Source organism: Podarcis bocagei, assembly GCF_964188305.1.
Source record: "Podarcis bocagei genome assembly, chromosome: 7".
Taxonomy (NCBI): Eukaryota; Metazoa; Chordata; class Lepidosauria; order Squamata; family Lacertidae; genus Podarcis; species Podarcis bocagei.
The window spans coordinates 15,938,945-16,051,400 of NC_138132.1; the positions used below are offsets into that span (position 1 = coordinate 15,938,945).

Consider the following 112,456-nt stretch of genomic DNA (forward strand, 5'->3'; position numbering starts at 1 on the left):
GCAGCAGTGACAATGATGCTCCGAAGGTAGTGCAAATATTTGACAGCTGCAACGAGATTCTGATCTGAGTGACAGGAAGGAGCCAGCAGTAAATCACTGTTGGAGTTAACTATTAGCAAGAACACAAACTGTACCACCTTGGCAGAGTATCAGGCCGAATGAGCACAGCAGCTCATCCCTCTTAAGTTTTTCCCCTGTGGATCAGTTGCTGAGACTGAAAGTACCAGCCTCTCCAGTTTCTCCCATGCAATCTGAGACTGTGCTTTGCATGAAGCCAACCTCTCCTCCACCCTCTTCATGCCTCTTCTGGTTGTGGGAGACAAGCAGGGAGGGGAGCCTGTCACAGGAGGGGGAGACACCCATGACTCTTCAGCAGCCAGACTCATTTCTGCCCTCTGCTTCAGCTTTTGGACTTAGGTACTCTTCCAGACTCCCCCCACCCCAGCACTGTTACCGCTTCAGCTTCTGACAACACCTCCTCTTTCCAGTCTTCTCCCTCTTACATAGCTGCCCCACCACCCGGGTTCTGGGCCTTCTTCCCTCGGGGATTCCCCAGTTGGCTCCTGCCATCTGCCACTCTGTGTCCAACCAGTCCATGACACTGATTGTTCAGAGACATCCAGATGGCATAAGCACAACTGTCTAACTGCAACTCTTAACCCATTACCTTGCAAGCTCAGTAGCACAGGACAGGGCTATAGGGGTGTGGGTGGCGCTGTGGTCTAAACTACTGAACCTCTTGGGCTTGCCAATCAGGTCGGCAGTTTGAATCCCAGCGACAGGGTGAGCTCCCGTTGCTCTATCCTAGCTCCTGCCAACCTAGCAGTTCAAAAGCATACCAGTGCAAGCAGATAAATAGGTAAAGCTGCGACAGGTACCCATTTCCGTGCCCTCTGGCACTCGTCAGTGTCCCGTTGCACCAGAAGTGGTTTAGTCATGCTGGCCACATGACCCAGAAAGCTGTCTGTGGACAAATGCTGGCTCCCTCAGCCTGAAAGTGAGATGAGCGCCACAACTCCTTTACCTTTTTACAGGCAGGGCTTCCATGTAAAGCCCCCCAGGTTCAGTTGCTGTTATCTGTAGGATGGATTGGGAGACTCCCATAGATCTGTCAGTGTCATAGCTAGATGGGACTTATGGTCCCATCATTCAGCTTTGTTGAGAGGTCCGCACAATGGTGCAATCGTTTTAACTACCCATGAAGTGAATTCCAGAGCCAATGTAATCACCAAATGCCACTTCTCCTAAGATTTGTTCTTCCGGGGGGGGGGGGTTGCTCCCTTCTGCATGATCTTAAGTCCTCAATTCAGGCAGAGCCCTTGTGGCAAACAGGTAGGGCAAAAGGTTAACTAAAGGGCAAAACAGATTCTTTTGTTTTAGCAACAGAAAAAGGCCAGCGTTTGGGGTGTGCCAGATACTGGCTTTAAACATAGCTATTAGGTTGAGAGGGGATCGCGTGCACAGGTCAAGGAAGTTACATGGCCCCACCTTTTTTTGTTGTAGGCAAAAGTGGCTCCGTGGAATTCCCACCGTATTGGCTGACCCAGATCTTCGAGTAGGGAAGAGATTTTCTCCCTCTCGCATTAATACTAGAACACATGGACATCCAAGGAAGGCAAATTAACTTTTTCATGCAGTACATAAATTATGGAACACACTCCCAAAAGAGGCAATGGTGACCACAAACTCAAATGGCTTTAAAAGAGGGCAGGATAAATTTATGGAGAAAGCTATCAATGGTTACTAGCTGGGCCATCAGCCCAGTGCCTTCCTAAGCCAGCTTTTCTTATTAAAAGACAGGAACAAAAGCAGTATGGATGCATGCCGCTGCTGCCAGGCATGCACACCTGTGTGCGCTGCATCATGGGTTATATGGTCTCTGGTGCTCGCTTCGGCAGCACATATACTAAAATTGGAATGATACAGAGAAGATTAGCATGGCCCCTATATGGTCTCTGACCACAGGGGCTGCAACTATTAACCACATGGGGCCCCTGAACCAGCTGTTGCAAGGCTGCTTTCCCCCAAGACATGCCCCTGTGCCATACACCTGATGCCAGTTAAGTCTGGCTTGGCCCATACGGAATTTGCAAGCATTGATCAGCAGATTGTTGGCTCCCAACAAAGCCCTGTGGTTTTGCACTTGTAGTTCTTGGGCAAAAAAAGTAGGTCACCCATGTCAACTATCTTAACAGGCAACATATTGTGGACTAGAACCTTGTGAATTTGTACACAACAAAACACAAATATACAAAACACATGGGCACCAAAGCAGCAGGGTGATGAAAGTGCAATAATTTATTCATGTGAACACCATCTCTGAAGTCTCGGATTTGGCGGTAAGTAAGGAGACATGCCCTACTCCATTACAGAAAACAGATGGGGAGGAGTGGTGGGGAGAGAACAGAGCAAGCAAACTCCATTTAAGTGCAGAGGCTCATGGGCAGAAGTTGGCAAAGTGAAGCAGAATCCAGGCCAGCTTGCATTTCTCCCTATTACCATGCAGGGCGGAGGAAGAGGAAGAAGGCTCTTAATCCACCTCTTCGATGGTGGGGCCTGAAGAGCCACCGCCAGCTCCTCCAGCTCCTGGGAAGCCCCCAGGCATCCCACTCGGCATGCCCCCGGGCATGCCCCCTGCCCCTTGGTACAGCTTGGTAATGATGGGGTTGCAGACGTTCTGCAGCTCCTTCTGCTGGTGCTCATATTCATCCTTTTCCGCCATCTGAGTGAGACAAGGAAAGAAGAGGTGCGATACCGTTAAGGATATTCTGAACTTTAACAAGCTCGTCTTTCGTTTCCCATTCTAACAACAGATTGTACATTCTAGGTAGTAAGTTTTTCTTTGTTTTGTAAAAGTCCTTTTTCAAAGTGTGAGCTTTGGTCCGGGGGAAACAGTTTTTCCTGTCTGTTTTAAATGTTGCATATAATTGATGATATTGTAACCGGTCTGTAACATGGCCCCTTACATTTTCTTCTGATTTCAATTAAGCACCCACCCCCTTCTGTAAAGTGTAGCAATTCCCTGTAAGTTGCCCATTGTCTATCCATATTAACTAATGGGAGGGAGCCACAGAGGTGTTTTCCTTTCCAGCAAATTTTTATATTTCTTCCAAACTCTATACAAATGCTTCCTTAGAATATGGTTCATAAAGCCTTTATAGACTTTTGCCTTCCCATACCCAGAGGCATGCATGCCAGCCTTATTATTCAATGGATTATTGAATGGTTTAGTTCATGTAAAATATGCAGGGATGTACGGTATGAGAAATGAACCACCGAAAGAGAAGAAAAGTCATTGATTTAAGGTTGTTTAAATGAGTATTTTGAAATGTAATTTAGAAAATGTAACAAAAATTGTGTGTATACACACACACACACACACACACACACACACACACACACATACACACACACACACACATGAGAAAACCCTCAGCCGGTTCCAGCCTTGAAGTCAGATCAAAAGGGTCTACGCTTCGGCGTTTTGCTCCTGTAGGAAGAGACACTGATTTCTCTGCCCTTCCTTAGCAGCTAGCACTCTCCCCAGGAAACCAGGTTTCAGGAAAGTTAGATTTGGCTTTTCAGCCAATCTGCAAAGGAGAAGATCTATATTACGCCAAATTTATGCTCCATCACTCGGATGCTTTGGCTGCCCTCTAGTGGAACACAGCTGAACAACACAACAACAACCCACTATTCAAAGGCGAACTCAAAATGCCGCAATAAGGTTCCAACAGAAGTGGAACCGACACGTCACACTTCCACTTGTTCTGTGCCTAGAAAGCATGGGTCTGAGAAATTCTTCCACTGGCCCTGCTCCTTTTCCAAGGGAAGATCAGCAATAGATCAGAACAAACAGGAATCTGGGAGAAACCCGAATTGCATTTGCTCTGATTGAGTGCTCAACAGCGCTTTCCCCCTGTGGGGGAGCCGTGGAACAAGAGAACACAAAAGCCCTAAGTTACAATTCCCAGGAAAACCTGCAGAGAAGCCATGTTGCATCTATAGCAGTAAACAAAGCCTCGCTCGCCTGTAGTTTGCTGTGCTATACCAAGGCAACTAAGGTTGTTTATCACTGGAGATCTGAAATCCTGTAAAAAAAACATAACACCTCCTTCTCTGCCATCACACATTGCTTTACTGCAGGCATGGGGGAGCACTGTGGCGCTGCAGAAGTTGCTCCCATTACCTCTTACTGTTACCCATCTGGCAAGGGCATCTAATGGGAGCTGGAGTCATAGAAGCATAGTGTCACAGACTTAGAAGGAACCCCAAAGTCCATTTAGCCCAACCCCCTGCAATGCAGGAATCTCTCAACTACAGCATTCACGACAGATAAACATCCAACCTCTGCTAAAAAAAACCTCCCACAACATACAAAGTGCTGCAGGTTCCTCAACCTCACATTATCATTTTGATTAAAGGTAAAGGGACCCCTGACTATTAGGTCCAGTCGCAGACAACTCTGGGGTTGCGGCGCTCATCTCGCTTTATTGGCCAAGGAAGCCGGCATACAGCCATGTGGCCAGCATGACTAAGCCGCTTCTGGCAAACCAGAGCAGTGCACAGAAACGCCGTTTACCTTCCCGCCGGAGCGGCACCTATTTATCTACTTGCACTTTGACGTGCTTTCGAACTGCTAGGTTGGCAGGAGCAGGGACCGAGCAACGGGAGCTCAACCCGTCACAGGGATTCGAACCACCGACCTTCTGATCAGCAAGTCCTATGCCCTGTGGTTTAACCCACAGCGCCACCCGCGTCCCTTCATTTTGATTATTATTTATTAAATCTGTATACCGCCCTTCACCCACAGATCTCAGTGCGGTTCAGTGTAAAACTGCGATATAAAAACCGCAAAATACATAGTAGAAATAAGATCCAAACCTCCTCGATTGCTTGCAGTATGTGCCTCATGCAGTCCTATTTATCTTAACTTCCCCCTCCTGCCTCACTGTGGCTTCTTTTCCAAACAGGAAGTAAATTTCGAGACAAGGACCGCCGCTGCTCACACCTGCTTCCCTTTGTAAGCTCACCTGGTTCCTGTCCAGCCAGGAAATGACCTCGTTGCATTTGTCCAGGATCTTCTGCTTGTCCTCTGGGGACAGCTTGTCCTTGAGCTTCTCGTCTTCCGCCGTGCTCTTCATGTTGAAGGCCAGGGACTCCAGGGAGTTCTTGGCCGTGATCTTCTCCCTCTGGATCTCGTCCTCAGCCTTGTACTGCTCTGCCTCTTGGACCATGCGCTCAATCTCCTCCTTGCTCAGGCGGCCTGCGGCACGAGAGAGAAGCCACACAGGTCAGGGCAAACTGCTAAGCCGGGGTGGGGGGGGCTGTCTGCAGGTTATATGGATGGCCAATGCTCAAGGATGGTAGGAGCTGGGACAGAGCAATCTGGCCACAGGTGTCTCCATGCCTGCTCCAAATACACTGATGGTGACTGGATGACAAGAGACACATCAGTATACTGCATGCCAAAATCCAGCCAGTACACTAACATTCACTGGATCCCAATCAAGGATTGATTTCCCCCAGTGGAAGAGGGAATAAAACTTAGGGGTCATCCACACCTCTGTTTCTCCCATGATTTCTTTTTAAAAAGTTTTTATTTATACTTTTCAAGTTAATACATTTCATTAGTTTTACAATCAATTTAACATTTCAAAGTTTGACTTCCTTCCCCCTCTTTCTGCAGTTCCTTAAATTTATTTCTTAACATCTGCATATCCAAATTCATTTAATTTGCTCCTCTAATTATCGCCTTTAAATATATACTCTTATGAAACTGCAGGTTGTTACAATAATCCTGTCAATGCTTCTACCTGTTTGCAATTTATCTGTAAATATTGAATAAACAGTTTCCATTCTTTTATAAATTCTGAGGAACGGCTAAGGCAGCTGGGCATGTTTAGCCTGGAGAAGAGGAGGTTAAGGGGTGATATGATAGCCATGTTCAAATATATAAAAGGATGTCACATAGAGGAGGGAGAAAGGTTGTTTTCTGCTGCTCCAGAGAAGCGGACACGGAGCAATGGAGCCAAACTACAAGAAAGAAGATTCCACCTAAACATTAGGAAGAACTTCCTGACAGTAAGAGCTGTTCGACAGTGGAATTTGCTGCCAAGGAGTGTGGTGGAGTCTCCTACTTTGGAGGTCTTTAAGCAGAGGCTTGACAACCATATGTCAGGAGTGCTCTGATGGTGTTTCCTGCTTGGCAGGGGGTTGGACTCGATGGCCCTTGTGGTCTCTTCCAACTCTATGATTCTATGATTCTATGATTTCTAGTCCTGGGTTTGAGTTGGTTATTTTCCTTTAATCTGCAGAAAACCTGGTGGACATTTGTTCCAAATCAGCAGTAAACTGGGGGGTTTCCCAGGGAAAGCGGCAGGACGAAAAAAAGACACAAAAAGAACCTCTTAGACCCATGACTAGAAATCTTGGGGAAAAGAGAAGTGCGGATGAACACATTTAACCCCCCAGATTATAGCTGAAACCAATCTGGCTGCATTCAGGCAGCACTTCATTCTGTCTTCCCCCATGCTTCCTTATTCCCACATGTATTTAGGTGCCAGGCAAAAACATTCCCTCTTCTCCCAGCCCTTTGGCTAATGAAACCCTCTATGGCCTTCTAAATTTTGTGTGTGTGTGTGTTACTCCGCTGCGCATTTTTGTGCTTTGATATGGTAAGCCGTGCTGTGACCCTCGGACAAAGAAATTTAATTAATAATAATAATATCGCTTGGTTTATTCATTTGCAGAGCTTCACTCCCTATTCCACTGGGCTACTACTGAACAAAAAAATTCAAACCTTCAATGGAATCCAAGCAGAGTTGGCACATTGGCCTGTTTGGGGCAAATGTGCTGGTGTTGATTGGGTGCCCAGATTAGCAACCACAAGGATGTGTTGTGACGGGCAAGAGCCTATAGCTGCTGTGCCCGCCCCCCTTCAGCCAGCGTACTCACCCTTATCGTTGGTGATGGTGATCTTATTCTCCTTGCCGGTGCTCTTGTCCACAGCAGAGACGTTGAGGATGCCGTTGGCATCTATGTCGAAGGTCACTTCGATCTGGGGGACGCCGCGAGGAGCAGGAGGGATGCCCGTCAGCTCAAACTTGCCCAGCAAATTATTGTCTTTGGTCATGGCACGCTCTCCCTCGTATACCTATTTGCGAAGGGGGGGGTGAGAAGGAAGGAAGGAGAACACCAGGAGGTTAGAAAGCAAAGCTTGGTTCTCCCAACGCAACCACACCATGCAAGAAACTCGGGGTGTGCATCCTTCTGGCAACTACACAAAACCGCCCTTAGTTTCGGTCAACTGAGTCTGTGCCATTGTTCTGGCAATGCTCGGCCTGCTAAATGCAACGCTCAGCCAGCATCCCATAATGCTCCCTTGCCATGGTCACAGTCACTTCCCCTTACCTGAATGAGCACCCCAGGCTGGTTGTCCGAGTATGTGGTGAAAGTCTGGGTCTGCTTGGTGGGGATGGTTGTGTTGCGCTTGATGAGGGCGGTCATCACCCCGCCGGCCGTCTCGATTCCCAGGGACAGAGGCGTGACGTCCAGCAGCAGCAGGTCCTGCACGTTTTCGGACTTGTCCCCGCAGAGGATGGCAGCCTGGACAGCTGTGGGGGAGAAGAGCAACGCAGGTGGTGATGGAGCAGTCAAGCCAACAGTCAGGAATTTAGGCCTGGTTTAGCAGGCTGGTCTTATGCTCTTAAGAAGACAACTAGTTTCTCTCCAGTCGTGACCACCGGCTGTTCCAAAGCCCTCAGGAGTTTCCTCCAACCTTGGAGAAATTTTGTAAAACCACTTTGGAGAACTGTAGCTCTGTGGGGGAAGCAGCAATCTCCCAAAAACTCCTAGCACCCTCTGTCAGTTGGCATTTCTTAGTGCAAAAAGTATCAATCTGATGTGTAGAGATCCTTCCTATTCTAATTAATTCAAGAGCGTTCTGGAAGCTTTCTCTGTGTGAAAGAAACAAGCAAAAGGTTTGTGATGTTTGGGTTGTTCCTTCAAAGATGCTGAGTACAACTGGCTTAAGATTGATTCTCTTATCTCTTCTGTCAAGGTGATGTGGACTATAAAAATGGGCCAGGAGGAGCCTGGGTTTCACCTTCTGTCATTCTTTCCTTCTGGCGTGGTGTTCTGCACACAGTATGCTTAGTGTTAAGGTTTTAGTCTTATTATGTTATTGTAAGTTAAAGTTAAGTCTGCGGCAACTGGATTTCTTATGGACTGAACGTACAGTGGTACAGTGGTGCCTCGCAAGACGAAATTAATTCGTTCCGCGAGTTTTGTCGTCTTGCGATTTTTTTCGTCTTGCGAAGCACAGTGTAAGGAAAGTTTTGGAAAAGCTTCAAAAATCACCAAAGTCTTTAAAAACCTCAAAAAAGGCTGCCACACCGCGTTCTATGAGTTGCTCCTCGAAGTCAAGTCGCAACTGTATTAACGGTGTTAAGAAAAAGGAAACAAACTTGCAAGACGTTTCCGTCTTGCAAAGCAAGCCCATAGCGAAAATCGTCTTGCGAAGCAGCTCAAAAAACAAAAAAAACCTTTCGTCTAGCGAGTTTTTTGTCGTGCGAGGAATTCGTCTTGTGAGGTACCACTGTACCTTGGGTTACATACGCTTCAGGTTACAGACTCCGCTAACCCAGAAACAGTGCTTCAGGTTAAGAACTTTGCTTCAGGATGAGAACAGAAATCGTGCTCTGGCGGCGCAGCGGCAGCAGGAGGCCCCATTAGCTAAAGTGGTGCTTCAGGTTAAGAACAGTTTCAGGTTAAGTACGGACCTCCGGAACGAATTAAGTACTTAACCCGAGGTACCACTGTATTGCATTTGTGACCATTACGCTCATTTGCCCTCAGTAGCAGTAAAGCTCTGCTGGATGAAATATTAATTGCCTCTGGTCTATTTTTTGGGAATCCTGCAACGTTTAAGTTTTTACTCTGCTAACTGTAATTTGGGATTCTACTCTGGATCAATACTGAGTAGAATTCCACGACACCCTTAACCAACTATAACCCCCAGGGTGCTTTGGGGGAGGCCATAGCTGCTTAAAGGGGCATTGTAGTGCTGGGTGTGGTAAAAAGATATGAGGACACCTCCTGGAAGATCAGAAGAATTACAACCTGCTTCTGTCCTGATGGGGCAGGTGGAAGCCAATGCGATTCTATCAGCATTCCCAAACGGTACTATCAACACTAGACTTTTAATGCTTTGTAGAATTATGTTGAATACCGCGTCCCTAGAAGCCAGGTGTGAAACGTGGCCCTCCAGGAATCTCTATCTGGTCCTTGGGACAGTGCCCAGGCCACAGCCTTTGCTGGCCCCATTTCTGCCTGACTAGAAATGTATCCTTGGACCCTGCTGACGCTTCTTGCTTTCCTGGCGGGAATGCGAAGAAACCTCTGGCTTCCACTTGGCTGGAGTATCACCCACTGATCACAGGTAGAGTCATGGCTCAGGACCGTATGAACCAACCCAGACCCTGTGAGGGGTCTGAAGGACAGCAACACAAGGGCCTTTTCTGTGGTGGCTCCCCGTTTATGGAACGCTCTCCCCAGGGAGGCCTGCCAGGCACCTTCACTACATATATTTAGGTGGCGAGTGAAAACGTTTCTCTTCAGCCAGGCCTTGAACTGGTTAACATTACATATCCTTTTAAACGTGTTTGTGGAAAGAGGGTTATCCGTCTTGTTTTTGTTATGTATTTTGCGTTTTTATTTTGTGAATCACCTCAGGATCTTTGGATGAGGGGAGGTATACAGATTTAATAGAGTGGTACCTCATGTTACCCACGGGATCCATTCCGGAGGCCCGTCTGTAATGTGAAATGCCCACAACTCGAAGCGCTGTGTCTGCGCAGGTGCGTTTTGGCGCTTCTGCACATAGCGCGCTTCTGCACATGCACGAGCGGCGGAACCAGGAAGTAACCCGTTCCGGTACTTCCAGGTTGCCATGGGACATAATGTAAAAAGACACAACATGAAGCAGACGCAACACGAGGTATGACTGTAAATGATAAAGGAGTTAAACGTGTTGCTCCACCCACTCTGGCCTCTGGCCCCACCCTTGACTGGCATGCAGCTCTTTGATTGACAAAGGTTCCCCACCCTTTGCTCAATACTTCATTGCCCTTTCTTTGGTATGCAGCACGGTTGGTTGAGTAACAAATCCCAATCGACTGCTTCACCCTTACGACGGTTCCAACTCCAGTGTGAACATTAAGAAGAGCTTGGCTGCTGCATCAGCCCAGTGGCCCATCTAGTCTAGAATCTTGTTCTCATAGTGTCCAACCGCTTATGGGAAACCCAGTGCTGTTTTTCTAGAAAAAGTGGTGCCAGAACTCACCCTGCACCCCTCCCTCATTGTCTTAGAATGGCAGTGGTGCTCACCTGAGAGGTGAAGGAACTGAGTTCCTGCGAGCTCCAGCTGAAAAAAGCCCTGTGGGAAAACCCCAAGCAGGAAGCTGAGGACACCAGACCTCTCCCCATCTGAGGTTTCCAGCAGCTGGGAGAGGCAAGCATGCTACTGAATACCAACAACTGAGGCAGAATACATCCATCAGGGTTAGCGGGCAAAGCCAGGCATCTGCTCAGGCCCCAATAACTGGCAAAGGACCCTCTTCTCATTTTTCAGGAGGCAACTTAAGATGGTTAGATGATGGAAACCAGCTGCCTCAGAAAAGCTGCAGCAGTTATGGAAGACCAGAGCCTCTGGGCTTTAGACATGGGTCCCCTCCCAGGACCTGGGTTCTTGGAATGTGCCTAAAAAATACCAACCCCTGATATTAGCAGCACCGCCTGCAGGAGTGGGCAAAAATGTTTATCTACTAGTCCAGCATCATGTTCTCAGAGGGGCCAGCCAGATGGGAAGCCCAAAAGCAGCACCCACACTCTCTCCCGCCGTTTTCAGCGATTATTCTTCTGTCTCTGACAGAGGAAGGCAAAACTTGGCCATCATGCTTTTCCCCACTTGCATTTCCTAGAAGGTTGCCACTTCTGTTCCAGCAAAATACAGGACAGGGCGGCTGGGGGCAATTCCCCACCCCCATCTGGTGCTGCAGTGGCTTCAAAGCAATCCATTAAAATCTACTGCAGCCTAACCAGGTGGCCCCCTCTGGAATTTGTCACACTCACACACACACAAATCTGTCCATCTTTCTGGGCTACATGAACCTTTCACACACCCTTTCAAACGCATGCATTTGGAAAGGATCCCTAACTTGGCACCGAGAGAGAAGGACCTGAAATACAGGACAGAACCGTATCAATACAGGACGTAGCATTTTACATCCAAGTATGGGGAAATCTTGCATTATATACAGGACAGGTGGCAACCCTCGTTTCCTAGCAACCAGCACTCTGAGGCCTACCACCTCCGGTGAGGCTCTCTTACCTGCGCCATAGGCCACTGCTTCATCAGGGTTGATGCTCTTATTGAGCTCCCTGCCGTTGAAGAAGTCCTGCAGGAGCTTCTGGATCTTGGGGATGCGGGTGGAGCCACCAACCAGCACAATGTCGTGCACCTGAGACTTATCCAGCTTGGCGTCCCGCAGGGCCTTCTCCACGGGCTCCAGGGTGCCCCGGAAGAGGTCGGCGTTCAGCTCCTCGAAGCGGGCCCGGGTGATGGAGGTGTAGAAGTCTATGCCCTCGTAGAGGGAGTCGATCTCGATGGAGGCCTGGGTGGAGGAGCTGAGGGTGCGCTTGGCCCGCTCGCAGGCGGTGCGCAACCTCCGGACCGCCCGCTTGTTGTCCGTGATGTCCTTCTTGTGCTTGCGCTTGAACTCCGACACAAAGTGGTTCACCATGCGGTTGTCGAAGTCCTCGCCGCCCAGGTGGGTGTCGCCGGCCGTTGATTTCACCTCAAAGATGCCGTCCTCGATGGTCAGGATGGAGACGTCGAAAGTGCCGCCGCCCAGGTCAAAGATGAGGACGTTGCGCTCGCCGCCAACCTACAGGAAGGATGGACCAGCAACATGTAAGAACCACCGTGGCCTGTTTTGGGTGGAATTCCAGTACCTTCAACCAAAAACTAAACACACAAACACAAATTCCACCACTTAACCATGAACCAAAGAACAGGACTCAATTGCAGACCTGAACTTGGATTATTGTCAGGATTCTCTCAGAAGATTGCTGGGAACTGTAGTTTCGTGATAGCCCTTAGGACCACGCTCATATCAAACATGTAAAGCACTCCGATACCATGTTAAACGGTCGCGGCTTCCCCCAAATAATTCTGGCACCTGTAGTTCACCAAGGGTGCTGAGAGTTTTTCAGAGACCCCACACTCTCTCAGAGAGTTAGAGCCCCAGAGTTCCTTGGGAAGAGGGATTAAAAGTGCACCGGGAATTGTAGTTCTGGGAGGGGAATAGGTTGGTCTCCTGTCAGCACCCTTAAAGTACAATTCCCAGAATCCTTTGGGAATTGAAAGTGCTTTAAAGGCATGAACTCGACCCAAGAACTTTCTGGGATCTTCTGGCCTAGAAGTGAGGGAAACCTGCAGCCCTCCAAGCTGTTGTTGGGACTCCCACTCCCATCAGCCCCAGCCAGCATGGCCAAGGGCCAAGAACGGTGGGAGTTGTAGTCCAGCAACACCAAGGGGTCACAGGCTTCCCAACCCTGCTCACAAAACGTAAGTGTTGTGTCCTCTTCCCTGCAATTCACTGTCCTGGGCTTAGTCCAAACCTAACAACATGGGGGGGGGGTTAATGAAACCCCTCCTGACCTTTTTGTCCAGGCCATACGCTATGGCAGCTGCCGTGGGCTCGTTGATGATGCGGAGGACGTTGAGGCCCGAGATGGTGCCAGCATCCTTAGTGGCTTGCCGCTGGGAGTCGTTGAAGTAGGCCGGGACTGTAATGACGGCATTGGCAATAGTCTGTGGCAGAAAGAGGGAGAAAGAACGGGAATTAGAGGACTGATCTTGCCCCCACTGTGTTGTTGGTGGGTATTTTGTGGAAGGTAGAGAAAATAAAGGGGGAATTCAAATTTGCCTCATAGTCTTTTGCCTCTCCCACTCCACATTCCAAGCTTTTTCTATGTAAAAGGCCCAGAATCAATCCGGAGCACTGACAGAAAGACCCAGAACCAGTGTACTGGAATTCTGGAGAGCAGCTGCTGGTCTAATATATAGACCAGAGATTCCTGTCACCATTGCTCCCCAGTCATAACTAAACCAAAGTACAGTCGTACCTCGGTTTTCGAATAGCTTAGTTCTTCAACGTTTTGGCTTCTGAATGCCACAAACCCGGAAGCGACTGTTCCGGTTTGTGAACTATTTTTGGAAGCCAAACATCCGACGGGGCTTGCAACTGGCTGCAGGAGCTTCCTGCAGCCAATCAGAAGCCGCGCTTTGGTTTCCGAACATTTTGGAAGTTGAACAGACCTCCGGAACATATTGCGTTCGACTTCCAAGGTACGACTGTACTTGAAAAGGCAACTGCTCACTTTCACTCCTTTCCACTTACAATTCATTCCCTTCCAGCTAGAATTTAAGACTGTATGCTCCTTGTGGCAGAGATCTATCCTTTCGTTTACAAGGCTCCACAAAGTGTGGTTGGCACCAATAGCACAGTGGGCCAAATCTTTTCATTTCTCCCACCCTAGGACCAACTTTAACAGTCGGCGGGGTAACACACCTGACGCCTGAGGAAGATTCTGAACATTTCCACGCCGTTTTGGTGATTTATCACGTTTCAAATTCAGATACACAAAACACTCTTCTCCCACTACATTGTGGAATTTGGTTTTCATGATGTGTTTTGCTGTTGTTTTTCTATATTACCTATTCTACATCTATTTTGAAAACACCACCTCTGTACTGATCTGATGTTTCGTAACTTTGATTACGGAGTTTACTTTTCCAAATTTTTCATCTTACTATTTATTTATTTTTTTTAAAAAAAAAGCTTTATAAAAATAATCTGGCATTAAGAAGATTGAACCCTCCACTGACCAATCTGGTGAGAGGAGTTTTCAGTCCTGCTGGCTGCAGGGGTTTCCTCCACTAGCACATTCCCAGCAGCACTGAACCCTACTCCTTGCCCATCCGGGTGAACTTGTTGACACCTGCAAGCTTCTTTTCTCCAGCTCTGGAGGGCAGGACTCAAACCAATGGCTTCGAGTTACAAAAAAGTAGATTCCGACTAAACATCAGAAAGAACTTTCTGACAGTAAGAACTGTTTGACAGGGGAACAGACCCCCACAAGAGGTGGTGGGCTCTCCGTCCTTGGAGGTTTTTAAGCAGAGGTTGGATGGCCATCTGTCATGGATGCTTTAGCCAAGATTTCTGCATTGCAGGGGGTTGGGCTAGAGGACTCTCATTATCCCTTCCCAAAGCTACAGTTCTGTGATTCTATGAACTGGAACCCCCTGGCAAGCCCAAATTTGCCCACAAGCCAAAGGTTCAACCACCCCACTGGCATAAGCAATAATCCTTCACTGCAGCTGGGGCCAACATGCTTCACGCTACCCACCTTGCCCAGGTAGGCCTCTGCAATTTCCTTCATCTTGGTGAGAACCATCGACGAGATCTCCTCGGCGTAGAAGGACTTTGTCTCCCCTTTGTACTCCACCTGCACCTTGGGACGACCCCCGTCGTTGATGACCTGGAAGGGCCAGTGTTTCATGTCTGAGTGGACCACGGGATCATCGAAACGGCGGCCGATAAGGCGCTTGGCATCTGGGAAGAGGAGAGGCAGGGAAACAATAATGAGAGCTTCCAAGGAATAACAGCTTCCCTCAGGGAGCTAAGAGATGAGTAAGTCAAGAGCTCCATTATTCATATGCACTTAATCCACATTCCCCTTCCAGGTGCTCCATGCCAGCAGAGAAAAAAGTGGGCAAAGCAAGAAATGTAAATTTTACCTAGGCAAACGAGGCTAATTTCTACACACCCCTCTCTATCCTCCCTCAAGGGGCTGCTTCAGAAAAGCCTGTGACTCCTGAGGGAACGGGACCCCAAACCAAGGAGTCTGTGCCATCAGCTGCTTCAATCTCTGTTGCCTCTGGCCCCATCCACCCCTGGAAAGCGGCCCCTGGGAATTTGTGCTTTCAAGCTCACACACCTGATCAGCTGTTCTCTACATCAGCCAGCACTAGAATAAAGCCATCCATGAGATTGAGGTTGAATCCTGACAAGTACTGTTTTTGGGGGGCAGGGGGTGAGCTGGTGTGGAGGACTCCCTGGTCCTGAATAGGGTAACTGATGCGCAGAAGGACCAGATACACAGCCTGGGAGTAATTTTGGACTCACAGCTGTCCATGAAGGCACAGGTCAAATTTGTGTCCAGGGCAGATGTCTACCAACTCCACCTGGTACGCAGGCTGAGACCCTACCTGCCCGCAGACTGTCTCGCCAGAGTGGTGCATGCTCTGGTTATCTCCCACTTGGACTAATGCAATGCACTCTACGTGGGGCTACCTTTGAAGGTGACCCGGAAACTACAACTAATCCACAATGCGGCAGCTAGACTGGTTACTGGGAGTGGCCGCTGAGATCATATAACATTAATCCTGAAATGTACACTGGCTCCCAGTACATTTCCGAGCACAATTCAAAGTGTTGGTGCTGACCTTTAAAGCCCTAAATGACCTTGGCCTAGTATACCTGAAAGAGCATCTCCACCCCCATTGTCCAGCCCGGAAACTGAGGTCCAGGTCTAAGGGCCTTCTGCAGTTCCTTCCCTGCGAGAAGTGAAGTTACAGGGAACCAGGCAGAGGACCTATTCGGTAGTGGCGCCCACCCTGTGGAACGCCCTCCCATCAGATGTCAAGGAAATAAACAACTATTTGACTTTTAGAAGGCATCTGAAGTCAGCCCCATTTAGGGAAGTTTTTAATGTTTCATGTTTTATTGTGTTTTTAATATTCTGTTGGGAGCCGCCCAGAGTGGCTGGGGAGGCCCGGCCAGATGGGCGGGATATAAGTAATAAATTTATTATCCTCCTCCTCTTCCTCCCAAAGGATCTCCCTGGGAGGATGCAGCGGGGTCCCTCAGCCCTCAGATGGAGCTTATCACCCCTCCAGATGGCGTGGCAAGGCCGGATGGCCAGTTCTTACCGAAGACTGTGTTGGTGGGATTCATGGCCACTTGGTTCTTGGCAGCATCGCCGATAAGGCGCTCTGTGTCCGTGAAGGCCACGTAGCTGGGGGTGGTGCGGTTGCCCTGGTCGTTGGCGATGATCTCCACCTTGCCATGCTGGAAGACGCCCACACAGGAGTAGGTGGTCCCCAAATCAATGCCGACAGCTGGACCCTTGGACATTTTGGCTGCAAGGGGGAAGGCGACACACGGGTGACATCAATGCAAGAAGTGACAACAGCCCATTAATTGCTTAAACATACAGAAAAGTGTATTGGAGTTCAGCAGCATCTGTTGTAGCAAGGATCCCGCCATGTGTGCAAAACATCTGCATTGGCTGCGGGCCCCTGCTAGAAGCTTTGGGGAACGCACTAGACAAGGCTCTGGGGAAAATTTAACCCAGACATAATCCAACAAAATCTTTCCAGGGGACCACAATGCAAACCGGCTACCGCTGTTCACATGCAAAAATCTTGGACATGCTTACAGGAGTCATTATGCCAAATTTCCTCCTCTCCCCCTGCCCCCCCAAAAGCCTTAGGATCCTTCAGCTCCCAAGTAGGGAGACCAGGATGACGCAGGGAGATCGGCGTTAATGGACTGGCTTACAATCCCAGCAAGAGTCTGATGAGAGATCGCTTTATGCAGAATGCAGACCTGAGAAATCACACTGCATTGGATCCATTGCTACGGGTTGGAAGACTGAGGAACCTCCGAGTATCCTGGTGGATCTTTAGGATAAGATACCAAAAAGTGTCCCTATTGATAAAGAACAAGGTAACGGGCAACTTTCCATGCCCAAAAGAATGTGACCATCACCAGCATTACTTTTTTGTACTGCCATGCTCACGAAACTGAAATTGCTTCACTGTGTGGCGAGTGTCTTATGAGAGCTTAAGGGGAAGTCGCCACACCAAAAACTCAGAGGTTGCAGTTCATTATAGCATTGGCTCTTCCTGTACCGCTCCTAGCACAGCACATGCTGGAAGCAGTATAGGAAGAACCCCAGAGCCACGTGAGCTGGAAATCAGAAAGCTGGCACCAGATCTATTTCACAGAATCAGAGTTGGAAGGGACCACGAGGGTCATCTAGTCTAACCCCCTGCAATGCAGGAACCTTTTGCCCAACATGGGGCTCGAACCTACGACCCTGAGATAAAGAGTCTCATGCTCAACCGACTGATAAATCTATTTAGGGCTAAAGGAAAAAAGCTTGGGTGCTTCCAAGATGCAGATGACTAGACCTTGCAGAGTGCTCTGCACATGCTCAGGGGCACTATGTAGCCAGCTTGCCAATGCACAGTGCAGCCCCAGCAGTGGAAGAACACCGACTTCCAGACAAGCTGGCTTCTAAACAGAGAGAGCGAAGATGGCACGTGGCTACAAAGAGCGGTAGGGAGATGCAATCACAGCTGCAAATGAAAAACATAGCAGGAGATCTGAGGTGCTCCCCCCCCCCCCAGCACCACTCCTAGCAGCTCCTACGGGAGGGCAAGGTAAGAAACACTGGGACTTGGCTGCAGCCAAGAAGGATCTTCTTTCAGATTAAGCCCTGCAGTTCAGAAGTCATGGTGTGGGGGTCTAAGAACGGGCAGTAGTTAAGCAAAACAGTACTGTGTCCTATTCTCGGCTTCAAGGCATGCTTGGCAGGGTTGCTGGCAGTCTGAAGGGCACAGCTGTTGCTCAAGATCAGATTATATATAAAAAACTACACACACCAGTAGCCAACTCTGCCCTAGGTCGTTAAGGCGGGGTGGGGTGGGGGTGGAGACAGCCGTTTGGGGCTGGGCGGCTGGACTTTGCAAGAGTCTCGTGCCATGCTGCGCGCTCTCCCTCCTTAGCCTGTAAAGATTTTTCGAGAACTCTGCTACAGGGAGGGCTCAGAGACTGCGGAAGACGGCTGCAGTGAGCCAAGCCAAGAAACCGCAACAGGCGAAGGAGCTCAGAAACCCTCCTTCCTTCTCGCTCCCCAAGAAAGCCTCTGCTTCCAGGACCACCCTCTGGAGCAACCCCCCCCCCACTAGACCCCCCTTCCTTTCCTGTTGCTTTTTTAAAAAAATGAAAACCAACCCCTGGAGTGCTAACCATAGCTGTCAACTTTTCCCTTTTCTTGCGAGGAATCCTATTCAGAATAAGGGAATTTCCCTTTAAAAAGGAGAAACGTTGACAGCTATGGTGCTAACTTTTCCATCCCCCTCACTCAAGATCCTAAATACCTAGAGAGGTAAAGTGTCAGGGCTTCAGCAGAGTCCTCCAATCTATTCTGGAGCAATTTCCAGCTTAGGGAACAACATGGAGTGCCTCTGGGCATAGTTAAGAGTGTGTTCCCCTCATTTAAGTCTCATCTGCCTCCAGACATCTGGGTTTTCTTTTAAGGGTGTGTGTGTGTGTCCTTTTATGCCAGTAGATCTGTGCCTCAGAACCACAGGTGGCAGGCAGCGTTTAGGGAAAGGAGGGGAACCTGTGGCCCCCCAGATGTGGCAGGACTACAACTCCCATCTTCCTCGGAGCTGATGGGAGTTGTAGTCCCATGATACTTGTGGAGGGACACAGGTGCCCCCAACCCCTGGTTTGGGGTGATGGAGCTAGGCCTGAGGAAATCCAGGTTCAAATCTCCAATCAGCTACAATGTGACCCGGTAATCTCAAGCAAATCACTCTCCAGAGGAACTTCCTTCCAGTAGCACCTTAAAGACCAACTAAGTTAGTTCTTGGTATGAGCTTTCGTGTGCATGCACACTTCTTCAGATACACTGAAACAGAAGTTGCCAGATCCTTCTATATAGTGAGAAGGTGGGGAGGGGTATTACTCAGAAGGGTGGTGGGAATGGGAGATGTGGCTGAGGTGAGCCTGTTGACGACTAACTTAGTTGGTCTTTAAGGTGCTACTGGAAGAAATTTTTTTATTTTGACTATGGCAGACCAACACGGCTACCTATCTACAACTCTCCAGAGGAACGCGAGTCGCTGCCTTTCTCCTGACCATCGAGTGCCATTCTGTCTACACTGGTTGGCAGCAGCTCTCCAGGGTTTCAAGATGGGAGTCTTTCCAAGTCTTACCCAGAGGTGCCAGAAATTGAACCCAGGGCCTTCTGCACAAGAAGCAGATGCTCTGTCCCCTGACCTACAGCTCTTAAAAATCAGTACTGAATGGGAAACCATGCACACGGGACAACCACCTCTTGCTGCATATGCTAAGCTCCTGAAACAAGGCCCTATGTTATTTTACATAAAATATTTCTGCCAGGTCGAAGGAGGCACACACCTACGTCCCACCATTTGACACTTCTTTTGAACACCAGAAACCTATGCTTTTATGCTGAGGAACAAAAATGTGTCCCCTTGCTTTATTCCAAGTGCAGATCGTTCCAAAGCAGTAGTTAGGACACATGAACAGCCAATGTTTGCAGATGCAGTCTTCTGGGCACCTAGCCAAGCCTAGGTATATCCCCAGAAGAGTAGAGGGAAAACTACTCTAAACACATTTAATTGGAGGATGGGATGGAGCACCAACTCCCATTTCCCTTCCAGAAAAAAAGGCGCATGTTCACACCTCCTGGGCAGCCAGTTTCCATTGGCTCCATTATTATTTTTTGTGGGGAGGGGGGAGCTATCCTACCAGGCTCTACGCCCCACCCACCCGTGGCAACCCCAAAGAAGGCAAAGTCAGACAGGCACCTGAGGAAACCAAACACTCCACCCCTTTCAAGTCCCTTCCAACAGGTTTTAAGTGTGCATGTTATGCACTCTGAATTCATCCAAATTAAGCTACCATCTGGGCGATAGCCAGCTTTAATCATACACAGAGGAAGACCCACTGAAATCAATGGGCTTAAGGAACTTTATTGATTTCAACAGCTCCACTCAAGAGCACAATTTTTGGCAGCAAACCTTAAACTTAAAGCTTACCTGGGAGTAAACTCCATTGAAATCAATAGGGCTTACTGCTGAGTAGGCATGGTTCGCATTAGGCAGTAAGTTGGATATGCAAATGAATTTGCAAATGAAGCTGTCCTATGCAAGTATTCAAAATACTGATTGCACTTGTTGCAGGAAACTTCACCTAACTGAATCCTGTTGCCTTTAAATGAACAGGAACAGCTCTCCCGGCCATCAGTTGGCAACTGCTATTTTTTTTTTTAAAAAAAATTCCGCTTCAGTTCTAACGTGAATTGTAAGAATGTACTCCCAGGGCAATCTAAGATGTACAGCTGTCTACAGGCAGATGTTATTCAGAAGTACACACCTATTTTAAATTCCTAATTACTCTTTGGAGGGGAAACAACACAGTCCAGTGCTCTTTTGAAGAACTGCTACCAGCCAGAACCAATTAGACAGAAAAAGATATGAATCAATCCATACTTTATTTATTTTAAAGATTCCAAACCACCCTAATGGATTCTGAGATGGTAGGTTGTGAGTTATTGTTATTAGTAGCAATACCACCAGAAGGAGCAAGGAGTTAAACCTTGCAAAATAGTCACCAGCCAGTTCAGTGGAAGCTGCCCAGAGAACTGCGAGTAACGGGTGTTGTCTGCCTGTAATTTTCCACGGTAAAGCTATAGTGGGCGCTTATATTTAGAGATGGAAAATATCCACCTATTTAAGTTGCTCCAAACTGAATGCCTCAACATCCGACGATGGCGTTCTGGTACTCGCCAACGAGAGCAGAACCCAGGCGTCCGGGCTCAGCGCTACTTTGTACTGAATTAGCTATAAATCCTAAATTCCAGGCACGCCTGCCTGCATTAAGTCCCACAAAACGTAACTGCGCGATCCTAAGATGATTTGCAGTCGCACAAGCCGGTCCTACGCATCTGACGCGAGCCTTCAACAGTGGCCACTCCTAAATTGAAGCTGCATATACAGTATAGGATTGCGTTTAATCTATTATTATTATTATTATTATTATTATTATTATTATTAATCTATTAATAAAACCCGAGCTGCGTTTGCAAGGGAGCAAGCTTTGTAGAATGATCAATGAGAGCAAGTTCTGAGTTGGAACACGGTCAGGATCGTGTAAATAAAGCGTCTGCAAAGCCCATAAGAAAAGGGCTATCAGGATCGTAACTTCCGCAGCCCGTCCCAAATTCGCGCACAAAAAAATAGTGGCAAAAGATGCGTTCGTCGCCCCTCCCCAGTTTGGGGTGCTCGCTGGCCCCCAAATTCCAAAGACTCGTTTCCAAACGCAACCAACAGCGAAGCTCAGGTCAAGCCCTAGAACCGAACCCGTGTTTTACGCCGCGGTGCAAAGCCACTCTGCACTATGCTCAGGGGCACTCTTGCACTGGAAATGAACCCATCCGCTCCACAACGGAACAACTGCAGCCCGAATGCACACAGCCTCTTCGCTTTCGCGCGGTGCAATCCACAGGAACGACCCGCGCTTGAGGATCCCTCCTGCGAGGATCCCCGCGATCCTTACTGGAATCCGAGGGAGCCCGCCCCAGACGCCTGGCTGCAAACGCGGGAAAAGTGCGCAGTTGTTGAGAGACGCCAAACTTCTGCTCCCACCCATGCATGCACATAAACAAGCTGCAATACAGCCATATATACCTTATGCAAGATGCAGCCCCTTTTTCTTCTGACAGCAACTAGAAATAACAATTGGAAAAATTGCTATCTATATTGAAAGTGCGCCGCAGCTGCAAACAACTGGAGAGCGTCGGCACGCGCGCGCCCGCCTGCTACTCCCAGGCTTTATATGCAGACCGTCCTCCCCGCCCCTCTTATTGCGCGCGCTAGTGCATTTTTCTCTTCCCCACCCCGTTTAAGGGCGCTGACACTTTGCAGAAGCTTCTCGACTTGGCTTCGAATCCGTCCAATCCGGGCCCGGCTCGACTTGTCTGTCAACGAGGGAAGGGGCGGGGCCGGGCTCCAGCTGTCTCGGCGCGGGAGTGGAACTTTCAAGAAGCCGAGGGAGGGGAGGATCCGGTTTCGCGCGCCCCGTTTACACGGCAACCCGGAGTGACACTCGGTGCTCCATAAATAAAAAGTTTCCCGTTGGAGCTATGAGTTCAGTTTCTAATTTTGCAGTTGGGGTGCGTGGTTATTTTTAGGGAGAAGGGCAGGTGTGGGACAGGAGAAAGAGAATGAGGATCTCCCGTATATAGAAGACCACCTGGAAAGCTTATGGCCAAAGTTAGGGTTGGTTGGTTGGGTGTGTGTATGCGTTAGGGGGCTGCAATGTTTGCTTCTCAGCTCTCTGAAGGGTGTTGCAGAAGCAAGAATCTGCATCTCCAGGACATACCGTAATTTGAACGGGTGTGGAAAAGCACCTCTGAGCATATGCAGAGTGCTTGTCCAAAATAGCATACCTAAGCATACGAAGCATTAGGGGAAGGTGGCCTCTTCCTTCCTCTCTGCTCCACCCCTTTGCTAATATTTATTAATTTGATTTATATCCCACCTTTCCTTCAAGACGGCGTACGTGGATTTTTCACCTCCACGTTTTATCCTCGCAAACAATGCTGTGAGGTAGGTTAAGCTAAGAGACAGTGACTGACCCAAAGCCACCAAGCCAAAATTGCAGAGTGGGAAGGTGCCATGAGGGTCATTTAGTCCAACCCCCTGTGATGCAGGAATCTCAGAAATCTCCTGCTCAGTGTGCGAGCCAAGTCAAGTGATATGTGACTATTGTAATGGATGAACATTATCCGGACACTTCATTACTGAGTTCTCCATGCCCCTGAGGTTTGGCTGGCCTTCAAGTCAGGACAGCGGCTTAAGAATGGCAGACCCTGCCCTGTGGAACTCCCTGCCAGTAGATACTCAGCAGGAAACACCCCTCCCTTCCTTCAGAAAACTTTTGTTGTTGAGACAGGCCTTTACAACATGATTTCTGCTGCCCTCCCTCTTATAACCAGACAGCATTTATTTATGTTTTAAATGATTGAATCATAGAATTGTAGAGTTGGAAGGGACCCCAAGGGTTATCTAGTCCAACCCCCTACAATGCCAGAATCACAGCTAATGTTTTTCTGGCTCTTTTGTTGATCTTATCCCCTATGTGCTGAACTCAGCCTTCTTCTTCTTTTTGGGAACGTGCAGGTTTTGTGTGGCAGTGGTAGACACTTGGAGGAAAATGGGATGGATGGTTTCATGGGAAACAGAGTGTTTCTCTTTTAACGCCCTCTGTATCTGTTTTCCTGTTAAATGAACATCACAGGCTCCTTCAGCTCTAACATTTTTCTTTAGACATTTTTCTATTAAGACTAGGTACATGACTCTCAAGCGGAAAAACACAACCACCCTCAGGGACCATAATTTGAACTTTGATTATCATCGTGTATCTCAGTCTGTACTTTCCCACTCTTAGGTTAAAAACAACATCTTTCCTAGACTCGGTTGTATTAAGAAGCAGTTGCTTAAGATTCCAGGGCTGTACCATTTTTATTTTTGCCTCTTATCTCAGGGGTGTTTCACTTAAAAGAAAGGACCCTCAGTAAATTTTGACATTTTGCTTCCAGGCTGATCATATTTAAGAGAAAAACTACAGCTAACCTTTTTCATGGGCTTTATAAACAAGCATGCTTAACCTGCCTGTTTTTATTTTGAAGGGGTGGGAGAAACCCATTCACAGGGCCCCAATCCAGAATGCACTTCTGATCCAGACTGAGGGCCTGCACCAGTCATCTGCTGAAAACTACAGTGGTACTTCAAGTGACAAACGCCTCAGGTTACAAACTCCGCTAACCTGGAAGAGTTACCTCGAGTTGAGAACTTTGCCCCAGGATGAGAACGGAAATCATGTTCCGGCAGCGCAGCAGCAGCTAGAGGCCCCATTAGCAAAAGCACGCCTCTAATTAAGAACAGTTTCCGGTTAAGAACGGACCTCTGGAACGAATTAAGTTTGTAACTAGAGGTACCACTATTCAGTGGTACCTCGGGTTAAAGATGCTTCAGGTTACAGACTCCATTAACCCTGAAACCTTGGGTTAAGAACTTCAGGATGAGAACAGAAATCACGCAGCAGTGGCGCAGCGGCAGCGGGAGGCCCCATTAGCTAAAATGGTACTTCAGGTTAAGAACAGTTTCAGGTTAAGAACGGACCTCCAGAACAAATTAAGTTCTTAACCCGAGGTACCACTGTACCCCCTTACCTGGCTGCCATTCCTCACCAGCCTACCAGGAAGCAGCCAGGAGTGAGCAAATAGCAGTTGCAGCCAGTGTGTCAGGTGTCAGACTAAAGGTCTGGAAGGCCAAGGTTCAAATTTCCCACTCAGCCATGAAGCCCACTGAGTGCAAGTTGAAATCTCTCAGCCTAACCAACCTTGCAATGATGTTGTGGCACCAGGCTTGGCTCCAGGAGTTGCCGGAAGAGCAGAAGGTGCCACCCAACTGCTTTAGAGACTCCACACTGGATTCGTGTACGGTTTACTCCTTAGCTTTTTATATGCCACAAAGCAGTGGAGGTTTAGGAGCAGAGTTTTCCTTCTTCTAGATGGGCTCCCTTCCCAGGTTGATGAGCCTCATCTAGGGGAAGTCTAATGCTTATGGCTTCTAGGAGCTACAGCTGAGAGCTGAGTGCTGGGTAGAAGAGTTTGGATTTGATATCCCACTTTATCACTACCCTAAGGAGTCTCAAGGCGGCTAACATTCTCCTTTCCCTTCCTCCCCCACAACAAACACTCTGTGAGGTGAGTGGGGCTGAGAGACTTCAGAGACGTGTCACCCAAGGTCACCCAACAGCTGCTTGTGGAAGAGCGGAGACGCGAACCCGGTTCACCAGATTACGAGACTACCGCTCTTAACCACTACACCATACTGGCTTTTGGGTAGAGACCAAAAGTGGCCAAACTACCCCAGAAGAAGCATGACGTCTCCCCCTAGCCCTCCCCCTCCTCTAGCACCCCATAACTGTAATTATAAATAAAGCAGCAGAACTGGGAGCACACATTTTTGAGCAGGGCCTTGCAAGCGTGTTGTTGTTTTTCCAAAATAACAGCAGATGTCAGATGAAGCATGCTTGAATAATGTCACACGTAGGTTGGAGCTCAGGCTGGTAATCTTTCCTAAATGGCCGAATGATGACGCCTGGACCAGGAAATGCCCAGTAAAGCCAAGTGGCCTTGTTTCACCTCTCCCTGACCTTCTCTGCCGGCGTAAACCAACACCATTTGCCTTCTGAAGTCCAAGGCGGCTGCCCTCTCAGTATACGAAACTAGCAGCCAAGAGGGGTGACACTACAGAGAACATGCTGGATCCCGTTTCTTGCCTTTTAACAGCAGAGACAAAAGTATGTTCATTTGTCGAGTTGCAGCCAGACACCTGTTATTAGTGCATTCATGGGGGCAGGAAGAGAAATAAAAATAACAATGCAGCAAACAGAAATTAAACTGGTGAAAGTTTTCTCATTGCTGCATCTGCAGGTCAGGAAAAAACTCCACAATTTCTTTGGTGTGCGCCAGGGGAGAAGAGCCAGTTTAAAAGACCTACATTGGCTCCCAGTACGTTTCCGAGCATAATTCAAAGTGTTGGTGCTGACCTTTAAAGCCCTAAACAGCCTTGGTCCACTATACCTGAAGGAGCGTCTCCACCCCCATCGTTCTGCCTGGACGCTGAGGTCCAGTGCCGAGGGCCTTCTGGCGGTTCCCTCATTGAGAGAAGCAAAGCTACAGGGAACCAGGCAGAGGGCCTTCTCGGTAGTGGTGCCCGCCCTGTGGAACGCCCTTCCAGCAGATGTCAAAGCGATAAACAACTACCTGACATTCAGAAGACATCTTAAGGCAGCCCTGTTCAGGGAAGTTTTTAACGTGTGATATTTTAGTGTATTTTTGGTTTCTATGGAAGCCGCCCAGAGTGGCTGGGGAGGCCCAGCCAGATGGGCGGGGTATAAAAAAAAATTATTGTTGTTGTTGTTGTTGTTGTTGTTGTTGTTGTTATTATTATTATTATTATTATTATTATTATTATTATTATAAAAGGTTGTCAACTGTTTAGGGGAATTTTCCTTTTTCAATGAATTTCTATCACTTGCAGCCTGCAGGCTACTGGAAATACAGTAAAATGCTAGCAGTGCAGACACAAAGGAAGAATAAGTAAGCTCCCTGTTTAAAATGCAATAAAAAATGCATTAAAACCTCCTGAGATTATTCATGGGTCTAATTTGCTCAGATTAATGCCTTTGCCTTTACAAACCACTGATATTTGGTTCACGAGCCTCGCTTGGATTTTCTACGCTGCAGTTGCAAACTGTGCAACTTGAGAGGATAAAGGAATGTGCTATCTGTACATACACAAGGTTTACAATACACACAGCAGTAGAAGCCACGTGTACATGGTTATACCACTGAGTTGCCCACAGCTGACATCTGGGGGAAGCCACTGCATCAACTCCTGCTGCTGAACTGTGCCAGCTTGTCAATATAAAAGCAACTGCGCCTGAGTTTTGATTTTCCTCTTCCCTCCCTGTGCCCCTTCCCTTGTGTGTCGTGTTTTTGTTTTTTTAATTGTAAGCCTAAAGGGAGGGATTGTCTTGTCTTGATTGTATGCAAGTCACTCTGGGAGCCTTTTTGGTTGATGAGTGGGGTAAAAAAAAAAAATGCTCCAGATTTGTTTCCTGAAGAAGTTCAAGGTACTTTGCCTAAAATTGTTTACATTCTGGGCTTGGGAAACCTTAAGGGGGCATATTTTCCCAGTATGCACCTTTGCGCACGCTGAGATCTAGAAGCAACTATTAATTCTGAGTGCTATATAATGGGTTTTGGAGTGTGTGTGGTTTTTCTTTTGTTTTTTTGCTGCTAGAGCCCTGAGATTGTGGAACACTACCTACAAGAAATCCACCAAAAGAAGATCCAAAGAGGAGGAATGATTTCATTTCTGAACTGTGTCCTACAAAGCATTTCACAAGATAATAAAAACACTTGCATACATATTTAGAAAATGAAAACAAGCGTATCTGGGGTTGTTGTTTTTTTTTTTAAAAAAAACATGACTGAAATACATAAAATCAATTTCAAATCCAATGGAATGCTGGAATGAAAACCTCCACTTTAGAAACACTTGTTGAAAGACCAAAGTCTTCAACGCAAAATTTGCAGCGCCTTTCGGATATGCAAAGCCCAACATTGAATTACCAATAGCTTCGCTGAACTTCGAGCTGCCCGTCAGCGCGCAACAACCAATAGGGAAACAAAGAGGCGGCACCTTATCCTCCAATCGAAACGAAGTTCCAGACTTTTCCCGGGCCACGCCCAGCAGGAGATATGAGACGCTCGTCACGTAGCTTCTCCTTTCCTTCTCCCGCTCTGCTTTACCCGCTGCTCCCCCCTCCCCTCCGCGAGGCCCGGTAACCATGGAGACGGCAGAACTAGGGAAAAGACGGGCTTTGGGGCCTAGTATAGGCCTCTCTCGCGGGTGGCGAGGGCTGCGCTAAAGCAACGCGCGGATCTAACTTGGGGGGAGGACCCCCTGCAGCTCAACGAGGGGTATTCCCGGAAGTGAGCGAGCTTTATTATTGGCTCCGTAAATAGTGTTGCACAAAAACCCTTCCTACCTTACAGAAGTCGGAGCATAATCGGATCCCTGCTCTCACAGGGGCGAACCAGACGCCTGTGGGAAATGTGCAAGCAGGATCTGAGCACAGTAGCACCTTTCCCCTCCTGTGGTTTCCAACTTAATAAAATAAAATAATAATAATACTTATTTGTTATTATTTATTAAATTTGTATGCTGCCCTATACCCATAAGTCTCAGCACAAAGTTACATTGCAAAAACGCAACATACATGATAACAATCATTAAAACGACAAACAATGCTCATGTATGCAAACTAAAAAAAAATGCACTCCTCAACAAAAGCCCTGAGCAACAAATGCAAATGCGAAAATCCAAATCAACATCTATCATTTAAAAACCAATGTAAAGCAACCCCACCTCCCAAATGAAAGAACACCCACCCAGCTATTTCCCCTCGCAGGCTCTCAAGGGGGCTTGTGGATGAAATAAGAACAGTTAAAAGCATAGAAAGAAACTCCAAACAATCATGCACACACAATCTATTAACCACACACACACATATAATACTGCCTCCACCGTGGAGGCAGGAGTTTAGCCATCATTGTTAGCAGCCGTTGATAGATCCCCTTCTTCATTGGTTTGCCTAATCCTCTTTTAAAGCTGTTGTAATTTCTGGGTTACAACAAAACCACCAGAGTCGGTGGCCATCCCTGCCTCTCCAGTGGGAGTGAGTTTCATAGTTTTATGTGCCGTGTGAAGAAGCACGTTTCCTCGTTTCATTACACACATTTGCGCAAATGCATATTGAATTCTGTGGGTGTTGATCTTCATGTGTGCTCACTGTTCTCTTTAAGATCCCTTATCAATACTTGCCATTCCCTTAAAAGTAATTATTAACCTGGCCATTAATCCTCAATGCTCACATAATCCCAGCTGAAAATAATCCTGAATCCATGTAGCTGCATTTATACCAATGTGCATTTTGGTTGCCTCGTCCTCTGTTATTCCATGCTGCCGAAAGTCTGACTTTAAACTCATTTAAAGACAGGAAATGGCTCTCTTTTTTGGTGGTTGTTTGTTATACGCTTTGTACCGCATACAGAGAGGTTGGTGCTCTGACAGCAAGAACTCCTAATAGTGAACTCTGGTGGTTAAACAGGAAATGCAGACTATGAAGAATCCAAAAATAAAAACAAAACTTGTGTGCTGGAATGGTGTGGTGGAAGTAGACATGTGGTGCAGTAATAAAACATTTAGCACATTTATGAAGCTAAGCAGGGCCTCGTATACTCTTGCTTTGGCAAGCGTATTAGAAGGCGGAAATTCACTGCAACATTATTAATTTTTTGCAGGTCCCACACCGATGACGATGTAGGGTTGCTATCTCGAAGATCTTGCTTCAGCAGTGCCTGCTCTCAGAGTCAGCAGTTTGGACAAAAGAATGATGTCCAGGATGTTCAGTGGATGTTTCTGAATGGGAGCTAATGGTTGGGAGATCACTGGAGAGCTTTCGGGAATATTCTGAATCAGAGAGTTATCAGGGCTGGGAGGGAACACATCACCCCCACTCCCTGCCCAGTTTATGTGAAGTGTGTGGGAATGAATGACAGAGGAATTCGGGGGGGGGGGAGAGGGAGAGGGAGAGAGAGAGACTGGGAGGGAGAGAACTGAGTTGAGATTATGGAATCATCCTCTGAGGAGATGACATAAGACAGTAGATCTGTTGCTCTGTAGAAGTGCAAGTGGTGTTGTGCATTTGCACCTATATCAAATACTGGAAAAAATCTGGTTTTCACTACTCATCAAAGGAACCAAATCCAGACAGCAGGACCCAAGGAACTTGCCAGTGCTAGTAGACAGTATAAACAATTGTTAATAACTCCCCTTTTTCTGTTCTGAATGGGAAGTGGAGATAAAAACAATGTAGTGACCAGCAGACAGCTTATCCAGGTTAAGCACCCCAGTGCTCCGAAGGGTCCCTCACTGGTCTGCCCCTGCCTGCCACTCACTGCGCAGGCATTGCTTGAGAACCACTCTCAGCTCCCATCTCTCTGCACCTGCCCCCTCCTTGTTGCCTCACCTGGCAGGTGCAAATGGGCCAAGGGCCAAAGCCAGGCATTCTGGGTCAGGTAGGTGGTGAGGGAAATGCCAGAGCCACTGTTGTTCTTTGTCACAGGGACCTGAAAGGCTTTTAAAGTGCAGAATTCTTAAAAATAAATAGATCCCGAGTTGAAAAAAATGTTTCAAACATCCTTTCCCCCTGAGCACCTTGGAGATTGCGTAATTGTGGAAGTTATCGTCAAGTAGGTTCAGGGAATTGGTATGACATATAGAGCGTGGAAAATGGCATTACTGTACTATAGAGCCAGGAGGCGTGAAATGGGCAGAGGGAAATTGCATGACGACCGCTTCCCTTTTAATTCCCCAGAGGAACCCCGAACACCTACATTTCATTTCACTTTTTGGAGGAGTCTGTGATGCCTTTAATTCTAGTCATTTTGCCATCAGTATGCATTAGTTAATATAATAACTTTTCCAATGTGGATCGTTTTTGTAAATCAGCTTCACCTCCCCCCTTTTCCATCCCTCTCCCCCTTTTCGACAGCTTGCAAAAATTCACAGACGGCGACCCAACAATCCCCGATAGCGCGTGCTCCTCCTCCCTCTCCGGTGCGCCGGCCGTTCCTGGGATCACCTTTTCTGCGCGCCACGCTTCCCGGATCCCCGGGCAGTGGCTGCTTTGCGATGTGACTCAGGCTGGTGCATCTGGGTCACCAAGGCGCGAATTAATTGCAGCAGCCACTCAGGACCAGTCCGGCTTTTCTTCTTATTTAAAGAGCCTGCTGTTTTGTCAGTCCCAACCAGCGCGTTTCTTGCACCGGCAGCTCCGCCTCTTCCCATGTGATGGTTTCTGTTTTGCTTTCCACCTACAGACGATCGGCAGGATCCCCTCCGGTTCGCCACGTCTGCTGCTCGCTTGCTTGCTGCTTCGCCTTAGGGAATTGGTTTGGGAAATGAATTCTGTGAGTATAGAGGAGGGCTCAAAGCTGGCGCGAAGGAGCGCACACATCCATCCGCCCGGTTGCAAAAAAAGCGCTGCGCTTTGGTGAAAACTCAAAGGAGCGAAGAGTCTGGTGACACCTTGAAGGCCTGCAGATTGGTTGCAGTAGGAACTTTCCCGAGCATCCGACCAGCTGGCCTCGAATCCTCAAGCTTTTCCCACAACGAACCGTGGCCGACTTCCGGGTGTCACAAGGCTCTTTTTTTTTTTTTTTGTTGCAGCAAACAGTCACTGGGTTGTCTACCCTTCTGAATATGGGAAGGGTGGGCTCTAGTGGTTAGAGAAGGGAAAGCCGGCAGCTGGGAGTCTTGTTTCTCTTTTGGTTTGCTAACAACTTGTTGGATTGGGTGAGGTGAGACATGGGGCTCCGTTCCGCATTTGTGGGTGCAGAAGGAATCTTTTATGTTAAGTCAAAGCTACATTTGCTTGCTTAGTCATCTGCTGTTGGGGATCACTAGTGGAGAGATTGCTGTTGCATGCAGGTCCTGCTTTGGAACTCGCTTCCTTGGGAGGCAGTGATGTCCATTAACTTGGATGGCTTTAAAAAAGGATAAGTGAAATTCATGGAGGAGGAGGAGGAGGCTATTAGTGGCTACTAACCATAATAGGTAGGCTCTGCCTTAACTGCCAGAGGCAGCTATGCCTCTGAATATTATTATTATTATTAATTAAATCTGTGTACTGCCCTGTACCTGCAAGTCTCAGGACGGTTCGCAAGATAAAATCACAATATAAAAACATAACCTGGCTAGCCACTGTGAGAACAGGGTGCTGGACTAGATGGGACTTTGGCCTGATCCAGCAGACTGTTCTTATTACTGGCAGCTATTTTGTAGCTTCTTGTAGCTTGCTCATTTACTTTTGTAGCATTTTTCTAATTTAATTGATTTCCTCTAATTATTCTGTAGTTTTAAGCACGTGCTGTGCTTGGAATGCTCTCTTTGAATGGAAGAGCTTAGTAATAATAATAATAATAATAACAGCAGCAGCAACAACAATAATAATAAAACAAAATGGTCTGATTCTGATTCTTTTCCTGATTTGGAGGGATGCACGTGTTTATATTAAGTGGTATGTTGAAAATGGCTAGAGTAAAATGCTCATTTAGATAGTTGTCAGGAAGGAAAAGTGGGATAGAATCAATGGCAAGGAAAAGAAAGAGGGAAGTCAGGGGCGGGCCAAGGGCCACATTGCCTTCTGGGCAAGCTTCTGAGGGCCACATGATAGTGGTGGGTGTGGCCAGAGTAAAAAATTAGCAGAACAATTACAGTGGTACCTCGGGTTACAGACGCTTCAGGTTACAGACTCCGCTAACCCAGAAATAGTACCTTGGGTTAAGAACTTTGCTTCAGGATGAGAACAGAAATCGTGCGGCGGCGGCGCGGCGGCGGCGGGACGCCCCATTAGCTAAACTGGTGCTTCAGGTTAAGAACATTTCAGGTTAAGACCGGACCTCCAGAACAAATTAAGTACTAAACCGAGGTACCACTGTAATGTAAATCTTACTATTGTGGAGAAGTCTAATTTCTACATCCACTCATGAACCCTGCGGTGTTCTTCATCCAAGCAAGAGGCATGATCAGAGTTCAAGAACACATTCCAGCCAGACATAAACACTCAAGGAAGAGTGCAAAGGGGGGTTTAGGAGGAGATGTAGCTGGGGGTGTTTCGTTTTGCTTTAAATCAAGCCCAAAGCTTTTCAAACAGTTTTGCTTCTGCTTCTGAACAAGTAACTTCATCCCGCAAACTACAGTCATACCTCGGGTTATGAATTCTGCGGGTTGCGCGTTTTCAGGTTGTGGACCGCACCGGACCTGGAAGTACCGGAACAGGTTACTTCCGGATTTCAGCACATGCACAGAAGCGCAAAATGACATCACACGCATGTCATCACACGCAGATGCGGTGCTTCGGGTTGTGAACACTGCGGGTTGCGAACGTGCCTCCCGCACGGATCACGTTCGCAACCCGAGGTATGACTGTATTGCGACAGTTTTGAAAAAGAACAACTGTTTGAAATGTATTGGGCATAATTAAACAAAAAATAGCTGGCATCCCCAGTGGCGGAGGAACCCTCTCCAGCACCTGGGGCAGCGCAGCCCGTACAGACTGCTCATGTGTGGCGACCATACGGGCTGCTGCTTGCACGCGAGGCAGCCCGTATGGCCACCGTGCATGAGAGCGGCAGCCCATACGGATGCCCGTACGGTCGGCGTGCGAGAGCGGCAGCCCGTATGGACTGCGGGCGCCCTCAGCTGCTCTACAGCTGGGGGGGGGGGAGGCAGGGGCCATTTTGTCATCCCTCCCAGAGTGGCACCCGGGGTGGACCGCCCCCCCTTCCTACGCCACTGGGCATCCCTCCCCATGATAGCGTAACTGGTCATGCTTTGCAGCCTTACCTGAAAAGTGTGAAGGTGCTGTTCACCATTTGCACATTGGGTGGCCATGGAAGATGTAAGGAAAGCCCTGGTGGATCAGGCCTAAGATCTGTCCTGACTAGCATCCCGATCACAATAAGCTTGAAAAGGGTTCACCAGCTGTATGAGCCGAGTTGTGTGGAGGGAATTTTGTCAAGTGCAGTTTTTATTACTCTGGGGTGACAAATGCACCAAACCAACATTCCCTCTTCCGCACAACTAATTGAAGGAACAGGAGCTCAGTCCTTTTTGGAAGCCGAAACCCCTGATTTCCTTCCCATACTCATTTTGGAAGGGCGCCAAGGATTAGCGGTTTAGACAGTGGCATTCAGGAGAAGGAGAAAACAAAGAACCTAGCAGACTTGGAACAGCAAAAACCCTGATTCTCTTCTTTCCCCCTTGTGCTCCTACCAGAGCCTCCGCCACAAAGACACCATGGAAATCCAGGAGATGGACCTCAGAGAGATGGGTTCTGTGATCCAATCCCGCGTGGTCTTGGAGGTGTCCAGCCAGGTCCAGTCGCTCCTAGATTCCCTGGAGACCACCAAGCTAGAGATCGCCGTGACAGGCGAATCCGGTGCCGGCAAATCCACCTTCATCAACGCCTTGCTGGGGCTTAGTGACGGAGACCCCCGTGCTGCCGCTACCGGCGTCATCGAAACCACAGCCGTACCCACATCGTACTCTCACCCTCGTCTGCCCAGTGTCCTCCTGTGGGACCTGCCGGGCATCGGCACCCCATGCTTCCAAGCGGAGCGCTACCTGGAGCAGGTGGGTCTCGAGAGGTACGATTTCTTCATCATCATTGCCTCGGAGCGGTTCCGGGAGAACCATGTCAGGCTGGCCCGCGCCGTGGGCTCCATGGGCAAACGTTTCTACTTTGTCCGCTCCAAGGTGGACCAGGATCTGAAGGCTTCACAGCGACGAAGGCCAGCCCGTTTTGAGGAGGCCCAGGTGCTGCGGGAGATAGAGGCGGACTGTCTCCGCCAGCTGCGGAATGAAGGCATGGATTCCCCCAAGGTCTTCCTGGTCTCCAGCTTCGAGCTGCACCGGTTTGACTTCCAGCGCTTGCAAGACACTCTGGCCGAGGAGCTCGAAGGCCACAAGAGACACGCCTTGCTGCTCTCCTTCCCTTGCGTCACGGCAGCAGCTGTGGAGAAGAAGAAGGCATCGCTGCGCAAGCACATCTGGAAGAAGGCGTTGCTGGCCTGCGCCGTCTCGGCCTTGCCTGGCCAGAACCTCCACCTCAACATCCCCATGCTCATGAAAACCCTACACTCCTACCGCAAGAGTTTCGGCCTGGACGACGAGTCCCTGGGGGTCTTGGCCCTCGTGGCCTCCAAGCCCCGCCATGAGCTGAGCAGTCAGGTGAGCTCAGCATTGGGGAAGGATCTTTCGGAGAACGCCGTGCATGCCGTCCTGAGCCAAGCCGCCTTGTACGGCCAAGTGGCTGCCCGGGTGGTGAAGAACAAAGTGCCTCTTTTTGACAACATGGTAGCTGGGGCCATCTCATTCGTGGGTGCCTATTACCTGCTGCACACTGCCCTTGATAGCTTTGCACAAGATGCCCAGAGGGTCCTAGGACGGGCCTTTGGTTTGGAGGATGAGGCTCAGGGCTACCCTCCAGAACCAGGATTTATTTTTGATTGAAGGTGGAGCTTCTTAAAAGTGCTTGGGGATCATAGGTGCCTTTCCCCGCACTCTTTTATCCACCAGTCCTGCTTCTTAGTCACTTAGGTCCAGCTAACCCAGGAAAACGCAGTCAAAAGTCTTTGTGGGATGAACTTCACGTTGGCAGTTCCATCCAAAAACCCTGATGCACCCGCTGATATAACTGCCTTCCAAGAATGGTGCTATGCTAACTGGAAAGATCTTCTGCAGTTCTACTTGTTATGGCGGGTTACTGTTATCAGAATCCTACATACGACGTCCAGTGATACAAGTTTTTATGGAAAATAATAAATTGCCAAAAAATAAAAAAAATCCCAATGCAAATTAATTCAGTTGTCCTTGGAAAATTTCCTGAGCCCCTTGAGTCATTGAATTTAGCACGCTTGCTTTTATTTGTGTTTCATAAACATAGCTAAAAACATTGATTAGAAGTCAGGCTTCCCTAATGCCATATTTGCGGTTGGCATCCACTGTTGCTAATGAACTGATGAAGTGGAAACATTTTTGACCCAAATCACTGATGGTGAGTGCAATCACTTTGTTATCCTCCTGTAGCCAGGACAGTAGAACCCTGAAGATTTCGAAGCATTATAGAGCATCCACAGAAGCTCAAACTGGATGTAGTACCAATGGGATCATTCCTTCCTTTGCAAATCACAATCATGGTACACATGGGTGCAATTCTGATCTGGTCCGTGGATGAAAGTTGTTTTCCACCCATGCCATGGCTTTGATATGACTCACCAGCTATTTGCAACAGGAGAAACAACAATCTGAAGGGCACGTCACATGACAGTGACAAATCCTAGTTCAGCCGTAACTGCGGACAGGGTACCAAACTGGCTAGACAGTTTTCCAGTTGACTGTGATTGCAGGATGGAATGCAGAGAAGTACCATCACTATCTCCCTTTCTTTGCAGGATCTCTCCTTCTCAAATGGCTACATCTGGGAGGGCTGGGAGAGATCATAACTCACAGAGACTGTTTGCTTCTGACTTGGCTTTAAATGCATTTAACAGAAAGGAATCTAGTGGGAGGCAGACCACAACACGCTGGATTGGAGCCAGGAATGTGAAGATTGTGCGGCGACTCTGCCAAAGCAAAGGGTTTTGATTGTGTGAAGCTGGAAGGAGAAGCAGCCCTTTAAATGACGCAAACTGCCTCTCCTGTGGGAATCACTTTGCAAATGCAAACTTCAGGTGCACTTTCTGTAACTCCATTTGGCTTGTTACCTTAACTTCAGAAATGACCAGTTCTAACATTACAGACCCGGGACTGCATCGTCTGTGAGCAGATTTATTCTTTATAAGAGTCATCTTGTATTAAATAAAGTTGTGTGTGAGTGCGAGTTCCGGTGCATCTTGATCACAGGTGCAGGCAGTAGCAATCTTCCTCTGATGTTACACTGTTCAGTAGATTGTGAGCCATTATCGTAGCATGCCAGCTATCAAATTGCATTGACCATCTCATGTACTTTTTGAAAGTAATAATTGATTTTCAAGTTAGCAATCTCCGTATCGTGAGTCATAACCCAGGGCAATTGCTTATTAGTTTGACCAGCAAGGAAAATATATTTCTGTACCATCTATGTTTTTACAATGTAAAGGGCATGTCTAACCAATAAATTTTTCTATTTTTCTGCATATGCTGCCTTTGTGACTTGTTCATTGTATCCTTGGGGTCAAGGAGACTCTTGTGAAGCAAACAAAGAGGCAGTGTTCAACACACAGGGAACATCTGAGAGATCACGTCCTTCTCCACAGACCCCCTCGGGTGGTGAGATTCACAGAGGAGGCCCTCTTGTTAGCTTGACTGCCTTGAAGGCTTTGGGGGGGGGGTGCCGCCCAGCAAAGGGCCTTCTCTGTGGCATCCCCTAAATTGTGGAACTCCCTCCCCACAGACGTTCATCTGGCTCCTTCACCGTATGATTTCCATCAAATTCTGAAGACGCACCTCCTTACACTGCTCTTTGACATTTGAGATGTATAGTTTTAGTGCTTACCGATGGCCTGATCCAGTGGGCTTGTGTTCTTAGTAACCAAAATGTAAAGCAGAAAGTTCCACGTTACAGGGCTTTCCCGCTGCTGGGTAGCTTAGACGGGGACACCTCAGCAAATTCTCCTGGTGAAAAACGTAACTTCCATTTTCATCAATTCCACAGGAGGTTGTGATTCTGCTTCAAGCTTAGGTCACCACTAGTATCCAATGCTTTAAATGCAGGTATACAAGAGGACTTCTCTCCCTTGTCCTATAGCACTGCCATTTCTCCTCCTCCTCCTGATGTTGAGCCTGTGTGTGGTGTTGCTTATAGAATCATAGAATCATAGAGTTGGAAGAGACCACAAGGGCCATCGAGTCCAACCCCCTGCCAAGCAGGAAACACCATCAGAGCACTCCTGACATATGGTTGTCAAGCCTCTGCTTAAAGACCTCCAAAGTAGGAGACTCCACCACACTCCTTGGCAGCAAATTCAACTGTCGAACAGCTCTTACTGTCAGGAAGTTCTTCCTAATGTTTAGGTGGAATCTTCTTACTTGTAGTTTGGATCCATTGCTCCGTGTCCGCTTCTCTGGAGCAGCAGAAAACAACCTTTCTCCCTCCTCTATGTGACATCCTTTTATATATTTGAACATGGCTATCATATCACCCCTTAACCTCCTCTTCTCCAGGCTAAACATGCCCAGCTCCCTTAGCCGTTCCTCATAAGGCATCGTTTCCAGGCCTTTGACCATTTTGGTTGCCCTCCTCTGGACACGTTCCAGTTTGTCAGTGTCCTTCTTGAATTGTGGTGCCCAGAACTGGACACAGTACTCCAGGTGAGGTCTGACCAGAGCAGAATACAGTGGCACTATTACCTCCCTTGATCTAGATGCTATACTCCTATTGATGCAGCCCAGAATTGCATTGGCTTTTTTAGCTGCCGCATCACATTGTTGGCTCATGTCAAGTTTGTGGTCAACCAAGACTCCTAGATCCTTTTCACATGTCACCCATCTTGTATTTGTGCCTCTCATTTTTTTTGCCCAAGTGCAATACTTTACATTTCTCCCTGTTAAAATTCATCTTGTTTGTTTTTGCCCAGTTGTCTAATCTGTCAAGGTAGTTTTGAAGTGTGATCCTGTCCTCTGGGGTGTTAGCCACCCCTCCCAGTTTGGTGTCATCTGCAAATTTGATCAGGATGCCCTTGAGTCCATCATCCAAGTCGTTGATAAAGATGTTGAATAAGACCGGGCCCAAGACAGAACCCTGTGGCGTCAAACCCCTTGGTTTGCAGAACAAATCTTTGTGGGGGTAGCCACAAAGGGGAGGAGAAACCCTTAAAATAGCACAATGAGTACTGAGAAGTCTTGGTAGCCATGTTTTGATAAATGAGTGGGTTAAGGAATGGGAAATTCAGCATGGGGAGGGAATGGAGTTCTTGTAATCCTAAATAGCAGAGCTTCATACTGCAACATTTCATTGCATACCCTGTTTTAGCTACAAGGAAAATGACTTCTTTATATATATACTGTATCAGCCATAGCAGCCTCAGTACAGAAAAGGGTAACTACCCAACCCTGTTTGTAAGTTTTGCAAAAGTTTGTTTTGCCATGTGCAACGGTTTCTGGAGCTCGCTAGATGGCAATATTTCCTTTGTTTACTGCTGATGCTATATTATACATATAATCACCAGGGGAAACTGTGCCACTTTATTTAAGTGATTGTCAGTATCAGGGTTCCCCCCTCCCCCTGTGTCTCGTTTTTTCCAATCCTAAATTCAGTACTCCACATTAGTTGTTGTTTTTCAATCCTCATAAAACCATAAAAACCAGCAGTTTAATGCAAATTTCTAATATATCAGTTTTGGTATGCAATTCTTCCTAGTTAATATGGGAAAAAATGTTTTGTAAAGCACTGTTCCCTAATACAATGCATTTCCTTGTTGTCATCCGTCGTCTCCCCCCTCCCCCTTAACATTTATATGCACACAGACCAAAGAACAGGAAAGAGATCTTGTTCCTTGCTGGCATAGGATTTTGAGGGGGAGAACTTAACTCTCGCAGAAGGCACAGATCTCAAACGCCTGACTTCACGCTCTGCTTGCTCCTAGATCAGGTATACTACTCCCTCCCCTTATTTTTCTTTCTCTTAGCCTGAGTCCATGAAAAGTTGCTGTGATCACTCTCCAGGTTTTCTTTACTCCGTAGAATGAAGGGGTGGGTGTGTGCTTAACAACTATTTGCTGCCTGCATATCTGTAACCTTGCCATGAAAAGCAAGGTATATACCCTGTCTCTTCCTTGTAATAAACCATTTTCTTCCTACTTTCTGGTGTGGCATAGCCTTAATTGGGCCTAAGAGTTGAAGGTATACTCACATTTTAAATGGATGCACAGTCTGACTCGGTGCAAAAGGTTCCATTCCACTCAGATTTGCACACTGAGTGCACACGTGTGGTCAACAGACAGGACGTAAGTTCAAATGTACACGCCTTGTAACCTTCCCCATTCCATGGTCAGAAGCCAATCACCCTGACAGCTGAATCTTGCTTTGGATAGCTGGCTAGCTGAAAGTGCTCGCTTAACAGACACTGATGCTTTGTTTGAGGTAAGGAACATGGGAAGACGCTTTCAGGTCCGGCCCTACTATTAGGCGTAATGAGACCCCTGCCTCAAGTGATGAATGTTGCTGAGGCAGCAAGTGTTAGAAAGGTGTTGAAGATAAAACTGAGCTTGCTACGTGGCCTTCTCTGCCCCGCCCCCAAGCTAGGTTGCCCACCCTCAGGGAACGGCATTGTCCCATTGCGGTCTGGTGGGCTTTGAATACAGGAGCATCATATTGTCCTTTGCCTCAGGCAGCAAAATGCCTTGAGCTGGTCCTAGCTGCCTATACCAAGCCAGATCATTGGGCCCATCTACCTCACTGTTGTTTTCCACTCTGATAGGCAATAGCTTTCAGGTGAGGATCTTTCCCAGCCCAGTTAGGGGTTGGGGAACATTTTAAGCCCGAGGGCCATATTCCCTTACAGACAATCTTTTGGGGGCCATGTGTTGGTGGTGGGCAGGGCCAGAGGGAAAAGTGGGCAGAGTAATTGAACTTTACCCATGCCCAGTTGGCTTGTTTCACATGCACTCCCATGCCTCTCTCTGTTCTCCACCCTGGGAAGCAAGAGACGTTAGCAGAGTTCGAGACTGCATTTGAGCCAGGCAAAAATGATCAAGAGGTGTGTGCAAAGCAGAACCAGACCAGGGGATGTCATTTTGGGCCTAGAGAGGGCCCAAGGGCCATATGGCAAGGGCTGGTGGTCTGCATCTGCTTGCCTGGTCTGAGGCCCTTCATCTCTGGTGTATGTGATAGTAGTAGACTGGAGTCATGGATTGGCTGGAGGCAGAGGAGTGGGAGGCAACAGCTAAGAAACCCCCAGGGGGAGAAGGCTCAGAGCCCAGGGAATGGTAGCGGGACAACGATGCCTGGTCACAGGGAGAAGATGGAGCAGACTGGGAGGAGGAAGTGTCAGAAGCTGAAAAGGCAACAGGGTTTAGTGAGCAGGAAGAGACTCTGGCAGAGAGCAGTCCAGAATCAGAGGCAGGAGAGGAGGGGGGCAGGAGACAGAGATGAGACAAGCTGCTGAAGAATCCAGGGAGTCTCCCCCTCCTGCTGCGACCATCTCCTCTTCCCCCTGGTGTTCCAGCACATGAAAAGGAATGAAGAGGGTGGAGCAAAGAGAGACAAGACACAAGAGCTTCAGGTTGTTGGAACCAGGGGAGGAGTTTTAGAAAGCTATGAAAGTTTAGGGACCTTCAGTCCCCACAAGACCTACTGGGTAGAGTTGCTGCCATCACTAGGCCTGAGCTGTTTTGGGTTGTTTTTTTTAATAAAGAGTTAACTTCCCTGACACTGGTGTGTTTATTGCTCACCGACTCTTGACTCTGGCGCCTGACAACTAGATGGGCAAATAGTCTGACCGAGCATATAAATCTCACACCCTTCATTCCTAGCAAGTGGTCTGCTAGCGGGCCATTTGGCTGTAATTTTGGGCGGGGGCGGGGCGGGATGTATCATCCATCCAATCGACAAACTGGCCTTGCTTGTGATCTCTTGCTGATCATGTATCATGATGACTTTTCCTTTTCAAATAACGCGGTGTGTAGGTAGGAATTAGGAAATCCCCAGTTCTTAAAAAGGGCGTGCACACTTCTTGTTGCCTGTGAACTCTGGTTATCCCCGGTTAGCTGTGTTCTCCTAATTTTTACAGCTTGTCCTTCTGTCAGAATGGTGCTCTTTATGAGAGGTGAGAGTGTTTGCCATGAACAAATGTTTGCAGAAAGCTGCCAAATGAGTCCAAAGTCTCCTTTGCTATTTTGGTCTTCTTCCAGCTATCCTATGACCATTACGCTGCCATTAGAGTGCATGTGCCTTTGCTTCAAGAACAATGGGGCAAGAGATGCCAAAAGTCCTGGTCTTCCCACCCCACCATTCCTTATTCAGAGATAGGATTTGGAAGGTGGGAGACAGAGCGTGGGAACTGCAGATTCACACCCTGAGCTGACCTGTGAAGTCTGATCATCCCATTGAAAACCTGATAATAAGGAGTGAGAAATATGGCTAAGTCTGCAATCTAACATCCCTTTCTCAGGGGGCAAGTCCCATGGAACTGAATGGGATTTACCTTTAACTCAGAGATGGGGGTCCTTTGGCCCTTCAAATGTTGCTGGACTACAATTCTCATCATACTTGGCCATGCTGACTGGGGCTGATGGGAGCTGCAATCCTCCAACAACTGCAGACACTCCAAATGTCCCTATTTTCCAGGGACAGTCCTCGATTTCCAACCCAAAAATAGCTACAGTCAGGAAGCAGCCTCAGTGGTGCCTCTAACCATAAAATGTCCAGGCCAGAGCATCAGCTCTCTGCAAAGTTAAAATGATTCAGGATGCTTCTGTGTTTGGAGGACTGTGGTAGAGTGGATTTGGGGTTAGGGAACACGCCCCGCCTCTTTGCAGCCAGAGCAGAATGCTTCTCTGCCCCATGTCTGTAGGTAAATGGGTGTTCATCCTCTTACACATACACCCCCAGATAAAATCCTGCCATTCTTCCTTGTTTTCAATGCCTTGTATTAGCGTGTGTGTTGGTGTGTGTGTTTTAAAGTGTATGTAATGTACATACAACCTGCTTGTAAAAACAAGACGTGTTAGTCATAAACTAACTGGGAAAGTCAGGTGTTTTTCAAGCACGCAATGGGTTGCAAGGTTATGCTTGCTGCTGTAAATTACTTCTCCAGCTGACCGCAGTGACTTTCCCCCGAAGACGCGAGGGAAGTACAGTGATACCTAGGGTACAGACGCTTCAGGTTACAGACTCCACTAACTCAGAAATAGTACCTCGGGTTAAGAACTTTGCTTCAGGATGAGAACAGAAATCACGTGGCAGTGGCGGGAAGCCCCATTAGCTAAAGTGGTAACTCAGGTTAAGAACAGTTTCAGGTTAAGAATTCCTCCAGAAGGAATTAAGTTCTTAACCCGAGGTGCCACTGTAATCCAGAATGCAGCAGCTAGACTGGCGACTGGGAGTGGTCGCCGAGACCACATAACACCGGTCCTGAAAGACAGAAGGACAGTCAGAAACAGTCTCCCTCTGGAGGTTGTGGATTCTCCTTCTTGGAGGTTTTTAAGCAGAGGTTGGATGGACATCTGTCATGCTCGGGCCCCCTTCCAACTTTATAATTCTATGATTCTGTAACCCTTGTCAGAAAAAATACCCAAGCCTTGTGTAAAATGGCAGTTTTTTCCCTGTGGGTACAGCCAACCCGCTCCCTTTTTCCTAGACAGGGAAGCTGAAACCATAAACCTTTGTCCTTCTGGGAGCTCCCTCTTTGTCCACAGGCAGAGAATCTCTCTCCCTGATGAGGATGAGTTTTCCTTGACCTGCTTCCAGCACCTCTTGTCATTCTTAGCTACTTCTATTCCACGTGAGAGGCCTGGCCCGGCATCTTCCCTTCTCTATCCAAATATTACCCATATCCAACCCTTAATTATTTCTAACGTTCTCTAGTGGTTATGAGTGTCCGTGCACCTCCCCAAACTCTGTTAACCCCAGATCTGTAACAATATATATCAATAATTGCATATCCAAAACCTGTTTTGAATCTGGTATGCATTCAAATAGCAGTTATAAAAAATGCGCTACTGTAAATTGAAAGAGGAAACCGCCCCCAACAGGTATTGAAGAGGCAAGAGAAGAGCAGCCTGTCTTATGTGTTGCATTCAGATGTTGCCGTTTTAAGCCAATCAGAGACATGCGTTTTGGTATAGCTTTTCTTGTAGGCCTTGCCAGCCTGGTAGTAGGAGCTTGTGAATTCCCAGAGGCCTAGTTTCTAGAGAGAGACAGAAGGTCCTTTGGTAGTCAGTGTGAGTCTTTGTATTCTTTTTATCAGTCTCATTTATATATTTGCGGAAGGCTTTTTTTCCAAGTTCCTTTCTCCGGCCTCTGTTAATATGGTGGGGGTGACTTTTCCAATTAGCTGCTGCCTCCTAATCTCTCCCACGCAACACAATTTCTGTATAATTTTAAATCTGCTGGTGTATTGCAACACAGGGAAGCACTGGCTTCGTTGGCAGTCTGCAAACCAATTAAAAACCCCTTGAGGGAAAAACAAATCCCAACATCCTTAGAGCTGCATATACGCCAGACAATAGAAGCACGACCCAAGAATCCTGGGAGCTGTAGGTTCTTAAGGGTGCTAGGAATCGCAGCTCTGGGAGGAGTAAACTGCAGTTCCCAGGTTTTTTGGGGGGGCGTGTAGGATGTGCTTTAATGTATGGTGATTAGACAAGTTCATGGAGCCTAGAGCTGCCAACAGCTGCTCACCACAATGGCTGTGTTTTACCCCCAGTCTTGGAGGCAGTATGAATGAGTACCAGTTGCTGTGAATGACAAAAGCGGAGGGCTGCTGTTGTGCTCAGTTTCTGTTTGTGGGCTTCCCATAGACATCTGGTTGGCCATTGTGAGGAAGAGGTTGTTGGGTTAGATGCAGTGCTAAAAACTCAGGTGTATAACCTAGGCGCCAAACGGCCCCTTAAACCTGGCACCTGGGCATCTTCACTTGGTCACAAAGGGGCCAATAGCTAGCTGCAAAATGCATTTTGAATGCTGATTAGATGGTTTTGGGGGGCCTAATCCAGCAGCCAGGCTCATCTTGTGGGTCTAATGCCGGCCAGGTTATCGGTTTGCTTTTGTTTTGTTACTATGTTCTCATTTTGCCTTTCTGCATTGTGAACCGCCCTGTGAACTTCGGATGAAGGGCAGGAAACAAATTTAACAATAAGTAAATAAATATTCACGCTGCCAAGAAACGATGACGAATCAAGAGTTTTGGGTGGGTGGAGGCATTTCACCCTCCTTTGTATCAAACTACAGGTGAGTAGAGCAAGTGATGTGTTTGACTACAGCTGCCTTCATCCCTGACCACAGGCCCTGTTGGCTGGGGCTGATGGAAGTCAGAAACGAAAGCTGCTCTCCTGCTCTTCTTCCCCCTGATTCCTTCTTTGTTGTTGGGGTGGGGGCTTCTCCCAAACACTGCTGGGAAACACACGCAAGGAAAACCACTTCCTCTTGAAGCCCTGCTTCTTGGGGACGTGGGGGGGGGGGCAAGCGACAAAGTCGGGCCTGAATTGTGATTGATTGGGACAGGGTTAAGGAAATGTGTGGTTTCAACCATGCTGCACAGAGAAACGGAACCTCGGAACAGCCCAGGTGGATCAGGCTAAACATCCATCTAGGGCAGCTTCCACTTCTCACAGTGACCAGCCAGATGCCCATGGGAAGTCGGCAATCAGGGCCTGAGTGCAACAGCCCTCTCATGACTTGTGGTTCCCAGCAGCTAGCTGACCATGTATGCCAGAGGCAGCCAAAATGCCACCCTCCATATTTTTGCCATACCCTCATTCCCACCAGCCCCGGTCAACACAGCCAATGTCCAGGAATGATGCAAGCTGTATTCCGACAATATCCAGAGGGCGCTACGTTGGCTAACCTTGATGTTATACACACACATATATAATATCTAAGTTTACCTTTGCAGTACAGGTGTTAAACCTTGCAGTTTTTGAGACGTCTCAGTTTCTCTGCGCCGGACTTGCCCATTCTTTCTCTAAGGAACGATGAAAATAATCCTTTTCCACTGCCTTACTTGTTGCATTCTTCTGCTGCCTGTTAATGGTGAGTGGTCTTTATTAAACTTATTTACATGGGCAGATCCAGGCTTCAGGATGGGGAGCTTCTTGGGCAAAAAGACCATAAAGGGGCCCCAGCTGTACCCCTCTTTTTGCTATCAGGCTTTCCTCTGCAGTTGACTTGTCTCAGCTACAGAGGCATAATGTGCATATGGGTCTCTGTTTCCACTCCCCCTCCTGCCTCCATAGTGGGTCCTGCTGACTTCCATGGACCCAGGGCCACCACCCAGCTGACCCACAACAAAGCCCCCAGGTTGGAGCCGTACCGTTCCTTCTGTAGTGATCTTCCATCCTTTCTTTCTGCTTCCAGAAGCTAGGAATTTATCGTGTGCAAAGTGCGACCTTGGAGACGCCACATGCAAGATGATTCATTGCCCGCATAAAGAGCTAGTGTGTGTTACCCTATCAACGTTCAACACGTTAGGTGGGTGCAATTGTTGGCACATGCCATAGGCACTCCCTGAGTAGGCTTCTGGTCCTTCTCCACTAGGGAGGAATGAGTTCAAATCCCTGCTCAGCCTCAGCGTTGGTTGGGTGACTTAAAGCTGTAAGAAGAGCCTGCTGGATCAGGCCAATGGCCCATCAAGTCCAGATTCCTATGGGAAACCAGAAAAAAGCTCAAGAGCACTCTCTTGCTCCTTTGGTTTCCTGCAATTGGTATTCAGAAGCATTGCACCCTACTAGGAAAGCTAACCAACACGAGCACGGGGACAAGCGAAGGAGGGCCCTGTGTCAGATAGGAGGGCTCCCCTGTATCAGATATACAGCACAACAAGGCAATGACCTGTGCCCCACAACAGCATATGCATTGATATGGCTAATCTGACCCAACAATCCCCCTGCCTGGCACACATACATACAAAGAAACCACACTGCAACCAACCAGACACAACCATCCAAGCTCTGGACCCCATAATCTCTTGCAATGACAATAAAAATGAACAAATTTATAAATAAAGGACCTACCCGTGTGATGCTGACACAAAAACCCTGCACAGCCACTATGCAATAGAACGAAAGATCATTATTATCCCCCCATCTCTCTCCCTCCCCCCACTCCCCCCTCTTTTCCTCCAACGGCACAGTGTCTGTGGCAATAGTGTCTGATGCCAAAAAGACTCTCTGAATGGCAAGTGGAGGTGCTATATGTGTTTGTTTATTGGTTTTGTGGCACAAAAAAATTCTTCAGTAAAAACCAATGAAATGATGATGATGATGATGAAGAAGAAGCGTTTCTGCTTTCGATTGTGGAGCCAGAGCATAGCCATCATGGCTAGTGGCCATGAATTTGCCTAATCCTCTTTTAAAACCACCCCATTTGGGGGCCATCATTACCTTCTGCGGGTGTGAGTTCCATAGTTTTAACCACGTGCTGTGTGAAGGTTTCTTTTATCTGCCCTGAATCTTCCAAACAAATTCGTGAAGGAGAAGCCTTGCAGCAGTTGCTGACTCTGATGGGTATGTTCTACCTCCTCTGCCGGAGGCGGCGTGCTCCTGAATTCTAGTTGCTGGAAACCTCAGTAAGGGAGGGTGCTCTTATGCTCAGAGCCTGTTTTCAGGCTTCCCATAGGTTTTGCCCCCTGAGAGCAGGATGCTGGGCTACACGTGCCATTGGTACAATCAGAGAAGGCAGTCCCTGCTGATAGGCTTTTAATCCAATCAACATGACATTTCTTCCGTGCTCAGGAGGAATAGTCACATCCTCTTTTTCTCCAGGCGGAGGTGTCAGCCCCACTGGGATGTACAAAAGCTGCATCAACCGCAGTGCCTGCAAACCAGGAGCCTTCACGCTGAGCACATCCACGGACAGGCAAATCCGAAGCAACATAGCCTGTTGTGGAACTGCTGGATGCAACGAAGAACTGGTTCTAAGTAGTGAGTATTGATTGAGCTTGCAGAGTGTTTCAAAGCGGTGTGTGTGTGTGTGTGTGCGTGCGCGCGCACACGCCTTTGGTAGATTCCCTCTTGAGGACAGTGGTGGGCCATGAGGTTCGAGTTGGCAGGTTCATAAAGCAACCGTAATGGGGATGCAAATCTGCAATGAGTGACCTTGAACCAGTGACCTAAGGGAGTTCTCAGAAAACGTCCCCCCCCCCATGTGCCACCATCCAGATCTGGACAAAGAAGGGAATTTATTATATTATAAATGCAAGGAAATATTATTATTTAAATGCAAAAATTGATCTTTGAATTTAATTTTAATATATTTCCAAAGATTATATAAATATATCTAAATAGTTGCACAATGAAAGATGCACAGTTTCCTGTTTGTACTCAATATGCCATTGATCAGGCTTCCTCAACCTTGGCCCTCCAGATGTTTTTGGCCTACAACTCCCATGATCCCTAGCTAGCAGGACAAGTGGTCAGGGATGATGGGAATTGTAGTCTCAAAACATCTGGAGGGCCGAGGTTGAAGAAGCCTGCCACTGATGAAGCTACAATGCGTTCTGTTCTCCTAGTTAAACTTCCTGATCTGCATTCCCAAATAATACCTTATTTTATTATACTTCTCCTATCAATAAATATGGGTTTGCTGACTCCTGTCCATTATTATTCCAATACAAGGCAAACCTCACATCACAGGAAAGAAAGGAGTCATGTACCAGCTTCCATCTTTTTTTTTTTGGATTTCAGGGCTGTGTAACAACAAAAATTAATGCCACAATTCAAGAACCACAGCAGCACCCCACTAAAATCAAGCAGCAAACAGACCCCTTGAAAGCAGGCTAGGATTTGCAACTGGTTAAAATGCCCGGGTAAATAAAAAACCTGTATTTGCCTGATGCTAAAAAGATAGCAAGGAAGGTGGCATGCAAATCTTGTTGGGGTGGGTGTTCTGCAACTGGTGCCTCTGATGAGAAGACCATCTCCCATGCCACTGAAGAGCATTTGTCTGGTGAAGGAGGCTTTTGAAGAAGGGTCTCAGCAGAAGACCTCAGTGCATGAAAAGGTCCTTAGTTCAGTGGTAGAGCACTTTCCTTGCAGAAGGTCCCTGGTTCAACTCCTGGCATCTCCAGGAAGGACTTGGGAATGTCCCCTGCCTGGAATTAGGACTGTGCGATATCTGGTCTTCAACATCACAATATATCACCAGCTAAACATAGCAACATACCGATATTTCCTGACGTCTGAAATAAGGACGGAGCTATGTAGAGGCATTAACTGGCTTCTCGGTTTCCCCCACATTGAGATTTTTGCATAACACACACGAATCATGATTTGTGATACATCATGAAACCAATATCATAATGCGGACTTCAAACCAGTTTGGGACAACCTATCCAGCCCAAGCTGGAACCCTGGAGCACCTCTGGCGGTCAGTGCAGTCAGTGCAGTCAGTGCTAAGCTAGATGGTGCAATGGTCTGACTCTGTGAGGCAGCTTCCTACATCTGCAGACACTACTGGTCTGTTGCAGTTTGGGCCCCCTCAGACCCCTTTTCATGCCCTCTGGCACTGTGTCCTTCTTAGGCATCTCCAGGCATGCCCCAACCCCAGACAGCTTCTGCCAATCAGTAGACAATCCTGAACTAGATAGACCAGTGGATCTGGCTCATTCTTGGAGGCAACCTGGCCCATGGAATGTCATGTGATCTGTTCTCATCGCCGGTCCACCTGCAACGTTCTTCCCTAGCTGAAGCTTCCAGGCCAGATCCAAGGGCAGCCCCATATAGAGTATGTTGCAGTAATCTAGCCTCGAGACTACCAAAGCACAGACTACAATTTATGTGGGTTTTAGTTTCTGGGGATCATAGCTAAAGCCAAAATTGTGTATGGTCAGGACACATTGAGTTCAATGGCAGGTGGGATTGCCAGAGTCTCTTTTTCCTCCCCCTATTATTATTATTATTATTGTTGTTGTTGTTGTTGCAAGGCTTGTAAAGCTGAAATTGCACAAGTTAAATGTGCATAAGTTTGGGGCTTACCGTGTTTGCTTAGCTCCATGGGCTGAGTCCGTTTCACCTCTCGCTTCCCTCGCTCACGTGAGATCTTCCTCTGATTGTTTTCCAGTGACTCCTGCGAGTTCTACCAAAAACGGGTTGACTTGCCCAGGGTGTGAGAGTTTTAACCGGGGCCCTTGCCAGGCCCACGAGCGCGTCGAATGCACCGGAATTGAAGAGAAGTGCATTTCCCTTGTTGGGCTATACGCTGGTATTTCTTCACACACACACACACACACACACACACACCCTGCTGTTACTGGGACTTTTCCAAGGAGCTTTGTCGAAAGCCCTTAAAGATGGCTTCTGCCTTACCCTTAATTTCCCCCTTTTCCACCTGGGTTGTGGGTGGAAAGTAGGTTGAACCTGGGAAGTGGGTGATGGTGGGGGCAGGGAGGAATCTTTTATCCACAGCCCTTAGCTTGTGAAAAAGGCAACAGGACTCTGTGAGACTTAGGTCAAAGCCACACCCTGTATTTCAAGAACTCTTGTACCACTTTGACAGTCGCAATGAGTCCTTGCAACTGTAGTTTGTTAAGAGTGCTGGACACTGTAGCTCTATGGGGTCAATGTGCTTAACAAACTACCGTCCCCAGGATTCTTTGGGGGAAGGTACAACTCTTAAAGTGGCATATGCATGTCTTAAAAGTAAAGTAAGGAGTGGATGTGACCTCACTACACACCCTCAAATTGACTTGATGATCACTGGGCACACTTTTGACCACCACTCTGCGTGCGTGTATTTAAAAAAACAGTCACCCCATGTCCCTCTTTGTCTCCTACTACCAAACGGTAAGGCTGGGATTCTCCGGAAAGAATGCCCAAATCAAAATTAAGGATGGGAAGCAAGTGTAGACTGGGAATAGGCTTCCCAAAACATTGCCCAACCTAGTACTTTTCACCACAGACAATGCTCCCAGGGGTGGGTGCATGCCATTTCCCCCACAGAAATCTCAGAAGTCCCCTCAGAGTGACTATTATTCTTTTCTTTTAAGTTTTAGATCCCGCCTTCCTTTTATTTTCACTTTATCATTATTTTTGCTTCCTGTCCCATCTTCCTTTTCTTCCTATATACATATAAAAGTAAGGCTGTTGTCATTCTGTAATTTGCACGGCCGCCCATAGGCAGCATGATGACAGAATGAGAGGCAGGAAGTGACGAAGGAAGCAACACGGGTGGTAGTGGCCCAGGTGAGCTGTTTAAAGGGGCTTCAGAGAGAAGTTGGACAAACTGCTGTCTTCCCATCGCTGCAGCCGCACGACCCCAGTAAGCGAGATTTTGGAGGGGAGGCAGGGGCAACATTTTCCCATTTCGCCTCAGGCAATGAAATGAGAGGGGCCATCCCTGCTGAGTGGTGACCCAGAAAGAGCTCCAGGTCCATGCCTGCTCTTTCTCCCACACTTGGCTTTCTAAGTCTATCTGCTTTCCAAACCTATGCCTTCACCTCTGGCTGCTGCCTTCTCCCTGACTTCTTCCCTCCTTTATAGTATGCCGTTGGGGGAACCTGTGAGCTGTGAGGCTCTGCGGACACCAGATTCAGCTGGGTCAAGCCCCCGCTGCAATTAGACTCTGACACAAACCATCATATGCAGGGGAAAACAAGCTAGGTACGAAAGGGGACCTGCTCTTCCTTTTATTTGCTCCTCTCTCTCTCTGCAGGTTTACCAGAACAAAACTTCTCCGTCAAAGCCTGTGCAACTGATTCAGCTTGTTCCTTGGATGTCAATGACCTTGTGCCCTATGCAGGAAAACTCTACATTGTGACTGAGTATGCAGTTTGCACTGATGGGCAAACTGAGGATTATGTCCCTTCTGCAGCCATCCAGCTAATTGGGTCCCCCTTTGTAAACGTTATTGCTTTCTTGAGTTTCTCTGTGTTTGCATCCTCACCTGTGTAACAATCCTATGTGCCGAGGTATCGAGAATTATAACGTTACGTTTTTTCTTACTCATGATCAGTGTCTTCGTCTTTTTTCTTCAAGGAGGAATGCACTAATTTTCAGCATGAACTTCCATTCCTCCATATTTCTCTAAAATCTCTAAAACCTTACACTTGCTTGCCAAGGCCCCGTGACCTCGCTGCTCCCTAGATAATAAATTACCAGACAAGAAAGCAGCATATAGTTTGGGTCCAAATAGGCCACAACTTTTATCAATTACAGATGTGAAATGTTTGGCATTGGGTGAAGCCATTTATTTCCCCCTCAGCCCATCTGCTGAGAGTGCATCTAAGGGTAAACCGCATTGGGGGAAGGGGCTATGACCTATATAAAATAGGGGTATTCCTGAGGGGATCCCCATTAGACGGGTGCTATGGACCTAGCTGCCGCCTGGGCATCAGACAGAAGCAACTCCTTGCGGATCCCTTTATAACAGGATAGCTTTAACCAAAGTGGGGCAGGCAGAGTCTACAACCTCCCCTCCAGCCAAAACTAAGGCTTACCAATGCCTAATGATTGATTTGAGTTAGGTGAAAGCCAGTTGGCCAGTGCCAATTTGCCAAGTGGAAAAATCCCTGCCCGGCCCTGAATACAGTGGCCCATGAGGTAAAGAGCAAGGTCATAGCTTGAAAGGAAAAACATAGGATAAAGGGAGGCAGGGTGGGAGAGATGATGAAAAAACGGGCAGTAGCAAACAGGAGGAAGAGGAGGACCAAGGGGACCCAGGGGTTAGCCATGGGGCCCTGGCTGGGCTGTGGACTTCAGCAGGAACCCAGTGATGCCAACCGCAGATGCTGACCCTTCCAGGGGCTACAACCCTGCCATCATTTGCAAGAAAGCCAGGGAGCTGTGATATGGGAAGCACTAGTGGTTTTTATTGCCAAGCAGTAAACAAAGCACTTCTGGTTTACGAGTTGGACTACGGACCTAGAGGAAAGGTCTTAATTCATACCAGCTGAACAGCAGCAGCAAGGACCAGGGAGCCACTGCAGCTCAGCTCTCTGCGAATGGAGGAGGAGTTGACTGGAGATGAGTTGAGCCATCGATAAATTCAATGTCAAAGGAGAGAGACGCTCTGACACAGGCCTTTGGTTCAGCCCTCTCTCGACTGTGCCAGTCCAAGACATCCCTGAAGCAAAGCCCCAAATGGAAGGTCCCCCACCTGTTGGGGGTGGAGTTGGGGAACTTCAGGCTCAGGGGATAAATGGGGCCCCTGAAGTCTCCCTCTCTGGCCCTCAGAACTCTCCCCAGGCCACGCCCACCCCTGGTACTTCTTTGCACCCCAAGAGCTTTTCCTAGGTGGGACGTGTCCTTGAGCTCTGACGCCTCTTGCTCATCTAGGTGGAAAAAAGGAAGGGGTGTGCCACTAGGGGGGGAAGGAACCAGCCTCCACTACAAAGCTAAAAAACCCTCTCTCGTGCCCCACCCACACCTGGCATGTGGCCCTTGGCAGGTTGCCCAGAAGATAATGCAGCCCTTGGGATAGAAAAGCATCTCCATCCCACACTGGGGCCAGCTTTAAAATCTTGCTATCCTTTTCATGCACGAAATCCTGCATCTGCCCACTAAGGTGGGCAAATGTCCTGTTTTAAAGAACATGGTCCTCAAGTGGAAGGGCTCTCAGACAACAGGACTTTTCTCTAACCCTTCATTGGAGGTTTTAAAGCAGAGGTTGGAGGGCTATCTGTCCTGGATCACAGAATCGCAGAATTGTCGAGCTGGAATGGGTCCAACCCCCTGGAATGCAGGAATCTCAGCTAAAGCATCCATGACAGATGACCATCCAACCTGTGCTTAAAAATCTACAAGGAAGGAGAGTCCACAATCTCCCGAGGGAGACCATTCCACTGTCAAACAGTTCTTAGTGACATAAAGTTCTTCCTGATGTTTAGTCGGAATCTCCTTTCTTGTAACTCGAAGCCATTGGTGTGAGTCCTACACTCTGGCGCGGGAGAAAACAAGCTTGCGCCATCTTCCATGTCAAAGCCCATGAGATATCTGAAGATGTGAGATGTGTGTCAAATAATATGTAAGAGGTGTCTCAAAACGGACCTAAAGGTTTGCATCGTGCATCATGTTTGCCATAAATTTTATTGTCAGAATCCACCATTCATTCCAGGAAGTCCTTGCACCCGAGGAACGCATTGCACAACACAATAAGACAGGCATCTCCACCCAGTTGCTTTACAGGTATTTATACTACACAATTACTGCATTTCATTGGAGCAACCGGCTCAGTTACGTTATTGCAGACACTATCTATAAAATGCCCTCTACACATAAATTTGGGCACCAGAAGCACTCAAGCTCAGCCTTGTCCCTAGCCCTACCTTTTGACACCATGGAGCCTCTCCTTGCGCTCTGCCTTCTTTCGCCACTCTTAGTTGCCTCTCAGGATCCACGTAAGTTATTTATCATTGATCACATCCATTCTCCTACTATGCTGTTAGGGACAAAATGGAAGGCCAGGGCTTTGGAATGACATATCAACTGGGCCATCATTTGATGCTAATCTAGGAGGGTTAAAAACTGTCCTTCTTGGGTCTGCCCATAAAAAGCAGCTCTAGAGTGAGAAACTAGGGTGATATCTGCTGTTCCCATAAATTCTTCTTGTTGTGAGACTTTTATGGGTTTGCTGAGAGTTTGTTTTGACCCTGGGTGAGAACCCGGAGGCTGAGGGGAAGGGTGTGTCAGAAGGAAAATGAATGTGTGTTTTTGTAATATTTTGTTTGTCTGTTTTTGCCTCAGCTTTTTGTACACCCCTTAGATATATTTTTAATATAGTAAGTGGTATAGAAATTCAATAATCAATCCACCAGTATTCAATCAAGGGCTAGTGTCTGTGTTTGGACTTCAAGACTAGCACTTCAGTGGGCGGATTTGGCAACAAGGAGACTGGTAGTAATCTGTCTGGAGATCAAACCACTGCTATTAGAACAACTACAGATGGGTAGCCGTGTTGGTCTGCCATAGTCAAAATAAAAAAAATCCTTCCTGTAGCACCTTAAAGACCAACTAAGTTAGTTCTTGGTATAAGCTTTCGTGTGCATGCTTATACCAAGAACTAACTTAGCTTATACCAAGCTTATACCAAGCTTATACAAAGCTTATACTTAGCTTATACCAAGCTTATACAAAGCTTATACCAAGAACTAACTTAGTTGGTCTTTAAGGTGCTACAGGAAGGATTTTTTTTATTTTGACTATGGCAGACCAACACGGCTACCCATGTGTATCTGAAGAAGTGTGCATGCACACGAAAGCTTATACCAAGAACTAACTTAGTTGGTCTTTAAGGTGCTACAGGAAGGATTTTTTTTATTTTGACTATTAGAACAACTGTTAAGCTCGCTATAAATTTTAAAGGCAGTGGCTCAAATATGCAGTGAGTTTTATTCAGCTAAGTCCTGCTCAGAGTATATCACAACAAATGAACCTAAGTTATGTCCACTGACTTCAATGGGTCTACTCTGACTAGGACTACCACTCAAGATGCATATGCTGCCTGACATTTAACCAGCCTAGTGCTGTTGCCTCGATAGTTTCTTGCTCCGAGTTGTCCTTCTCTTGGCTTTCTCAACAAACTCAACATGCTGCAGGCGGAACTGGGACTGGCAGAAATTACGCCACGTTTGATGGCAGAGAAAATGGGTGCTTGCAGTACACCATCTCTATACTGCACACAAATATCAGCTGTGCATCTTAAGTTCACAGTAGCAGCATGTGAAGATGCTTACCTGAACAGGTCTGGGCTGGATTGGATCCATGCAGTTCCCCATTCCATGCTCCTGCCGAGGCATCTGTATAATCCCCACCTTTCCGTCACCATGTCTCAGTGCCATCCAAGGATAACTTCATGCTTCCAACCCACTACAGGCACCACAGCTACTAGTTTGATTGGCAGGCTTTCTTCCAAGGAATAGGCTAGTATTGTCTATATAGCTGCCCATTCACTGCAACCATCTATGGGGTGTCTCCCCCCTCCCCCCCGTGTTGCTGCATGTACTGGAGGCAGTGCATGAAGGATAGTTAGACACTTTCCGACATCGTACACATTTTGTCGAGCTAAAACCTTTATTCTATTCTATTTTTTGCTGACATTCCTGAAGGATGCATATCTGATTTCATTTCTGAGAACTGTTGAACTCTTTATTGTTAAAGTTTTATGGCTGTATGCTGCTATAATCTTTCGTAGTTTAGAATCCATATAATATAAAGGAATACTCTTTTTTAAAAAAATTAAAATGGAACAATGGAAAATTCCCAACAGATCTTTTTCATATTGGGAGCAAGAACAAGTAATTTGGAAGTCCAGATTCCAGGGAGAACACTGAATGAGTGGAATTTTTGGAAAGGATCTCTAATGATGACCAGGATATGCCATTGGCAGAGATGATAGGAATTGTAGTCCCAACAACATCTGGAGGGCCACACAGACTCATTTCTGACTTGAGCCACCCAATTAAGAAAATTAGCAATCAGTTTAGGCCTGACGAAAGAAGTGCTTCCTCTTGCACAACAATCCATAGCCACCTTCTAAAACTCACTTCCACAAGGTTGGGTGGTGTGTACTGCGTTAGATGGAACAAAAGCAGGATTAGATAAATCCATGTAGGTTTCTGGCTACATCACGAACTCAATGCTAGTAGCTCCATGCTGCCATTCAGGCAGGGGAAAGCCAGGATTTATTGGCAATGGTCCCCAGTGGGATCGGGGGAGCTCACTGCACCCCACTGTGCTGCTCAAGCCCGTGTCTGCCAACTTGAAAGGCAGATCGGGTGCAACCTGGGAGTGTCCTTGCCATGGACAAGCCTCCATCTCTGGCATGATTTGCGGTTGGTTCCTCCATAATTCGGACAATTGGCATGAATCAAGAGGTGCTCCTGGACTGACATATGCTAATAGGCTACAATCAATCAGCTGCCAAAAGGACTGGGCTTGGCTTTTTGAAGGTAGCTGAATGTTTTCTTAGAAGCTTGAGAATCCTTACAACAGCCAAGAAAGAAAGGGAGAGGACAAGGTGCTTTGTGCATTCTTATGCTTTCTTATGGTTTTAACTGTGTGCCAAGGAAGAACTCCAGACCGGAATTTTAATGGCAGAGTTTGGATATGTACTCTGTGAGTTATTTATGGCTGCGGCTCGTACACTAGCCTGTAAACAGTGGAAGGAATGGAATGTGACCTTGTACCATCCAGATCATGGGTAGCCAAACTAAGGCCTGGGCTGGAACCAGCCCAATTGCCTTGTAAATCTGGCCCACAGACAGTCCGGGAATCAGTGTGTTTTTACATGAGTAGAATGTGTCCTTTTATTTAAAATGCATCTCTGGGTTATTTGTGGGGCCTGCCTGGTGTTTTTACATGAGTAGAATGTGTCCTTTTATTTAAAATGCATCTCTGGGTTATTTGTGGGGCATAGGAATTCATTCATTTCCATATGATGACAATATGCTTTTTCTTCTTTGCTTCCTAGTTCTTCCCCAAATTTCTAAATTCCTTTTTATTTCTTTTCCAAATCTTCTCATTATTGTCTTTAAATATCTTAATATTCTTGTCTATCAACTATATTCCCAAATATTTAATTTTTGTATGTATATTTATCTCCGTCATCTGCCCCCTTATTTTTTCTGAGGTATTTAACCTCCCCCATTGTCCTAATTGTCCTCTCAAGGGGGGGGGGAGGCTCCTCCAATCACAGAGCCACAGCAGAACTTCTCCCATTATATTTGTTATGTCTTCACTCTGATATACGGTAATTTTGTTCAGCCTTTACTTTCTTCTTCCAGCCCTTAAGTGTCAACAAGGAACTGAAGGTTCTGAGGTTTCAGACTGTGCCAGTGGTTTGGATGCCTGCGTGGTCATCAAGGATGAGAGCACAATGTCTGGTAAGGAAGATGTTGGCCTTACCTGGTGGCATGCTCCAGTGTTCTAGAGAGAATTCCCTTTTAAACTGAGGGCCACATTCTGTTTTGAGGGCCACACACCTGACTGGGCAGGGTCATAAGCAAAAGTGGGCAAAGCAATAAATGTAATTTTTAGCTTGATAGGCTAGGTTCTGCCCACAAACACCCATCTCTCTCTCTATCGTCCATCCAGTCAAGGAAAACAAGAATCATTGTCAGATTTCAATGACAAATACCAGCCAGGCAAAGACACTCAAGGAGGATGTAAAACGAAGTTGGTAAGGGGTGTAGATTGGGCCGTTTCTGAAGGGTCAGATACAGAAAGAGGTTTCCTTTGGTCCGCAGTCCTGAGGTTCTTCACCATTGATCTGGAACTTCCAAAGCTTACTTCAGCAAGATGGAGGTGCTTGTACTCCAGCAAGCCATATTCCCTTGGGAGAACTTGGAACAGATGGAAGGGGAAGGCAGAGCAGAGACAATGGAGTTAGGCAGAGAGTGAAGGATTCTGGGGAATGGGCTCTCCTGACCATTTGTCTTTTTTCTCTTCTGGTAAATAGGTGTCAGCTTCAATACAAAATTCTATGATTGTGGAAAAAGAAATTCTTGCGCCAATGCTTTTGCCATCACCGTAGGAGCTGGGAGATATTTGCACCACAGCTCTGCTTGCTGTGCTGAAGATGGGTGCAACAAAGACTTAGAGTGGGGAGGTAAGTCGTCACCTGCCCCTCTGATATCAGAATTGCAAACCTGGACCCCTCCCAAAGTTCTTTTTATAGTGCATTCAGGATGATTTGTGCCCATGAGGCTATGGGGCCAGTCACACACAATTCCACTCTCAATACTGTTTGCATGTGCAGAGGTATTGGGGTGGTCATACTGCTTCATTTCCAATCAGTGCACAACCCATTACTTCCTGCTGAAAGCCCATCACCTTTCATGCCACAAATGTCCTGGTTTATTTTTGTCCCACTTCTGTTGCTCCACAGCCCCTCCAGTCAGCAATAATGCAGTAGGAAACACCACAGGACAAATGAAACCAGGAGAAATCCATCACCAATGCAGTGTTATAGTTTGAAGAACATGTTGCACAAATGAACCCGCAATAAAAGTCTGGTGGGGCCTCAGTTTCAGAATAATGAAAACAGCCACAATTTGCTTTTGAAACTTGGCAGGAACAGGGTGGAGTGGAGGAAGTTTTAGTCCCTCCACACCTTTCATCCTAACACAAGACAGGAAAGGTGTCAAACCTGTGTCTCTAGACCTCATTCTTTTATTCTGACAAAGAATATGCTAACAAACAGCTGGGGGGAGGACTCAGTGGGTGGTTATGTGAATGCATCAGGAAGGCTGCGGCTGCTGTGTCTGTGTGAAGCAGGCCTGTCAATGATCCAGCGGGGCTCTTCGGAGATTCTTATGTAAAAACTTTCCATATATGACAATTTGCTTCTTTCTTCTTTACTTCCTAGCTCTTCCAACTACTTGGACTGAGAATGGGCTCACTTGCCCAAAAGGATGTTATGCTCAGACTGTGAATGATTGCGCGAATAAACCAGTCTCATGCAGAGATGCTCAAAACAGTTGCATCAATGCAACAGGAAGCTCTGGTAACCCTGAAGGGACTTAGCAAGGGAGGAGGAGGGATTCTGTGGGGTGGGGGGAGCAGGTGGGAGGGGAATGCTGCCTCTGGATGATCCAGAGGTGGACCAACCGTCAGGCAAGATGAGATGACTCAGGTGGCAGAACAAGAGACTTGCAGCCCTGACTCTTGGGGAACCATCTTCCAGGATGTTCTCTGGTGCAAGCATCATTGAAATGAACAGGTGCTGTGCCAGAGCATGGTGGGATTGCACCCATGATAAGGTGCTAATGGCATGTGTGCATCGTTCTTTGGAGCGCTAAAGTGTCATGAGTGTGTGATTGAATCTGGGCCCATTCACATAAGTCCTTTTCATTTGAGTAGAACTTGGGACCATTCAATCAAGCTAAATGTTGGAACATTTCAGATGACCAAAAGAAAATATTTCTTTGCCCAGTGCATAGTTAAATGATGGGAATTGGTCCCATGAGATATAATAATAATAATAATAATAATAATAATAATAATAATAATAATAATACCCCACCCTCCCCAGCCAAGGCCGGGCTTAGGGCGGCTAACAACCAATAATAAAAACATGTTGATTAAAATACAATTTAAAAAACAAGATTAAAATGCAACATTAAAACATTAGGATGCAGCCTCTTCACAGGAGGAGAAAGGAAAAAGAAAGAGGGGGAGGGAATCAAATTGATTCCAAGCCAAAGGCCAGGTGGAACAACTCTGTCTTACAGGCCCTGCGGAAAGAAATCAGATCCCGCAGAGCCCTGGTCTCATGAGATAGAGCGTTCCACCAGGCCGGAGCCAGTGTTGAGAAGGCCCTGGCTCTGGTTGAGGCTAATCTAACTTCCTTAGGGCCCGGGACCTCTAGGGTGTTGCTGTTTATGGACCTTATGGTCCTCCGTGGGGCATACCAGGAGAGGTGGTCCCGTAGGTACATGATCATGTAGTGATCATGGCCACCACACTGGATGGCCTTCAAAAATGTATTAGAAATATTTATGAAGGATAAGGCTGCCAATGCCTATTAGCCAAGAGGGCTGTGTTTTACCAGATGATTCTGAATACTTTTGACTGATATGCAGAGTTAGCACACAGCTTGGAGGCTTTCAGCTTCTGAATACTTGTTAGGCGAGGAGGCTTACCTTGATGCAGTCACACAGAGAAACACTTGGTATGGAAGAATAAGTAATATGCTTATTATTGGAAATGCATACTGGGAATGGAGCTGTAGCTGAGGCCTGGTATAGGAAAGAGGCTCAGTTGGAGTCCATGCAAGCCGCATTGTAAACATAAAATAGGGCAGTGATGGTTGTGAGAACCAAATATGCCACCTTGAGTTACAAGGGGTAAAGGTGGGGTCCCTTTTTCAGACAGAAGGCGTTTTTTTTTTAAAAAACAAACTGCATCAATAAAAATAAATTATGCCTATGTTCACTGCCCTGGCTCTTTTGATAGGGAGGGTAGGATATAAATTCAATAACTAAATAAATTCCCTTCTTAGAGTTTAGATGCCAGTGATGGGTGGAGCAGAAAAAAATACCTATTTTGCATGCTCAACATAAAGACATCTTTATGCTCTGAGCGCCGAGCATGATGCAGCAACAGTGGCTCCTCCCAAGCATGAGAGAAGTAGAACTGCAGCCATTGAAGCTGCGTGGCCCTCAACCACCTCCTGGTGTCGCACGTGTGATACACATTGCATGTATGATGTCATAGGCGTGGGACACGTGCGAGGTGTCCTAGGCCTGTGACATCGTCTGTGTGGTGCGACACTGGGCCCACGCCATGTTAGGCCCAAGCCAGCGCCTCTGGTATAGGATCATTGCCAATAGGCATGGGAGGAGCCCCTGACAAGCAGAGTAAACTGACTCTGGTTTGGTCCCCATCCTCTTCCCTGCTCCATTCTACAAGGGGCAACACTGAGACTCAGGAGGAGGAAGCTGGTGGTCAAGACTGGTTGTGGGGCTGATGGCTGGCAGGTGAGGGGTGGCCGAGGGCAGACTGATGTTGAAGGGGCCATGCCCCATTTGTTCTACTAGAGCAGGCTTCACTAATTCACATCTTGATCAACATGTCTACCTGCAGGTGCCAGGAAGTTCGTCCTGCTGGGTTGCGGAACAAGCAATATGTGCGGTGTAAAGGACTTTGAATTGAAAATTGGAGGAATCCCCTACAAAATGGATGAAATATCGTGTGACACTCCCCCAACTACTGCAAAACCTCCAACTCCTGCATCAGCTACAACTCAAAAATCAGGCGTAACTCAAAAACCAGTCACAAGCACCAAAACAACCTCAGAGGCTTGCACTCACCATATCTTGGGGAAGAATTCCTTCCTTCTTCTTCTACCCAGTATCTCCAGCATTCTCTTCATGAAGTTCCTCTCCTAAACTCTCTCTCCACGCCATTCAGCTAGGCAAAGGAATGGACAAATCTGTCACATTCCAGTGGTCTTAGGTTTCTCATTTTTTAAAAGAACATTAAATTCAGTTCTCCACATTTCTACAGCAATCTGCTTTTTAAAAAAATAAAGCTATTGAAAATCTGTCCATGTTTTAGCTTGAATGTCTCCTGGTTAACACAATTTGTACATGCAGTTTTACCAGCATTGCCTTTTTTATAATTTTTTATGATTTTATAAATGTTATTATCATGAATATATGCACTCCCCTCACATAAATCTGCATTAAAAAAACAACTATTGAAAATCCATCCACATTTTAGCATGCATTTCCCCTAATAAACACAATTTGTACTTGCAGTTTGGCTAATAAAGGGTTTTGCTAGCATTTCCCCCTAATATAATGCATTTGTATATATGCTAAAAGTAAAGGTAAAGGGACCCCTGGCCATTAGGTCCAGTCACGGACGACTCTGGGTTTGCAGCGCTCATCTCACTTTATTGGCCGAGGGAGCCGGTGTACAGCTTCCGGGTCATGTGGCCAGCATCACTAAGCCGCTTCTGGTGAACAGAGCAGTGCACGGAAACACCGTTTACCTTCCTGCCAGAGCGGTACCTATTTATTTATTTGCACTTTGTGCTTTCAAACTGCTAGGTTGGCAGGAGCAGGGACTGAGCAACGGGAGCTCACCCCGTCGAGGGGATTCGAACCGCCGACCTTCTGAATGGCAAGCCATATATATGTGTATATATGTTATTATCACCAAAATATGCACTTTAGGCACTTTCCCCACATAAATGCATTTTTGTATACACCGTTTGGTTGAAGAACTACACTGCAAAATTCTGAGAAATGTGAAATAAGTGTAACTGAGTTTTACTTTGCGTATTGGTCTAGGAAGTGCAAATGAGTTAGTTTCTCATTAACAAGCAGACAAAACTGTATTTTTCCCTCATCCTCACTTGGGTACCACAATGTGTCTCCCTCCTCCTCCAAGTGTGTTTATGGTGTTCCGTACTGTTTTCTGGATGATTGCAGGCCCAATAAAGAATATTGAGTCCAACAATGGTTTTCTTTGTTTCTTCCAGATGGTTGTCAACAATAATTTAATAAAGGATAAGTCCCAACCAGAGGCTCCTTGCATGGCTGGGTGGGGTGCTGTGTGCTGGTGAGATTACAAGAGATCCTCGTGTTTCTTCATAATACACTTTTCTTTATATTGATTCAAAAAGTGATTTGGCCATTCTGGGACCAAAAGACAAAAAACAAAAAAACAAAACAGAATGACCCCTTAGCTATGTCTGAAATTATTGTATATAAAAAAGAGAGGAATCTCATTCAAAATGAGTTAGATAACCAAAACTCAAAATCAGAAGTAGAAAATCTTTAATATATGTTTTTGTTTTTTGATTTTTGTGTGGGGTTTTTTTGAAGAAGAGGGGTGGTTAGAGGGATGGGTAAAGATCTGTATGTTACATTTTCCAGTTTGTATTCTCTAAAGTATTTGCATAGCACAGAAACACACAAACACCTACATTATCCCCCCCCCTTTTCCTACCCCCACACTATTACTAAGCTCCCACCCCCATTTCTTCATGCAATTCTTGGATTCTGATGAGGCACTGGAAAACTTGCAATAAGATCCTGAAATAATGACCACCTTACATTTTTTTTTTAAAAAAATGTTTTTATATTATTATTTAAGAAAGGCTATACAAATCCATGAGATAAAATAAGAAAGAAAGAAAGAAAGAAAGAAAGAAAGAAAGAAAGAAAGAAAGAAAGAACGAACAGTGGAATTAAAATAAAAGTGTTCACAATCTCTAAAAATAATTATTATTATTGATATTGGGAGTGCGGGTACAAACTATTTCCCCCAAATTTTTCATTATTTTATTTCACTAGATATAACAATAAAAATGTTTGAGGGATACAAAAAAATTACAATACTTGCCTGTTTGACACAATATGGTCCACAACAAATGAAAATAATGTTGAATGGAGAAATGGTTATCAGAGAGAGAAATAGACGATGCTATGAATAATAACATCATGATTCCATGGAAGCAATTTTTAAAATGTATATAGAAAATGTATCTTTTCAATATTTCAAACCACATTGCATGCAATATTCAGAGAAATGCCAATTTTGAATGATGTTTCTTTCTTTTGGTTTGTGGGTTGTTTTGGAAACTACTGTTATGAAGGGGGGGTGGGCAGACTCCCCATAGTCTCTACATCCTGTGAAGTGTCAGAGTTTGAGCAAACTCATGGTTTCCTGGACTTAGCAAGGACTGGGAATAGCACCAGAGAGCTTGCTCATGAGGCCAGCCTGGTGATGGCAGGTCATTGAAGAAACAATGGTGCTGATGGACAGCCATTAGGCACTCAAAGGAAGTCACTGACCAAGCAGAAGCTATACACAGAGGAAGGTTGACAGGGGAAAAGGGGTGTGTGATGTCTCTGTAGGAAAGGAGGGCATCCTTTGACACAGAGGGGTTTTGGCTAGGAGCTCTGGAAGCAAGAAGGAGGAAGTAAGCAGAACTCCATGTATGCTGGCTGGGAGAGGCTGCACTGAGAGACTGGGGGACATGATTGCTTAGGAGACAAGCTTGCTATAGCTATGAGAGGAACAATAAGAGATACTCTTGGGGCGTCATATTCTGCACTTCCTCCACTGAAGGTTTTAGGTGCAAATATGTGTGAATAAACCATATTTCTGAGACATTGCAGACTCTACTGTGTCCTGATTTTTCAATGGAAAAACACAAATCTTGAGTGAGTGCCTGGAACCCCCATAGAAACTTATTACCACACGGCAGAAACTGAGATACAAGTTGATTGGGATGTCTTCCCTGTCCCTGCAACCCCATCCAGAGCAACAATCATCTGACTATCATGCATAGAGCTAGTCAGGGGACTTCAAGTGGGGTGTGGGCTTCAGTAGGTGCCCAGTGAGGCCAACGTCAGAGGCTGACTGTGCCAAAGGCTACAACCCTGTTTGCATTTGCAACAAAGCCAGGGACTGTGATACGGGCAACAATGGCAGTTTTATTGCCAGGCAGTAAATCCAGCATTTCTGTTTTGGGAGTCAATCTCTGAACCTATAGGAATGGCCTGAATTCATGCCAGCTGAACAGCAGCAGCAAGATCCAGGGACATACTGCAGCTCACCTTTCTGTGACAGGAGAAAGGAGGTCTGCATCAGGGTTGGAGAAGGACCTTTGAGAATGATCACCCATGATTTGGGCAATCAACAAATCCTTTGTCATGGAGAGACTCTCTCAGGCACAGGCCACTGTCTTCATCCCTTTCTCTATTTTTTCAAATAATTTTTATTAACAGGCCAATCAAATCACAATAATTCCAAATCACATTAATTCCAAATTTTAAATTTTTTGTTGGGGGTACCCATGTTTCAAGCTCAGAACGGGATCCAAACATCTCTCTTGCTGCTGCTTTAATGTACACAGTTCTGTCAAAATAGTATTCACAGTTCTGTTCAATCTTCTCTTTGTTATTTTCCTCATCTTCTTGTTGTTATCATATATTCCTTTCTTTGTGATCTCTGGTGGTCTCCACAAGCGGGTTGAAAACAAACGTTGTTATATCCTGTGTGGATTTTACACTCCTCCAAGAGCCATATCAAAATAGACAGACGCCATTTCCGCACCTCCGTACAAAGCATTCCCAAAGTCTGTCCGTTAATTTCCACAGGCCTGCCAGTCTCTCCTCAATTTTCTCAGGGGGCCCTGCTAGGTCAAACTCACAGTCCGGTATAATAACAAGCCATGGTCCTCCTCCCCCTCGATCATCCCGTGGCAGGCCTGCCGTAACAAATCTCTTTTTATTACTGCGTCACAAAGAGCTTTCATTCCTTTCCCGATGTTCCCACAGGCCATGTCTTTGATTAGTAATTTATTTCCACACAGTTCTCAATCATCCTGCTTTTAATCAGTAATTGCAACGATTCTTTCTTGGGGGGGGGTTGTTAGGTACTCACATAAGATAATAAAAGCCCCCCCCCCTTTTCAGTCCCGCTCCGACATACCGATCCTTTGAGGAATCTTCTTCTTGATTTATGATTGAGTCCAGCCCGTCACTCCACTTCACAGAGATCACTTTAATTAGCAGTCTTATCTCCCGATCTTCACTCGAAATATGTGCATTTGCTTCTCTCTAATTGTTTATTTTGAGCTCTTGCAACCAGACGCGCGATCAGAGACAGCTTAAGGGAGAGCCGTCTCGCACGAGGGCTGTGTGCCTAGTGCCCTCACCCCCTTCTTTCGAATCTGGGGGTGATTTATGGCAACCGCAGCCAAGGCAGTGTTCCCCATTCCCTTGGGGTAACAAGGGAGGCTGCATACTCCCATATCAGCCTCTTAATTACCTCGTGTGAGCCGGAGAGATGGAATTGTCGGCCATCTTCCAATGCGCCCCTAGCGGCCCCCGTCTTCATCCCTTTCTCAACAGTGCCAGTCCAAGCCACTCCTGAACTACTATGATGCCAAACACCCATTGCCCCCCCCCCCGAATTTAGGGAGCTTTAGTTTGTTAAGGGGGCAGAGAATTGTTTGGAGATTGCCTTTTCCCATCACAGAGCTACAGTTCTCCACCCCTCTCCTCAGGGAACTTAGGAATTATAGCTCGGGGGGGGGGGATTGGGGTGTCAGGGCATGGTCTGAATCAGAGGGTTGGAGAATGTGGTGCCCAGAACTGTGTCCAGTTCTGGGCACCACAGTTCAAGAAGGACACTGACAAACTTGAACATGTCCAGAGGAGGGCAACCAAAATAGTCAAAGGCCTGGAAACAATGCCTTATGAGGAACGGCTAAGGGAGCTGGGCATGTTTAGCCTGGAGAAGAGGAGGTTAAGGGGTGATATGATAGCCATGTTCAAATATATAAAAGGATGTCATATAGAGGAGGGAGAAAGGTTGTTTTCTGCTGCTCCAGAGAAGCGGACATGGAGCAATGGATCCAAACTACAAGAAAGAAGATTCCACCTAAACATTAGGAAGAACTTCCTGACAGTAAGAGCTGTTTGACAGTGGAATTTGCTGTCAAGGAGTGTGGTGGAGTCTCCTTCTTTGGAGGTCTTTAAGCAGAGGCTTGACAACCATATGTCAGGAGTGCTCTGATGGTGTTTCCTGCTTGGCAGGGGGTTGGACTCGATGGCCCTTGTGGTCTATTCCAACTCTATGATTCTATGAATGTATCTCCAGGCAGAGTAACTCCTATCTGAAGAGCAGTTGGAGGGGGAAGATTCGCGTGCCCCCCCCCCCCCGGTCTCCAGCGGTTTCAGAAGCAGGGACAGATACTGACACTGAGCAGCTTCAGCAGGAGTTACCTAGCTACAAGATAATGGATAGATAAACAGAAGGGAGGGAACAGCCAGCAGAGACATCATTAGAGAGTGTGAGGGACCCTCCCTCCCTAAGAACTAGAAGGTTCGTCTGTATTAGAGAACAAAGAATGCAGAGAGGAGGAGGAACTTCCTGTTGGCATCCAGGATGTTGCTGCTCTCCTTGTGGAGCGATGTGGATTTTTGCTTTCAACCATATCACTGAATAAAAAGGACTATAGATTATGCACTGTTCATTAATTCTTATCTGTGAAGTTACCAAAGGGAGGGGAGGACTCTCCACGTCTTAACAAGGGGTCTCCTAACAACTCTCAGCACCTTTAACAAACTACCACTCCTGGAAATCTTTGGAGGAAGCTTACTGTGCAAACATGGCTTTAAGGCTCATCCACATTCCTGCTTGTTCCCTGCCTAGAAAGCCTGGGTCCACGTGGTCTGAGCGGTCGTCCCCTTACCCCACTCCTTTTGCGTGGAAAACCTGCTCTTTAGTGCTCGTTCAGAACAAACATCCATCTGGAAAAAAGCCCAAATTGCCATTTACTCCAATTGAGCGGGGAAAGCAGTGGGACAAGGGGAAGTGAGAATAAGCCCTTAGTTTCATCTAGGGGTTGGTAACACATGTTACACTGAGGGGAAAACACAGCCAGAGACAGCAGCCCATGAAAGACCCAACAAACTTCCTGGTTTGGCTGCCAAACAGGAAGTGGGTAGATATGTCACGTACCTGACCAAATGATCCCAAAAAATGGCTGGTGGAGATTTATTTGTTTGCTTATGGAATTTATATCGTGGCCTTTAACCAAAACAGTGGACTATAAAAATCATGACTAAGATGGTTCCTGCATTCCAGCTTCACACCCTAAAAAGACACATCACATGCAGAAAAAGCAAGGGGAAGGAGGAGGGAAAAGCAAGCTCAAGCACATGTTCTTGAAGTCACAGCCTGCCAGTCTTCAGGGAATCTGATCCCCCCACAGAAGGCTTCTAGGAATAGAGGAAACAAGGAAAGTTCTTTCCAACGGCTTTTATTCAATATTCACAGAGAGAGGCTTAGAAATGCAGCCTCTTCTCTCAACTTCCTCAATCGTCAACAGCACCACCCACCTTATGGTGGCCACTTAGGGTCATTTGTCTCCGAGCCCTTTGGTCTCCTATTTTCAATGCCTGCCAGGTTCTGGGAGAAGGGGGGGGGGTCTGGAATGCTTTCTAGTGATAACATGTCATCCAGCTGCTCCAGCTCTGCCTCCTCCTCTTCTCCCATAATTTCCCAACTTTGCCTTTCATCCTCCTCTGAGCTATGACCCCCCCCCCGCAAACCACTGTTGTAAATCTTTACGGTCTTCTTCTTCTCTGGAAGGTTCAGGCTAGGGAGGTGGTGTCCACCACTATTCCTCTGTCCAGTCCCTGGCCCAGCCAATGTCACTCATGGTTTTGCCTGCCTTTTGCTTCAATAAAATGCAATCCCACCCCAAAACGACTCCACACATACACGCAAACACGCACACACCAGGGGTGCCAAATCCTAGGGCCCCTGCTCTTCTGGGTGCCCCATATTTTGGTGGGTGACCCCCCCAATGTTCCAAACAATTAGGGGACAGAGGAGACTGAGCACAGAGCCACGTGTGGTTCGGCTTCAGTGGCTGGCTCCTCCTCCTGCTGCGGAGGGGAAGAAGGGGGAAGCAGCACCCATCCAGTGGCAGAGGAGGGGGAGAAGGCTGAACATGAGAGAGGAGGAACCGCTGGCCACTGAATCCGCACTGCCGCTGCATTTGCCTCCACCTGTCAGGACTGGACAGAGGAGGAATGGTGGAGATCACCTCCCCCTCCTGAACCTTCCAGAGAAGAGGAAGACAGTATAGATTTACAACAGTTGTTTGAGGAAGGTTACGGCTCAGAGGCACACGAGGGGCAAATTTGGGAAATAATGGAAGAGGAGGAGGGGTAAGCAGAGCCGGAGCAGCTGGCTGACACGTTATCACTAGAAAGCATTCCAGGCCCGCCTTCTCCCAGAACCCGGCGAGCACTGAAAGTAGGAAAGCAAAAGGCTCGGAGGAAATGGCCCTAAGCGGGCACCGTAAGGTGGGTGGTGCTGTTGATGAATGAGGAGAGAAGTGGGGTGGAGATTACTCAGAGCAACACCATTGCTCCAAGAGGCTGCATTTCTAATCCTCTCTTTGTAATTATTGAATAATAGACATTGGTAAGAACTATCCTTGTCCTATCTATTCTTGGCAGCCTACAATGGGGGGTGGGAGTGGGGATCGGATTCCATGACACCTGACACCACTCCCTGATTCCTCCCGGTATCCTGACATCATGCGTGTGTCATCACCCGTCCCCAATCTTCAGAGCAATCTGGCCCCTCTGACACACTCACACACACACACACACCAACAACAATCTTCAGGAGCAGAGCTAAGAGCGCCTTCACTCTCAAGAGGATGAGACACCTTCTACCATATAGTCCTTCTATGTTGCTGCTGGATAGGATCCTCACCAGATGAGGCTTGAGAGAGAAGTGTTCCTCAAACTTTTTGAACTTGAGCTGGGGTAGCGAATTTGTCACCCTCCAGGTGTTGCTGGACTGCAGTTCCCGTCATTCCCAGCCAGCATGGCTAATGGTTAGGGATGATGGAAGCTGCATCCATATCAAAATCCAGAGGGCCACAGGCTCGCCATCCTTGAGTTTTGAGGCTCCTCTCTGAACTTCCCCTGTTTTCTGGAGCTGGCTGCACTAATCTCAGAACACAGCAGGCAATAAATGATAATATGGCAGGATGAGGAAGACCTGGAGCCAGATCTCCACTCATCCATGAAACTCCTTGGGTGATGTACTTTGGGCTACACACTATCTCTCAGCCGAATCTACCTGGGTTGTTGTTAGAATAAAAGAGCACCCCTGCCTTCCTGCCTGCTTGAGGATCCATAGAGGAGCGGGGAATAAATGGAATAAGTAATAATATGTAAGGTACATGCCAAACATTCCTAAAGCTAGAAATGCCTCAAGTTGGCATCAGTTTTGCCAAATTTGTCGTCAGAATCCACCGTTCATTCCAGGAAGTCCTGGCACAATAAGAGAGGCATCTCCACCCATTTTCTTTATGGGTATTTACACTACACAACACTCCTTTTACTGTGGTTCATTGGAGCAACTCCCTAAAAGATGTTACAGCAGACCCATCTATAAAACGTCCTTTGCCCATACATCTGGGCGCAAGAAGCACTCAAGCTCAGCAAGGACCTTAGCCCTACCTTACGACACCATGGTGCCTCTCCTTGTGCTCTGCCTTCTTTCGCCACTCTTAGTTGCCTCTGTGGATCCACGTAAGTTATTTATCATTGATGACATCTCTTTTCCTATGATGCTATTAAGGACAAAATGAAAGGCTAGTACTTTGGAATCACATACCAACTGTGCCATCATTTGATGCTTATCTCAGAGGGTTAAAAACTTTGCAGAGAACTTTCTTACCACAGGAGGATCTGTATGCCAGCTTGAAAACGAGGAGGGGACAGAGGGTGAAGAAAGAGCTGTGAGTGGAGGGAGAAACTTTCCCCATCCTTTGGACCCCCTGGGAGATTTAGCACATCTGCTGTACCTTGAACTGGGTGTGGAGAGGGCAGCTCAATGGGACACAGCTGTGTGAAACCTAAGGAAGTACCATTGACCTTGGGCTTGCCCATGAAATGCAAGTCTATAGTGAGAGACTAGATCAGTGGCCGCTGTTCTGATTGTGACTTTTGTGGGTGAGCTGAGGGTGTGTTTGGAACCTGGGTGAGAACCAAGAGGCTGAAAATGAAAGGAATTGTTGAATTATTTGAAGAGCAACTGTAATCAACAAATTAAGCTAGTAGGACTACAAGAATTTTTGTAAGGAGAAATATACAAAGTGTTACAAAGCAGAAAAAGATAGAGATATTGGTTATGAGTTTGAAATGTAATAGGGAAAATAAGAAATGCATACTAAGAAGGAAAATTTTCAGACAGGACTGATGGAAGTCAAAAAAATTGAATAAGATGTAAAAGTATGTTTAATTACTGTTGAAAATGATATGTTAAAAACTAATAAAATTTATATATATATAAAAAAGAGATCGAAAGGAATTGCTATTGATTTATATATATATTAGTAATGTTATATTAATGTAATGTTTTTATATGTAACTCTGTATTTTTGTAATGTTTTCTTTGTCTGCTGTTGCTTCAGCTTTTTATACACCTTATAGCAAGGGGGGCTGTGGGTTAAACCACAGAGCCTAGGGCTTGCCGATCAGAAGGTCAGCAGTTCGAATCCCCATGACAGGGTGAGCTCCCGTTGCTCGGTCCCTTCTCCTGCCAACGTAGCAGTTCGAAAGCATGAAGTGCAAGTAGATAAATAGGTACCGCTCCAGTGGGAAGATAAACGGCATTTTTGTGCGCTGCTCTGGTTCGCCAGAAGCAGCTTAGTCATGCTGGCCACATGACCCAAAAGCTGTACGCCCAGTGGCGTAGCGTGGGGGGTGCAGGGGGGCCCGGCTGCACCGGGCGCAACATCTGGGGGTTAGGGTTAGGGGGTGCAAATCCACGGGTTAGGGGGTGCAAATCCACAGGTTAGGTGGCGCAAATTACTTGCCTTGCCCCGGGTGCTGACAAACCCACGCTACGCCACTGTGTACGCCGGCTCCCTCGGCCAATAAAGCGAGATGAGCCCCGCAACCTCAGAGTCGTCCACGACTGGACCTAACACTCAGGGGTCCCTTTACCTCTGTATTTAGTAGAAAAACACAGGAAGAGCCTGCAGGATCAGGCCAGTAGCCCATATTGTCCACAATCCTATTCTCAGCCTATGGGAATCCCACAACTAAGACCTACCCATTGACCTTGGGCTTGTCCATGAAAAGCAAGTCTATAGTGAGAGACTAGATCGATGGCTGCTGTTCTGATTGTGAGACTTTTGTGGGTGAGCTGAGGGTGTGTTTGGACCCTGGGTGAGAACCCGGAGGCTGAGAATGAAAGGAATTGCTATCCAACCTTCCATTTCCACCACGTATGATAAAAGGTACCTTCTACTTCTTTACATTTCCAACACATATTTAATCTTGTTCAATAAATCTTTGCTAATTCAACCGGGGTTAGATACCACCGGTACATCATTTTCATATGGTTTTCTTTCAATGAGGTACATGCCATAAATTTCAGATCTCTCTTCCAGAGCCTTTCCCAGTCTATCATTTGTATATTGTGTGCCACATCTTTTGCCCATTTTATCATGACAGATTTGACCTGTTCCTCTTTGGTATTCCATTCCAAGAGCAGATTATACATTTTTGACAGTAATTTGGTATGGTCTATTATCTCTCTCTGAAATCTTGACACTTCATAGCTAAATCCTTTCTTTTTACCATTTTTAAAGGTTTCATTTAACTGAAAATATTGTAACCAATCTGTAACCATTTCTCTGACTTTTACAAACTCCTTTAATTTTAACTGATTATCTATATGTTGACCAATTTGTCCTCAGATTCATTTTTTTAAGAGATATTGCTTCTAGCGTGGAGAACCACCATGGTGTTTTGTTTCGTTTTTTGTTCTGAGAGATCTTTATATTTCTCCCAGACTTAAAAAACTGATTTTCTTATTATATGATTCCAAAATCATTTATGTAATTTTGCCTTATCGTACTATATATACGCATGCCAGCCAAATCTATTGTCATGGCCTTCTAAATCTAGCAAATCTGTATCTTTTGCTTTTATCCAATCCTGGATCCAGCAGATGCAAGATGTTTCATAATATAATCTTAAATCCGGTAGAGAGAAACCTCCTCTATCTTTGATGTCTGTTAGTACGTAGTTTATATTTTATTCTTGGTTTCTTCCCTTTCCATATAAATTTTGAAATATCTTTTTGCCATTCTTTGAAGCAGCTCGAATTGCTCTTCTCACCGGGATTGATTGGAATAAAAACAACATTTTTGGCAATACATTCATCTCAGTCGCTGAAATTCTTTCTAACAATGACAAATTCATTCTTCCCCAAATTTCTAAATTCCTTTTTATTTCTTTTCCAAATTTTCTCATTATTGTCTTTAAATATCTTAATATTCTTGTATATCAACTATATTCCCAAATATTTAATTTTTGTATGTATATTTATCTCCGTCGTCTGCCCCCTTATTTTTTCTGAGGTATTTAACCGCCCCCATTGTCCTAATTGTCCTCTCAAGGGGGGGGGGAGGCTCCTCCAATCACAGAGCCACAGCAGAACTTCTCCCATTATATTTGTTATGTCTTCACTCCGATATAATTTTGTTCAGCCTTTACTTTCTTCTTCCAGCCTTTAAGTGTCAACAAGGAACTGAAGGTTCTGAGGTTTCAGACTGTGCCAGTGGTTTGGATGCCTGCGTGGTCATCAAGGATGAGAGCACAATGTTTGGTAAGGAAGATGTTGGCCTTGCCTGGTGGCATGCTCCACACTGTGCCACAATCTATCCAATGGAGTCTGGTGCCCATTAGGACTGGTATGGAAGAAGGCCAATGATGGGCAGAGCCAAATCATTCTACTTTCGTCCCCATCTCCTGCTCCCAGCTGAGTTCTGCAAGGGACAACTCTGAGACTAAGAAGGAGTTGGAAGCTGGTAGCAGACCCTCCAAGTTTCCCTATTTTGCAGGGACAGTCCCGGATTTACAGAAGCTGCCCCGGTTTCTGATTTGATCCTGGAATGTCCTGCATTTCCTTAGGATGCCCCTATTTTCACTGAATAAATGTTGGAGGGTATGGAGTTATCCGACCCCTGAACCAAGGAGATAAGTAACCATGCAACCTTTAGAAGACATCTGAAGACCGCCCTGCATAGGGAAGTTTGTAAATGTTTTATTATGTTTTTATATATGTTGGAAGCTACCCAGAGTGGCTGGGGCAACCCAGTCAGATGGGTAGGGTATAATAATAATAATAATAATAATAATAATAATAATAATAATAATCATAGAAAAGGAAGTATCCCATACCAGGACTTTCTCCTCTACCACTGCCCACCAAGAGTGGGCAAACAATAAATGTAAATTTTAGCTTTATAGGCTAGGTTCCACTCAGAAACACCCATCTCTCTCTCTATCTTTCATCGAGTCACGTAAAACAAGAATCATTGTCAGATTTCAAATACATATACCAGCCAGGGAAACACACTCAAGGTGGATGTAAAATGAAGTTGGTAAGGGGTGTGGATTGGGCCGTTTCTGAACGGTCAGAAACAGAAAGAGGTTGCTTTTGACCCACAGAACTGAGGTTCTTCACCATTGATCTGGAACTTCCAAAGCTTAATTCAGCAAGATGGAGGCGCTTGTACTCCAGCAAGCCATATTCCCTTGGGAGAACGTGGAACAGATGGAAAGGCAAGGCAGAGCGGAGACCACAGAGTTCGGCAGAGAATGAAGGATTCTGGGGAATGAGCTCTCCTGACATGTTGTTTGTCTTTTTCCTTTTCTGGTATACAGGGGTCAAGTTTACTACAACATTCTATACATGTGGGAAAAATGATTCATGTGCCAAGGCTTTTACCATCACCATAGGAGACGGGAAACATTTACGCTCCAGCTCCGCTTGCTGTACTGAAGATGGGTGCAACAAAAACTTAGATTGGGGAAGTAAGTCATCACCTGCCCCTCTCTGATATCAGAATTGCAAACCTGGACCCCTCCCAAAGTTCTTTTTATAGTGCATTCAGGATGATTTGTGCCCATGAGGCTATGGGGCCAGTCACACACAATTCCACTCTCAATACTGTTTGCATGTGCAGAGGTATTGGGCTGGTCATACTGCTTCATTTCCAATCAGTGCACATCCCATTACTTCCTGCTGAAAGCCCATCACCTTTCATGCCACAAATGTCCTGGTTTATTTTCGTCTCACTTCTGTTGCTCCACAGCCCCTCCAGTCAGCAATAATGCAGTAGGAAACACCACAGGACAAATGAAACCAGGAGAAATCCACCACTAATGCAGTGTTATAGTTTGAAGAACATGTTGCACAAATGAACCCGCAATAAAACACCAGTCTGGAGGGGCCCTTGGTTTCAGAATGATGAAAACATACACAATTTGCTTTTGAAACTTGGCAGGAACAGGGTGGAGTGGAGGAAGTTTTAGTCCCTCCACACCTTTCATCCTAACACAAGACAGGAAAGGTGTCAAACCTGTGTCTCTAGACCTCATTCTTTCATTCTGACAAAGAATATGCTAGCCAAGAGCTGGGGGGGGGGGAGGACTCAGTGGGTGGTTGTGTGAATGCATCAGGAAGGCTGCGGCTGCTGTGTCTGTGTGAAGCAGGCCTGTCAATGATCCAGTGGGGCTCTTTGGAGATTCTTATGTAAAAACTTTCCATGTATGACAATTTGCTTCTTCCTTCTTTGTTTCCTAGTTCTTCCAACTACTTGGACTCAGAATGGGTACACTTGTCCAACTGGATGTTATGCTCAGACGGAGGAGAAATGCAAGGGTGGACGGGTCTCATGCACAGATGGTCAAATGAGTTGCATCAGTGCAACAGGAAGCTCTGGTAACCCTGAAGGGAATTAGGAAGGGAGGAGGAGGGTCAGGCTTGGCCTGGTTGTGAGTCAGAAGGCAGGCTGATGGGGGCTGGGTGAGGGCAGACAGAAATGCAAGGGGTCGTGCCCCATTTGCTGTACTAGAGCAGTCGCCACTGACATCTGCTGATGATCCCCATATTTACCTGCAGGTGCCAAGAAGTTCGTCCTGCATGGTTGTGGAACAAGCAATATGTGCGATGTAGAGAACTATGAAGTGACAATTGCAGGAATCCCCTACAAAATGGATAAAATATCATGTGTCGATGCCGAAAAGCCAGCACCAGCTGCAAATAATTAACCAGCCAGAAGTTCTGCATCAGCCACAACTCAGAAACCAGTCACAACTCCTAAAGCAAGAACAAAATTTTTTGCCAACCATACCTTGGGGAAGAATTCCTTCCTTCTCTTGCTACCCATGATCTCCAGCATTCCCTTTATGAGGTTTCTATCCTGAGCTCTCTTTCCATGCCAGCCACTTTGAAGGTTTCATGCCATGAGCATTCTGGCACTGGAATGGACAAATCTGTCAAATTTCAGTGCTATTAAGTTTCTCAATTTTTTAACCTTAAATTCAGTTCTCAACATTTCTACGGCAATTAGCTTCTTAAAAAAACTATTGCAAATCTGCTCACATTTTAGCATGGATTTACCCTAATAAACACAACGTTTGCATGCAGTTTGAACAATAGACACAGAATGCTATTATCCCTAATATATGCACTTTCCTCACATAAATACATTTTTGTATACACTGTTTGGTTGAAGAACTACATTGCAAAATTATGAGAAACGTGAAATTTGAAGGCTGAGTTTTAGGTTGCATATTGGTCTGGAAATATTAGTTTCTCATTATTAGTTTCTCATTAACATGCAGACAAAATTGAATTTCTTCCTCATCCTGACTTGAGTACCACAATACTTCCCCCCACCTCCTCCAAAGTGTGTTTTTGAAGTTCCAGACTGTTTCGTGAATGAAAGATTGCAGGCCCAATAAAGAATATTGAGTCCAAAAATGGTTTTGTTTGTTTCTTCCGGATGGTTATCAGCAATAATTTACTCCAGTGAAGGTCCCAACCAGAGGCTCCTTGCATGGCTGGATGGGGTGCTACAAGAGGTCCTCGTGTTTCTTCATAATATACCTTTCTTTGTATTGATTTTAAAAGTGATTCAACCATTCTGTGGGGGGGGGGGATACAAAATAAAACAATTCATTAGCTATGTCTGAAATTATTGTATACAGTGGTACCTCAGGTTAAGAACTTAATTTGTTCTGCAGGTCCGTTCTTAACCTGAAAATGTTCTTAACCTGAAGCACCACTTTAGCTAATGGGGCCCTCCTGCCACAGCCGCGTGATTTCTGTTCTCAACCTGAAACAAAGTTCTTAACCCGAGGTACTATTTCTGGGTTAGTGGAGCCTGTAACCTGAAGCGTCTGTAACCTGAAGTGTCTGTAACCTGAGGTACCACTGTATATAAAAAGAGAGGAATCTCATTTAAAGAGTTAGAAAACCTAAACTCAAAATCAGAAGTAGAAAATCTTTAATAAAAAATATTTTTTTAAAGAAGAAGAAGAAGAGGAGGAGGAGGAGGAGGAGCAGGAGGAGGAGCAGGAGGAAGTGGGGTGGTTAGAGGGATGGGTGAAGATCTGTATGTTACCTTTTCCAGTTTGCATTGCTCTAAAGTTTTTGCAGTACTATAAGTGGGTTAGGCTAGCATAGAAACACACAAACATCTTTCTTCCTGCTGACACCATTCACCAATCTCATTATCATTCCCTCTACATTAATCCCCCAAGCTTCCTTTCCTTACCCCACAGTTATTAACCTCCAACTCCCATTTATTCATGCAAAACTAGGTTTCTGATGGCGCACTGGAAATCTTCCTGTGCAATCCTGCAACTATGACCACCTTACGTTTTTGTTTTTTTAAAAAATGTAAAAAATGCACTGAGAGACTGGGGGACATGACTTGTTAATAATAATAACAACAATAATAGCAGCAGTAGCAACTACAACTTCTTCTTCTTCTTCTTCTTCTTCTTCTTCTTCTTCTTCTTCTTCTTCTTCTTCCTACCCCACCCATTTGGCTGGGTTTCCCTAGCCACTCTGGATGGCTATCAACAAAATATTAAAAACACGGTAAAACAACAAAAATCAAAAACTTCCCTAAACAGGACTCCTTTCCAATGTCTTCCAAAAGTCAGATAGTTCTTTATTTCCTTGATATCTGGCAGGCACCACTACTGAGAAGGCCCTCTGCCTGGTTCCCTGCAACCTCACTTCTTACAGTGAGGGAACCGCCAGAAGGCCCTCAGTGTCCTGGCTGGATGATGGGGGTGGAGACGCTCCTTCAGGTATACTGGGCTGAAAGTGGTTTAGTGCTTTAAAGGTCAGCACCAACACTTTGAATTGTGCTTGGAAACATACTGGAAGCCAATGTAGGTCTTTCAGGCCCAGTGTTATGTGGTCTCATTGGCCACTCCCAGTCACCAGGCTAGCTGCCACATTCTGGATTAGTTGTAGTTTCCAGGTCACCTTCAAAGGTAGCCCCACATAGAGCACATTGCAGTAGTCCAAGCAGGAGAGAACTAGAGCATGCAGCACTCTGGCAAGACAGTCTGGGGCAGGTAGGATCTCAGCCTGCATACCAGATGGAGCTGGTAGACAGCTGCCCTGGACACAGAATTAACCTGCGCCTCCATGGACAGCTGTGAGTCTGAAATGACTCCCAGGCTGCGCACATAGTTCTTCAGGGGCATAGTTACCCCATTCAGAAGCAGGGAGTTCCCCACACCAGCCTGCCCCCTATCCCCCATAAACAGTACTTCTGCCTTGTCAGGATTCAACCTCAATCTGTTATATGCCATCCATCCTCCAACCGCCTCCATACATTCACACATGACATTCACTGCCTTCACTTGTTTTGATTTGAAAAAGAGGTAGAGCTGGGTATCATCTGCATACTGATGAACAGTCAGCACAACCCCCCTGATGATCTCTCCTAGCAGCTTCATATAGGTATTAAAAAGCATGGAGGAGAGGACAGAACCCTGAGGGAACCCATATGTGAGAGCCCAGGGGTCTGAACACTCATCCCTCAACACCACTTTCTGGACATGGCCCAGGAGGAAGGAACAGAGCCACTGTATAACAGTGCCCCAGCTCCCAGCTCCTTTAAATGGTTCAGAAGGATGTCATGGTTGATGGTATCAAAGGCCACTGAGAGATCCAGCTGAACTAGGAAACAGCTTTCACCTTTGTCCCTAGCTCACTAGAGATCATAGACCAGCACAACCAAGGCAGTTTCAGTCCCATGATGGGGCCTGAATCCCAAATGGAAGGGATCCAAATGGTTTGCATCCTTCAGGCATGCCTGGAGTTGTTCCGCAACCAACCGCTCACTCACCTTGCCCAAGAATGGAAGATTTGAGACTGGGCAATAGTTGCCCATATTGGCCGGGACCAAAGATGTTTTTTAAAGAAATGGTTTAATAACCACCTCTTTCAGTGGGTCTGGGAAGGCTCCCTCATAGAGGGAAGCATTCACCACCCCACAGAGCCCATCACCCAGCCCTTTCTGGCTGACTTTTATGAGCCAGGATGGGCAAGGATCAAGGAGACAGATGGTTGGTTTCACTCGTCCAAGCAACCTGTCCACATCCTTGGAGGTAACAGATTGGAATTGATCCCATGCAACTTGACCAGACAGGACTCTAGTACTCTCCCCCGGCCCTGCTCCCATGGTGGAGTCTATCTCTTTCCGAATCTGAGAGACTTTATCTGCAAAAAAGTTGCAAAATCATTGCAGGAGATCTTGGGATCCTTACTAGGCCCTGATAGCAAAAGTGGTTCTGTTAGATTACGAACCACCTGAAAGAGTTTCCCTTCTGCAGATGCAATAGAGGCAGTGAAGAAGGTCCTCTTCACTGTCGCTGTCACCACTTGATAGGCTTGACATTGAGCTCTAACCCATTTCCGGTTCGATTCAGAATGAGTTTTCCACCACCAGCACTCTAGTCATCTCAACGAATGTTTCATTGCCCTCAGCTCTGCAGAAAACCAGGGGGCTGTCCAGGCTCCATACAATTGGAGAGGGTGCTTCGGAGCCAGACAGTTCATAGCCCTGGTTAACTCTGCATTCCAGTGGGTCACTGGAATCAGTTGAAAGGCCATCAACATGGGAATAATAATAATAATAATAATAATAATAATAATAATAATAATAATATTTATACCCCGCTCATCCCCCATCACCACTTTCTGGACACAGCCCAGGAGGAAGGAGTGGAACATTGTATAACATTGCCCCCAGCTCCTCTGGATAGTCCAGAAGGATGTTATGATTGATGGTATCAAATGCCACCGAGAGATCCATCCCCTGCCACTCTCTGGAAACCATTTGGATCCATCAAGTGATGGGGTGGAGCCAAGCTTGCTATAGCTATGAGAGGAGCAATGAGAGATACTCTTGGGGTGTCATATTCTGCACTTCCTCCACTGAAGGTTTTAGGTGCAAATATGTGTGAATAAACCATATTTCTAAGACATTGCAGACTCTGCTGTGTCCTGATTTTCCAATGGAAAAACACAAATCTTGGGTGAGTGCCTGGAACCCCCTAGAAACTTGTTACCACACGGCAGAAACTGAGGTAGAAGTTGAATGGGATGTCTTCCCTGTCCCTATCCTCAAGCTTCTTAGCTGCTGCACCAGAGGGACTGAAACCCCACCCAGAGCAACAATCATCTGACTATCATGCATAGAGCTAGTCAGGGGACTGCAAGTGGGGTGTGGGCTTCAGTAGGTGCCCAGTGAGGCCAACGTCAGAGGCTGACTGTGCCAAAGGCTACAACCCTGTTTGCATTTGCAACAAAGCCAGGGGACTGTGATACGGGCAACAATGGCAGTTTTATTGCCAGGCAGTAAATCCAGCACTTCTGTTTTGGGAGTCAATCTCTGAACCTAGAGGAATGGCCTGAATTCATGCCAGTTGAACAGTAACAGCAAGATCCAAGGACATAGTGCAGCTCAGCTTTCTGCAGCAGAAGTAAGGAGGTCTGCATCAGGGTTGGAAAACGATTGCCCATGAGTTGGGCGATCAACAAATCCTTTGTCAAAGGAGAGACTCCCTCAGACACAGGCCACTGTCTTCATCCCTTTCTCAATAGTGCCAGTCCAAGCCACTCCTGAACCACTATGATGCCAAACACCCATTGTCTCCCCCAAAGAATTCAGGGGGCTATAGTTTAAGAGGGCAGAGAATTGTTTGGAGACTCCCTTTTCTCGACACAGAGCTACAGTTCTCCACCCCTCTCCTCAGGGAACACAGAAATTGGAGCTCTGGGTTGGGATTTGGTGTCTCCTAACAACTCTCAGCACCTTTAACCACTCCCAGAAATGTTTGGGGGAAGCGTACTGTGCGGACATGGGTTTAGGGCTCATCCACATATCTGCTTGTTCCCTGCCTAGAAAACATGGGTCCAAGTGGTCTGAGCGGTTGTCCCCTTACCTCACTCCTTTTGCATGGAAAATCTGCTCTTTAGTGCTCAATCAAAACAAACATCCATCTGGGGGGAAAAACCCAATTGCCATTTGCTCCAATTGTGTGCTAAAGAGCTGCTTCCCATCGGGAAAGTTGAGGGACCAGGGGAAGTGTGAATAAGCCCTTAGTTTCATCTAGGGCTTGGTAACACATGTCACACTAAGGGGAAAACAGAGACAGCAGCCCATGAAAGACCCAACGAACTTCCTGGTTTGGCTGCCAAACAGGAAGTGGGTAGATATGTCACGTAATGGAGCAGGTGACCCACAAAATGGCTGGTGGAGATTTTTTTGTTTGCTTATGGCATTTATACCTTGGCCTTTAGCCAAAACAGTGGACTACAGTGGTACCTCGGGTTAAGAACTTAATTTGTTCTGGGGGTCCATTCTTAACCTGAAACTGTTCTTAACCTGAGGCACCACTTTAGCTAATGGGGCCTCCTGCTGCCGCTGTGCCGCCAGAGCACGATTTCTGTTCTCATCCTGAAGCAAAGTTCTTTACCCGAGGTACTATTTCTGGGTTAGTGGGGTCTGTAACCTGAAGCTTCTGTAACCTGACGGCACCACTGTATAAAAATCTTGACTAAGATGGTTCCTGCATTCAGGCTACACACCCTAAAAAGACATATCACATGTGGAAAAAGCAATGGCAAGGAGGAGTGAAAAGGAAGCCCAAGAACACGTTCTTCAAGTCACAGCCTATCAGGCGTCAGGGAACCTGATCCCCCCACAGAAGGCTGCAAGGAATAGATGAGACAGGGAAAGTTCTTACCAAAATATTTTATTCAATATTCACAGAGGGAGGCTTAGAAATGCAGCTTCTTGGAGTAATGGTGTTGCTCCAAGAAAATCTCTCCCCCCCCTTCTCTCAACTTCCTCAATTGTCAGCAGCAGCACCCACCTTATGTTGGCCGCGTAGGGTCATTTGTCTCCAAGCCCTTTGCTCCCCTACTTTCAAGGCCTGCCAGGTTCTGGGAGAAGGCGGGCCTGGAATGCTTTCTAGTGACAACTATCTGAAGAAGTGTGCATGCACACAAAAGCTTATATCAAGAACAAACTTAGTTGGTCTCTAAGGTGCTACTGGACAATTTTTTTATTTTTTTAATATATTTTTACTACGTCAAACCAACACGGCTACCTACCTGAATCTAGTGACAACGTGTCAGCCAACTGCTCCGGCTCTGCCTCCTCCTTTTCTCCCACAATTTCCCACTTTGCCTTTCATCTGCCTCACTATTCCTCTGTCCAGTCCCTGACCCAGCCAATGTCACTCATGGTTCTGCCTGTCTTTTGCTTCAGTAAAAAGCAATCCCACCCCAAAACGACTCCACACATACACGCAAACACACGCACACCAGGGATACCAAATCCTAGGGCCCCCACTCTTCTGGGTCCTCCATATTTTTTGGGGGTGACCCCACATATTCCAAACAATCTGGGGGCAGAGGAGAATGAGCATGGAGCCAAGTGTGGGGTGGCAAAACGTGTCACCCTCCAGGTGTTGTTGAACTGGAGTTCCTGTCAGTTCCAGCCAGCATGGCTAATGGTTAGGGATGATGGAAGCTGCATCCATATCAAAATCCAGAGGGCCACAGGCTCGCCATCCTTGATTTTTGAGGCTCATCTCTGAACTTTCCCTGTTTTCTGGTGCTGCCTACACTAATTTCAGAACATAGCAGGCAATAAATGATAATATGGCAGGGTGAGGAAGACGTGGGTCCAGATCTCCACTCATCTATGAAACTCCTTGAGTGATGCACTTTGGGCTACCCCAGGGGTTGGCAACCCAAGGCCCATGGGCCACAAGTGGCCCACAGAGGTCATTTAACCGGCCCTCGAGCTGCCTCCAAACCAAGCTGCCCGCTTGGTGAGTCCCTGCACACTGCGCTAAACTGGCACAGCGTGGCACGGGGACTCGCTTCTGCGGCACTGGAAATCGCATCTGCACAGATACAGACAGCGAAAATCGTGATCCGGCCCATGGAGGGATCTCCGCTGGAGTGAACCCGCCCATGCGAGGTAAACCATGCCGACCCCTGGGCTACACACTATCTCTCAGCTGAACCTACCTCACAGGGTTGTTGTTAGAATAAAAGAACACTCCTGCCTGCCTGCCTGCTTGAGGATCCATAGAGGAGTGAGGGAATAAATGGAATAAGTAATAATATGTAAGGTACATGCCAAACATTCCTAAAGCTAGAAATGCATCAGTTGGCATCAGTTTTGCCAAATTTGTTGTCAGAATCCACCGTTCGTTCCAGGAAGTCCTTGCACAATAAGAGAAGCATCTCCACCCATTTTCTTTATGGGTATTTACACTACACAACACTCCTTTTACTGTGGTTCATTGGAGCAACTCCCTAAAAGATGTTACAGCAGACCCATCTATAAAACGTCCTTTGCCCATACATCTGGGCACAAGAAGCAGTCAAGTTCAGCAAGGACCTTAGCCCTACCTTACGACACTATGGTGCCTCTCCTTGTGCTCTGCCTTCTTTCGCCACTCTTAGTTGCCTCTGCGGATACATGTAAGTTATTTATCATTGATCACATCCATTTTCCTACTATGCTGTTAGGGACAGAATGGAAGACCAGTACTATGGAATGGCATATCAACTGGGCCATCGTTTGAGGGTTAAAAAGTTTGCACAGATTGTTCCTGCCACAGGCTGATCTTTAGGAAAAGGAAGAGCTGAGGTGCATGCAAGAGCTAGTGTCCCGTCCCCCCCCCAATTTGGACTTCCACGCTAGCTTTTGAGTGGATGCCTTTGGTGATGGGGAATCATAGAATCATAGACTGGGAGTAATCTGCTGTAAATTCTAAAGGTGTTGGCTGAAATATACAGTATTCAGCTAAGTGCTACTCGGAGTATGCATACTGCAATGGATGAGCCTAAGTCATGTCTGCTAACTTCCAAAGGTCTATTCATAGTAGGTAAAAAGGTAATGGTAAAGGACCTCTGGAAGGTTAAGTCCAGTAGAACTAGCATTGGGAGGCATATTTTGCATGAGATTTATTTATTTGTTTGTTTGTTTATTTATTGCATTGCCCTATACCCTCAGTCTCAGGGCAGTTCACAGGATAAAATCAGAATATAAAGCTACAAAATCACACACACACACACACACACACACTAGGTAGCTATGTCACCTGCCGTGAAACTAGCAAAATGCTATTGCCTTGGTCGTTTTCTACTGCTGATTGATCTTCTCTTGGCTTTCTTGACAAAATCTCAATGTACTGTAGCCAGTGGTGGGACTGGGGCCATTGATGGCATGAGGTGGGGTGGGAAGGGGAATGTGCCCCTCTTAATGACACAGAAGAGTGGTGTTTGTTAGTACACCATCTCTATACAGCACTCAAATGCCAGCTGTGCACCCCATTTTACAGAAGCAGCATGCACAGGATCTGCCATGTAAAATTTTTTCTTTTTCTTTTTCTTTTTCCAAATATCCTTCATCGGATCTGTTTTCCTACTATGTGGTCAGGGACAAAATTGGAATCACATACCAACTGTGCCATCGTTTAATGCTAATCTTGGAGGGTTAAAAACTTTGCAGAGAACTTTCTTACCACAAGAGAATCTCTTGGCAAAAAGAAGAGCCGAGCTGTATGGCAGCTTGAGAACGAGGAGGGGACAGAGGGTGAAGAAAGAGCTGTGAGTGCAGGGAGAAACTTTCCCCATCCTTTGGACCCCCTGGGAGACTTAATACATCTGCTGTACCTTGAACTGGGTGTGGAAAGGGCAGCTGAATGGGACACAGCTGTGGGAAGCCTGAGGAAGTACCATTGACCTTGGGCTTGCCCATGAAAAGCAAGTCTATAGTGAGAGACTAGCTCAATGGCCGCTGTTCTGATTGCGACTTTTGTGGGTGAGCTGAGGGTGTGTTTGGACCCTGGATGAGAACCAAGATGCTGAAAATGAAAGGAATTGTTGAATTATTTGAAGAGCAACTGTAATCAACAAATTAAGCTAGTAGGTAGGACTATAAGAAGTTTTGTAAGGAGAAATATACGAAGTGTTTCAAAGTAGAAAAAGATAGAGATATTGGTTATGAGTTTGAAATGTAATAGGGAAAATAAGAAATGCATACTAAGAGATTAGATTGGAAAATTTTCAGACAGGACTGATGGAAGTCAAAAAAATTGAATAAGATGTAAAAGTATGTTTAATTACTGTTGAAAATGATATGTTAAAAAACTAATAAAATTTATATATATAAAAAAGAGATTGAAAGGAATTGCTTCTGATTATATATATATATATATATATATATATATATATATATATTAGTAATGTTATACTAATGTAACGTTTTTATATTGAACTGTGTATTTTTGTAATGTTTTCTTTAAGTTGTCTGTTGTTGCTTCGGCTTTTTATACACCTCATAGCAAGGGGGGCCCCAACTTGAATAAAATATTGGGGAGGGGCAGGTAACCCCCCCGCATGATCAATCACATGACATGGTGCACACACAGCATTTGAATGGCAATGCCCATCTTCTTGGGGGGGGGCCTCCCCCGACATATTTTATGGGGGGAGGGCAAAGGGACCTTGCCCCCTAGGAATTGGCTCCTTTGCCTTTAGAGATAATTTTAATATATTAAGCAGCATAGAAATTAAGTAATCTATCAATCAATAATCAATTAAGGGCTAGATTCTGTATTTGGTGGGACACGGGTGGTGCTGTGAGAACGTCGGCAGTTCGAATCCCCGTGATGGGGTGAGCTCCCGTTGCTTGGTTCCTGCTCCTGCCAACCTAGCAGTTCGAAAGCACGAAGTGCAAGTAGATAAATAGGTACCACTCCAGTGGGAAGGTAAACGGCATTTCCGTGCGCTGCTCTGGTTTGCCAGAAGTGGCTTAGTCATGCTGGCCACATGACTCCAAAGCTGTATGCCGGCTCCCTCAGCGAATAAAGCGAGATGAGCACCGCAACCCCAGAGTCGTCTGTGACTGGACCTAACGGTCAGGGGTCCCCTTACCTTTAACTCTGTGTTTGGTAGAAAAACACAGGAATAGCCTGCAGGATCAGGCCAGTAGCCCATATTGTCCACAATCCTGTTCTCAGCCAGATGCCTATGGGAATCCCATAACTAAGACCTGCAGCAGCACTCTCTTCCCTTGTGATTCCCAGAAACGGGCTTCCAGAGGCATTGCTGCCTTCGCGGTAGACAGAAAGCATAGCCGTCACACTGAGTCACCATTGAGAATCTTCTCCTATCTGAATTTCTTTAATCCTCTTTTAAAGTTGGAGGCCATCACTGTCTCCTATGGGAGGAAGAAGGAATGGAAATAGATTGTTCAAAGTTGACATAATTTCCTGCTTTCTTCCCCCATTCACCCAAGATGGCATTTTGATTAGCTAGAAAACACATGTGCATTAAAATTTGTAAATTATGACAACCTTCATGTAAAGCACATGACATTCCCCAAATAATAATGGGAACTGTAGTTGGTTCAGGGTGCTGGGAATCGTTGTTCTGTGAGGGGCAAATTACAGTTCCCGGGATTGGGTGTGTGTGTGTGTGTCGTGTGTTTTAAATAAACTTTAAATGTATGGTGTGTACACAGCCAAGTTCTTATCCAGCAGGACACATTTCACACTGCGATGTGCACTCTAGGAAAAACTTTGCCCAGAGTCAGCATTACGCACTGAATGGGACACGGGCCTTCCCCATTTTGTCCAATGCATGAGGGTTCTTCAGTCGCATTGTTGAATGATGCCCTTCTCTCTTCTTCCAGCTGTCTTGAAGTGTGTACAAGGAGCAGAAGTTTCTAACGCTTCGGACTGTGCCAGCGGTTTCAATGCCTGCGTGCTCATCAGGGACCAGAGCACAACGCTTGGTAAGGGAGGTGTTGGCCTTGCCTGGTGACATCCTCCACGCTGTGCCACAATCTATCCAATGGAGGCTGGTGCCCATTAGGACTGGTATGGAAGAAGGCCAATGATGGGCAGTGCCAAATCATTCTACTTTCATCCCCATCTCCTGCTCCCAGCTGAGTTCTGAAATGGACAACCCTGAGACTAAGGAGGAGTTGGACCCTCCAAGTTTCCCTATTTTCCAGGGACAGTCCTAGATTTACAGAAGCTACCCCGGTTTCTGATTTGACCCTGGAATGTCCTGCATTTCCTTGTGCCGTCCCTATTTTCACTGGATAAATGTTGGAGGGTATGGAGTTATCCGACCCCCAAACCAAGGAGATAAGTAACTATACAGCCTTTAGAAGACATCTGAAGGCAGCTCTGTATACGGAAGGTTTTTTAAAAAAATGTTTATTTATGTTTCTATATATGTTGGAAGCTGCCCAGAGTGGCTGGGGCAACCCAGTCAGATGGGCAGGGTATAAATAGTATAATAAATAATAATAATAATAGAATAGGGGGTCCCTATTTTCATCAGGAAAATATAGTGGGTCCTCCTTGAACAGGTGGATGCCAGCAGAGGGCAGACTGAGGCTTGGACAGGAAGTACCCCATTCTTTCTCCTCTACCAATTTTAGCTTTATAGGCTAGGTTCTGCCCACAAACACCCATCTCTCTCTCTATCTTCCACTCGGTCAAGGAAAACAGAAATCATTATCAGATTTCAATGACATATACCAGCCAGGCAAACACACTCAAACAAAGTTGGTAAGGGGTGTGGATTGGGCCAGTTCTGAAAGGTCAGATACAGAAAGAGGTTCCCTTTGGTCCACAGACCTGAGGTTCTTCACCATTGATCTGGAACTTCCAGAGTTTCTTCAGCAAGATGGAGGCTCTACTCCACTGAGCCATATTCCTTTGGGAGAACTTGGAAAGGATGGAAGGGCAAGGCAGAGCGGAGACCATAGAGTTCAGCAGAGAATGAAGGATTCTGGGGAATGAGCTCTCCTGACCTGTTGTTTGTCTTTCTCTTCTTCCGGTAAACAGGCACCGAGTTTGACACAACAACCTATTCATGTGGAAAAAGTGATTCTTGTGCCAATGCTTATAACATCACCATAGGAAAAGAGAAACATTTGCGCTCCAGCTCTGCTTGCTGTACTGAAGATGGGTGCAACGCAAAGTTAAATTGGACCTGTATGTCATAACCTACCCCTCTATGATATCAGAATTGCAGACATGAGCCACTCCAGAAGTTCTTTTTATGGTGCATTCAGAATGATTTGTGCCCATGATGCTACTGGGGCAGTCACACACTATTCCATTCTCAATACCATTTGTATGTGCATGGTCATACTGCTTAATTTCTAATCACTGCACATCCCATTACTTCTAGCTGAAATCCCATCGTTTTTCATACCACAAATGTCCTGGTTTATTTTCATCCCACAGTAGAATGCTGTAGAACTAGAGAAGCATCACAGAAGAAATGAAACCAGGAGAAATCCATCACTAATGCAGTGTTATAGTTTGAAGAACATGTTGCACAAATGAACCTGCGATAAAACACCAGTCTGGAGGGGCCCTTGGTTTCAGAATGATGAAAACATGCACAATTTGCTTTAAAAACTTGGCAGGAACAGGGTGGAGTGGAGGAAGTTTTGGTACCTCCACACCTTTCATCCTAACACAAGACAGGAAAGGTGTCAAACCTGTGTGTCTAGAACTCATTCTTTCATTCTGACAAAGAATATGCTAAGAAAGAGCTGGGAGTGGGGAGGACTCAGTGGGTGGTTGTGTGAATGCATCAGGAAGGCTGCGGCTGCTGTGTCTGTGTGAAGCAGGCCTGTCAATGATCCAGCGGGGCTCTTTGGAGATTCTTAGGTAAAAACCTTCCATATATGACCATTTGCTTCTTTCTTCTTTGCTTCCTAGCTCTTCAAGCTCCTTGGACTGAGAATGGGCTCACTTGCCCAAAAGGATGTTATGCTCAGACGGAGAAGGAGTGCACGGATGGACCGGTCTTATGCACAGATGGTCAAAGGAATTGCATCACTGTAGAAGGAGGCTCTGGTAACCCTGAAGGGACTAACCAAAGGAGGAGGGATTCCGTGGGATGGGGAGAGCAGGTGGGAGGGGAATGCTGCCTCTGGAGGATCTAGAGGTGGACCAACCACCAGGCAAGATGAGATGACTATCTCAGGCAGCAGAGCAAGAGACTTGCAGCCCTGACTCTTGGGGAACCATCTTCCAGGATGTTCTCTGGTGCAAGCATCATTGAAATGAACAAGTGCTGTGCCAGAGCATGGTGGGATTGCACCCATGATAAGGCGCTAATGGCATGTGTGCATCATCCTTTGGAGCACTAAAGTTTTGAGTGTGGGATTGAGTCTGGGCCCATTCACATAAGTCCTTCTCATTTGAGTAGAACTTGGAACATTTAGAAGCTAAATGTTGGAACATTTCAGATGGGCAAAAGAAAATACTTTGTCACCCAGTGCTTAGTTGAATGATGGGAACTGGTCCTACAAGACGTAGTGATGATGGCCACCACACCGGATGGCCTTCAAAAAGTATTAGACAGATTCAGCATAATGATAAGCCACATGGGCTTTCTTTTGCAACCAGTGTTGAAGAAATATGACTCTGAATACTATTGACTGGTGTGCAGAGTTAGCACACAGCTTGGAGGTTTTCAGCTTCTGAATTATTGTTAGGAGAGGAGGCTTACTTTGATGCAGTCACACGGAGAGGCACTTGGCATCGGAAAATAAGTAGCGGGTTTATTATTGGAAATGCATGCTTGGATAGGAAAGAGGTTTCTTTTTCTCCCTAGCGCAGTTGGACACCATGGCAGCCATGTTGTGAACATAAAATACAGTGGTACCTCGGGTTACAGATGCTTCAGGTTACAGACTCCACTAATCCAGAAATAGTACCTCAGGTTAAGAACTTTGCTTCAGGGTGAGAACAGAAATTACATGGTGGCGACGGGAGGCCCCATTAGCTAAAGTGGTACCTCAGGTTAATAACAGTTTCAGGTTAAGAACAGACCTCCAGAACGAATTAAGTTCTTTACCCAAGGTACCACTATAATATGTTGATGGTTGTGACAACCAAATATGTCACCTTGAGCTCCTAGCAGTAAAGGTGGGATACCTTTTTCAGATGGAGGATTAATTCTTTTAAAAAAACAACAACAATAAAAGTAAAAATAAATTGTGGATGTGTTGACTGACCCAAGCTCTTTTGAGAAGAAGGGTGCTATAAATATTTAACAATTATATAAATTTGCTTACCAGAGGTCAGGTGCCCGTGATGAGTGGAGCAGAATCAGAAGTGGGTGGAGCAAAAACATTGAGGTCCCCCCCCCCATTTCACATGCACAACATGCAGCCATCCTTCTCTTCTGTCCAGGCAAGCAAGTGTTCTAGCCCCAAAGGAGGGTGATGCGTAGGCTGCTTATGGATGTGGTCTGGGCGGACAGACTGCACCCCAGAAGGAGTTATAGCTCAGGGAGAATCACAGGCTCAGATAGAAACCCGTGAAATAAATAAAAAATGAGAATTTGCCAAGTGTCCCCAAGTTGAACCACTTTCGCCCATATCTGTTTTTCTCATCTGCCTCTTCCTCTCCTCCCCAATCCAGCCCAGGCCCAGGTTAAGAATGGATGGATCCCAATTGTTGCAAAATTCTTTCCACTGTGGCTGAGGAACAGACACTCGTGGTCTCACAGGTCTGAGCCCCAGGTTCATTTTTTGGCAGGTCCCTTTCCCTGTTTTTCCTTTCAGTTTGCTATAAAGGTGGCTGGGTGCTCTGCAAAACATACTGACTGGGCACCATGGGACCCCAGGCAACTACTATATAGAAATACAAATTCTGAAAATATAAGGTTCTACAATCAATTAGCATAGGACCGACCATAGGTAGAGCCCATGGCAGGCAGAGTAACTAGTCCTAGTTTTGTACCCATCTTCCTCCCTGTTCCGATCTACAAGAGGCAATGCCCCTAAGGAAAAGGAAGCTGATGGTGAAGCTCATCCGTTGGACTGGTTGTGAGTCAGAAGGCAGGCCGGTGGGGGCTGGGTGAGGGCAGATTGACATTGAAGGGGCCATGCCCCATTTGTTTTCCTAGAGCAGCTACCACTGACACCTGCTGATGATCCCCATATTTACCTGCAGGTGCCAAGACGTTCGTCCTGCATGGTTGTGGAACAAGCAATATGTGTGGTGTAGAAAACTATGCATTGACAATTGGAGGAATCCCCTACAATATCAAAACAATAACATGTGTCCCTGCTGCAAAAGAAGCAGACACTGCGTAATCCTTAACGAGACAGAAATTCCGCATCAGCCACAACTTGGAAACCAGCCACAACTCCTAAAGCAACAACAATACCTAGTGCCAGCCATATCCTGTTGAAGAGTTTCTTCCTCCTCCTGCTACCCATGATCTCCAGCATTCCCTTTATGAGGTTTCTCTCCTGAGCTCTCTTTACATGCCAGCCACCTTGAAGGTTTCATGCCATGAGCATTTCGGCACTGGAATGGACAAATCTGTCAAATTTCAGTGCTTTTAAGTTTCTCATTTAAAAAATAAAATGAAAATCTGCCGACATTTAGCATGAATTTACCCTATTAAACACAACTTTTGCAGGCAGTTGGAACAATATACATAGTATGTTATTATCCCTAATATATACACTTTACTCTCATGAATGCATTTTCGTATACGCTGTTTGGTTGAAGAACTACACTGCAAAATTCTGAGAAATGTGAAATTTGAAGGCTAGGTGGGTTTTAGTTTGCATATTGGTCTGGAAAGTGCAAATGAGTTAGTTTCTCATTAATATGCATACAAAATTGAATTTCTTCCTCATCCTGATTTGAGTACCACAATACCTCCCCCACCTCCTCCAAAGTGTGTTTTTGAAGCTCCAGGCTGTTTTCTGAATGAAATATTGCAGGCCCAATAAAGAATATTCAGTCCAAAAATGGTTTTGTTTGTTTCTTCTGGATGGCTGTCAACTTGGGTTTAACGAAGAGAAGATGCCAGTCAGAGGTTCCTTCTGTGGCTCGGTGGGGTGGCACAGGTGAGCCTACAGAAGAGATCCTTGTGTTTCTTTCTAATGTACCTTTCTTCGTATTGATTCAAAAAGTGATGTGGCCATTCTGGGGCAGAGGAACACTCCTTAGCTGTGTCCAAGATTATTGCATGTATAAAAGAGATGAACCTCAGTTAAAACAAATGAAGAAACTAAAACCCAAAATCAGAAGCAAGTCCCACTACCATTTCAGTCATGCCTATGCTCCTAGCCGCATCTCCATTTTGTCAAGCAAGATGCATGAGCCAAGCTGCTAAGCTTCTGCTTAGCACAGGAGCGAAGAACATTCTTATTTTGTAGGGTTGCCTTATTTTGAAGAATGAAAAAGAGGACACTATGACAGTTATGATGACCGTTCAGAGCAAATAACTGCAATTCGTCTCAGATTTTACCACTGAAAAGGAGGACGTCTCCTGGAAAAAGAGGAGACATGGTAACCCTAGCTTGAAGGAGCTGGTGGTCTGAGGAACAACAAAAGGAGGCACTGACAGTGGGAAGGGCTGCTTCCCAGTGACAGAGCATCTCAGAGTGCCACAATTCCAAGAACGGTTTAACAACAAACCCCATTGCAATAGTCAGAGAAGGACCAATTTTGAAGGCTGCCCTTTTTTTTTGATTTGCGTGTTGTTTTGGAATATACTGTTATGAACTTCCCAGAATCTCTACATCCAGTGAAGGGTCCAACTTTGAGCAAACTCATGGATTCCTTCATTAAATATTTTTTTCTTAAAAGTGTGTGCGTTGTCTCTATTTTCAGAGCCTAGAGTCTTTTCTACAGATCAGTTACATTCAATGTGAGATGTTGATGTTGTTTACAGTATAAGGTTGAGGGAGAAGAGAGGGGGGACAGAGGGGAACCATGCCCAAACCTTTCACACTGCTAAGGGAAAATAACAAATGAATAGTTAAATAACCTACCCAAATGATGCTGAGACTAAAACCTCACACATATACTAAGTAAAATAACTTTCGGTTTGTATCCCCCCCCTGAATCTACTGTTACGAAGGGGGAGGTGGGCAGACTCCCCATAATCTCTACATCCAGTGAAGGGTCAGAGTTTGAGCAAACTCACGGATTCCTGGACTTAGCAAGGGCTGGGAATAACACCAGAGAATTTCCTCATGAGGCCAGCCTGGTGATGGTGGGTCATTGAAGGAACAATGATGCTGATGGACAGCCATTAGCTCTCATCAACCAGGTAGAAGGCCCTGGGGAGCAGGGGGACATGATGTCACTGTGGGAAAGGAGGGTGTCCCTTGAGTCTACACAGACGTTTATTGGTAAGGCGTTCTTGAACAAGAAGGAGGAAGTACGCAGAACTCCATGCACGTTGGCTGGGAGAGGTTGCACCACGAAATGGAGGGCCATGACTGGCTGCTGCTTTGGAGCCAAGCTTGCTATAGCTATGAGAGGAGCAATGAGAGGTACCCCCTCCACTGAAGGCTTTAGGTGTAAATATGTGTGAATAAAGACTCTAAGTTCTATGCAGACTACACTGTGTCTTGATTTTCCAGCAGAAATACAGACCCTAGATGAGCACTTGGAACCATCGAGAACATGGGCAGGCAAACTAAGGCCCGGGGGCCAGATCCAGCCCAATCGCCTTCTAAATCCGGCCCGTGGATGGTCTGGGAATCAGCATGTTTTTACATGAGTAGAATGTGTGCTTTCATTTAAAATTCATCTCTGCATTATTTGTGAGGCATAGGAATTCGTTCATTTCCCCCCAAAAAATATAGTCCAGCCCCCCACAAGCTCTGAGGGACAGTGGACTGCCCCCCCCCCGCTGAAAAAGTTTGCTGACCCCTGATCTAGAATCTTGTTACCGCTTGACAGAGATTGGGATACAAGTTGAACGGGATGTTTCCCTGCCCCTGTCCTCAAGTGCTTTGGCTGCTCCTTCAGAGGGAGTGCAACCCCAACCAGAATGACAATAACCTGAACACCATGCATAGAGCTAGTCATGGGTCCGCAACAGGGGTGTGGGCTTCAGTAGGTGCCTGCTAATGCCGACCTCAGATGCTGATTATGTCCAACACTGTTTGCATTTACAACAAAGCCAGGGAGCTGCCATATGGGCAATCATGGCAGTTTTACTGCTAGGCAGTAAACCCAGCACTTCTGTTTTATGAGTTGAACTCTGGACCTAGGGGAAATCTTAATTCATGGCAGCTCAGCAGCGAGATCCAGGGACACACTACAGCTCAGGTCTCTGCAACTGGAGAAAGAGTCTGCCTCAGAGTCAGAGAAGGACCTTTGAGAAAGATCAACCATGAGTTGAGTGACCCATAAATTTGAGACTCTTTCAGGCAAAAGCCATTGGCCTCAGCCCTCTCTCAACTGTGCCAGTCCAAGACACCCCCAAAGCAAAGCCAAAATAGATGGGGGTCCACATTTTGGGGTAGGGTTGTGGAGCTTCAGGCATTGAGGAAGAATGTGGCCCTTAAAGTCTCCCTCTCTGGCCCTTGAACTCTTCCCAAGCCACACCCATCTCTTCACACTCCAAGAGTTTTTGCTGGGGGTGGGGAGGAGATTTTCATTCAGTGCTGCTAATAACTGTTTCTCATCTGACTGGAGAGCAGAGAAGGCTTTGCCAGCATGTGTAGAAGCCAGCCTATAGTGCAAAGGTAAAAGTGCTATTGGTTGCATTACTGTCCACTTCTGCTTTGGCCCCACCCACCACTGTCATGTGACCCTTGGCAGGTTGCAAAGAAGGGTATTCAGCCCTTGGTTAAAAAAGCATCCCCACCCTGCGCTCGGGCCAGCTTTAAAAATCTTGCTGCATGATTCATACACCAGTTCCTACCTTTTTATGCATTCATGAAGGTGTTTGTCCTGCTTCACAGAGGACAGCCCTCTTCACAGGGAGCTCTGGGAACTGCCGACATAGGCCTGGCAGAACAGAAACATTTTCCGCTAATGTTTAACAACATTATAGATCTAATTGTTGTTGTTTAGTCGTTTAGTCGTGTCCGACTCTTCGTGACCCCATGGACCAGAGCATGCCAGGCACTCCTGTCTTCCACTGCCTCCCGCAGTTTGGTCAGACTCATGTTTGTGGCTTCGAGAACACTGTCCAACCATCTCGTCCTCTGTCGTCCCCTTCTCCTTGGGCCCTCCATCTTTCCCAACATCAGGGTCTTTTCCAGGGAGTCTTCTCTTCTCATGAGGTGGCCAAAGTATTGGAGCCTCAGCTTCACGATCTGTCCTTCCAGTGACCACTCAGGGCTGATTTCCTTAAGAATGGATGCGTTTGATCTTCTTGCACTCCATGGGACTCTCAAGAGTCTCCTCCAGCACCATAATTCAAAAGCATCAATTCTTCGGCGATCAGCCTTCTTTATGGTCCAGCTCTCACTTCCATACTTCACTACTGGGAAAACCATGGAAAACCATGGCTTTAACTATACGGACCTTTGTTGGCAAGGTGATGTCTCTGCTATAATAGTATAGATCTAAACTATAGATCTATACTATAATAGTATAGATCTAAACCAGCACTGGGGATTCAGCGTTGAGGTCCACATTCCCTTCTGGTTGACATTCTAAAGGCTACTTGCCACTGGTGGGCAAAGCCAGAAGCAAAAACAAATGGAGCAATGAATGCATAGAGTATCAGAAACAAGCAAGATGAATTGGAGCTCTTAATAACACTTTAGTTGAGATTCATGCCTTGCAGACAGTTGGACTAGTTTAGCCTCTGTGATTCTTACAGGGAGCTAGTTTCTATATGCACTCACTCACCCCTCCCTATCCTGCATCCAGGAAGCAAGAGTCATTCTTAGAGGTCAAGGACACTTTCCCAGGCAAGCAAAAAACACCCCGGGAGGATGTGAAACAGCGAGAGGGCAGGGTGTGGCCAGAGGGACAAAGGGTGTGAGCCAGAAGGGGATTTCACCTGGGGAGAAACCCAAGGGTCAGATAGAAAGGCCTGTGTCTGGATGCATAGATATAATAAAACATGAAAAGTGTTTTCCTTACCGCAGTTAAGAATTAATTGAAGGAGCTTGATAAGGAAGGCTTGTTGGCTGCTGTATCAGTTAGCAGACCTGGTTATATCTTAACTCGCATGCAGTAAATTTGCCTCTTGCTATGTCACGCTCCTACCAGCCACACGTGAAACTTTCCATTGCTCTCTCTGCCCAGGGTTCTTTGTGATTATGGCTACTGTACACCGTTTCAGGAAGCGAACATGTCAGCATTTCCAAGAAGTCAGGGAAGTGGTGCCTTGACCTCTATTTCCTTCTCTGGCTCAGTGCATGATGGATCCATTTCCTTCCTTCCCTCTCAACTCCTGAGGGCCAGCTCTGCCTTCCTCATCACCCTCCAATGAGTTAGATGGAAACCCTAGCTCAGTTGGTAGAGCGTGAGACTCTTAGTCTCAGGCTTGTGGGTTCTAATCCCACGTTGGGCAAAAGATTCCTGCATTGCAAGGGCTTGGACGAGATGGCCCTTGTGGTCCCTTCCAATTCTGTGGTACCATCTGCAGAGGATTGACTGCTTCACTCTGGGGACCCTTAATTTTTGCTATCTTTGACCTATAGAGACTTAGAAGGTTCTGTAGCCCATGATGCCAGGTACCAGCTTTCACCATGTAAACCTATGAAGATCCTGCAGTCATCACCACCTTTCCCACAAGAGGTGGCCATCTGTCATGGATGCTTTAGCTGAGATTCCTGCATTGCAGGGGGTTGGACTAGATGACCATTGAGTCCCTTCCAACTCTTAAGATTCTATGCTTCTATGATCATCCAAGCTGTGATGGCCTGGGACTTGTGCTTGGACTCGGAGCCAGAGGAGTCTCAGTCTGCACCAGATCCTTTGCCCCAGGCGGCATCTGAACCTAGTCTGGGGCCTGATTCTGAAGAGCCCCAGTCCTCACAGGTTCCCCTGCAACAAGCACCAGCTGGGCCCAGTCAGAGGCCTGAGTCTGCCCTGGCTCCAGATGCGGGGATTACCTCATTGCCTTCAGCTGGGCAATCATTTACAGCTGCTCCTCTACCAGTTGGGTCAGGAGAGGCTGAGGCGGCCTCTGGGTGCAGTAACCCACCAACATCTCGCGAGCTGCAAAGCCTGAGGTCTGAGAGAAGGAGAGATCTGAATACTTGCAGGAGGAGTGCTCGCCTTCGGGCGAGACAGGGAGGTGAGTCACCAGGGGATCAGGACTGGCTGTTACCCCAACAGAAATAAAAGGCTGGTGGACCCCGCCCCAGGTTGTGGGAGCAATGTTGCTGTTTGCCAGAAACTGCCTGTGATCCTGTGCCTGACCTTGCCTGGATTCCTGCCTCGTGTCCTGCCTTGGCCCTGTTGGACTGACTCCTTGCGGAACCCTTGGATTCCGGACCATACCTGGACTGCGGTTACTCGGGTTACCCCTGGGCCCAGCGCACAAGCCCCTTCTCTCTAGGCCACCTCTGAGGGAGGTGTGCAGGATGGCAGCATGAGAACAGGCTTTTTCCAGTGGTGGCTTCCTGACTGTAGAATACTTTTCCAGGGAAACACACCAGGAACCATCATTGCCAGGTCTTGGATGTTTATGACCTACAGGGACTGGACTGAAGAGGAAGAGGAATGGTGGAGATCATGTACACACCCCTTCTCTTGTAGCTTCCAGAGAAGAGAGACAGTATTGAATTAGAGCAGAACTCTGAGGGAGATAACAGATCAGAGACAGGCACGCAGCTGAGTTACGAGGTGTTAGGAGAAGGAGGTGGGAGGTGTGCAGCCAGCTGACACGTCTTTAGACAGCATAGATGAGCCACCATCCTCTAGAACTTGACATTTGTTAAGAGTGCAAGAGCAATGGACGAAGAGACATTTGACCACGGGGGGCCACTGTAGGGTCAGATGCTGTTGGGAGAGAAGTCAGAGGAGGTTGGGGGAGGAGCCAGAGTGAGCAATTCCATCATTGAGGGATGTCTGGATTCTTTATCTCTCACCATAACGACTGAATAAAATCATAAGAAAAACCTTTCACGTTTCCTCCCTGCTTCTTGAAGTCACCAGGGGAGGGAGAGAATTCCTCAGGCCTGACAATGACCTAAAAATGCTACCTTTGTGGCAATGGTGGCTAATCTGTGGCTCTCCTGATGTGGGACTACAACTCCCATCATCTCTGACCAGTGGCCACTCTGGCTGGAGCTGAAGGGAATTGGAGTCTAACTAGATCTGGAGAACAACACTGGCTACTGCTGAGTTTTCCTAGCCTATCCATAGCAGAGAAGATATACAAATTAGGAAATGTTTGGGACAAGTCAATGTTTCAAATGCAGATACATGATTTTGCATAGCAAGCAAGAACCAACAGTATGGTGGGATTAGGAAGACCTGGGTTCAGATCACCACTCAACCATGAAACTGCCAGGGTGATGTACTTTGGGCTACACACTACCTCTCAGCCTAGCCTACCTTGCAGGGTGGTTGTTAGAATAAAAGAGCGGTCGTGCCTGCCTGATTGAGAATCCATAGAGGAGCAGGGGAATAAATGGAATGAGTCATAACATGTAAGATGTGTGTGAAACAGGTAGGAATGCATCATGTTTGCAATCAGATTTGTTGTCTGAATCTACTGATTGTTCCAGGAAGTCCTCGAACCCCAGGTAGACACTGCCCAACACTATAAGAGGGACACCTGCACCCAGTTGCTTTACAGGTATTTAAACAGCACAGCAATCCTTTTACTGCAGTTCATTGGGGCAAGTCATTCAATGTTGACATAGGAGCCCCATCTATAAAATGCCCTGTGCACATAAATCTGGGCGCAAGAAGCACTCAAGCTCAGCAATGATCTCAGCCCTACCTTACAGTACCATGTTGCTTCTCCTTGTGCTCTGCCTTCTTTCGCCACTCTTAGTTGCCTCTGCGGATCCACGTAAGTTATTTATCATTGATCACACCCATTTTCCTACTATGCTGTTAGGGACAGAATGGAAGACCTGTACTATGGAATGACATATCAACTGGGCCATCGTTTGATGCTAATCTAGGGGGGTTGAAAACTTTGCTCAAAATGTTCTTGCCACAGACTGATCTTTTATCAGTCCCTGCATTTAGACTCCCATGCTAGCTTTTGAGTGGATGCATTTGGTGATGGGGAATCACAGAATCATAGACTGGTAGTAATCTGTTAAGCCTGCTGTAAGTTCTAAAGGTAGGTTGGCTGAAATATACAGTATTTAGCTAAGTTCTACTGTGTGTGTGTGTGTGTGTGTGTGTGTGTGTGTGTGTGTAGTGCAATGGATGAGCCTAAGTCATGTCCACTAACTTCAAAAGGTCTACTCTTAGTAGGTAAAAGGGGGAATGGAAAAGGACCCCTGGACAGTTAAGTCCAGTAGGACTAGCATTGGGAGGCATATTTTGCATGGATCTATCTATTCTATCTGTCTGTCTATCTATCCAGTGCTTTTTCCTGGGGGGATGCAGGGATACGTATACCCCTAAACATTTTGTGAATCTTTGTAGTTTTGTCCATTTACTGTATTTATTTTTCCCCATTTGGACTATAAAATGGTGATTTTCTTGAGTCAAAATGAGAGTACCTAAACCTTTTTTAAAAAGAAAAAAGCACTCTATCTATCTACCTACCTACCTACCTACCTACCTACCTACCTACCTACCTACATATTGCCACCGGTGTCAGCATTTCTTCTGCACCAGTGGTGGAGGAGGCAGGGCAGGTGGGGCACCTGTGAAGCTGCTGCCTTGGGGACTTCTGCCGCCTGAGGCAATTGCCTCAGTTTGCCTAATGGCAGAGCCAGTTCCATGCTGGTGCACTGCTGGGTTGGAGCTGCACAGTCACAGCACCCAATTAAGACAATTAACAACTAGTTTAGGTCTGAGAAAAGAAGTGCTTCTTCTTGCACAACAACTCATAAGCACCTCTTAAAATTTACTTCCACAAGGTTTGATGGTGGTACCGCCTTAGATGGAATGAAAACAGAATTAGATCAATCTCTGAAGGAGAGACTCCTCAGTGGCTCTGAGTCATGTGAGCTAAAATTTAAATGCTAGATGTAACCTTCTGATTTCGGAGGCACCATACCTCTGTAAGCCAAGTGTGCAAGACAAACATCTAGGAGAAGGGTGATGTCTTCCTGCCCTGTGTGTAACCTTCCTGGACCAGGGCATCCACAGAACAGCGAGGGGCATGGCTGTCCCTCCCATGCTTGAAAAAGTGAAAATCTGGATACAAAAGTTGTTGAGCCATTTCTGGCTTTTAAGGAAATTCCGGATGTGTGGCAACCCTAGTCTAGCATTTCAAGAACCAAGAATATAAGGCAAGAAGAACAGTCATTCTCTCTCTCTCTCTCTCTCTCTCTCTCTCTCTCTCTCTCTCTTTCTCTAGGGGGGAGGGTGTGAGAAACTGTTGTGCTCCCCTGCTTTCAGTGTTGTCTTTCCTCTACATACCCATGAATAATTCTTGTGGGCAGCCATGTTTCGGAAGGCTTGTAGTAGATCACTGAAAAGATGGCATTTTGGCTGGATAAGCACCTTACTTTATAAAAGTTTCTATTAAAAATTGTACATTATAATGCCACACATGTAAATCACATTGTTTCCACCAAAGAATTACGGGAACTGCAATTCGTCTAGGGTTCTGGGTACTGTTGTTCTGTGAGGGGTGAAGTACAGTTCCCAGGTTTTTGGGTGGAGGTCAAGTGCTTTAAGTACACTTTAAATGCAGGGTGTGTACACAGCCAATGTCTGAACGAGGACACATTTCACATTGTGGTGTGTACTCTTGGGAATATGCTGCCCACAACCAGCATTACGCACTGAATGGGACATAGGCTTTCCTCCATTTTTTTCAATGCCTGAGGGTGCTTCAGTCCCATAGTTGTATGATGTCCTTCTCTTGTCTTCCAGCAGCCTTGAAGTGTATACAAGGCTATAATGCTACCCAAGCTCCGACAGATTGTAAAAATGTTTCAGACATCTGTGTGACCATCAAGAACGAGAACGAAATGACTGGTAAGGAAGCGTTGGGAGAAGGAGAGGGGCAGGGAAGCCTGACAACTATTTGGCATCATGTGGTTCCTCCTGGAGGCTTTGAGAATGATCAGGAATCAGCATGACAATTGACAGGGTCGATGGCTTGCCCAGTGGTGTGCCGTGGGTTGCTGGCACCCGGGGCAGGCAAGCAGCCGATGCCTCATTGGAGCCAAATGGGGCCGTGCGACACCACTTGCCTGCCCACACAACTCAGCTCTTGGTGGGCGGCTCCCCCGATGCTTGTGAAGAAGAGTGCCGTGCTGTACTGTGCTAGCCTCCCTCCACCCACACTCAGTCCGTGAGGACCGGGCTGCTTTGCTGTCTTCACTTAGGCAAGGTGGGGATCCCTGAGGAAGCCGGAGCCTGTCTGCAGAATTTTGCACCTGGGGCCACTGCCTCTCTGGTCCCCCCACGCTATGCCACTGGTCTTGCCTCTAGTAGGGGTGCTATTTAGGGAGGCAGTTATGCCTAAGGTGGTTTTTGATTCCACCTGCTGGATGGTAATGATGGCTCAGGCCTGTGTATTATACATGCATGCCAATGGCACAAATCCCTTTAACTTAAAAATACACTACAATGCACCTAGTAACAAGTAATGACTGGTTGCGTTGACAGAAATATAAGAAGCTGTTTTACGCTGAGGCAGACCACTGGTCTATCCAGTTCAGTAGTGTCCGCATTGACTGACAGAGGCTCTCTAAAGTTCCGAACAGGAAGCCTTTTCCCCAGCTCTACCTTGAGAAGGTGGGATTGAACCTGGGACCTTGGTCACTGAAAGCAGATGCTCCTATGTTTCTATGATTATGCTGAGTTCTGGTCTGATCTAGAGGCTCTTATACTCTGGGAAGCCATATTCCCTTGGGAGAACTTGGAACCAAGGTGGAAGGACAAGGCAGAGTAGAGACAATATAGAAGAATTCTGGGGAATGGGGTCTCTTGACGTGTTGTTTGTCTTTTCCCTCTTCCGGTAAACAGGAATCACTTTTAGTACAACATTCTATACATGTGGGAGAAATGATTCTTGTGACAATGCTTTCACCATCACCATAGGAGATAATGCATATCTGCGATACACCTCGGCTTGCTGTACTACAGATGGCTGCAATGCAAACTTAAAATGGGGAGGTAAGTCGTCATCTGCCCCCTCTCTGACAACAGAATTGCAAATCTGGGTCCCTCCAAATGTCATTTTCCTGGTGCACCCAGGTTGATTTCTGCTCATGGTGCTATTGGGGTGGTCTCAATCATTTCATTCATGTTTATGTGTGCAAATGTTTTGGGCTAGTCACATGGCTTCATTTCCAATCAGTGCGCATCCCATTACTTCCTGTGGAACCCTCTTAACTTTTCATTCTACAAATGTATTGGTTTATGTTTCCCCCACTTTTGTTGCTCTATAGCCAGCCCCTCCAGCCAGTGATAATGATGCAATAGAACTGGGGAAGCATCACTGAACAAATGAATGCAGGATAAATCTGCCACTAATGCAGTGTTATTGTTTCAAGAACACACTGCAAAAAGAAATTAGAAATTGTTATAACGAAAGAAAAAAACTCTACGTAAAATCATGTAGAAAGGTTTTCTGCTCTATGGTGCCACTGGTGTCACAGTGTAATAACGAATATAAAACTCTCTTTCCTTACTAATGTAGCTGAGTCCATACACAATTTGCATTTGAAATTGGTAGGAATAGCATGGAGTGTATGAAGTTTTAGTCCCTCTACCTGTTCTCATCCTAATGTAAGGGAGGGATGAAAGTTATCTCTGGACCTCATTCTTTCTGACAAAGAAAATGTTAGAAGAAAACAACATCAAAATAAAGTGTTTGTGGGGGAAAGGTCTCTGTGGGTCACTGATGGAGGAAGAGGGGGAGCCATGGGAGCGCACCGCTCCTGGCGCCACGATCCCGGTGGTGTGCAATCACGGCTGCCCCCCTGCACTGGGCGCTACGCCCCTGCGGGTAGCGCACCATGCCCCCAGGATGCGTGCCACACCCCCGGGATGCACACCAGTCACGCCCCCACCTGCTCTCCGCCCCCGGTTCCGTAGCATGAAGCTCCGCCACTGCTGTGGGTGCCTGCATGTTGCCAACCACCACTACCCCCTCAATTTGGGAATGGCGTCCATAACAAGTGGGTGTTGATAGACATGTGTGGGGAACCACTGGCACTCCAGATGTTGCTTAACTGCACCTTCCCTCAGCCCCAACAAGCATGGCCAATGGGAAGGATGTTGCAAGTTGATAGTTTACCAACATCCGGAGGGCCAAAATTTGCCCACACCTGGCGTAAGAAGAAGGAACTCTGAGTGTGGGACAGGATTGTGTGGGGAGAAACTGACCTCCTAATAATGGTGTTTCTGTGGCCTGCCTGAAAGGGACTAGGGTGGGTTCAGAAAGATGTGGGTCTACGGTGAGCCAGTCCAGGGCTCCCGCTGTTGCATTCACACAACTCCAACCTCCTGCATCCTTTTCCTGCTCCATCATGTGCAAGAGAAGACTGCTGTTTTCCATCTCACTTCTAGCACACACCAGTAGCAGCCATTGTGGTGTGATGGATCAGGCAGGGCAGTTGCATGGATGCTTGGCAAAGCTCCATACAGGTAAACAGCAGAAATGCCAGCATTAGGAGACTTGCTTCACCCCAACACACTGGCTGCTACAGGTGCGTGTGTGAATCAGGCCTTTCAAGGAACCATCAGGCCTCTTCTTAAAATCCTATTTAGAAATTCCCCACACCACTTGCTTCTCTCTTCTTTGCTTCCTAGTTCCTCCAGCTTCTTCGAGAAAGAATGGGCTGGTTTGCTCAACTGGATGTTTCACTGAGACACAGGAACCCTGCAAAGGCGGAAAAGTCTCATGCACAGATGCGGAAAATACTTGCATCAGCGTAACAGGGAACTATGGCCCTAAGGAAGGTACTTATCAGGGGAGGAAGAGGGATTGCATGGGGTAGAGGGAGCAGGTGGGAGGGGAATGCTGCCTCTGGAGCTTCCAGAGATGGACCAACCATGAGCCAAGATGAGATGGACACCTCAGGTGGCAGAGCGAGAGACCTGCTGCCCTGAACCCCAAGTAACAATCTTCCAGGGTGTTCTCTGATGCAAACATCATTGAAATGAACAAGTGCTGTGCCAGAGCATGCAGGGATTGTATCCATGATAAGGTGCTAATGACTTGTGTGCATTGTCCTTTGGTGCACTAAAATGTCTTGGGTGAGGGATTGAATCTGGGCTCCTTCACATAAGTCATTTTCAAATGAGTAGAACCTTGAGATGAGATTATCAAGCTAAATGTTGGAACGTTCAGATTGGCCAAATAAGGAAGTCTTGTATGAGTCAGAATTAGGTACATGTAAAGGAATAGAAGGCACATTTCTATTGTAGAGCAGCTAAAGGATTTTGGGAGATGATACGCAATGAGATGGAAAAAAAAAATTAAGAGGACTCTCCCAAAAAGACCAGAAGCTTTTCTTCTAGCAATATTTGGACCAGATGTACCAAAGAATCAAAGGAATTTGTTTCTGTATGTGACCACTTCAGTGAGAGTACTAGATGCTTCAAAATGGTGGGAGGATGCTGTACATATGAAAGAGGAGTGGCAGTTGAAATTGATGGAATATGCTGAATTAGCAATTTTAACTAGTAAAATTAGAGAACAAGACGAGACAGCCTTCAAGGAAGATTGGGAAATGTTTGTAGATTATTTTTTTAAAAATATTGTAAACATGTTAAAATGCTAGCAGGTTTGGAGTAAGCTTAGCAGTAAAAGTTATTCAGATAATAAGGCGGAGGAAAGAAGGTATAGAATAATTACAATATGCAGCAGCAAAAGATAATTTGAAGAAACCAAGGAAGGGTGGAAGGGAAGTTGATTACCAAGGGAATACATATTGGAAAATGTTTGACTAGTTGTATTTTATTTTTCGAAATTTATAAATAAAATTTATAAACAAACAAACAAATAAGCATTTTTCGCCTAGTGCATAGTTAAATGATGGGATTCGGTCTTATAAGATGTAGTGATGATGGCCACCATCTTGGATGGCTTTCAAAAAATATTGGACAGATTCACGGAGGATAAGACTGTCAATGACTATTAACCATGTCTACTTGCAGGTGCCAATTTCACCCTGAAGGGTTGTGGAACAAGAAACGTATGTGAATTCAAGGGCAAAAATGTGCTCATTAATGGAACCAGCTACTCAGTGAAAAACGCAACCTGTGAGAATGCTAAATCCTCCAGCACCAAGCATATCCTGGGGAAGAGTTCCTTTCTCCTCCTGCTACCCAGTATCTCCAGCATTCTCTTTATGAAGTTTCTTTCCTGAGCTCTCTTTACATGCCAGCCAACTTGTAGGATCCATGCCATGTGCTTTTGGGCACCCGAGTGAAGAAATCTGTCAAGTTCAGTGCTCTTAAGTTTCTCATTTAAAAAAATCTTAAATTCTTTTCTCCACAATACTACAGCAATCTGCATTTTTTTAAAAAAATCAATCCACATTTTAGCATAAATTTCTCCTAATAAACACAGTTTGTAATTGCAGTTTAACCAGTATAGAGTTTTGCCAGCATTTCTCCCTAATATAATGCATTTGTATACAGTGGTACCTCGGGTTAAAGAACTTAATTCGTTCCGGAGGTCCGTTCTTAACCAGAAACTGTTCTTAACCTGAGGTACTACTTTAGCTAATGGGGCCTCCCGCTGCCGCCGCACGATTTCTGTTCTCATCCTGAAGCAAAGTTCTTAACCCGAGGTACTATTTCTGGGTTAGCGGAGTCTGTAACCTGAAGCGCCTGTAACCCGAGGTACCACTGTATATGTTATTATCACCAAAATATGCACTTTTGGCACTTTCTCCACATAAATGCATTTTTGTATACACCGTTTGGTTTACGAACTACATTGCAAAATTCTGAGAAATGTGAAATTTGAAGGCTGAGTTTTAGCTTGCGTGTTGATCTGGGAAGTGCAAATGAGTTAGTTTCTCATTAATATGTGGACAAAATTGAATTCCTTCCTCATCCCAATTTGGGGACCAAGATGCCTCCCCATCTTCCTCCAGGTTTTTTTTTTCAGGGTTCCCGTCTGTTTTCTGAATGAAAGATTGCAGGCCAAATAAAGAATAATCGGGGACTTCCGGCTTGTCGCCACCAAGATGGCTGAAATTCCATTGCAGCCACTCGCACTGGTAATTAGAGGCTGAGATGGGAGTAATCAGCCTCCCAGCCCCCCCCAGGTTCGGGGGGGCAGTCTCATCCACAGTTTGCCCAACACCTGGCCCCAAATTCGGAAGGAATGAGGGGCCGGGGGGCGCTGGGTGCATAGCACAGTGCGTTTCCTGGCAACTCTCCAAAGCTGTCTCCGTGAGCGACAAACCTCCATTTCTTAAGATGAAAAATTGGATTTAAATTATGGACATGCTCTGAGTGAGGGAGGGGAAAATATTCTGCTAATTGCCAGCCACTGAGGTGCTAAAAAAGGATTTGATCGGAAGAAGGACTATTATTTGTGTGGAGGTATGATGGAACGGAAAGGGTGTGTGTGAGCCTTATAGTTTTCATTATGCTTTGTTTTACTATGTTACTTTGCAAAATCACTTCTGGTTTGGATACTTGATTAACTATGAAGCAAATGAGATTGAAAAGTTTGGTATTTATTTATATAAAGTGGGTTTAACAATCATCAACTGTGTGGAGACAACAATTATTTTAAACAAAAAACTAAGGATTTTGACTTTTGGCTTGTTGGAAAAAGATTTCCTGGTTTGATTTACGATATTGGCATAGAAGCAAGATCTTGCTGGAGAGACGCCGAAGAACTTGGGATGACTGCCCGGGATTTATGACTCAGTCTTAATAGGCCGCCATTATGGATGGAAGTGCAGACCAGTTTGTTGTTAAAGTGTATAGTCATGGGGGAAGTGAGTCTTCAATATTCTATGTTTGTATTTTTAACTAAAACCCTTCCTTCCCTGGAAATGCTAACGTTTGAATGACAACTGGTTTGGGAAAAGTATAGGGCAGATGCCTTGATTGGATTTTATCTGGACAGAATAGACTGGACATCTGCATTTGCATGTAATGGGAGGATTCTTGGACTGGTTTGGCAGAAATACCAGCCTGTGAAGAGATGCTGTGAACCTACATGGGGGAATCCTGGATATAAAACCACACAGAAATGTATTGTTTGATTTATCTCGCTTGTTGGAAGAACTCAGAGGCTGTGGAAAATAATGAGGATTAACATCAAATGACTTATGGGACATTTGATTAACATCAAATGACTTATGGGAATCATTGGAAATGAATATGAGAAGCAGTAGAAGTATGAGATGATCAGATCCCCTCCGACCTCAGAGCATGGGGAAGTCTCCCCGAAAAATATATAATTTGACATAATATTTGGATTGTTTAATTATTGAATAATTTGTATAATTTGGAATATAAGATGTGATTTGATTGGAATGTTAAAATGGAAAATTTAATAAGTATTATTTAAATAAAAATAAAAATAAAGAATATTCAGTCCAAAAACAGTTCTATTTGTTTCTTCCAGATGGCAGTCAATAAGAGTTTTAAGAAGGCTTTAGCACTAACGGGAGGTCCCAGTCAGTGCATGGTTGGGTGGGGTGGCGCGGGTGAGTCTACAGAGGAGAATGTTGTGTTTCTTCCTAATGTAACTTTGTATTGATTCAAAAAGTGATTTGGCCAGTCTGGGGCAAAGCAACACTCCTTATGTCTGTCCAAGATTATTCTATATATAAAAGAGATGAATCTCAATTAAAACAAATGAAGAAACTAAAACCCCAAATCAGAAGCAAGTCCCACTACCATTCCAGCCATGCCTATGCTCCTATCCACATCTCCATTTTGTCAAGCAAGAGGCATGAGCAGAGCTCAAGGACATAAACCAGAGAGTGGAGCCCAGCTGGTGAACAGTAGCAGATTCAGAAGTATCCGGTCCCTTCATACTAGGCACCAGTGAGAGCAGTGAATGTCCTGGCTGAGTGCATGGAGGCGGTTGGAGGATGGATGGTGGTCAAGGGATTGAGGTTGAACCCGGACAAGATAGAAGCACTGTGTGTGAGAGTGTTTATGGGAGGAGCTATGGGCTCCAAGTCTGCAATTTAAAGAGACAGAGCAGCTGGGGGAGAGAAAATAAGGAGGACTCCAACTTTCTCACTTTAAAAACCTGCCAAGATTTTGAGGCCTGCAAGGTGATAACTGAGCGATCCATAAACCCAGAAAACTGCAAAGCACCAATCAGCTTTTGCAAAATGCTGCGCCTTTGCCTTCCATGTTTGAATTCATACTATGTGGGCAAAAATGGATCACCTGACCTCATGGGGACATCAGCTGATTTATCGTTGGGCAGCACACCCACCCACCATCAAAGTTGGCCCATTCTCCTGATCAAGTTTCCCAACCCTGCAATAAATTCAAGTGGAGAGAGAGGGAGGGAAGGAGAGAGGGAGAAACACCAGCTCAGTAACTATTGACAGGGATGAATACCCTATGCTGCCCCCTCTTGATTTTGCTGAATTACACCTCCCACAATTCCTTACTGGCTGGGGCTGATAGTGACTGGATTTCAGCAAGACTTGGATGGCCAGCACTGCTGTGGACTGATAAGCAGAAGCTGGAAGAGCAAACTGCTGATCTCATAATCATGTCGGACAGCAGGTGTTTTCCCTGGCCAGATTTGCCTGGATGTTTAGCCAATTTCTGCCTGGACAGTTTCCGACAGCAGCTTGCCAGCTGTGTCAGGGAAATTCTGGACATATGGCAACCCTAACAGCCATCATGTTCTCACCTTCAAAACCTGGGGGGCGGGCAGGGGCTAATTGTGAACAGTAGGAGTAGGATTGCAACTCTACCTCTTCCCCAGACTTTTGGGTGTTAAACTGGGTGCATGCAAATAGAGGTTTCTCTAGTCCTCATGAGTGAATGGAAGCAGACATTTCTAATATGTAGTCATATGTACATAGAGCCTGTTCTGATCTGTGGCTGAACATGTTGATGCTGCAGGCAGGGTTAATGATTTGCCTTGAGAGCATATTTAAACTTCTTTTGTTGTCTACCAGCATTATGCTAGCCATTCTTCCCATTTTTTAAATTATAATTTTCAGGTTTATATATTTTAATAATTTTACAGTCATTTTAACATTTTAAAACTTGGTTTTCTTCCCCCCACTTTCTGTGATTCCTTAAATTTATTTTTAATATTTTCTGCATATCCAAATTAACTTAATTTGTTCAAATATACAAAAAAATAAAAAAATTGTCCAGTAGCACCTTAGAGACCAACTAAGTTTGTTCTTGGTATAAGCTTTCACGTGCATGCACACTTCTTCAGACAAAAGCTTACTAGACAATTTGTTTATTTTTAATATATTTTGACTGCATCAGACCAACACAGCTGCCTACCAGCTCCCATCCTACCCTTAACTCTTTTGCCTTGGATGAAGGGAATATTGGAAAAATGAAAATTTGTTCATTTATTCATCTACTTTAACTATACGCTTTTATGAAACTGCAGGTTATTACATTAATCCTGCCAGTGTCCTGATCTGTTTACAATTTGTTTGTAAATATTCAATAAACCGTTTCCATTCTTTTATAAAAAGTTTGTTATCTTGTTTTCTTATTTTTCCGGTCAGTTTCGCCATTTTTGCATATTCCATAAGTTTTTGTATCCATTCTTCTTTTGCTGGGAATTCTTATTCTTTCCATTTTGGGGCAAGCAACAGTCTTCCTGCTGTAGTAGCATACATGAATAAGTTTCTGTACAATTTGGATAGTTCTGTCCCTATAATTCCTTTTTTTTACGATGACCATTCTTAAGTCAGGAATAGAGTAGTTGCTTTGGAAGACGATGATCAGGCATCCGAACAACACAACCAGTCCAGCTGATGTTGAACAATCTTTGCTTCAACACTGGTGATCTTTGCTTCTTTCTGTACAGTGGCATTAATTCACCCGTCTTCCCAAGTTATCTGTTAAATATGACACATTGAAGCTGAACATTGGCAGGTTGGATGCCTGAGTCCCCTTCTAATTCCTGGATCCAGCACAGATTCAATTCCTGGAACAACCTGCTTAGCTTGAGGCCATGGCCTTCTAAGTATGGGCTCCTAAAGTAAGAAAGGAAGTGGCTCTGTGCCAGGCGACAAATGGTTCGGTCCCCCTCCCTTGACTTGCTGGTAGTTAGAAAGACAAATGGCAGAGGGCAGAGTTGTGTGAGAGCTAGAAGCTGGAAGCAAAATAGAATGCCCGGAAGGCAGAGAGACAGAGCCATGCCTGGTTTCTCTTTGATGCCAAGGCTGTGGCAATGGGAGAAGCAAGACCCTCTTGGCATGTTAGTGCTATGAATCCCTCCATTGTAGGCTCAGGTTGTATATATGTGCAAAAAAGAACCCAAATATCATAAAGACACCACCGTCTCTGCTGCCCATTATTCCAAAGGAAACATGAACCCTGGGTAAGCGCCAGGAACCACAGGAATCTTGAACCGCTAGGAGATTGGGGTGGCATCATAGGTGTCCACTCCCTGGGGACCTGGTTGCCCAACCCCCCAAAAAATTCCCCATGAAGGCGCCAGGCACCCACAAATTTTGGTGTTGCATGGCACCCACAGCCCTGGGCACTCACGCTTGTGGGGCCAAGCCAACACTCCTGGGTGGCATGCAACACTGGGAACCAGAGTAGGGGAGAGTTCTCTTGTGTTTAGTTTCTGCTTGCAGGTTTCCCACAGGTGTTGGTGCGACCACTGTGAGAACAGGATGCTGGACTAGGTGGGCTATTGGACTAGTCCCACATCGTTCTTATGTTCTTAATGCACAACACAAAAGGTACAAAGCATTTTTGCCTAAAGCAAATTCAAAGCAAGGTTGGGTGGTTGCTCCTTTGGTGAAATGTTTGAGGATTGTGACAGAAGCCCAAAGGGGAATGACTGGAGGATGGGTAACTATCTTTATCTAAAATCTGAAAATGGATCTGAGATGAGGTGTTTCTTCCCTGTTTCTGTGCTTGCTCTCAGTGCCATGACTGGGGGCCAGGGCAAATGGCTTACAGTGTCCTGGATGCTTCTCGCAGGATCCAAGGTGCCGCCCCACGGAGACATGAACCTGGGTTCAGATTGCCACTCAGCCATGAAACTCTCAGCCTAATCTACCTTGCAGGCTTGTTGGAATAAAAGAGCCGTCTTGCCTTGCCTGCCTCCATAGAGGTATCTGCTCAAATCCAAACTCAACACGTGGCTAATATGTTAGGAGTCATTCTGCAAAGAAACTGAAAAAGTAACTTTAAGAACTGTTTCTTTAGTTTATGGTGTGGTTTTCTGATCTGATAGGGTACAGCTGGTTATGAGTATAAAGGGAGATGGATTGCGATTTGTTTTTGCCTGCAAAGAGGACACTCACACAGTGTGTTTGTGCTTGTAAGCTTGTAAATAAAACTCCGTTTGAGTATTTTTACACCTCGTGGTCTCTGTCATCTGCTGCCAAGAGATACAGCTCCAACATAATAATGTATTATCATGAGTTCGATCATACTACAAAATATACAAATCATAAGCATCCACATATAATTTATGCATAGTTATGCAAAGGTTCTTAAACAAGAAATAATAAGCACAATAAATTGCTGTCAGGGAACACCGCGACGAAGGCAGGATTCCTTTCAATAGCAATATTGTAGAGGTAGGTGCTCCAATGCAGGGAAAATATATTCAAATCGCTTTGGAATGCAGCAATAAACAGCAAACAATACAGGAACAGAACAGTGTTTCAAGGATAAGTCAACTGTTTAAAGTCAGTGTTTCATAGAATCATAGAATCATAGAGTTGGAAGAGACCACAAGGGCCATCGCGTCCAACCCCCTGCCAAGCAGGAAACACCATCAGAGCACTCCTGACATATGGTTGTCAAGCCTCTGCTTAAAGACCTCCAAAGTAGGAGACTCCACCACACTCCTTGGCAGCAAATTCCACTGTCAAACAGCTCTTACTGTCAGGAAGTTCTTCCTAATGTTTAGGTGGAATCTTCTTTCTTGTAGTTTGGATCCATTGCTCCGTGTCCGCTTCTCTGGAGCAGCAGAAAACAACCTTTCTCCCTCCTCTATGTGACATCCTTTTATATATTTGAACATGGCTATCATATCACCCCTTAACCTCCTCTTCTCCAGGCTAAACATGCCCAGCTCCCTTAGCCGTTCCTCATAAGGCATCGTTTCCAGGCCTTTGACCATTTTGGTTGCCCTCCTCTGGACTCGTTCCAGTTTGTCAGTTTCCATAGAGGAGCGGGAGAATAAATGGAATGAGTCATAATATGTAAGGTGTGTGACAAACCGGTTAGAAATGCATCACATTTGCCATCAGATTTGTTGTCTGAATCCAACGGTTGTTCCAGGAAGTCCTCGAACCCCAGGTAGACACTGCCCAACACTATAAGAGGGACACCTGCACCCAGTTGCTTTACAGGTATTTACACAGCACAGCAATCCTTTTACTGCAGTTCATTGGGGCAAGTAATTCAATGTTGACATAGGAGCCCCATCTATAAATTGCCCTGTGCACATAAATCTGGGCGCAAAAAGCACTCAAGCTCAGCAAGGACCTTAGCCCTACCTTACAGTACCATGTTGCTTCTCCTTGTGCTCTGCCTTCTTTCACCACTCTTAGTTGCCTCTGCGGATCCACGTAAGTTATTTATCATTGATCACATCCATTTTCCTACTATGCTGTTAGGGACACAATGAAAGACCAGTACTATGGAATGACATATCAACTGGGCCATCGTTTGATGCTAATCTAGGGGGGTTAAAAACTTTGCTCAAAATGTTCTTGCCACAGACTGATCTTTTATCATTTTACAAGAGCAGCATGCACAGCTGCCTTTCTGGACATATCCGGGCAGGAGCTAGGGACAGTGCATCCCATTTCTTCACTTGAGATGACATGGGAAGTACCGCCTTGCCCTGCCCTTCTAGCGACGCCATACCTGTTGCCACTGTCTCCGCTTCTCCCCCTGCTTGGCTGCCTTGGCTGTGGGTGGAAAAGCATTGCTAGCACTGATGCCTAATTCAGGTACGATATTGCTGAAATGGCTGAAGTTATTGCATGCTTGCTAGATCATTCGTGGTGGAGGAGGCAGGGCAGGTGGGGCACCTGTGAAGCTGCCACCTTTGGAACTTCTGCTGCCTGAGGCAGTTGCCTCAGTTTGCCTAATGGCAGAGCCAGTTCCATGCTGGTGCACTGGTGGGGTTGGAGCTGCAAAGCCACCAGTCCAGCACCCAGTTAACATAATTAGCAATTTGTTTAGGCCTGATG

General features: G+C 46.3%; 7 protein-coding genes across 17 annotated transcripts; 6 read left to right on the forward strand and 1 right to left on the reverse strand.

Moving 5' to 3' along the window:
* Positions 1-2,274: 2,274 nt before the first annotated feature.
* LOC308591215 (heat shock cognate 71 kDa protein-like) lies at positions 2,275-21,800 on the reverse strand. Of its 2 annotated transcripts, none has more exons than XM_081201778.1 (9): positions 21,641-21,800; positions 16,061-16,270; positions 14,476-14,681; positions 12,725-12,877; positions 11,393-11,948; positions 7,414-7,616; positions 6,958-7,156; positions 5,034-5,266; positions 2,275-2,722 (listed from the first exon to the last, which is right to left on the reverse strand). In XM_081201778.1, the coding sequence occupies exons 2-9, from the start codon at positions 16,263-16,265 to the stop codon at positions 2,531-2,533; spliced, it is 1,947 nt and encodes a 648-aa protein (XP_081057904.1). In that variant the 5' UTR covers positions 16,266-16,270; positions 21,641-21,800; the 3' UTR covers positions 2,275-2,530. The 2 variants fall into 2 exon arrangements, with proteins under 2 accessions (XP_081057904.1, XP_081057903.1); XM_081201777.1 differs by lacking the exon at positions 21,641-21,800 and adding an exon at positions 21,510-21,615.
* Positions 21,801-29,796: 7,996 nt separating this feature from the next.
* On the forward strand, positions 29,797-36,336 carry LOC308590115 (interferon-inducible GTPase 5-like). The gene is made up of 2 exons (XM_081199812.1): positions 29,797-30,567; positions 33,437-36,336. The coding sequence occupies exons 1-2, from the start codon at positions 30,559-30,561 to the stop codon at positions 34,670-34,672; spliced, it is 1,245 nt and encodes a 414-aa protein (XP_081055938.1). The 5' UTR covers positions 29,797-30,558; the 3' UTR covers positions 34,673-36,336.
* A 5,992-nt stretch (positions 36,337-42,328) lies between these two features.
* LY6S (lymphocyte antigen 6 family member S) lies at positions 42,329-50,799 on the forward strand. Of its 9 annotated transcripts, none has more exons than XM_081199878.1 (7): positions 42,454-43,080; positions 43,974-44,089; positions 44,754-44,890; positions 45,215-45,328; positions 46,621-46,779; positions 48,917-49,057; positions 50,507-50,799. In XM_081199878.1, exons 3-7 carry the CDS (start codon positions 44,833-44,835, stop codon positions 50,743-50,745), a joined length of 711 nt encoding a protein of 236 aa, XP_081056004.1. In that variant the 5' UTR covers positions 42,454-43,080; positions 43,974-44,089; positions 44,754-44,832; the 3' UTR covers positions 50,746-50,799. The 9 variants fall into 9 exon arrangements, with proteins under 9 accessions (XP_081056006.1, XP_081056007.1, XP_081056008.1 ...); XM_081199879.1 differs by having other exon boundaries at positions 43,979-44,089; XM_081199880.1 differs by lacking the exons at positions 42,454-43,080; positions 43,974-44,089 and adding an exon at positions 42,329-42,350.
* Positions 50,800-56,576: 5,777 nt separating this feature from the next.
* LOC308590156 (phospholipase A2 inhibitor gamma subunit B-like) lies at positions 56,577-60,837 on the forward strand. Of its 2 annotated transcripts, XM_081199918.1 has the most exons (4): positions 56,577-56,672; positions 57,248-57,397; positions 58,157-58,294; positions 60,376-60,837. In XM_081199918.1, exons 1-4 carry the CDS (start codon positions 56,666-56,668, stop codon positions 60,678-60,680), a joined length of 600 nt encoding a protein of 199 aa, XP_081056044.1. In that variant the 5' UTR covers positions 56,577-56,665; the 3' UTR covers positions 60,681-60,837. The 2 variants fall into 2 exon arrangements, 1 of the variants encoding a protein (XP_081056044.1); XR_014009696.1 differs by lacking the exons at positions 56,577-56,672; positions 57,248-57,397; positions 58,157-58,294 and adding an exon at positions 60,029-60,269.
* An 8,429-nt stretch (positions 60,838-69,266) lies between these two features.
* LOC308590158 (phospholipase A2 inhibitor and Ly6/PLAUR domain-containing protein-like) lies at positions 69,267-90,996 on the forward strand. Its single transcript, XM_081199920.1, has 6 exons — positions 69,267-69,380; positions 72,373-72,471; positions 73,533-73,682; positions 74,455-74,592; positions 74,773-75,439; positions 90,835-90,996. Exons 1-5 carry the CDS (start codon positions 69,320-69,322, stop codon positions 74,919-74,921), a joined length of 597 nt encoding a protein of 198 aa, XP_081056046.1. The 5' UTR covers positions 69,267-69,319; the 3' UTR covers positions 74,922-75,439; positions 90,835-90,996.
* Positions 82,586-90,837, forward strand: LOC308590159 (phospholipase A2 inhibitor and Ly6/PLAUR domain-containing protein-like). Its single transcript, XM_081199921.1, has 5 exons — positions 82,586-82,689; positions 85,910-86,011; positions 87,078-87,227; positions 87,966-88,103; positions 90,213-90,837. The coding sequence occupies exons 1-5, from the start codon at positions 82,629-82,631 to the stop codon at positions 90,353-90,355; spliced, it is 594 nt and encodes a 197-aa protein (XP_081056047.1). The 5' UTR covers positions 82,586-82,628; the 3' UTR covers positions 90,356-90,837.
* A 6,780-nt stretch (positions 90,997-97,776) lies between the features above and the next one.
* Positions 97,777-104,726, forward strand: LOC308590135 (phospholipase A2 inhibitor gamma subunit B-like). The gene is made up of 5 exons (XM_081199860.1): positions 97,777-98,007; positions 100,005-100,106; positions 101,103-101,252; positions 102,894-103,043; positions 104,244-104,726. Exons 1-5 carry the CDS (start codon positions 97,872-97,874, stop codon positions 104,453-104,455), a joined length of 750 nt encoding a protein of 249 aa, XP_081055986.1. The 5' UTR covers positions 97,777-97,871; the 3' UTR covers positions 104,456-104,726.
* The last annotated feature ends 7,730 nt before the right edge of the window (positions 104,727-112,456 follow it).

Coding starts and splice junctions, on each gene's coding strand:
- LOC308591215 (XM_081201777.1), bottom strand. CDS start 21,612: ATGTGCATGCATGGGTGGGAGCAGAAGTTTGGCGTCTCTCAACAACTG. Junction 16,271..21,509: donor GCGGGCTCCCTCGGATTCCA/GTAAGGATCGCG, acceptor TCCCCCTTGCAG/CCAAAATGTCCAAGGGTCCA. Junction 7,157..7,413: donor AGCCTGGGGTGCTCATTCAG/GTAAGGGGAAGT, acceptor CTTCGCAAATAG/GTATACGAGGGAGAGCGTGC.
- LOC308590158 (XM_081199920.1), top strand. CDS start 69,320: ATGGTGCCTCTCCTTGTGCTCTGCCTTCTTTCGCCACTCTTAGTTGCC. Junction 69,381..72,372: donor AGTTGCCTCTGTGGATCCAC/GTAAGTTATTTA, acceptor TTCTTCTTCCAG/CCTTTAAGTGTCAACAAGGA. Junction 72,472..73,532: donor GGATGAGAGCACAATGTTTG/GTAAGGAAGATG, acceptor TCTGGTATACAG/GGGTCAAGTTTACTACAACA.
- LOC308590156 (XM_081199918.1), top strand. Junction 57,398..58,156: donor CAAAGACTTAGAGTGGGGAG/GTAAGTCGTCAC, acceptor TTTACTTCCTAG/CTCTTCCAACTACTTGGACT. Junction 58,295..60,375: donor CAATGCAACAGGAAGCTCTG/GTAACCCTGAAG, acceptor GTCTACCTGCAG/GTGCCAGGAAGTTCGTCCTG.
- LOC308590159 (XM_081199921.1), top strand. CDS start 82,629: ATGGTGCCTCTCCTTGTGCTCTGCCTTCTTTCGCCACTCTTAGTTGCC. Junction 87,228..87,965: donor CGCAAAGTTAAATTGGACCT/GTATGTCATAAC, acceptor TTTGCTTCCTAG/CTCTTCAAGCTCCTTGGACT. Junction 88,104..90,212: donor CACTGTAGAAGGAGGCTCTG/GTAACCCTGAAG, acceptor ATTTACCTGCAG/GTGCCAAGACGTTCGTCCTG.
- LOC308590135 (XM_081199860.1), top strand. CDS start 97,872: ATGCCCTGTGCACATAAATCTGGGCGCAAGAAGCACTCAAGCTCAGCA. Junction 101,253..102,893: donor TGCAAACTTAAAATGGGGAG/GTAAGTCGTCAT, acceptor TTTGCTTCCTAG/TTCCTCCAGCTTCTTCGAGA. Junction 103,044..104,243: donor GAACTATGGCCCTAAGGAAG/GTACTTATCAGG, acceptor GTCTACTTGCAG/GTGCCAATTTCACCCTGAAG.
- LY6S (XM_081199880.1), top strand. CDS start 44,833: ATGAAAATAATCCTTTTCCACTGCCTTACTTGTTGCATTCTTCTGCTG. Junction 45,329..46,620: donor ATCAACGTTCAACACGTTAG/GTGGGTGCAATT, acceptor CTTTTTCTCCAG/GCGGAGGTGTCAGCCCCACT. Junction 49,058..50,506: donor CCTTGTTGGGCTATACGCTG/GTATTTCTTCAC, acceptor CTCTCTCTGCAG/GTTTACCAGAACAAAACTTC.